The sequence below is a fragment of the Anomalospiza imberbis genome, chromosome 15 (genome assembly GCF_031753505.1).
Source record: "Anomalospiza imberbis isolate Cuckoo-Finch-1a 21T00152 chromosome 15, ASM3175350v1, whole genome shotgun sequence".
NCBI classification, from domain to species: Eukaryota; Metazoa; Chordata; class Aves; order Passeriformes; family Viduidae; genus Anomalospiza; species Anomalospiza imberbis.
In genome coordinates, this window is record NC_089695.1 from 7,689,734 (window position 1) to 7,816,715 (window position 126,982).

Here is a 126,982-nt window from a genome sequence, read left to right on the forward strand (position 1 = left end):
GGAAATATTGGATTCTAGTGAAAAAATAATGAATATGTGTCAGTAATGACACTGCCTTAGTCCTCTGTCCTGGTGTGGTTCCTAGGGAAGGCAGCCACATCTGTGAAGAGTGGGGTTGATGAGATCTCGCAGGGATATTATTTTGTCCATTAGGCTGCTGTTACTTGGATGGTTTTGGTGGCTAAACCCCAGGATTTTTATTTTTCCTTGATATCAGTGCTGACCTAGTTCTGCAGCGAGTTAACTGCACAGCCATCTGTATCCCAGCTGATGCCAAGGAATGAAAACATCCCTGGAAGGTAACAGCCCTCTGGCTGAAGGGAGGTTTAGGGGCAGCATTTGCTGTTTGTGCTGCTTCCCCTTTGGACTGCACTTTCCAGCACCTGGGAAAAAAGGCTGGGAAGGCAGAAGTGCTGGGAACAGCCCCGCAGGGCTCAGGGGGTTTGGCCAGCCCTGCCCACAGCTCCTCACTGGGGTTTACTTCATCCTGCCTGGTGGGGCTCAGCCAGTAGTGGTTTGGTGGTTTTGGGATGTTTGAGAGAAGAGTCAGTCACAGCCATGAGAAATTATTTTGATGTTGAGTTTCTCTGCTGTCCCTGCTGCCTGTACATATTTCTGTGCTGTGGGCACTGTCCACTGGCAGTAAAGGGGCAGTGGCAGAACGGGGGGTGCCAGTGAAGGGGAAGCAGACATCAGCCCTGCTTGATGGCTGCAGGTTTTATCCAGAATTGTAAATTCCTGCTTTCAGGAGCTGCACATGAGTGCAGGACACATCCCAGCACAGTGCAGATTAGGCAGCAAACCTGTAAAGTAGCATTAAGATGCAAACTTTGGCCTATAATCCTAATTATTGCTTTTCTGCTCTCAAGCAGTTTTGTGCAGTGGCCGTGGCAGTGCTCAGAAATGAAAGTTGTGCTGATGGCAACCCCTGACATGGTTATCAGGGGTGTCATGAGATTTTATGGATCTCTGAAAGCACCAGCTTTAAAAATTCAAGGTTTTCTGAAGGTCTTAGCTTTCAGTTAAGAAATCCACCATGTATATCAATATTTTGTGATGTGAAGAAAAGTTTGAAAACACATCAATGTACTCGAAAAGTTTAGGTACCAAAGGACAAGAAAAATAAACGTCAGCTCTGTTGCTTTTATAAAATCCCTTGCTTATTTTAAACTCTTGGCCCTGATTATTATGGTTATCATAAGTTTGTCAATTGCAAACCTAAGTAAACTGTGATTTGTAAATGTCCTGAGAATACTTTGGTAATTTCCTAGTGGTGATGAATGGATGGAGGAGCACTCGTGGCTGGTGCAGGGCTGAGGCTTTTCCCTTGCTTCTGTCATGTTCTATGACACTAATGTGTTCTAGTGTTTTTAATTGCCAAGAGCAGCTGTAAAACCTCTCTTTGGGGATGTTCCCATCACATCTCATTCAGTCATTATTAGTCATTAAACATCTTACCCTGAGATTGAATCCAAGGATAGAGCAAAGGGCAATTATTCAGTCCAAATCTACAGTACTTCATGTGAAGGCAGTGGGAAGGTTTAATTGCTAATACTTGTGACACATGGATTTACTGTGGCAGTTGGGGCCCTGAAGGAGTTCCCACCTGCTCCGTTAGCTCTGCTCAGTGTTCCACATGTGAGTGTGACTGCTGAGCCCTCCTGGAATCCAGCCTTGCAAAAATTTGCCACTGTGAGACACACGCCACTAGAGCTGCAGGCCAGATGAAACATTTAATAAATTCTTTACAAGGCATCTGGTTTATAAGTGAGGAGGAGCATTTGGAATATGTGATTTATAGTTGGGAATATTTTATAATTTCTGAATGCTATTATCACGCTCACAGTGCTGTGCATTAGTTACTGGTGAAATTTCCACTGGTTTAGAGCTCGGGTTGGGTGACACTGTGGTGACAGGGCTGTTTTCCAAGGCTTTGCAGTTTTGCAGAGTTTCATGTGATCTGCTGACACTCTGCACCTTACAGAGGCTCTCAGCACCCTCAGGTTATGCAGGGATTGTGTTTGTTTTCAAGATTCCCACAGTTTTTAATGGGTTTATCCTGACAACAGTGTGGTAAGAAGAGTTGTTCATCCCCAGTTAACATACAAGAGACACTTCATTGAAGGACCCTTGAACTTGGATGTCTGGATAGTTGTCTCACAGACACAAGTCAGGCACTGTGCTGTGTCTGGAAAAGTCTGGGCTGTTCGGATGTGCTGAAATGTCTTTAAAAATCTCCTGATACATATAAGGGCCAAACCTTTCAAAGATGTGTGACGAATCCCAGAGCCAAACCAAACTCCCCAGAGGGAATAACTGCTGCAGGGTTCAGCTGTTCGAGTCCTGGGAGAGGCAGGAGCTGCTGAATTAACTCTCTGAGGGGCAGGGTGGAATAATGGCTTTGACTTCCTCTATTTTCTCATGTGGTATGCTGGAACCTGCATTATTCCTGTAGGACTGAGGCCAGGCTTGTCTGCAGCACTGTCCCAAACCAGTCCTTCTCTGAAAGACCTGCACAAATGTTTCACTGGCAGAAGGAATGTACAAAAGCTCCTGTGCAGAGGAGGCACCTCTGCAGTTACCACTTCCCCCCAGACCAGAGTTCTGCTCATCACCTGGCAGGAGAATGGCTCAGGTTTGCCTTTTTCCCCCAGTGCAGGATTTTTTTTCTTCTCATTTCTCGGACTGCTGGAAACGTCCCCTTACCTCCTGCTGCAAAACACTTGATCAGATACCAACTCACTGCTGTGTGAAAATATGATTAAATGCAATGACTAAACACTGAGTTAGTTACTGAGTAACTTCTCAGGAGCCCTTCTCCATACTTGGGGAGTTACTGAACACATGTGCTGGTGAAAAAACATTGAGCTGTGGGATGGCCTAGTTGTATACAGGGCTTTGCAGGGGAGTCTGGGTGGCTGCTCACAGAAAAACCTGAAATATTGATTAAATTAATAATCAATGAATAGTATTCCAGAGGCTCTTCATGCTCAGGAGAAGTGGACTGAGACTACCAACAAAAGGATCCCTGTCCTGTCCAGCTGCTCTGCAGCAAAGCCAGTTCCAAGCTCTCTGTGATGGCACAGCCTTGCTGAGAGCAGGGTGGGGCCAGGCACAACCCAAAGGCTCAGCCTGTGTCCCACTGAGACCACTTTTGTCCTTCCCAACATGTGAAAACAACACAGCCACAGGTCAGAAGATTATTTTTGTGGGAAATGTGGAAGGAATGCCCAGTGTTCCCTGGAGAGACAGTACATAACAAATCATAGAGCTCTGGCCTGCATGGCATTATCCAGCTTAGTTTGAGGGAAAAAATAGTGCCACAAAATCAGCTTATTTTTTAAGCCCATCTGGAAACTAGTGGGAATTCATTTCACCGAATAAGGCCATTATAAATTATATCAGGCTTCATGACATATATTTGGAGGCTGAAAGAACTTATTGCAGAGGTTTGAGTTGATTCAGAGTCACACAACATAGATGAAAGCCTTCTGTGTGCCTTCTGTGCACTTTTATGAACAAAATATTTAGAAATAATTAAAAAGCCACACAAAACAAGAACTGTGGCACATAAAACAGAGCTTCAGCTGCTGCCTTGAGCTGCTTTAACTTTTACTGTACAACCCTTTTTCTCTCCCCCTAAGAAAACAGTACTTAATCTTTTAAGAAAATCAAATCTAACTCCTTTGTTGGATTAAATCTAACTACTTTCAGTTGGATTTAAATAGTTTTTGTCTAGCAGTGCTTCTCAACTGCCCCAGAGCAAGGGCTCTTGGCCCGTGTGCAGTGACCTCAGGCTGGGGACAGCAAGGGATGCTCCCGGACTGGGGACATCCCGGTGGGACGCACAGGAGCGCTCTGGGTTGCAGGGCAGAGAGGCCTCACCTGGTCTCTCCTCTGTGGCCTTGGCCGCACATTTATGGAATTTTTCAGTCGTGCCCACGTGGGAGTGGTGGCGGCCAGCCAAGATCTCCGGCAGGCGCAGCCCCGCTGTTAATGATTGACTGGTGAGATAATGCAATAGCCCAGCCCTCGGAGCGCTTGCTTCCCTGCTGCCCTGCTCCGTGCCCGTGCCGTGCTCCAGAGCACCCCAGAGCCCGGGCGGTGCCAGCCTGGCGCTGTCACCTGCAGCCGGGATGGCCCTGGCGCCTCCCGCTGGCCCGGGGACATGCCGGTGCTGTGCTGGCAGGTGAGAGACGGGAACGGCCTCTGGCACCTGGGAGCGCACGGAGCTCCTCGGGCTGGGATCGGCACAAGGTCTGCTTCTCTGACCGCGAGCTCTCTGCGGGCACAGCTGGCATGTGGGGCCGGAGCATTGGCGTGTCTCATAGAGAGAATGCTGGCGGTAGAAAATGTGCACCGCCTGTACTCCCTGGGAACGTGCCTGCAGGCTGCTGGAGCTAACAGGTGACCCGGTGTGTGCGAGGTGTCCCTGCCACGGCAGCCAGGGGGAACTGCATGAGCTTTAAGGTACCTTCTAACCCAAAGCGTTTTGTAGTTCTACGATTCTAACAAAACCAAACAACATCTCAGTGTGTGTGTGTGTGTTTTAGATGCCTGTACCTGGTACATATTGTCTGCAGCAGTTGCTGTGCTGTTTGTATACTTGCTTTGTGCAAGAAAAGAATGAAAAGAACATTCTGCTTACTCTGGTGTTCGTGTTGTGTTGGCTGTAAGTCTGGAGATGATTCCGCCGATCCCTGGTGTGAGTAGCTGCTCCTTAGCCTGTGTTTGGGGAGGGATTCAGTGAGATCCCAGCTGCAGACCTTTGAGGGCCACAGTGCGTGGTGGATGAGCTCACTTGTCTCTCCTGACACGCAGATTTTCCTTTACCTCAGCAGGGTCCCTGGAGCAGCTGGGGGACACCACACGTGTGCTTGGCCCTCGCAGGGTTTGGTGCAGTTTGTGGTGGGTGGGTTTGGGTGCTTGTGGCCCTGTGGCACGTGTGCCGGTGTGGGTGCTCATGGCATCGTGGCAGCCGCTCACTGGAGGTTTGGGAGGGCTCAGCAAAAGAGGAGCTGCAGCGTGCGCCATCCCCACTGGGCAGCGTGGGGCAGGCAGGGCCAATGGTCCTGGATGGGGAGGGATGACTTAAACGTGTGCTCCAGGAGCTGCTGGGTGGTGGTGAGAGAAGAAATGTTGGACAAACAGGTGTGCAGGTGCTGTGTTTTCTACCAGTCCTTTCCCCCCACCGAGGGCAGGCTCAGCTCTCAGGTGCATCTGCTGCCAAAGTCCATGTGCTCCCTTCTGAGGCAGCCTCTGTAAGAGCCAGCCTGGAAACAGAGGAAGGGGCAGGATGTATGTTGGAAAATATTAAAACCACATTTTGAAATGTTTAACTTGGGGCTGGAAGCCGTCTTAGGCACAGATGGTTGTGCCAGGCCACCTGAATTCAGGGCCTGTCCTCGGGATCTCTGACTGTGAAAGGTGGCATTTTCATAGGGAAATGTGTGAATGTAACCAAATAATTGAGGACAGAACTGAATTTGTAAAAGAAAAATTACCTTTAAAATGCTAAAAATGTCAGTGTGTTGTAGTGTGTTAGGGACCAGTCACATCCCTGCTGTGGACATGGACAGCCTAGAGTGTCACCTGAGTCTAATACAGCCACAGGAGCTCTGCTCTATCCTTGAGTGTACAGATTATGTGGGGTTTTTTAGAATAAATAAAATCTAGGTCTTTGGTAAATGGATCAGGTGAAGGGTCTGGCAGGTATATATTTTTACACAGAAAATAGCTACTTTGGTACAAAATGTACTTAATGATTCTTCCACACAGGCAATGTTTGAGGCTAATGGTGAAATGCAGATTATAGAGGACTGATTTGGGAACTCAGAGGGGAATTTCTGTACAATGGGTTAAATATAGAAAGGTGGATCTGCAAAAACTCACACCTTTCTGTTTGGATGGGGATTAGCTGGTGTGAAGTGCTCCAGAAAGGAAATCACTTGGTCCCTTGATGTATGTACCCAGCAGACCCTGTCACTGAAACTGCCACTGCTCTCTGAATTACTCACCTGTTATCAGAGGTGAACACCTGTCCTGCAATCACCTGCTTAGGGAAAGTCTCTCACAAAAGCTCTGAGTGCTGCCTTTTCCCAGAACTGAATTCATTTGTGCTTCCCCAGCATTTTTCCTCTGCCATCTCCTGCCAGTCGTGCAGCATGTCTGGAGGGAGGCTGAAGGAGGGTGGGTTTAGTGTAGATACTGAGAAGAAATTCTTGCCTGTGAGGGTGGTGAGGCACTGGCACAGGTTGCCCAGAGAAGCTGTGGCTGCTCCATCCCTGGAAGTGTCCAAGACCAGGTGGGATGGGGCTTGGAGCAACCTGAGGCAGTGGAAGGTGTCCCTGCCCACGGCAGGGGGTGGAACAAGGTGATTTCTAAGGACCCTTCCAACCCAAACCATTCTGTGATTCTGTGATGCTCTTTGTGGACCAAGGGTTTGATTTCTGCCCCCAATTCCGAGCAACCCCCACCCCACCACAAAACCTGCTCTAATGTAACTGTTGGATATTTCAAGATTATTTTTAACTACTAATCCAGTTTTTCATTTTTTGTTGTGGAGACCAAAGATATGTTTAGTGAGATTAAGCATAAACACTTTTGAATTGTGCCCAAACAAAAGCTATGGGAAAATACTGGAATGCAATATTTGCCAAAGGAATAGAGCAGTCTAATATATTATTTCTTGTGTATATTTCGTGGTTTCCTCTTGTTCCAGAGGAATGTTCTGTAGTAAATGGATATTGCATTACTGTCTGCTCCAGCCCAAAGGCAGGCACAATTATATTTAACATCTGGATGAATTAGGCTGAAAACACAGACATCCTCTGGAAAGGAACGTTTTCTGTCTCCTATGTCAAAATAAGAAAGAGCTAATGGCTTTTTATAAAATACCACATTAATTGATATGACTTCATAATCCTTGATTTATATACAAGAAAACAGAAGTCCTAATATTGATTGCCAGTTGTATTTTAGACTGCTGCTATGAGAGACTGGAAAAGTTACATGATTTCCTGAGGGTAGTAAGGTATTAGAAAAATTAATTTGTAGTTAGGAGGAGTGCTGAGAAGGCGAGAGGCCTGGGTTCTGCTCCCACCGTGGGACTCAAATGATTTCATGGTGAGACAGAGTCCTGCTGGTGTGGCAGAATAGAATTGAAGTTTGTAAGATACACTCTGAGGTTCAGGGAGATTGTTTTGTTAGATGGAGCTCCACTTCCACATCTGTGCTTGCTTTCTCTCTGTTTCTCTCGTGTCCCCAGTCTCCTCCTCACTTGTGTTCAGTGTTGGGAAGTTTTCCAGGTACCACAAGCTGATTCCTGTGCTCTCCTGTTCTCAGGGATAATCTAGGTGAGCCAGCTTGACCATGTCACCCTCTGCTCTGGGAAGGTCTGGTGGGATTCTCTATCCCATATTTTACCTGTCGGTATTCCCTAAATGGAAATTACTTTGGGAATGCAGTGAAGAGAGTGTATTTCTATATCTTCATGAGGTTCATAGCACACAGTCTAAAGCTTGCAAAGTTCAGCAAAAAGCTTCTTTGTACATTAAGGGATCAGAGAATGAACTTTTTGTTCCATCTGAAGTCATAATTTAAATTATATAAACAAATATATACCTAAAGAATATATATCCATAATCCCACTTCATTAAGGTGAACTGGACATTGCTCCTTCCCCAGTCACTGCCTCTGGATCCATCCTTGCCTAAAACTGGAGCTGCAGCAGGAATGTTTGTTCTCAATGCAGGTTTGTCTGTGGAAAACATAACTACAGCATGTAGAAATTGGAATCTGCAGTGTTGTTCTGGCAAGGACTCTTGGACTGCAACTACAGAGCCATCCATAAAGCTTCTGAGAATAGTTTTATATTAGAATAAAGCATATGTAGGTGCCAGAAAACCACAATTCTTCAAAGATAAGATGGCTTCAGGACATTTCCCAGCCAGCCAACCCTCACTAGTAAGTTTGAGTGAGCATCAGCTCTCCCAGAGCTCTGATAAAGTTGGAAAAGGCAAATTCTGATCCAGGCAGTGCTGAGAGTACATTGGGTTTGGGATGTGTGGCAGCTGGTGAAGCTGCCTGTAATAAGCACTTGGGTTTTTCTAATTGTAGGCAATTAATAATGAGCATGTTTTTAAAACTGCTTGCACAGATTGTTAACCAACTACCAACTCACAGGATTCTGTACTAAAACTATGTCAGTGGAAGGAGACGTTGAACTGGATTACCCCTATTTATAGGCCAGTTTCTTCTGTTGTGAGCTTGACTTGCTGCCTAAGCTGTGGAAGCTCAGTGCAGCCAGGAGCAGGTCAGGGGGACTATGAGAATTTTAATTTTCCCTAATGTTTCTTGAACAGCCTTGCTGGGAAGCAGTCAACATGGTAGAAATGAGAAAACATCTTTATTATAGGTATTAATTAAATTCTCTTCTATTAATTAGTTAATAATATATGTAGTAATTCTAAAGACATATGTTTAAAAATAAACAGTGTCATTAGATTTTTTTCTTTTTGATTTTTAGTACTTTAAAGTCCATAAATTTTTTATGTTCTTGTGGTGTTTTTGTAGCCTGTAAAAGCACTATGGGGCTAAGTTTGTGGCATCAAATGAACTTGATTAGATTTAAAAAAGAAATAAGGAAAATATGATGACATTAAAAGGGATAAAATGGAAATGGTTGGGAAGAAATGCATACATTTGGGATGAAACTGATTTCTGGCAAAATCCTTTTCTGAGAAGCACTTCTGCAGAGGTAGAAGAAACAGTAAGTGTTTGGTGTTTAATAGAATAGAGACTAATGCTGATGGAAACCAAAAGAATTTTTTAAGGCTGAATAAGGAAAGTCAGGGAATTCGAGGACAATGGAGAGGTATGTAGTGGGTGACTGCTCTAATTAAAAGGTCAGACTCTGTTGGGTGCTCAGAAAAGGTCTCTCATGGGGCTGTGAAGAATTGCCAAACCTCATCTTCCTCATTAATTCCATGGCCAGAGATTGGGCCATAGCTCTCCTCCAAAAGCAGTTTATTTGGGCCATAGCTTTTCGTCACCCAGGAGGCATGTTAGGCAAATGCCAGATGTTCCTGTCCATCAGTGGGATCTCATCCCTTTGGGAAGTGGTGCCGGGAAGGTGTAGGATGGCCCCATTCCGGTACTGTGGCTCCAGCAAAGCTCCCTTGCTGGTCACTAGGGTTCTCTTCCTCCTTAGAGAGCCTGGCATAGCAGGGTGAGGAAGTTCAGGAAGGTTTGTCTGTGCCCCTACACAAAAAAGGGGATACTGAGATGCATTTTTATCATTATTATTATTATTATTATTATTATTACTTTCATCCTTCTCTAAATTTCTCATGACAGTTTGCTAGCTCCAGAAAGCCTCAAGTGTGTATCCATGGGTTTTACTGGAAATGTTTACATTCCTCAAACTATGGTGAAATTTATTTCTGTGCACACAAGGCATAAACCTCCTCTAAATCCCACCTAGGCTCTGTTTTGGGACTGTGTGACACTTTGACTTCCCAGCAGCAGGGTGAGCCTTCCACTGGTCCTGGAAGGCAAATGTGAGATTTTGTCCTTGTGTGTTGATGTACAATATTCCTGATGACCATTACCTACCTGCACAATAGTTCTGGCAATTGCACTAAATGAGAAGAACAGGGATTAGAGTCTTCATAAATCTTAGGAAAATAAGATTAGCAGAAAGTGTGTTTTTTCAGTCAGCCAAAGGCAGTATCATCTGCTATGTCTGCCTTCCTGTTAGAAACCTAAAATCAAAAGCTCAGGGGGATAAAATTGTTGATTATAGGCTAGAAACAAATAATAACAAAGGGAAAGTATCTATTAAAAAGAAAAGGGAGAGAAAGAGAGAAATAGTGAATTTCAGAGATGCTGGGCACAAAGGCAATGCCAGCCACACTTTCCTGAATGTAATATCCTTCCATTTCTCTCACCCTTTCAACAGTCATGTCAAAGTGATGGAATTTGAAGACTTCAGACATTTGTCTGGAATTTTTGGATATTTCACAGTCTGGTCAAAGAAGCAGCTCTTATTTCCAGACATCTCATATCTCAGAGAATGCATCCATGTTGTGCAGGGGAATGGGTTCTGTCCAGGAAGACCTGGATGGAGACCTGGGAACCTGTGCTAGATCACCAACTAGTGACCTCCTGAAGGTTTCTGGGATGCCAGAGTCTGCACCTGACTTCCCTGGCATTCTGGCCTCTCTAGGCTGCCCTGGGAAAGCCAGGAGGATCACCTGCTAAAGCAAGAGTCTCTCAGGTGATCTTTTGGTAGCAATGAGATCTCAGGGTCTGGGGAGCAGATGGGTCAGGTGCTGCAGCCTGTGCAACAGACTGGAATCTGAAGAATTTCAGTTAATATTTACATCCAGTGTTTACCCTTTGATAAGGAGCAGGTCATTCACTAATGTGGACATGACATAATATTGGGAGGTTGTCAAGGTGTTTGCTCTGTGTTTTGCACACTTGTTCTCTTCTGGAGAGCACTTGTGTACTGTAGCTTGATCCAGATCGGCAGCTGTGGCTTTCCCCTTTATTTTCATGAAGCCGTTTGTGTAAAAAGAGCAATTACACAGCAAGAGAGCTAGGAAGGTTTGAACTTTGCTTGTGTTTATTAAGGGAAATTCTCATTCTTGCTTCTGTGATGGAAAGATTGTGTTGGTCACTTCAAGGGAACTCCACAAGTGCACAAGTTATTGCAGACTGTGTTATGTGCAAGGGGCCATTTTTCCTGGGTTGTTGAGGGCAAATCAGAGACTTGATAGAGAGAATACCTGTGTTTCCGATGGGTGATGATTTGCTTGGGCAAGCATTGTATATTAGTGCAGGTGAGTTACAGATCAATCATGGCACCTGGCAAACTCTAAATGAGGTCAAACAAGACCAAACTGTAATTACAATAAATCTTTCCCTTATAAGACAGGTAAGTTGTCACTGACTGTGGTCTGGAGTCACTAGATTTTCTCTGTACAGAGTTAATTTGCCAGACATGAGGCTTGGACATACTGAGTTGGTTGCAAAGAGTTCAAGATTGTGCAATGCAAATCACCTTTCCTTAGAACAGAACAGGTTGATGTGGATGGAGGTTAAGTTAGCCTCTATTTTTAACAACAAAAAACAACAAGCAAACAACTTTGGAACTTCATAGGTTGATAGTGGCTTTATTTCTTCCTTGGGCATGGAGTGGATATACTTCCCTGTATTCTTACACTGTTACTACACTTTCCTTCATCTTTCAGTGGCTTTGGTTCTGATATACTTTAATTTAACATTTTTCTTCTTGCTGTTGGTGGTTTACAATGCAGGTATTGGAAGCAGGACTGGAATGGCATGATACATTCTGGCAAGGTTGTATTCCAGCCTTGCCAGAATGTATCTGAGACCCAGAGACAGGACAGTCCATGAGGGAGCTCTGCCACCTCCCCATGAGAGCAATGATGTCATTGTTCATGTCAGTTGACTTTTAAGGACATTCATGATTTTCTCTTGCATGGGAAAGAGAGGGCAGTTTCCACATAGTACTCTGAACACACTGAGGTAAACGATTCTGCTGCCAGGGTTTAGGAAATACCCTCTTCAAAAGAAATGAGACAAGTTTTCCCTAAGGTGTGTTTCAGTATCAGTCAGAGCTTCTTACCTCAGTATTCTAAAATATTGAAATTATATTTCCTGTTACTTCTGGTATCATCATAAAAACCTGAGTCAAAAATTCTTCTCTGTATTGCCAACTTCACTGTAAATCCCAATGAGGAGCTTGAAACAATGGGGGAAAAGAGATCTTGGGAATGACTGGTATAGACAACCAGGAGAGTCCTGCCATTGATAGACACGAACTAAATCACAACAGTTACTTGGGTTCTACACATTGCTGAGAAAAGTTAGAGCCAAATTCTCATTGTAAATCAGAGTGGCTCCATGGACTTCATGGAACTGTGCCAGCACATCCCAGACAAAGACTTGGCTCCATCTGTTTACAGCACCATCAGCAAGAGCTGCTTGGAGAGGTTCCACTGGGAGAAAAATTTAATTAAAGCAAGGGAGATAAGAATGACAGAGCAATCTGTCTTCTGGATCTCTTGTGGAATGTGGCTCCTGTGGGGTTTGATCCTGTGCACCCTCAGCACCTCCAGGTACCTCTGAGCTCTCCCAGCTGTCACTGCCATGGGCCAGACCTCCAGGGCACTCCTAGGAAATGTAACTGCAGTGGGATACCCCGTGGTACCCTCCCAGTCTGCACTTAGTGTCATTGCAATCATTCAATGCTTTTTTTCCTCAGCGGTTTCAGAAAATCCAAGGTTTTCCTTTCACCAAGTGTCTAAGGTTTTTATTTATTTAAATTCCTCAATACACTATGGTGAAAAGGATGGAGAATGGCATCACCAGCCACTGAGGCTTCCTATTTCCTTTGTGACCCTGTTATTCAGGGACAGACAATTAAATTTCACAACTGTGTTTTAAATCATCTGTAAAGAGGGAGAGAACTCCAGACATCCTTGAGTTGGTGTCTTACTAAAATGTTAAAAAACAAGACAAACACCCAGGGGAAAAAAAAAAAAAAGAAAAAATACAGCAGGCAAATTACCACTTTGTGGTGTTAGGCTGTTTTCATTTCCCAGAATCTAGTTAATTTATTTAGTGTGCCCCACCAGTCCAAGTTTCGTTTATAGATTAACTTGTGTATTTTGGCTCCTATCCATCTCTTCCTTTGGCTCAAAATGAATGATACTAGGACTGTCTTTGAAACAAGGCAGGAATGTGATTTTTTTTTTTTTAATTGAAGAGAAACATCACCCTGAAACCTCTCTTTCTGCCAGCTTTTTGAGGTCCCACCACAGAAATATGATATTGGGAGGACATTTAGTGTCTGGTGAGTTCAACTTTATGAATAACTCAGACATGTAATATTCTGGAGGGATCCAGGCACAGTTTGTGTCTCCTCAGAAAGCCTTTTACTGGAGCAGTTTGTTGATGCTCTTAACAAACTGCTTCAAAAACTAATCAGTTCCTAGAGCTGGTTTAAATGAGAATTACTAAACAAGGTTGCTGGATTGCACCATTCTGGTGCCAAGTTCAGTCTTTTATTTGGGGCTCCTACTGCCTGGGAACAGGTCAGGGGGTTTGAGGCTGGCAGAGGGTCAGGCTGTGGGTGTGAGAATCTCTTGCATGTCTTCTCTTGGCCCAATGGGTTGCTGCTTGTGGAGATCCATGTGTTAAACTAAACCTCTGGGCATCATGCACAGCAATCAGAGAGCAACTGTCGAATGCTGCTGATAAACACAGTTTTTTTTCTAGACTCTGCAAAAACTGTGTATTTGTCATACGTGAACTCTATGCTGGTGCTTTTTCCTAGTGCATCTGGGGGTTTGCAGGGAAGTTCTGAGCTGCAGCCATAAACATTTGGCCATCTTTTAAAATCTGTGACTTGGGACTGACAGAAGAATGTCTCATCAAGATGCTCTGTCAGTCTCAAACACCTTTTTCTAGGACTCTGGGAAAGGTTTTCCAAGATGTGCCAGGAGAATCCTCCCACTGAGTCTTTTTTCACACATTTCTCTTTCTTTTTAGGATCCTCTAGATATAATTGGAATGTAACTATAGAGAAAAATCTTCATTTCTAACAACTCAGTTGTGGACTTTTAATCAGACTTGGATTTCTGGAAATACTACAACATGACTTCAGCTGGGAATGAGATAGAAAGATGGACTCACAGGCAAGGTGGCAGAACTGGGAAGCTGGTAGAGCCTGTGGCCTCTCCTGAAAATGATCATCTTTTGTCAGTGAAGTCAATCAGCAGCATGGACCATCTCCTGCACCTCCCTGGAAGGGCAGACTCTGCTTACAGCTCTTTTTCAGGAGGATCAAACGTTCCAGAGTACCCCACACCATCGTGCCATGGTGAATACTTCAGTGTGCCTCCAGAGCAGGGCCCGTACATGGACTCGGAATATGTGACAGGAATTTGTAATCTCAGTGCTGCACACTCTGCCCTCAGATCCCCCCAGCCGTACAAGGCACCAGACCCGAGCACCCACAACAGCTCCCATAGCTGTGGAATTACTCCTTCCCAAAGGACTTCAAACCAGGGCCCTGCAGCCCTGGCAGCACCCGCACTGTCCCCTCCCTGGTGCCCCCAGAGCTGTAACACCACTCACAGGCACCTGGACAAGTGCAGAGAGAGCCGAGGCTCTGCAGGGCACGCTGAGGGCAGCGTGCAGCCAGCTCCTGGCGTGCAGCACGGCCAGCCAGCAGACAGAGAGGGACCATGGAGTCAGCACTGGGATGCACTTACAGAGAAAGATGTAGGGCCTCATAGGGAAAAGCCTCTGGAAAACAAGGGCCTTTCTTCTGATTTTACAAACGAGGTATCAAAAGTTCAGGTGTTAAAGACAGAGGAAGATGGAGAGTGCAGCCTATCACGACAGCCTGCAAAGAGAAGCAATCCACGCATTTTCAGGAGACCTTCTTCATTCATTTTTCAAGAATATTTAAAGTCAGACTCTGTAATGAATGTCCCCAAAATACCTTCTGTGTATAATTCAGGTCATGCTAACAAAATTCCCAAAGAGATGAACTTCAAATCCTATCAGCAAGCACATTCCAACCCCAGTGCTGTTAATGATACACAGGAAGTCAAACAGTGTCCCAGGGGTGTGTGTAAGCCATGTGCCAGAGAAGCAGCTCTGCCAAGCACTGTGCCAGGGCCCAGCCAGAGGAAAGAGTCCTTGCCCTGTGCTCAGGGCCCACTCCATGCTGAGTGGTATTCAGACATGGATCAGGATGTGTTTGAGGACAGCTTGGAATTAAAATATATGGAGAATGCTCTTCTAAATAAAAATGCTCCCAGGAAGCTGAACAGTTATGCAGACAAAAATCAGTGCTATGATTCTGAAGGAAAAATTATGAGCAATATTAGGGAACTAGACCCAAACCAGCAAAACAAAGTGCAGAGATCACCATTGTCCTTCAGCTGCAAAGCTATGGAAGTGGAGCACTCTCAGTGTGAGGAGTTGGATCAGGGAAGGAGGCAGTGTTGTGATGGCACAAGCCAAATGGCTTTTTTCAGACCAAAGGAAGATGCCACATCTCAGTCATTACGTGAAGTCCAGAAAGAAAACCAGGATAACAACAGCAGTCCTGACCTCAGCACGTGTCTGGAACAAGAGGAACCTCCTGCTCAGAAACACCAGCCTGTATTTCAAACACTGCTCTCAAGACAGCTTCGGGAGGAGCAGGCTGGTGAACAAATAACCAGGCAGGCAACTCCCATGCTTTACTACCTTTTTGCAGGGAGAACCACCAATGTCCTGCACCCCAACAAGGACTCAAGGACCTCACCAAAGGAAATTCCATCAAGCAGCTATGCTGCCTTAGCACAGTGTCTAGAGATACAAAGAGAAGGCCATCAGCTTCAGAGGAGCAGCCACCACCATCAGCGCAGTGCTGATGATCTCCAGCTTCAGAACAAAGATCTCATTTTGAGGAGTCCTGCCTCATTCACAGAAGAGAGTTTCCAGAATGACTACATAGAGAAACTTAAAGTGGCTCAGAAAAAGGTTCTCAAAGAAACCTCCTTTAAAAGAAAAGACTTACAGATGAGTTTGCCTGTCAGACTGAGACAGAAATCCTCTAAAAGGCCATCAGTTGAACACCTTCGGTCTTTCTCATTATCCAGTGCAAGCGAGGATGCCAAACCTGTTCCTTGCTCCCCTTCTCATCTAGAATCCTTGGAAAGTTTCAATAGAAATGAAGAAATAAGGAGGCCACAAAAAGGCCAAGCAGGGGGAAGGAAAAGGGTAACCCAAGAGCAAAAGAAACTCTGTTACTCTGAGCCTGAGAAGCTCAATCACCTAATGGATAAGGAAGTATCATGGAGTCAAGTTAGGGATGAAACCACTGAGCAAGGTACAGTGGCATCCAGGAGAAGGGATCTGGAGAACAGAGGAAAGGTATTTTCCAGTTCAAGTGTCTCCAGGACAGAGCTGAAACAAATCCAGCACAGTGCACTGATCAAATACATGGAACGAAAGATCAGTCAAAGACCGGGGGGTTCACAACACCTCCCACTGAATAAGCCACCCCTGCAGAAGAGGCTGTCAAATCCCAAAGGTCCTCCTGGCCACGTTTCCAACCCAAATGGCAGCAGGAAGATGCAAAATGATGAGGTTTTCTGCCAACTTCTCTCTGAACAAAAATCACCAGATGTTTTCCCTCCTTTGCCTTTTGCTCCCCCACTGAGTGTGACCAGCAGGTGCGACCCCAACCAAGGGGATGGGAGCTGTACCAGCAAGTGTCCATCAGCTGAAAGTCTCCCACAGGCAGGGGGTTCTGCATCTGGGAGAGCTCTTGAGAGACCAAAATCCACTCCCTCTTCCACACAGGTAAGAAACCAGCACCTAAAGGAGGTATAAAGAAAGTCAAGAGGGACTTTGGCACTTGGAAAATGTTTGCAGAGAACACGTGCTGTATGCAGGATGAGGCTGTTTGTGCTCCAGCAGTCATTATTGTTAATGACAGCAGCTTCATTCGAGCCCTATCTGAAAAAAAGGTCATTCTAGGAAGAATTTTATAAACTCTTACCAACCTTTTTTGGCTCCTGAATTTGAAGGACAGTAGCTGTCAATATTGTTGAGAAGAGTAAAGAAGATAAAGGGCCAAAAATTAAATAATTAAACACACCACTAAAATTACCCTACTGAAGAGACTGACAAACTTCCACTAATTCTGAATTTCTGAATTGTTATGAGATTAGAGGTATCTTTTGTTGACAGGTGTTCTTTTGGTTTTCTAGGGGGAAAAAAATTGATGCTACCTAGTAAGAATGTAATAGCAATTTAATTAATAAGAGGTAGACAAAAACACCTCCAAAGATTAAAAACAAAATAACGAACAAAACCCAAACCTTTCCCCCAATAAAAAAACAACAACAAACAAACAAACAAAAAACCACCCAACAAAAAAAAAACTACTAACAAAAAAAAAACTACTAACAAAAAAGCACAAACCCCAGTGAACCTACTTGGAGCTGTACCATCAGCTTCCCTTTCTGGGGATAACAAACATGGGAGTAGAATTGAGCAGCTGCCTCGCCTGAAATGCTGGTTGCCCCAGTGTGCTGTTTTCCCTTCCAGGACACGTGCAGATGTGCCAGAGGTGCAGCAGCACCGTGCCGGCGCTGCGGGAGCTGCCCCGGCACCTCCAGGTAAGGCTGTGGGAGCTGTGCTGGCTGCAGCCCATGTCCCAGCGCTGCTCCCCGCCTTCTCTCTCGGGACCCTTGGTTGTGCATTTGGGAATATTCACCCGTACTGTCTGGGTCAGCCTTTAAAATCCTTTCTACCGCCTGAAGTGCCAGGTGCCCCGAGCAGCTGTCCCTGCTCAGCCGCGCTCCATCAGATCTCTGGGATCACAGCTCCCTCATCCGAGCTCCGGCGAAAACAGCATTTCCAACAGCTCGGAGATGCCCAGTCCTGGAGGAGATGTGTGATCAGGACTGCTGCAAAAGGGGATTTTGGTGTGTTTTCTCAAAGGAAATAAAAAAAACTGCCATTTACACATCACTAATTAGGAAGTTTGTGTTTTAACTCTCCACATTTGCTTTCCAGTTTGAGGAGCACCAAGGGAGATAAACATCTGAAATCTGTCTCAGCAAGGCAGTGATGTTGACTCCTCTGTAGTAAAAGAATTTCCACTCTTTCAAACATATCCCAGTGGTTTCTGGAGACTTGAATGGCTTATGGAAAAAAAAAATTAAATTTTTTCTTAAATTTCCCAGTTCAGCAAGTTAGCATAAAAGTAACTGAAAGTTCCAGACAGAACCATAACATCAGAAACATTTGATCATAGCTCCTAAACAGTCTGCAAAAATATGTTATAGAGGGAATGTCTCAAATAAAAGGAACTGTCTTCTTCCTCACAGTTTCCATGATCCTGAGAAAGATGGACCCAAGAATCATGAACATAATGACATAACTGGATGTGTGTGTGGTCAGGATAAAAAGGAGCAGACTCCTGAAACCCCCATTCCTGTCACAAGAAGTGGAAGCAAGGAGAGTGCTCGAGTGGAGGAGGAATGCAGAACTCAGTCTGTGAGTGGGAATGCTGCACTCAAGCATCCAGAGCAGCAGCATCCTGCAACTTCTCCAGGGCAGGGAATGCATCTCCACACAGCACCAGCTCAGCCTCACCAAGGACACAAACATCCTGCCAAAGGTTTACTTGCCCAGGAAACATCCATGCACAGCAACAACGATGACGTTCCTCTGGAGAGGGAGACACACCTGCCCCAAAGGAGGCTGCAGTCTTCTCAGGACCAGCGATGCCAAGAGCTTGCTATGGAGATCATTGCCAAAGACAGCTCTCTGGTGGACATTCTCATGCCTCATCCTCTTAGAAAAACTGCTTTGGACCTGATGGAGGGTTTGTTTCCTGTTAACATTTCCATGCTGGATAAATCACGCAGGAAAAGGGGAAAGGCACAACATGTTCAGGAGAATGAGTAAGTAGACAAAACCAATTATCTAGCACTTTGGTCTATTTTAATGTATAGATACTATACATACTGGTAGTAAGATGAGCTTGAACACGTTGTTTCATTTTTGCTTCATTAGAAAACATACAGCTTTCTGATTTACTTACCAAGAAATGTCTGAGGCTAAGGGTATATAATGGAAGAAAAGTGGTTCCGTGGATCCTTATTAAAGGGACTCTGACAGACCTAGGCTGCAAATCTTTTCCTCTATATCTTCTAAAAATTTAGAAGATCTCCTGTGGTGAGAAGAGAGGAGAGTGATCCTGAAGTCAAGATGGATAAAACCATGAATTCAGTGTTAGTGAAGAAAACTGTAAGTGTTCGATGTGGGTATTAATTTTCTTTTCCAATAGCAGGAAAAGTCATGGAGATGGACCAGAAGAATGTCCACAATCTGAACATGAAACCGAGCAAAGGAGCAAAGATCCTGCCCCTATGAGAAACCAAGTCCTGAAGAGGAACAGAGACAGCACAAATGAGCTAGATGACATCACATCTAAGAAAGTATGTAGATAACCATCAAAGAACCACTGTTTTTCCATCATGACAAAGAAATTCTTATTAATGTCATTATTACTATGGATATTTTTATCCCAATAACATTTCACAGGTAACTTTGAATCAATTTTTGCCAGTAAGTAAATTACTGGAAAACTGGCATATTGATCATAAGTAGTGGTATTTAAATCCTGCCTGATTTGACTCAGATCTCTCATCTATCATCATTAAAGGTTTCCTTGCACAGCCAGCTCCTATGCAGCAGCAGCAAACTGCCAATTTAACACTCAAATCTAATCTCGAAATCTGTAAAACAAATCAGAACTGGCAGCCTAAATAAGAAATATTCTTTACTTTGAGAGCTGGCAGCAGCTTCTGCACATTCCAGTGTCCAATTAATTCCATACATGCAGAGAATGGGACACAGCTGGACAGTGACAGAAGTATGGAGCTTGGAAGGGCAATTATGTAGCTTTGCACAGTTAGGTGGGCTTTTCCCCTGGACATGCTCCATCTCAGGTAATGACAGTCTGCCTTCCCGAGGCTCCTCCTGCTGTGCGCATTACCTGCTGTCTTACTGCTGCTCCTGTTCATGGTGGCATTGTCCGACTTCCAAAGAAGCTGATGGTGTGCTCCCACTCAAGTCTGGAGGACTTTTCCCATATAATTTCCCTATGAAACAGCCTCCTCTGATTGCTTTTCTACCTAGGCACCGTGGCTTGCTTGAAATGCCCATGGAACTGACTTTTTCTGTGTGTATGATAAGTGAAATTCCAATCAGTTCCTCCAAAGCTTGGTATAGAGCTGGGACTTCATGCTCATGTCTTAGAACAACAGTTCTGTGTAATCATGTTGTAATCTTTATTGCAGTTCCCTTCTGACTGACTGGAAGTTCTCTCAGCCAGAGAATATATCACCAGCTAAGGTGATTACCAGTAATTTGCTTTTCAGAGTTTGAGAATTAAGTACAGCTTAGAAAATATTGCTGCTTTCCGCCCTCCCCCCCCCCCCATTTTTTTTCTTTCCTGTAGCTTAAAGTTATTTTAAAAGTCAAAAATTTGGCAAAGACAATGTGAAGAAAATCCATTCTCTAGAACTGATATGGATTCTCTTTGGCAGTAACAGAGTAACAGTTCCTATGATTTCTTTTTTTTTTTTTTCTTTTTTTCCTTTTTGCAGCTGGAACTCATGGCCAGTCTCCAATCCAGGCTGCAGGCACTGTGGGAGGAACAGGAGCTGGTTCTCTTGGAAGTCAGGGAATGTGCCAAGTGGGGCGAGGAGCTGGAGGTGCTGGTGCGGGACCTCTGCAAGCCCAACGAATTTGACCGCTACATGATGTTCATTGGGGACCTGGAGAAGGTGGTGAGCCTCCTGCTCTGCTTGTCCAGCCGCCTCGCCCGCATCCAGAATGCCATGAGCAGGATGGATGGCAACACAGAACCTGAGGAGAAGGTGAGAGACAACAGAGGTGCTGAATTTGTTTAGTTCACTTCTTTCCAGGTGTGACTTCTTTATGTCTCCAGGGCTGAAGCAGAGCAGGTCCCTGGTGAGGACCAGGTACAGTGCTGGAGCACAGCAGTGCAGAGTGAGCCTGCAGCTGTGTGCTGGGGGCCAACAGCAAAACCTTGAGAGGCTCCAAGCCGGGGAGGGGTGGCCTTTGGACCCTTGGGCTGCTCCCTGTGGAGTAGCTCCAAACCTGTGCTTTTTGTGGGTTTATTTCTCCACTGATAATTTCATTGTGTTAATTACTTCCTTTGGAAATCATATTTCACTAAATGGGTTTGTCCTAGCGAGCAGGAAGGTGTGGTCATAACTTGAGATAAAGCTCACTGTAGTTTATCTCAACTAGCCAGCTTTGATGGAAAATGAGGAATTGTCTCATGTCACCAGGAAATAATTTCAACTCTTGCAAAGTCTCCTTTTTGCTGAAGAAGAAAAGCCAAATTTATCCCAGGAATTATGCTTCCCTGCTATGCTTATTGCTCTAATCATGTTTTTATCAGTACAATACCTGCTGTTATCTCTCTTTTGGAAATTGGAAAAGTATAGAGTTAGAAAAACTGGGATTTTTTGGAGCTGTGTTGCTGCTGACCTGTATCTCTGGAGGTTCATCATAGTTCACACACAGAACACCACTAAAAAGGTCCTTTCATGCAGTGTGACATAGAGAGTCAGGATTCACCTTTTCCACAGTGTCAGTTGTGTTAATGTGACTAATTTTAAACAGTATTACATGCTTACTTTCACTTTATGGTAGGCAGGAAGGGTGTTGTTTCTCTGGTATTACATTTATATTCTTCATAGGAAACACATTTAAATAATTTATTCAAATATTTGAATAAAATGCCTAATAAAGTCTTGGTTAAGTGCCAACAACTTTAGGCATAATAAAGATTTGGTTAAGTGCCAACAACTTTAGGCATAATAAAGATTTGGTTAAGTGCCAACAATTTTTAACAACTTTCTCCCACTAACTGCATTTGCCCTCATGTCAGCAAAACCAGCAATCTCAATCTTTGACTCCATCTTTAGGGTGTCAGTAGTGACCATTGCTCTGTGCTCTATTTATGGACGCTGTCCTGATCCTGAAACAGCACATTTTCCAGAAGTGTAATCCCCATGAAAATTATTACAGCTGAATGAGAATTAGCTCAAGGTGAAAGGTACAAAAATCCTGTAGAACAAGCAAGGCCCAGCTCTTTTAAAGAAGCTTTTGATGAACAGTTACTGTCTACATCACAGTTATTTTATCACACTGATGCCTTTTCGTGGTCTTAAAAAATTAAGAGCTAGATATGGTTAAGTGATAAAGGGTCTTTACCTTGGTATTTAATAAGGATCTTTATGGTGCCCCACTTTGCTTAGGTGGAAGGCAATGCAATGCACACAGACAATAGATGGCATATACAATTTACAGACCTTACAAATTAGCATATCTAACAAAGATGCCCCAATGAGAGGCTTGGATGAATGGTGTGATCTCCCCCCATCCCGAGGAATTCCCCCCTGGATGGGCTAAATCTTAGTTTACAGGATGTGTTCCAGAGAGGACCTTGGTTTCCCAAGACACCGTAGGGTTTTCCGGCCTCCAGCAGCAAGGCATCCAGGTGTTTGGTCTCTTGGCTTAACAGAATACCAGGACTATGCTAAGTTATCAGACTTAAGGAATTACAAGTATGCATGCTAAGAGTACTGAGGATATATAAAAGGTATATAAAAGAAAAGGCAAAAAATCATCTTGGCATCAACACAGACCTTTTAATAGAATCCACTCTATCTTTTTAATATGTCAGTGGCACTCTGGCCACATGCAACACACAAAACACAAAGATGCATACCTTAAAGAGCTTCTAATTGAATGAAGATTGTTACAGAATACTTTAGAATGACCAGAATTTAAAGTATATTGATTTTTTTTTCATGAGGGCAGCATAGGAGAAGTAAACCTTGATGGCATTTATCGTGTCTTTACCTTACAAGCCACAAGAATGAGTAATTCAATTGAGAAAAAACTCAGGTGGAAAGCCCACAAGAGGAAGTAATTAAATTAAATCGACTGTGGCTTCCAAATGAAGAAACGGAGCGTGGCAGGAATGATGGGTTCTCATGGTGTGCTGCTTTGTTTTTTGATTCCATTAGCAATCGCTGAATGAACGGCACAAGCTCTTGTCTCGACAGCGGGAAGATGCAAAGGACCTGAAGGAGAATCTGGACCGGAGAGAACGTGTGGTCTCTGGAATCCTTGCCAAATACCTGACAGAGCAGCAGCTCCAGGACTACCAACACTTTGTTCAAGTCAAGACCTCCTTGCTGATTGAACAGAAAGACCTCGAAGAGCAGATTAAATTTTTCGAAGAACAATTAGAAAATCTCGAGCAAAGCATCCCCATCTAACACCCACCACCAGGCCAGACATTTTTATATGTTATATGTGATGTTTCCCTGGAAATCCACAGGCACTCCCATCCCAGGGCTCAGTTTGGTGGATTCTTCCAATCCTGTTTGTGCCACAGCATTGACAAGTGTTCAGATGGTCTGGGATGCTCCAGGCGCACTCTGGACATGCCCTCCACTTGGACAGGCCAACTGACAGCATCTCACAGTGTGTAGCAAACTGCTTTGTGGACATGACTGATAGGATTCATTGCTCCTATTAACTGAATGTGTATTTCCCCTTCCTCTTGTCTGTCCATCTGTTTCCAGATTGACATCATCTCAATAAAAGAACCATACAAATATTTGCCTCTTGTGGGTGGGTTGAGTGTTTGAAATGAAAAATTATGTGGGTGTTCAGATTTGAATTGGTGATTGCACAAAGCCATAGGAAATGTTATGGACCATTTCAGTGAAACTCCTGCACTCATTTCTACTGTTTATATGTGTGACACAGTAAAAATACACTGTAATGAAAGAAAATAATGACTTCCTTTCTTGGCAGTTGTCACCCATGAGTCTTTCCTGGCTCTGTGTAATCCTGGTATGCTGTTCAGAGGAGGAGTCAGAAAAAGGGTGGTCTTCACTGACATCAAAGAGACAATCAGTGATGTAGCCAGTTTAAATTAATAGTTTTAGGAATCACAAACTCTGAGCTTATTCCTGCACAATCATTTGCAAAGTCCTTGCTGTGCTTTTGAAGAATTTCTTTTTCAAGCAGCACCTTCAGGGGGTTGTTTCTAGGTAATTTTCAATTGTCAGCATGAACAAAAGGCCCGAACATGGGGGGGAAAATTCTGCTGCGGACTGTGCCAGGAGGAGCCAGTGGAAGAGATTAATCAGTTTAAATGAGACTTTATATAAATCCCTTGGCAAAACTCTTTTAAGCCAGTGTTTGCATTGAGTCAAGGCAGTGATGTTGCTGTATTTAAAATCTCAGTGTGTTTTGTTTGCAAGAATTCAGTGAGAACAATATGCAGCCTAAACTACATACCTAGACCATGAATAAGGCAGCCACTAATTAAACTCAGGTTTCTTCCACAGCCAAAACAGATGTTCATTGTGCCATGATGCTGGGCTTTACCAAGAAATGTTTTACTAATGGTGTGTGTCCTGGCTACAGAAAGTATCCCCACCCCTGAGAGAAGCTGTCCTGCTCCTGAGGAATCTTCTCTGGAATTGCATGTCACTGGGCACAAGAACTCTGGGAGCACAGTGACCAAGCTGCCAGGTGTACTGTGGTTGTCTTAATACCTGAGGGAAAATGGCCAGACACTGTAAAGCCTGTGAGTAATCTGCACAGTGGTTCTCAGAAGGCCATAAATACAGGCTTTTAATATATAAATCAGAAAGCTGCCTTTTGAAAATGGTCTTTAAAATAACAGAAGCAATGTTAATGGAGAATGGAGAATTTATAAAATACAAGCATAGCTGTTTACATTATTTGAGAAGCCTGACTTAAGGTGCACTTTATTCTTATTATTCCAAGTTGAGGGAAAAACACCTGGTTGGAAATAGGTGTTTTGTAATTGAAGCTAATGCTTGCTTTTAAGGGGAAAAATGGGTCTGCCCTGTTTAGCTTATCTTTTTAGGGCGTTGTGCCCATGGGGAGGGCAATTGCTACCCCTTCCACAACTGGCACTCACACGTATACTTCAAAGAGCAATAATTAAAAATAACTTTGACTCTGTTAAAAAAAAAAAAAATAGGGTCCTTGGTGCAGTGTTAGACTGTAAATTCCAGGCAAAGTGAAAACTGGTCACAGTGGCAGCATCAGACCCTCTCTGCAGGCAAGCAGAGACCCCCTTTCAAAGTACCAGCAGGATTGTCAGCTGGGTCTCAGTTTTGATACTGATCATTTGTTAAAAAAGTAATAGGGGGGTAATGGTGGAAGTTCATCTGGACCTCAGCTATGTGCAGCATTCCTGGCACACCAACATACTAAGTCATGGTAAGTGTCCCTTTCTGCTCTGGTCAGATGTGGCCTCTGAAATTACAGACTGAGGCCAAGAAATAGCTTAAGTATATGCTTATTGTCTTTTGCTGAAAGTTTGATATTTAGAGCACTAGTTACATCCCCCATACCAACACATGGCAGCTTTTTCCCAACTTCAACTCATGCAGCATAGAAGGCAAGATGGCCAAAAACACAGAGTGTCTTCATTTTACAACACTGTGATCCCACACTGCTCCACACAGTTTTTTCTGACCCTTTACCATCAGAAGACAAAATTAAGACTTGAACTCTCAATAGCAGTAACTGGAGGTCTTTTGGGGAAGCAGATCCATAGGTATTATGGAAATAAAATCCTGTGCAGTGCTTGTATATAATTAGTGCTCATACCATTTCTCACCAGCCTTCCATTTGTGACCTCTGCAGCCACGGCCCTGGGTTACCTCTGACCGGGGCCCTGGAAAGTATCAGCTTCAAGAGACTTCTTCACCTTGGCAGCGCCCCCATGCCGGGAGACTTCTTACGTAAACGAAGTCAGGTTGTGTGAGCTGGGGAAATGCAAGGAATGAAGAAGTTCCTGGTACCTGACCTTCCAGGAGAGCAGGCAGGAAATCCCCGCTACCGCCCAGCCTGGGCAGTCTCCTGCTGCTGCTGCCTGCCAGCCTGATCCTTTCACAGGTAACACATAACATGAGCCCAGCACCATGGAGAATTGTAATCGGAGCCCTGCGGGCAGCTGTCTCTGAATTAATGACAGCTGCAGCCAGGAGAGTGCAGAACAGCAGGGCTGAGGAGAAGGAAGGGGTGAAAGAGGCAAAATGCAAGCGCCCAGATCTCCCCGTGGTGTGCCGGCGGTGGGAGGCTGGTGGGATTCCAGGAACGATCTCTGCTTGGCCACCCACACCCAAGTGGCGTGGGGGGAGACTGCAGTAGCTGCTGCTGTGCTAGGGGAAGCAGGTGGGCCTGACTTGGGCTGAGAAGATGGCTGGAATTGCCCGGGGCAGAGCATGAGCCTGTGGTGCAGGTGCGGGAGCGGCCAGGGCAGCGGCGCACCTGCCCGCCTGACAGCAGTGTCCTGGCAGCAAGTGAGAGATTTTCCACAGTAACTCGTTTACAACTTCGTTTAACATCCACTTCAATGTGTGGGAGTCGCTGCTGGACCAGGAGCTGCTGTTTCAGCCTTTTGCACACTGAAGTGAAGGATTCTCATTATTTTGTTTTAAACCCTAGCCTCACTTTCTTCACTGGGCCATTATGCTGGGGGACTTTTGCATGTGGAACTAATTAAGGAACAGAGAGCCGCAGGAGTTAATGCAAATGTACTCTGCAAAAAGATCTGTTTGGTGCTTGTGAGAGCTGTATTTAATAAGTAGAAGGATGTTCTCTCTGCTTTGAGAATTCATGGCAACCATCTGAATAAATTTTTTAAAATAAACTCAGAGCAGCATTGCAAAACTAATGTTCTGTGCCTGGAGGGAGCCCACATAGACATTAAGAAATAATCAGCCTGTAGGAATCATGCAGCCTCTGGGGTTCACAAAAGGCTCTCAAGAAGCAGCACTTGAATTTCACTGCTAAATGAAGAGAGGCATTAAAGGTTATCAGAGACTCTAAAATACCACATGAGCCTTGAAGCTGAGTCATCTCAGATAAATCCACAGAGAGACAGTATGGGCTGCACTGACAGGCTTGATTTAGAGAATAAGAGACATTTCTAAAAATGTGAATAAAGACACAGATGTCTTTATAATGGGCTCAGCCCATGGTGGAAGAGTAAGAACATCCCAAACTACCTCAAAAGGGAACCACTTGTGAAACAATCTCTCCAGAGACCCCTGCCCTGTGGCAGCTCCTGATGGCACGGCTGGTGCCTGCAGGACCCCTTTCTGGGTTTCAGCTGCTCCCTGCTGAGTGCGAGGTCAGTGTCACCTGATGTCACAGTGGCTGCTTGGAGAGATCTGGTCTGGAGCTGATTCCAACCTGGAGTGAAGCTGTAGCTCTTTGTTGTGAAGGGGAAAACTACCATTGGAGAGTGATGGAAGAAAACACAACACAAAAATCATGGTGAGAAAGTCTGTCTGTACTGCTGCAGTTTGTTGTTGTCACCATATTGGTGAATCTTACTGGTGTGACCATCTGCCTCATGCAGGAGCCTGTGGGTGAGGACACCAGGGAAGGTCTGGTACCCCAATACCGTCACCTCCCATCAAGGGCTTGTGCACTTGGGTATCAGGGTCTATTCAGTGGAAATGAAAGCTGTTTGGTTTGTGTCAGCTGTGACTCCTGGTGCTTGCTGTGCTTCTCAGCTGGAGTCTCTCTCCTTGTCTGGAGGGTCTCAAGGGATGGATGATTTTCCTCTTGGGAAATGGTGCTTTGGGTTTGGCTAAGAACTCATGCTTTCAGGTGAACAAAAGCAATGCCCTACCTGGGACAAGCGCAGAGCAAAGTTCTACCAAGAAAGGGAAAGCTGAGCACTGCCAGCATAATTTTTATTGTGCACATCTCTATTTTCTCTTCAAAGAAAGGGAAGATGTACTAAAGCTGTGCTAATATTAACAGTGTGGATCTATTTTGCATGGTTCCAGGTTACACACACAGTATAAAGGCTCGGTGTGCTTAATTAATTGCTTTGTCTTCTAAACTACTGAAATAAACCTTGAAACTGGAATAGAAATATCCTTCATTAGGATGCAGGGTTTTGATCTGTGCTGTCCTGCTCTGCCCCTGCTCTCCCCCTTCAGCAAACAAACACCACACTGTTTGTGCCCATGCTATATGCTGGCCAAGTCCCTGTTAACAACCTCTTAATTTGGGGAGTCCCACAATAGTTCAAACAACTGGAAAGGGCAAAAACTGCCATGCTGCTATTTTATTCAGATTAATATGCAAATCAGAAGGCAAGCAGATCCAAGGAATGTAGGTCATGGTGGAAACATGAAGAGAGGGAGCAAGAGATGAGCAATGGGGAATCAGGGAACTGTCTAGAAATGCTTCCTCCACCTCCAGCTGGTGGCTGCAGCTCCCATTGGTCTTTGAGAGTTACTGTGACTCTTCCACTGGACCGTGGGTTTGTGATGAAGCTGAAATCTCATTAAGACTCCTCTGCAATGCAGGAACGGGGTTTCCTGGGTTTTTGTAGTCCGTGTTTCTGTGCAGCACTCACGAGAGAATGGACAGAGCTAAAAATCTCTGTGAGCCTGACCTGACAACCACACTGCCTCACACTGCTCAAACAGCCACATCCGGGAGGACAAAGTCTGTCCCTTTGTGCAGAATTGTGGTTTGAAGTTTGTTTGCAGAGCTCTTCAGAGCAGGTTTTTGAGCTGATACTCCTCAGAACAAAATGTGCCAAGGAACAGACAAACCAAGTTGTCCTTAGCAGGCAGACTGAGCCAGGGTCAGGCAAACAGTAGCTTTCCTGATCCCTAGTGCTGCTGAACTAAAATCTGAGCTAGTTTTCATTTCTGTAGGCGCTCCACTTAAATGCACAATCACAGGGTGGGGGAATGACACTGCTCATGCTGCCTACAGGCCTAAAAACATTATCTTGATTTCAATTTGCATATCAGTACTGACTGTGTACTTTAAAGAAGTGACCAAGGTGATTATCTACATTTTATAGCAGGAAAACTGAGACATGCTGAGGGGAGGCTAATAACCAAGGCAAAATGCCACCAAGCTGCTGAGTCCTGCCCCTGTGCCTGATCTGTGCCTTCCATCTCCAGCCTTCCCCACCACTAAGCCCTCTCCAGGGTGCAGGAGCAGAGCCAGGGGGGCCTCAGGTTTTTTGGTTTTTACCTTTCCTGCTCTTAGCTTTGATGGTGCCTTAGGCTGCTCCCATCTCTGGGCTGGGCCAGGGATTCAAAGGCTTTGTGGCCAGTCTGTGGCACAGCCCCTGCCCCAGACCAGTGTGCTGAGGGAACCCAGTCCTCCTCTCAGCTGTTCCCGTGAAAACATCCTGGCCAAACTTCACAGCTGTCATTTGTTCAGGTGAAAAACCTACTGCATTCGGCCAGATTTGGGCTTAAAAATGAGAATTAGGGAGAATCAATCAAGCTGAGGGGTTCATAAAACTGTCCTGCTTTAGCCTTTTGCAGGAAAACACTTATGATCACTCATTGTCCTACAGTGTCCCTTCCCACAGTTTAAAGGGTGACATTGGGACCCAAAACACAGCCAGGCTGACAGACTGGTTTGACTTCAAACTGAAGGCACTACATATAGCTGTAGGATGAGAGCAGTGTGTTCTCAATAACTCTCAGTACTCGTCTGCGCCTGAAGTTGCACCGCACTTGGTGTACTCATCCCAGCTTCCCTAAACACCATCTTTTCCTTCACCGGCTCTACAAGGAGGAGGAATGAGCTGAGTCACTGCACAAACTTGCTGGCAGAGCCTGGCCTGGCCTACCCCACCCACAGCACCTGGCCTTGTGAGCACCTCTGTGACACCACCCTCCTGCCAAGCCTCCAGCACTCCCTGGGGAATGCTGCAAGAGGGCTCTTGCTGCTGGCCATTTTTCTATCACACCAGCTCATTGCTTAGATGCCTCTGAGGAAGGAGTAATGCAGAATTTTCTTGGTGACACATGTTGCAATGAAGTCTTATCTCAACTGTGACTTCTTTAACAGAACAATAGAGAAGCAACGAAACCTTCTCCCTACTTTCCCGGGGTGAAATCACAAGCATGCTCTCCAGATTAGTCAGGTGGGGTTTTTGAACACAAAACACTCCATCCTTGAACCCTGCCTCTGGCTCATGCAGGCTTGACTCTGAATGAGCACTAAAGTTCAGCAATGTTGTCTGAACAAGTATCAAGCCTATACTCATAATTATTGAACAAACTTCTCAATAAGGCCAAGCCAATGTGGAGTGTTTGCAATTCCCACCGAAACAGAACGCTTTCACCAGGCAGTGTCAGTGCCTCAGCGGTAACATGAATGCACACACACACTTCTGTGGTTTCAGGGGAGAAAAAAGAAAAGTTCCATGTCCATACACTTGGAAATACACTTTAGAACAGAGCCCTGTTTTTCCCAGAACTCTGCAAGCTGACAGAATGCAGCACAAATGATGGCTTCAAAGGACCACACTGGTCAATGGTTACCAACAGCTAGAGAGTAAATTGGATTTTATTTTTTTAAACCCTACTCCAGATATAGAAGTCATGAGGTGCTTGATCATTAACCTCTGCTTAACTTAATTAGTTCAATCCAGAAGCAGACCGGTGCAGAATAATCCAGTCTTTTCCTAGAACAGGTGCATCAGACCTGGCTGCAACCTCTGATCACACTCCCAACAAATGTCACCAACTCCAGGAACTTCAGGGAGAGTGTTTTGCAGTAAAGAGGGCAGTGCCTCCATCTTCAGTCCTACAGCGTTCCTTGTGAGTATTTAGGACAAGCCAATTAGAACCAATTACAAGTACTAGGTTTAATGCAAGGCAGAAAAAACCAAATATTCCTGAAGTCACTGACCTGGAAGGAAAGGCAAAGAATGCAAACTAGTGTTTCAATGCAGAAACCCAAACAGAGCCAGTGCAGCATTGCTCTCACCTTCAGCACCTCTCAATGATACAGGTTTCTATCACAGTTTTAGAGAAAACGTTTAGCAGATTTGCTCCAGAAGTCAGTCAGATTCTGTTCATAGCTCTGCCTCTTTGCATTAACTTTAACCAAGAAGTAATTAAAATAATAATAATCTTACTGCAAACCTAACATGCGGTTAGCATGCTTTTTGAGCTATGTGTGGTTCTATATATAGAACAATTATGTTTATCTTATAAAAGAAGAAGAGTTCCTTTTAGGTCAATGATTCAGGCTCTTGAGATAAACACTGCTTCAAGAGGTCATGCAGAGGTTCTATCATGAAACACCTAACATTACATAAAGTCCCATGTTTATAAATATTTATTGTAAATAGGTCAAAATGGGCCAAGTTTTAAACAAAAAGAATCAGACATACAAGTCTAACTTTGTTTCCAGTTGGCTACTCAGAAACGCTGACAGATCCAATTCCCAGTTTTTCAGTTCAATTTTTCACTATCAATAAGGTTCTTTATTCAGCTTAAGTTGATTGAACAACAGTGAAGTTTAAATGTTCACAGTATCATCAAGACATGTGGTAAGTACCACCTGGTCAAAAAGTCTTTCAGGAAGAGAGAAAAATCTTAAACCACTAGCCAAGCTTCCAAACTGAGGTAGACAAGTCATGGTGACTCAAGTGCTGAAGCTCAGGGTCTGTCTTTTAAAGTAATTTATCTAATAAGATGCATCAGGCAACAATTGAGATTGTTATGTTAGTATTTCTGATGTGAAATACTAAGTGAGAAGCTCTCAAAGTGAGAAACTTTGTTTTGAAAAAGTATACAATTTTTGTAAATAGAAATATCCTTCTTCTATTACCAAAATAATCAGAAACATCATAGAAAACTATGCATCTTTCCTCTGATAATTTAATCCTGTTAAAGTAGCCAGCTACCAACTTGCTGTTCACAGTGTAAAATATGCGGTCCTTCATCTTGCTTCTGCTCTCCATCTGAAGAACACAGATCAAGAAGGCTGTACCTCAGGCATTTGGACCTGTCCACACACACATAAGCTGTTTTAGTTTTTCAGCCATTAAGTATAAAGTTGATGGTCTCCACCAACAGATCAGCACAATGGTACATACAGCATGGATAGCACTCCCTGGCAGCTCCCTTTCCACAGACACCTGGGGCTGGGTTTCATGCTGTGGGCCTTGGATGTAGACCCAATCACTGATTCAGTTAAACATCCAAAAAGACAGACACAGAGAAAAAAATCCAAACTGCTTCTGAGAGAGAAAGCTGAGAGACAGCAGCCATGCTATTAAACCATTTTGATCACAGTCAGGCAGAGGCTAGTGGCCAAAGAACAGCTCAGAAACAGGTCTGCGTTTCACAACAACCTCTTCCTCCTCCTCCGCTACCTCAGAGAGTGAGGAATAAGAAGGGAAGCCCCCTCTGATTTTTGGCTTCCTCCTCGGGCCTGTAGTGGCAGTCAGAAGCTTGTTTAAAGTTGAGGGCTTCCTTAAACCTTTGGTGAGATCATAGAAAGCCATATCATCGGATATGACTCCCAGGAAAGTGCTAGTGGAGCTCAAGATGGAAGCCGCAAGCTTTGTAGACTTCTTGATGGGCACGGAGTGTTCCATGTTTTGGGAAAGGCTGGGGTCCCCCAGCAAACGCCTAATTGTAAGGGAAGTCCCTTCCTTTAAGTACTGGTGCGGCTTCTTCCCACTGTAGTCCCTCAGGTCAATCTTGGCATGGTAGCTGTAGACGAGCATGGTGATGATCTTCTCCTGGCCGTGTATAGCAGCCAGGTGCAGCGCCGTGTAGCCACCATGCGACCGGGCATCCACATTGACACGGGACCCGCCCTTCTCGGCCGCTCGGATGATGTTGGTCACCATGTCGCAGTTGCCGCTCTTGGCGGCCCAGTGCAGGGCGGTGAAGCCGGAGATGAAGTCCCTGCGAGCCGCCAGGCTGGCGTCGCCCAGCAGCAGCCCGTGGAGCTGCTGTGTCCACTGCCCGTCGGCCGCCAGCACCAGCCACTGGTGCTCCGCCTGCTCCAGAGGCACCACCGTCTCCTCGCTGGCCCGGTGGTTCTTGGGCCCCCTGCGCAGCCCGGGCGAGCGGGACCCGGCCTCCTCGTCCAGCGGCGGGGGGGACAGCGGGCCGGCCGCCTCCTCGGGCGGCCCCGGGGCGGCGGGGGGCGGCACGCAGCGCACGGGCAGCATGCAGGGCTTGGGCGGCGGCTCCCGCCGGGCGCCCGCCGCGGCCCCGGGCAGGGGCACGCCGCCGCCGCCGCCCTGGAACAGGCCCCGCAGCTCGGCCACGGCCCGCGGCGCCGGCGGCTCCTCGGGGGGCGTCCCGGCGGGGTCCGGGTCGGGGATGGGAACCGGGCCGGGGACGGGAACCGAGACAGGGGCGCCCGCATCGCCCCCCGCCGGCGGGGCAGCGCGGAGCTGCCGCTTCAGCACCACGAACTTGACGCCGTCGATCTCCTTCACCGTGGCCACGGCGTTCACCGCCGCCTTGAACCGCTCCCGCCGCGCCGCCCGCCCCTCCGCCTCCCCGGCATCGGCCCCGGCCCCGGCGGCCTCCAGCAGCGGCCGGAAGGCGCTCACCAGCTCGGTGTTGCGCACCCGCCCGCCGCGCTCCCTCAGGAAGCCCATCACTGCCTCCGCGCTGATGTCGAGCTCCGCCATCCCGCCGCCACAGGTGGTGGTGGTGGAGCCGCCGCCGCGCCTGCCGCCTCCGCGCGGCGTAGGATGCCCGGAGCCCGCGGGGGTGGCCGGACTCGCGGGCCGGAGGCACCTGCCGCGGCCGGCGCGTCCCCGCAGCCGCTCCCACGGAGGTGCTCCAGCCGCCCCGCCCCGCCCCGCACACGGAGCGCAGCGGCCCCGGCGCCGGTCCCGCCCCGCCCGCGGGGCGGCGCTGCCGGGAGAGCCCGGCCCGGGCGGTGGGAGCGGGGCGGCGGCACCGGCACCGGCGGCGGCACCGGCACCGGCACCGGCACCGCGCGGGGGGACGGGCGGGTGGCGGCGGTGGACGCGGACCCGTCCCTGAACCAAGCGTCGGTGCGGGCACGAGGGTACCGGACACTCCTCGAGCAGGACCGAACGCTTCATCCATTCGCTCCTCTTCCAGCTTCCTGAAACGACTCTTTTGGCGGGGGGGGGGGGGGGTGGGGGGTGAGAGGGTTTGTTTATTTGATTGGGTTTGGCTTTTGTTTTGTTTCAGTAGCAAATAAGTGGAGCAGCACTGTGTAGAAATCACTCTGTCGAGTTTGGTCTCCATTACTAGAAAAGCCTCAGGAGTTCTGTGGGAACGGTGATCCTGCTGGGCAAGAGGCTGATGCCTCAAAATTAGTCAGAAGATGGGTGAATGGGTCAGTATTTTGAAATATACCCACCTCTAGGTGATACAGTATGATACTATATATTATCATATATATATACAAAACCATATATTAATATCTGTATCATTTCCCTGTATTGCATCTACAACCGTAACACCTAACCCGAACCCTAATGGCATAACCCTAACCCAAAACCAACCCTAACCCCTAACCCGACCCTCACCCATATGGGGGGATGGGGGGGGGAAACCCTAAACTGAACCTAACCTGAATCCAAACATAACCCTAATCCTAAAACTAAACGACCCTGACCCTAAACCTAACACTAATGCTAACCCCCAACCCAAAAGTTAAGCCTAACCCTATCCCTTACCCAATCCCTGAGCCTAACACTAAGACTAACCCTAATCCAAACCCTAATCCTTACCTTAACCCTAAACCTAAACTAACCCTAACCCTAATCGTAACCCAAACCCTCACCCAAACCCTTGTCTATTTAAACAATGAAATATTTACAGCATGGCTGCATCTGCTCATGTCCACCAGGAGAAAAGAAAGCTTCTCTTTTTATAGAGAAGTTGTCTCGGCTGTTTTATCAATTACTTGTACCTAAACATTCAATATTACTGTTCTCTGCTCTACAGGAGAAAATAAATCCCAGAAAAATGCTTTTCTCCAGGCAAAGTAGGAGGACTGAGGACCTCGTGGAGGGATGTTCAGCCTGCAAACTTGTTTTCTTCTCTGAATGCTGCAGTTAAGATCACTAAATCGATGCCTGAACAGTTGGTCTAGGAGAAGAGCAGGAGAAGCTAAGAACAGAATGAACAGTCAGTGTGGTATGAAGACAGATAAAAGTAACTGTATGAGGATTGGTGAGAAAATGCAAATAGATTTGGAGTTGTTTTCAGTCTGAGAACTTAATAAAATGGAATATCCTTTTATGACCAAGTCACCTGCCTAGTAGGGAAGTCTGTGGATGTAGTCTACCTGGACTTCAGCAAAGCCTTCAATACTGTCTTCCACAGCATTCTCCTGGAGATGTTGGCAGCCCATGACTTGGAGCCCACTCTTCTCTAAAGGGTTAAAAACTGCCTGGATGGCTGAGCCCAGAGAGTGGTAGGGAATGGTGCCACATTCAGTGGGTGCCTGGTCACTAGTGGTGTTCCCCAGGGCTCAGCATTGGGCCCAGTCCTGTTTGATATCTTTATTAATCATCTGGACAAGGGGCTGGAGAGCAGCCTCAGTAAGTTCACAGATGGCACCACGTTGGGTGGGAGTGTTGATGTGCTGGAGGGTAAGAAGGCTCTGCAGAGGGATCAATGGGCTGAGGCAAACAGTGTGAGGGTCAACAAGGTGAAATGGCAGGTCCTGCACCTCAGCCACAGCACCCCCCTGCAGAGCCACAGGATGGGGCAGAGCGGCTGAAAAGCCTCCCAGTGCAAAAGAACCTGGAGGTGCTGGTTGAGCATGAGCCCAGGTGGGCAAGAAGGCCAATGGTAAACTGGTCTGTGTCAGCAATAGTGTGGCCAGCAGGACCAGGGCAGGTCTGCTACTCTGGTCCCAGGGCAGGTACTCAGCACTGGTGAGGCCACACCTCAAGTGCTGTGTCCAGTTCTGGGCCCCTCAATTCAGGAAGGACATTGAGCTGCTGGAGGTTTTTAGCCTGGGGAGACCTTATCACTCTACAAGTACCTGAAAGGAGGCTGTAGGAAGGTGGGGTTTGGCCTTTTCTCCCAGGCAACCAGAGACACAGCAAGAGCAAATGGCCTTAAGCTGCACCAGGGGAGGTTCAGGTTGGGATTCAGAAGGAATTTCTTTACAGTAAAGATTTCAAACTCTGGAATGGTCTGCCCAGGGAGGTGGTGGGGTGTCCATCCCTGAAGTGTTCAAGGAATGACTGGACACAGCACTCAGTGCTATGGTTTAGTAGACAAAGTGGTGTTTAATCAAAGGCTGGACTTGATGATCTTGGAGGTTTTTCCAATTTTAATGATTCTCTGATCAGTCTGTGTCAAAGTCTCCATTTTGAAGGCAATGTGAGGTGTGTCCTCGCTGATGCTGACTTCCCTTCTGCCTCTTTCTTACCTTTACTGAGGGTAGAAGAGCCTTTTCTCACAGACTGCATTTGGCATTCTGTCCCCTTCTCTCTCCATCTTTGTGCAAATGTCTGTAAAACTATTTAATCTTTTGCTAACGAGCTGGCACTGAACCAGTTCCTCAAAATAATTTTGCTGCTCTAATGCTTTTTCACATAATAATAGTGTGTAATCTTGTATTAGTTCTGTGTTTCTATGTGAATCACACACCTCCTATTACTGCCTTTTCACATGGCCTGAACAGCAACCTCGCCCTTGCTGAGGCAGCCACTTGAGCAGTGCTCATGAGCTATAGCTCATGGCATTGCCTGCCCGATGTAGAGAGCTAAAAATGACCCTGCATCCAAATACTATTTGCTGTGCCTTGTTTTCACTGTTCAGATCCTTACTAGAATCCCTTGCGGGTGTAAGAAAATCTCAGCAGTCTGTGATTTTTGCGTTGCAAACTTTCAGCTGTACCCTAGGATTATAGTTAATATCTGCAAATGAGAGCGAGGAGGAGGGAAAATGATTCAGAAGAGCAGGCTCTTATAAAAAACATTTTCCTGTGTTACAAATGTTAAAGGGAGAAGTTGCTCCAGTTGCTTGAATTGGTTCAAGCACAGGGAGGGGGAGAGAGGGGAATCTCAAGCTCACTGCGCTCTGTCCCTGTCTGCACAGCATCGCGCCCCTGCATCCTTGGAGACCCACAGGGGTGCTGTCCCATGCCACCTCTCTTATCCCCAGCCCAGCACCATTCCTGCAGAGGGATGTCCCTGCACCAGGCTCCCAGGACACCTCACTGCTCCGCACCCACACAGCCAAGCCTGAGTGCTTGCACTGGGTCAAGGTCCAAAAAAAGGGGAGTTACTGAGACTGTTCCCCTCTGCAGATCCTGGCATTCCCACTGCTGCAGAGCAGAAGGACACATAGCCAGGAGGTCATAGAAGAGGAGACAGGATGTTTACATATGCACCTCGTGCCAAGCAAGCCTGAACTGGTTGCTCTGGTTTAACTGCCCTGACACAATGACCTCTTTGCCCAGGTAATGCCTCCAGCCACCTGTTCCACACACATTCTCTTCATGGGCAACCCATGGAATGTGGTTGTGCTCCTTTTCACAATCTGTCAGTGGGTTTTAGTAACCCAACACATTAGCCTCCTATATTATTTGTAATAAAGATGAAAACAACACTTCTGGCTAATCACCTGTACCAGTTCAGACCACACACATCCTGTTTGCCAGCCTTTCCCTTTAGCTGTTGATGCTTTTTGGTGGCCCACCATTCAGGATGAGTGCCAAGTACCAGAGGACCAGCTCCCAGTGAGCTCCTCTTAGTCTGCTGAGTGCTGGTCACACCGATCAGATTGTGGAGCAGAAATTAAACCCTTTGAATGAATTTTATTAATATAGATAATAAAATCCTGGAACATTATGGGTGTTATATTCATCAGTCATCCAAAATTTCCAGCCTTAAAAAAATATGAGAAGTTTTGCCTCTTTCTGTGTCACCAAAAACCTACAAAGCAAGTATTTCTTGTTGGGCTATTTACAGAATACCGTGGGCTGCTTCGTAGGAGATCTCAAGCCAACTGTCTTGATATTTTTCATTTATTGGCTGAGACAAAAACAATATACAGAAGCCCATGATTGGATTAATTTACTACTACTTTTTTAAACACGAATATTGCAGTTTGTTAATTCTGCATCATAGGCTGTAGCGAGCTGGCTTCTAATAACCATGTGACTAGTGAGAGTTAGTTACCTTTCCTGTGAAGAAGTTTCTCAAACTCAAATTATCATTATTACAGTGAAGTAAACTGCATAGTGAGCCAGGGAGCTTTTCTGACCCCCTCAGAGGAGGAAGGTGAAGGCTGCAATTATCCAAACCACACAAAACCAGGAAATAAAGGGGGAGATCAAGCACAGTATCTAGTCTAAGACGTTTCTACTGCCCAAAACTGAAGGAAATGGTACTCTAGGTTTCGCTCTTTTCCACATGATATTCTCAGAGCCACAGGGAAGATGAGATGCCGGGCTGGAAGCAAAAGAGGAAGAGAAGGGAATGTGAAGGATAGTCCCAGTCAGACAGGATGCTGCTGCTGCTGCTTGTAGAAAGGCAAAGCTTAGCTGCTAATGACTACAGATGGGACTTCTACCTCAAGGAAAACTTATTTTCCTCCAAAATGAAATCAGGGTTCCCAGAATAAGTAGGATGACAAAGCCCATGATTTCCCACTTTTCTTGTTGATATATTCATGTGAAACAAAGACCGTACATTGTGAGGGAAAATAGCTCTTTCTTTGTTCCGTGGAGAAATGCAGTAACCTTCCATAGATAAACAATTGAGCAAAAGTCTGTGAAGAGGTGGGGGGGGGGGCGGGGGGAGGGGAGTTTATTTACAGATAAAAGGCATTTTCTCATAAACAAGAAGGATTCAGCTCTACCTCAAGGACCTCAGTAACCAGTTCAGAAGATGTTTCTTAACAGCAGCCATTCAAACACAGTTTTCTGTGTATCTCAGAGTCTGTATTTATTAAATACTGCTTGTTCACACAGATGAGGCAAGGATTCATCCCAAGCATCCTCTGTTTTCCAGATGATGCCTGTGAACTTGATGGGATTTTAGCAGGATAATGCAAACCTGGTGTGAGGTTCAGTGTGGTAATAGAATGATTTGGGTTGGAAGAGACCTTAAAGATCCCAGCCTCCCTGACATGGGCAGGGACACCTTCCACTAGACCAGGTTGTTCCGAGGCCCTATCCAGCCTGGCCTTGAGCACTTTCAGGGATGGGGCACCCACAGCTTCTCTGGACAGCCCATGCCAGGGCCTCACCACCCTCACAGGAAGCAGTTTTCTTCTAACAGCTAATCTAAATCTACCGTCTGTTGCACTTCAGCATTAGGTGGCAGGGAGATGTGGGGTCTCTTTCTGTACAGAAATGAAACTACAGCTCCTGTTGATGTCCAGCTTAGAAAGACAGCACTTTGTACAAATGCCTTATAAGCTCCATATATTGTCAGTATAACCAATGAAAGTTTAATAAAATGCTTGGTGGTGTTGATGCTAAAAGAGTAGCTATAAACCGTTTGATTTTTAGTAATCCCCAGTTCATACAGTGAAAAATGTATAGTTATCCAAAAGCTGCTTCCTCTAGCCTTTGTTGAAAACCATGAAGGAAATCTGTTTATCTGCACCACCTGGATTTAAAAATCAAGGATTTTATTCAGCCCTGAAAAGCTGGAGCCATCCTCAACAGGCCTTGGTCTTGTTTCTGTACTCATGTGGCAGATGGGATGATCTCTTGCCCTCTGTGACTCCCTAGGAAGTCAAAGGGGCTGTGTGATAACATTTATTTCTCTCCACTTTCATTACCTTATACCTGTGCTCACAATGTGAAGTAAAGCACTTCCTGCTGATCTCCCCAGCCATCAGAACTGTGCTGCTGCAATGCCACCACCCATGCAGAGAAGGGCACTTCCCCTGCTCTCCCCAGGACAAAGAGATTCCAGGGACACATCTGTGCCTCTCCAGTCCTTTGTGCTCTCTGCCCCAGGTCTTCACCTGTAAAAAACCCACAGGACATCTTAAATTCACTGTGGTTTTAGCAGGTACAAATATCCCATGAAATTTAAAGTCCTTGCAGGAGCATCCAGCACTATAATACAAATTTAATTACGGAGCTATTAGGAATAATTTGCATAACAATTAGCAATTAAAGGAGTCACCAAATCCAAGTCACTTCTCTTGAAGCAGTTTTTATGCAACTGAACCTTTTGAAAACAGCAGGGTTTCTCTTGATTTGGCATTAGAAACAGTGTGCTTTTTGAAATAACAAGGTGATTAACAATAACTGTGAGCATTTATTCAGTGCTCTGCTGTCACAGAGATCTGCCCACGCTGGTGGCAGCGCTGCTGCACAAAGGGACAGAGGACTCCAGCTCCAGGAGGTCTGAGCAGCACAGCCCAGAGCCAGGAGGCAGCAGTGCTGGCTCTTGGTCTGTTGCAATGTCTCACAATTCCCTTTGTGCTGTGAATCTTTGCATCTGACCTGCAGCTCACAGAAACCAGCAACTGTTTGGGAACGAAAGGAGCAAGAAGGAGGTGTCTTTACAAACAAACTGTGGGCCTCATGGTACACAAGGCCAGATACAGAGAGGTGAAAGAAACAATGGGGGTAACCATAAATTCCATAGGAATTCCACTAATTGACACAGACTGTTACTCAAGACTGTGCTACATCTCTGGATTCAGAGAAAAAGAACAGAGACACAAGGAAAAACGAGGGGTATACATTAGAAGGAGGTATTAGGCATTTTGGGAAGTCTGTACCTCTCAAGTTCCTCAGCCAATGGGGAAAGAGAGAAGAAAATGTGGCCAGGAAATTAGGATAAAAAGGAGGCTGCATCCTCTAAAAATTTTGAGAGACCCCAGGGGAAATGCCCCATGGTCTCTCCCTTTTTTCGAATAAAGTTACAGGACTCCTCTGTCTCCTTTTTGGACATAAACTTCTGGTGTTTGTAGATTAATTTTCCTGACAGGAATCAGCTTTTGTGAGCCTTGTCTTGTTACATAGTGCACTTTATTGTAACGGAACGGAGCTCTTAATGAATCAAAGTCAATTGCTTCTCCAAAAGTACCTGGCATTACGGCATTCAGGCATATGTTTAGCAAGAGTTTTACATTGTCTTAAATCAGGACTCACAAAGCTGATTGTAAAGTAAAAAACAAACAAACAAACAAAAAAACCCCAAAACTTTCAGGTGTTTTTATCTGTTTATTTTTGATTCTTTGTGATATATGAAAGCAGCCTGGAAAGTTAACTCTGCTTCTGCATTAACTGTTTGACTTGCATCTGTACACCAGAAATACCAGATTTATTTTAGCTCCCACATTTTTACTAAGAGAGCCAGGGAGAACTGGAGAACCTTTGGGAATCAGCCAAAGAAACAAGGTGATAAAATGAATGTCTAGTCTGCAGGAACATTTCACTTGCAAGGGGTAAATGAGTAAAAGGTTCAGCAAGCTTAAAACAGTGCTCAGGCCTGGCTTCAGGGGCCAGGGACCAGCAGGACAGCTTTGCTGTTCCTGGCAGCACTAAGAGTTGTGGCTGTGACAGCAAAATGGTTGGGAGTGGTTTTGGTAATTTTTGGTGAACATAAATTAACAGATGGTGTTCAGCAATGACCTTTTTAGAGAAGTACATTTTTAAAAACCTGTCTCTATCCACAACTAATACATGGATTAGCAGAATTAATTTGGTTGTAGGCAGCCTTCTCAGGAAAAACAGCTCATTTGACCTGCACTAGATCAATCATATTTCAAAAAGCAAAAAATTTTGTGGAAATATACTACCACATAATTTGGATTACACCATCTCAAAAAATGTCTTGAAATTGCTTAAAGGGAGAACACAACCTTCTTCCTAACCTCTGATCCCTCTAACCCTTGCCCTCCCCCTTCAATTAGCTACATCTAAGTTTATATCCTGCATTATTTCTCCAGCATAAGCACAGTGCCCTTCCGAAATGATCAGGGTTCCCCAGAACTCCTGCAGCACTGTGCAGGTGGAACACAAGGAGGCTTGGGAAAAATCAAAGATGTGGAGATGCAAAATACGGACACCTGCTGTAAGCCAGCGACTGGGTGGCTGCCCTGCGGCTGCCGTGTGCACCGAGAGAGAAGCAGCCCTGAGGATGGGCTTTCAGCAGCTCAGCTGAGCAGGTGCTGCTAGAGAGCAAAGGAGAGAGGGCTCTGTGAGCCCCCAAAGCTGCTGGGGGATCTCTACTGGGCCCTCAAAAGTTGCACAGTAACTGCTCCATTTTTGTGCACACACTGCTCTTCTTTGTGTAGTGGTGAGAGGGACCAATCTGACTTTTATGTATGCCTCGACATATGTTCTATTCTCATGGGGGCTGTACCTGTGCTGGCAGCCCTGTCTGTCCCCTGGCAGTTTGTCCTCGCAGCCGCTCAGGCCAGGGAAAGCCTCCAGGCCCGGACTGCGAGTGACCCTCACTTGCCCGGAGGCTCGCGAAGAACGCACGGGAAATCGAGCTGCGGGAGGAACCTTAGCAGGTAAGAGCAGCTAACTGGACACAGAGGAACCATCTGTGCTTTGGGTTTCTTGGAGGGATCAGGGGCTCACTTGGAAGGTCATCTTGGCCCTTCTCCCTCCTCTCGCCTTTTCTTCCCTGTGGTCCTGCTTCCCTGCCTGTCCCTGCTCTGCCCTGCTTCATCGTGCCCGCGAACCATCTCAGCACGGGCACGACCTCGTGCTCCGCTGCCTCCCCGACGGAGCAGGCGCCGCCGCAGCCAGCCACTCCATCGTGCTGCCGGGCACAGCCACCCCATCGTGCTGCCCGGGCACAGCCACCCCATCGTGCTGCCGGGCACAGCCACTCCATCGTGCTGCCCGGGCACAGACGCCCCCGCCGTGCCTCCCGAGCACAGCCGCCCCATCGTGCTGCCCGGGCACAGCCGCCCCCGCCGTGCCTCCCGGGCGCAGCCGCCCCCGCCGTGCCTCCCGGGCGCAGCCGCCGCTGCTGCCAGCCTGCACGCAGCCCAGCCCTCAGCACGAGTCTGCTCGTACCTGACCGTGACCGCCGCCGCTGTGTTTCCTGCGCTGCCCACCGCTGCACTAACCCGTAGTGACCGGCCTGTCGCCGCCGCCTGCACCCAGCCGCAACCGCGCTCCTGCCCTGGGAACCTGCAGCTGCCACAGGAGCGCGCCCGTGGCCGCTCCCGGAGCAGTGTTCCCCCGACGGAAGAGCGCGCAGCCTGCTGCTGTTCGGAAATCGCGCCCAGCCCGCCACGGGCGCTACGCACACACGTTCCACCTGCTGAGCTGATGTTGACAGACGACCGGGGTTCTTGTGGTAACGCTGTCCCTGTCTTCTGTTTCCTTCTCCTTCTCTCTTTTTCCCTCTCTGCTCCTTTTCCTATTCCCCTTTAGTTAAAACACCCTTTTGTATCAATAAACGGTTCTCAGATAAAATATTGCTGTGTTTGCTCTTTATTTTCATCCGAGAAATCTATCAAAAGAATCCTCCCCGAGTCCCCCTTTTACAGTGGAACGGGACAAGTGGTAGAAGGAATTATTTTCTTGGGGAGTTCAAAGTGATTCTCGTGAGTCCTTTTGTCGCAAAGAGCGCTGTAGGCAGAACGACTTGGTCTCTGACCGAACTCAGCTCTCCAAATCTGAAGAGTGGATTGCTCCAAGAGAGAGGGTGATGAGGAAAGGTGAGGACATAGCAGGGACAGAAGGGAAAGCGTCAGGCGAAACCAGGGCAACAGAGATGAGCGGTGCAGGTCTGGTCTAGTGACCCAGCAGCACCGAGAGCACACATGGCTCTGGTGAGCTGTGCCTGGGTAGCTGCACTGCAGCAGAGGGCACCACAAAGCAACAGAACCCGCTCTGAGCTAACCAGTAGTGCAATACCAATGTCTGCGTTACAGAGGCTGGCGGTGGCCTTGGCTCTGTGCCTCAGGTGGGAAGGAACGACGAAGAAAGACTCCTCAACCCTCTGTTGCATACTTTAAATTAGCATAAACACGGGCAGCGTTAATGGCCGGGAGCTCTGTGTCCCGGCTCAAACCCACGCCGGGGCTGCCACTCTGGTGTGGCTCCCGCGTGTTACAGAGGCACCGCTGCCCTGTGGAATGCGATGTCCTGGGTCTGTGTGACACCTGCAGAGGATGCTCCCGGCCCTTCCGCAGCCACACCGTCCCGTTCCGAGGGCGCTCACAGCCCCTTCTCCTGCCAGGCCACCCATGCCATGTGCTCGCCCCCAGACTGGCACTGACCCCCAGCAAGGGCCGTGGGAGCCCTCCGGGGCAGCCCGACCGCCGTTCCCCAGTTCCACTCCCCGCCCCGCCGGCCGAGAGACGGCTCGCCCGGCCCGGCCCGGCCCCGCCCCGCCCCGGCGGTGCCCGTCCCCTCGGTTCCCCGGTCCGGCGGGCGGGCGGCGCCTGCGGCGGGCGGAGGGAGTTTCCAGGAAGTGGCCATATTGGATCCATTCAGCCGCAGCCACTCGCGGCGGGCAGCGGCTGCAGCGCTCCCGCCGCCGGAGCCGCGCCAGCCCCGGCCATGGCCGCCACCGACCTGGAGCGCTTCTCGGTGAGCACCGCCCCGCTCTCGTACGCCTCTCCTCGGCCGCGCAACTTGGGCTTTCTTTGTCGCTCGGATGCGGGGGAATAGCGCAGCGGGTGGTGGGTCCGGGGCACCGCGGGGGATGCGCAGCCGCTGCCCCGGCGGCAGCGTGGGGGGAGCTGCGGAGGGAGCGGGGCGATGCCGGTGCCGCGGCGGGCGCGGGGAAAGTCCTTGCGGGAAGGTCCTGCCCGCGCCGCGGGCGGAGGGAGCAGCGGGTGAAGGGTTCCGGGGCCTCGCAGCCGCCTCTGGTGCTGGCACCGGCGCCGCCACGTTCGGGGAGTCCTGCCGGGATGCCCAGGATGCTCATGAAGGGTATCCGGGACCCGTGTGTCTGCAGGCACGCATCACCCCGCAAAGACAGGCGGCAGGAAATGGGGTCAGACCTTCCCAAATACCAAGTGTTTACATACCGCTGGTATCCAAACACTCTGCAGTAGTAACTTAGCGGTGTGTATACAATACAGGGAGAGACACGCTGATTTAAACACGGGTAGAGCAAACCCTTGAGGCTGGCTGCTCTCTGAGCCAATGTATGAGGAATGCTGTACAGCAAATATGGAGCGTGACCTGTGCACTGCCGCCTCTCTGCAGCTCACATGTTGTATAACTGCTATCGGAAGTCAATCTGGCTAAAATCTGTCGGCCCAAAACTATTCTTTGTCTACAGCTTGAATTTTGTTGTTGTTGTTGGAAGGGCTGTTCTCGTTAAATAGCTTGGTGTTGTGTCTTGTAGGCTCTCAGAGCTAAAAACATTTTTTACTGCATTAAATAGCATAGCTCTCCAAAGTCAAAATAGTTTGCTGTGATATTACTAAATAAATGGGAACAGCAGTGGTGGCTGTCTGAATTATAGGCATGCCCTTTGAACACAAACAAGTCCCTGCTACTGTTTTCTCTGTCAGCTACTTTTTGCCAAGGATCTCAAACCCTGCTTCAATTCTTTGAATCCTGGCCCAAAAGTTTCCAATTCAGGAATGACTTTTCAAGACTGTAACTTACTTAAAACCTGCATAAAGGAAGATTGAACTGGGGCTCTTATTTAAGAAAGCTAATGTTTCTAGGCTCTGGGAGGAGTAGATTAAGGTAATTACAGTGGCAGAGAACGAAAACACCAAGACTCTCTCACTGCAATTCTTTCTGCATTTGTATAATATAAAAATACTTTTAACATTAATTTGGTGTGCCTGCTGTTGCTTGTGCAGGTTTTGATAGGTGTTACAGGAACCTAAATTATTGCCTAGTTCTGGAGAAAATTTAATTAACTTGCTTTTTTTTTGTGTGTACTTACATCAATACTCTGTCACTTTGATTTAAAAAAAAAGAAAGGGGAAAAAAGTCCTTCTGAAGATGTTTGGCTCTTATTTGGGCACCAAAGGGAAATGGCTGGGCTCCAGCATGGCTTGAGTGTCTACCTCCACTAGGAAGAAATCTGCTTGCTTTGTGCAGTGAGCAGGGATGGGTTTATAGGGATTTGCAGGTGTAGATCTGATGATCTCAGTTTGCCTTTTGCTTGGAACCATGGATCTGGCAGAGGTGGGTAGGAGAGCACCCTCTCGTTTCCATTTGGTGTGGGGCAGATGTTTGTGCCAGCTGCTGTTTCCCTTACCCCTAGTTTGCATCTCAGCTGTTGTTCCTCCAGCAGCATCATGGAACCCTCATGATTCAGGTGTTCTGAGATGTTCTTTCTTCAGGGCTTACAGGTTTCTTGTTGCCTTTTTATATTACCATACCTCAGCTTCCTAAGCATGAAGTCCATGTGGGAGTAGCTTGTCATTGCCAAGCAAAGGTGATGATAAATTCACTTATTTTTACCAGCTGTTTGTATTTGCAGTAGGAAGTAATGCTGAAAAAGCCTCTGAAGTAGGGGTTTGATACACAATGGGTCGTGATTGGTGAAGCTATTTATAGGTGTCCAGCTGACAATGATATCCTGGAATGTAATGACCCTTAGGTTTGGATAATGTGTTTTGAAAACTCCCCAGATGCACGCTTCCCTTGTACAGTCCTCCAGATTGCCTCTGTCTACAGCACAATAAAGTTCCCTTCAAGTGCTGCTGTTGGAAATGACCAACATAAACAAATGAAAGGAAGCTCGCCCATGGAAAGCTGCCTCTGAGGCAGCAGGATCACACCAGTGGTGCTCAACACCACCTTTGTTTTTGTGTTGTGAGAGAGATTTGCTTCAACCCCTGGAGAATGAAGTTTTGTGCTCATGTGCTCTGGTAGCCACAGCTGTGTTCAGGGCTTGGGCTGCGGGCATCACTTCTGGAGCTGCTCACCACCAGGGTGGAAGGGGAACTGATAAATTTTGGTTAATTTATGAAATACTTTTATTTTGTCATTAAAACTCATAGCTTCTCCATTGCCTGGGCTGGCCAGTGCTGAGTTAGCACATATGACTGCGCTGGAGCAGACTAGCAGGACTACAGACTAGCTAGTACTAGCAGTATTAGCAAGGATGTTGGGATGTTGAGTGGGGAACAGCTCAACCACCACGTGCAAGTGGAAGCCAGAAGGTGCTTGAAATGCAGAAGCTCTGAAGGAGCTTGGAAAAGCTGGAACGAGAAAAAGTGACAGAGAAGTGACTGGAGATGCATTGGAGAATAAATGGGATGAGATGTGAGACTGAGACTGTGAGACTTCTGCTTTCCCAAATCTGTTGTTTTCTCTCTTTTTAAATAAAACACACCGACTTCACAAAATGCTGCTGGTTAACTATCTGCACTAACCCACAGCCTGACATGGTGGTGCAAAGGCAGTGGACTCCAAACTGAGCAGTTCTGTGAGAGGAAGCAGGTGTCCTCAGTCTCAGGGTTGGGCTCAGATAGGAGTTTAATGTGAAAAGCTAACTTTGGTTGATTGCTCTGTGTGGACACTGTGACTGCCTGCACGGACAGGGATGTGTGAACATTGATGCCCAGGGCAGAGAGCACTGGGCACGTGTACCTGGCAATGTGTGAGCTGTGGCTGGGCACAGCTGTCCAAATGCAATCCTGAGATTTCCCTTCATGTAAGTGATTGACAGCTAGGCTGGTACTGGCAGCTTTATGATAAATTAATGTCCCTTAGAAGATCTTGCGGAAGAAACACCACTTTATACAGAAGAAAGCTGAAGAGCAATTTCTTTGCTGGAAATAGATGATGGGATTTGCTTTCTCTCATAGAGTTGCTGAGCTTGGGGAGGATCTGGCAAGTTTGTCAGCTGTGTTTGAGCGCTACCTGTTTACACACCACTGCCTTCTTGTCACCTGCTCCCAGCTCTGTGGGAGGAGAGGAACCTTTGGATGGTGCCTGTTCCTGCCACAACTGCCATTGTGATAGACTTCATGTGCTGCTGCTGCTTTCTGTAAGCTCGGGGTTCACTTAGGGACTGCACAGCCTAAACCCACTCTTCTCTCTAAGGGGCCAGTGGGATGCCTTAGTCCATGAAAGATGAGCTTGAGGAGTGAGCTGAGAACAGCTCTGTGAAATCTTATCACTGCAGGTCCTAAGCGCAGGCTTACATTTTCTTCTAAATAAACTCTCAAGGAAAACCTTTCCATGGCTCAGTTCCAGTGGAAAACGGGGTTGATTTGAATTCAGACATTCCTTCTGCTCTCTTTTTCGCCCAGGCAGTTGGCACCATTTGAAAGTTCCAGTATTAAATCTTTTTCTGTTTCTGCTATTCAATTATTTTACCTTTTGCCTGGAAAAACTCAAGTGGTCCCCCATGCAGTGTGGAGCACAAGTGACAGATTTTTCTCCAAGCTGGTAGCAGGCACCAGAAAGCCAAGCCAGCAGGAGCAGCCCTTTTCCTCCCTGCGCTGGCCAGCTCTTCTGCCTGTAGCGTATGCTTTTTTGGGAAGGAACAATTCAGAAAATGGCCTTCCACTGGAGGGGACAAATTGGTGGTTGCATCTCCAAGCCTGCGATCCCTCCCCTGGAATTTTGCCTGTCCTCATGCAGGAAGCCAGCTCTGACTGCCTCAACCACAGAATCAATTAACTCAACCACAGCCCATGGCAGTTAAACACTTACTTTCAATGTATGCGCTGGGTACAAATGTTGCCCAGAATAAGATGGTTTTTGGGCTTTGTTTCTCTTCCCCGCTGTGGTGCTGTCACTGCTGGTGAATCCGGGGTGTCTCTTCCTCCTGCAGCAGAGATGCAACACGTTGTTCTGCGTGGGAGCTCCAGAGCTCGAACCGCTCAAAGCTGCAGTGAGTGCTGAGGCAGTGGGTGGAAGGACGTGAGCTGGCGGAGGCTGAGGCCGTGTGTGCCCTCAGCACCGGCAAAACAAATGAGAGCCTGAAGAATAACTCCCTTTCAGGAGGCCGGCACGGTGTCAGGGCTTGTCGTGTGTGCTGTGGTGGCAGCTGTCAGCCAGTCCCCAGCGTTGCTGGAAGGCCAGAAGCTCCCTAAATATTATCTTCTGTGGCAGAATACCAGTGCTGTCTCCAGCTGCAGGGAGAGGCGCAGCCCTGTCTCTGAGTGCCCCCGCTGTCCCCAGTCCTGTCGTCTCAAGGCACCACTGTGCAAGCCAAGGGCCCCATCACTGGGCTGTTTTTCTGTCTGCAGGAGCAACAGTCACGCTCATCTCCTTTCCTTCTCGAGCTCCTTTGGCTCGGAGCTTGGGAGGGAAGAAACTGGCATGATGCTGAATTGGCTTTTCCTGGGTTGTGCAATTAAGAGGAGGAATTTGGGAGGTGATGGGACTGAGGGAGACGTGCAGGGCGTGGGCATGCTGCATGCTTCATCCCACCTGTGTGGGGTAAAGGCACATTTATGAGATTAGTTTTGATTATTCAGAATGTTTTGAACATACTTCAGGCTGTGGATGGGAGAAGCTGCCCTGTTTGTTTCAGATGCCCTGTTTGTGCAGCCTTTGGAAATAACACTGTCCTGTCCTGTACTTGTTTTGTTGAGGTAGGCCTTGTGTTTATGCAGAATCTGCTTGTTTCTCCTCTTCCCCACAACTGCATAGCTGCAGCAAGCTCTGGGTTTATATCTGAAGCATTGCATTTGTATTCATGTATCATAAAAGTGTCAGACAGCTAAGAGAGCCCACCTCTTCTAGAGCAGCCCAAGTGAGAAAAAAAAAAATCCTGAAAGTGCTCTTTGTGCTCAGTCCCAGCCACGTGCTTTCCTTCCAGAGCTGCTTCTCTGGCATAAGCAGCCATGCTCATCCAGCTGGTGACATTGGGATGCAGAAGGTAAACCCAGACAGGGAATCAGCATCCTCCAAATGGGGTGATGGGAGACTTTCAGAGAGGAGCGGTGTCAGTGAGAACCACAGGATTCTTGGACACAGCCCTAATCGCTGCTCTCGGCTTGTGGCTGACCAGGTCAGGGCTGTGCAGGCACCGCTTTTAGATGTTCAGATTCCTTTGTGAAACCAAAAAGTGTCTGTCTCCCACAGGCATGGAATTCCAGAGATGTCAGACAGCTCGAGCAAGGTTCCCATCGAGCGCCCTGTCTCGGGGCTCCTGCCCTCTGTGGCTGCACCACCTCAAAGCCAGACTGTCACAGGGAGCTGTGGAGCCAGAGAGCCTGGGCTGGGTTTCCATCCACGGGCTGGGGTTCTCCCATCCCCATCCCCATCCCCATTGCATGCGATGCTGTGATGAGTCTGCATTTTGTGTGCAAGGAAACATGTGGGGAATGCATCAAGTGCCCCACAGGCAGCCGGTGCTTCAGCTGGCTCTGGCTGTAACAGAGGCAGGCTCAGCCCTCAGCTTCTGCTCGGCTGAGTTCATGTCTGCCTGCACAGGGCTGTACAGGCACGCCTGCAGCTCTGGCTGCCGTGCAGCGTGTTCCCAGAGTTGTGGCGATGCTGGAAAATGGAACCTTCCCGTGTCTGCCAGGATCTCCCTGCAATCCTCAGGCCTGTTGCTGGGAGAGGAGACCATCCCCGTTGTGTTGCAGTGTGCGCATTCCTGGGGTGCCCGGGCTGTGGGGGCAGCTGGGGGCAGGGGGGCATTGCCAGGTCTCTGCTCCAGACCCTGCTTACAGCAGCCTTCCCTCCTGAGCCACGCTGATCCTGGCTTTCAGCTGTGCGCAGGAAAAGGCTGCCTGAGGAAGGTGGCAGCTGGCCTCCCAGCAACGTTCCCCTTCCCTTTTTCTGCACCAAAGGTGCTTCCAGCTCATATTCCTAAATATAGATTTATTCTGTATTTTCATACAGAACAAATAGTCCTTTCAGCTTATTTTTTTGCTAAAAGTATTTTTCAAATAGAGGTTTTCTTTTCCTTTTTTCCATTGCTTTGATTCTTTAGATTAAAGGCATTCTGTGCTAATACACTCAGAGGCTTTCTGGAGGCACATGTTAATAATAGGATATATAGCAGTCAGCTTATTGGTATGATGACTCTGGTGTAGCCCTCAGAGGAGCTGAGTTGCTGTGGTATATTGTGGGATATTCTCTTTCTAGTGTCTTCCAGGCATTATTACAAGATATGGTCAGTAGCTGGAAGATCTGTTGGTGGAGTTGCTGTGGGATGGTTGCATAAGACAAACTGGGAAACAGCATACAGTTGGTGACCAAAAGCTCTTGGGTTCCCATTATATCTCTGTTCCCTGCTCTAAAAATATACTGGATAATAGTATTTATTGTAATTAGGCAATAAATTCTGGAAATGTATGTGGGAATTAGTCATGTTTATTTTAAGTGGTAACTAAAGCAAATAATCTTGGTGACTGCTATCGAGGGTGGCTTGTTTGGAGTGATGGGGATCCAGATCCATTTTCCCCTCTTCCACACTTCTTTTAAACTGCTCCAAACCTTCTTCCTTCCAGTCCTTAAGGGTAGGCACTCAGTTTATCTCCTGGCATTGTCCCACAGCCGCTTGTGTTTGCCAAGTGTCTCCTCTTCCTCATGGAAGGATGCTGGGAAACCAAAGAGATTCCTTAGCTTAGAGCAGCTGAGTAAACTGGGAATGCATCATCGCTGCCTTGGGTGAACTTGGAGAAAGTCTGTACTAGATGAGGTGCTAAGATTAGACTCTGGACAGGGTTAATTGGGAACTCCATTAAATGAAAAGCCTCAGCAGCTTCTGAATAAATAATTTTAAAAAGAAACTAACTAGGGCAAGGTTCGGTGGCATTGTTTGTATTTCAGGATCTTTTTTTTTCAGTCTGTTTAAAAAGTTTCATTTGTGTTTTGGACTTTCCTTGGTTTTGAATAGCTCATGGGGGATGGAATTCTCAGGCTGCCGAGAAGCTGAACTTTCTCATCCTTTAAGGTCATTTTGGAGGAAATGTCTTTCATTTTTGGTTCCATAGCTTTCTTTATTTTTAACCAACTTTCCTTATTCTCAAAGGCAGCCTTCATGTTTGCAAAACACTCTATGCATAATGCCTGGTAAATCCTGCTTTGCTCTGTTGTAAACTCTCGTCCAGGACTTGTGATAGAGGCAAAATGCCCATTTAATCCTCTCTTGATTAAGAAAAACCTCACAATTAATTAATTAGGCTTTATAAATGTTATAGGGAAATCACTAAATAACAGCTTAAGAAAAGAAGCATGTGGGAATTTTGCTTGTGGTGAAAAAAAGAGAGGAATTTAAGCCAGAAACAGTCAGTTTGTTTGCAGAAAATTAAAACTGATGTTGCATTCACAGGTTGTGAATGGATCAACTTGGATGTGTGTGGTATAAGAAGATGAGGAGCTTTACTCTCCCTTGAGACTTGGCTTTGAGCATCAGCAAAAACTGATGTTTAAAGCCTGTGCCATTTGATTCTGTAGATGCGTGTAGGATTTTTGTGTTCCGTGCTTTGTGGTGTTTTTCTGGAGGAGGAAGGGCTGCTGGGGCTGAAGGGAAGCAGAAGGCAGTGTGCTCAGGGTGTGGAAGGAGCGGGCTGGAGCAGAAGGGAGCAGTGGAGGGTGCGGGTCCCCGCTCCGGGCTGGCTGCTGGGATTCAGCACAAGGTGTGTGCCGCAGGAATCCACAGCGGCTTGGCACCAGCCGTGCATACAGGAAGGCAATTAAGGAGTTTGCCTAAGGAGTTCCTCCCTTCAAAGGAGCTTGGCTTGCTCCCTGCCATCCCTGTCCACCTACTTAGGGGAGGAGGCTGCAGTGTGTGTTCAGCACTGCGGAGCCTTTGCTGCCCCGAGACTGCCCTGGGGCGCGTGGGACATTGTGCAGCCTCGGCACTGGCCCAGTGACATTTTCAAATATTTGTTCCATAGGTGCTGAGCATTGCACTTCACAATGCACTCACTGGTCACTTGCTGGTCTTAAAGTTTGTGAATAGCTCTTAAAAATGGGTCCAAAAGTTAAAGGCAAGAGCCTCAGCTCTTGACCCGTCTTGCTTGTGTAATATAAAGTGGCTCTGATTTTTACTTGGCATGTCTTGGTGGTGACTCCATATGTGGTTTCTTCAGTGCTGTTTTTGCCTGCCTGCAGTGCAGCTGGGAGCCAGGAGGGATATGAATAAAGGCTTGAGTGTCTGGGAAAATTCTTGGCATTCTTAGAAGAGCGGTTTAACGGGGAGGGGGGCTGGGAATTGTGTTGGTTTAGTGGGAGGTTTTTTGGGGGGACTCCAGTGTAGGCTGGAAGCTTATTGTGAGCATGCAGCAACTGGAGATGGCTGGCTGGCACAGCGTCCCACGCACGGAGAGCTGGCTTAGATGTGGCTGTGCTGCTGAGTGCTGTGTGTTGGAAAACAGACGGGAAGGCTCTGCCCTGCCATTGCTGGAGGGAAGAGCAGTGCTAGGTATCACCATGTTACCTTTTTCAGCTCTTTAGGGTTGTTACAGCAGGGAAAAACAACAGTTGCCCTCCCTGCACAGGCATAGAAGGCTCACGGTCTGGGTGCATCCTGGTTGATTGACCATGTACCACCACCAGAGCAGGCAAGAGCAGGAGGCAGCAGAGAAGATGAAGCTCTTCATCTTCTATTGTTGGTATTGGAAGACAAGTGGTAAATCAGCAGAATCCTCACATCTGTGGGCTTGTTTTTCCTTCCTTTCTTTGTTCCCCACCCTGTTATTAAGTGTTCCACAATGGGGATCTGAAATTTTAAGCCCTTGTTTAAGATTAACTGGAAACCTTCAGAACTGGCTGTGTGCTTGCACTTTGCAAATCTCCTTGAGATTAGGTGCCGTTTAGATGTGACAATCCACTGGCCAGCTCCAGCTGAGTGTGCTTCATTTTGTCTCCAGTGCCAAAGGCACCCACAAGGTCACGCCTACTCCACCTCTGTTGAGCCCTCTGTTAAGACTTACTATGCTCAGAATCCTCTCACTGTCAAATCTGGTCTCATTACCTCTCTTGGGCCATCTCCTTCTGCTTAATAGGCTGCAAAGTGCAATCTCATTCACTGGTGCTGTTGTACATCTAATAGTCATTAGCCTGTGAGTACAAGACAGGTAATGTTTTCATGTGTGTTAGTGAGTGTTTTGAATGTTGCTCACACCATAGAGGTGCTTTTCTTGTATAGGGTGTGGTGTTGCTGTTAACTGCCCCTCAGGTCTGAGCTAAGCAAAAGAGATATTTTCTTCATGGAAACATGAGTCCCTACTCGCTGCTGTCACTTTGCAGATGTCAAGTGGCATTTATTGAGCCAGCATTCAGAGATGGAGAGATTCTCCAGAGAGAGGTAATTTGTCAAATTTTTCTGCATTGATCCAGAAGCTGGGCCAAGCCCCAGGGAGTGCCTGCTTGGACAAAGAAGCTGAATTTGGCTTCTGACACTGTTTGCCCAATGGTCTCTAGGCAAGTACTCAATTGCTCCATGACTCAGTGTACTTGTGAAATGATGATAACTACAAGTGCCTTTGTAAGGAATCTTGCAGTGGTGGGCATTTGGGTGCGGTTGTGGGGCTGGGCGAGGGACCTGCATGTGCTGGACCCTGAAGCAGCCCCTCTCTGTTTCGTGGTTTGTGGAGCTGCTGCCTGAAGTGCCCAGCCTGAGAGGGGCCAGGCAGTGCTTGCAGCTGGCACGGCAGCTGCTGTGGTGCCAGCACACATGAGCCTGTACCTGGGACCAGCTTGCCCTGCTTGGGTTGGATAAACAGCCAGATATCACTCAGTCCTTTCTCTGCTCAGTTGCAAAATGAGACTCCCTGCATCAGGATGGAATGATTTCCTGATTCCATGTCTTTCCATGCAGGAGACAAGGGAATAGCATCCTACAATCGCCACTGGTGCATGTATTAATCTTTGTGTTGCACACACTGTTGTGGATTGTGGATGGGCATCAAGAGGGTGAAGTCATTGTTTTGTGCCCAGCAGCAGTGCCCAGCTGTGCCGGGTGCCGGGCCAGCCCCTCGGAGCTCTGCAGCGGCACCGTGGCCGTGCAGGGTTTGGGGAGCCCTCCCTGCTCTTCCTTCTGCTGCTCTCTGAGTCACTCTGCTCAGGAACCTGCAATCTGCTAGCTCTGGTTTTTCCTTCTGTTTTGATTTGACTGTAAATCGGAAGGGAGAGGATCTGTGTGTGCCTGGCACTCCCATGTCCATGTGTTCCCTGCAGGGCAAAGCAATTCTCCCCTGGGAATAGCCAGTGCCACAGACCTGCTGCAAGTCATGGGTGCGACACATACTGCAAATCACTGGAGGATTTGTCATGGTGTAAGGTCAAGGTGAAATCTAGGATTGAGGAATTTAGAAACAAAAGTCTGCCTCAGTAATGGGAATTGAGGTGCTGTTGAAAAGTGCCATGCAGATGTCATGTTGTTGTCTCTTTGTGTTTTCTAAGTGTGTGTGTGAAATGTAAATGGGAAAACTCTGGGAAGAGAAGGATCTGAAATACAGCTGCCTGCTGAACTCTTGGAAGACATAAGTCCCTGTGTGGGGCTGGCATGTGGAGAGCTGCAGCCTGGCCACAGATCCCGGGCTAGTGGTACAGAGGTACTGAAGGCAGCATTTGGGAGCAGCAGACACCTTTGGCTTGAAGGTCACTGCTCAAGTGTAAGCCCTATTCATGTAGCGAAAAGGAGAGAAAACTCAATTTCCTTCCTTCTCTCCCTGTAGGTCTTTGCTGTTTGGCCTTGGAAAATGTCAGCTGTTCATCTTTTCACTTATGTTTTGTTGTGCTGTAGAAATGGGAAAGGGCAGCTCAGATACAGAAAAGTTCTGTGCTATCCCTCAGGGTAAATGTCCAGGAGTCATCACTGTTTATCAGCTAAGCCATGTGGTGTTTTGTTTTCCCTCTTAATTTTATTCAACCAGTCACTTGTACACTGATGAAGCAGGGCTCAGAGTTTACATGACAAGTCCCATCATGCCAGGTTCATCATTAAAAAAAAAAAAAGTATCACCATTTATGATTGTGGCATTCAATTACGCTTTTGTTTACCCATATGCTTTCACCTGCATCATTCAGGAAAAAAAGCCCGAGGGTTGTCTGAAGCAGGAAACACAAGCATATGTCACTAAGGAGAATTTTGTGGTGGGACTAATTGAAAAATGATACTTCGAGAGTTACTTTTTTTTTTTTTTTTATAAGCAACAGATATCAGAATGATCGTCTCTATACAAGGTCCACTCTGTTTATAGTGCTCCTGGTGAAAGCAAAGGAAGCAGGGGCAGCACATCTCCAAGCAGGCTGCTGCTCTGCTCTGCACCAGGAGCCCCAGCTAGGAGCACTGCAGCTGAGGGGCAGCTGAGCATGGAACTGGTCCCACTGCTGACATTCCCCTGGGTTGTGCAGGCAGTGGTTAAACCACTCTTCCTGGAACAAGCTGCTGAAAAATGTAATGACGCAGAGTGAAACTGATGCTAATTTGGAGGTGAAGCATGAAGAGAAACTGTGATCGGGTTTTTATTTTTTGAAGAATCATAGGCACACAGGTTGAAGCTGTAGCCTGTGCACTTCTCACAGGTTTCTTTTATCACTCTCTATGAAGAAGAGCCAAATTAGTATGTGATGCTGTGTTGATCCTCTTCTGGGGATCTGGATTTGGTCTCTCTCATTATGTTTCTCTGCTGCCTTTTCTTGTTTGACTTGGAGTAAAGGGCCAAATAACATACCATCTGCAGTGGCTGTGGTGCGTGGCCAGCTGCGCGCAGCAGTGCTGCTCCTCTGCCTGCCAGCCCTGCGGTCCTGCCACAGGGCATGGCCTTGGCGACCCTGCTGGGGAGGGGCTCGGCAGCTGATGTGGGTTTGAAGAGCACTTTTTGGTTCCCTGGGCAGCTCTGTGTTGGTGTGGCCACAGGAATGGGCTGGTGTGCCACTGTGCATCCCAAAGGCTTCCTCAGCCTCCAGCAGGGTGTGTCCAGGAGCCGGGGTGCCTGGTGCATTGCAGTGCATTTCAAGCACTATGGTTGGAGGTTTCACTTCAGTTCTTGTGGTGCTCGGCTAAATGTGTCCATCTGTGCTACCAAGGACATGTCTGTCTTTCTGCTGCATGCTAAGAAAAGAGTTCTGTGGTGTTGCTGTCAAATCAGAGGTAAAGATACATAAGATATCTGATACATCCCTCTGGGATGGCTGTTGTTCCTGTGGTCGTGCCCCTAGAAGCTGTTTCTGTGCCTGTTGCATGGACAGAACATTTGTGAAAATGTAAGGACTTAGGACTTGAAAATACATAAGTTGTGCTCTGACCTTATGATGAATCTTTCATTTCCCACAAAATTCCAGATTCAAAATATTATTTATCCCCTTGGCTCTCTGCTTCAAGCCTGAAGATCAGCTCAAGGCACAGTAATCTTTGAAGAGCATGTTCAAAGACTGCAAGTAAAACCCTGGCAGCTGCTCCATCATAGGATGTTATTAGTGACCCAAGAAGGGATGTTCAGGGCTGCAGTTGCTATTTCAGGTGAGAGTTCCCACCTGGAGCCATTGCAGACTCTTAACTGTCATGTTGTGTAATGATGAAATGGGCATCAACAAAGGTTGGCTGCCTTGTGGTTATTTGCAGCCCCAGGATGGGGTCCTGCCTGGTAAGAAGCAGCAGAGTTGTCTCTACAGGCTGTGAGATGGAGGGACCTCGCTCACACTGAGTGCTGTGGAGGGTAGGAGTGTTGCAGGTAGGAGTGTGCAGGGACCAGTGCAACTGGAAAGGGCAGGGCTGTGTTCCTGCCTGGCTCCTGCCATGACTGATCCCAGCTGGCTCTGCTGTATGACCTGCCCAGCTCCTATCCTGCAAGGCAGTCTCATTGCTGGTAAAAGTATGGAGAAAGCTCTACTGAAATCCTTAGCTTTTGTTTAAAACAAACTAAAAGACAAACAAACCCCCCCTACATTGCTGCATTAGTGCTGCCTTCATTTATTGCAGTTTTTGTGTTCTCGATTGATTATTTATGCTGTGTGGCAGGCTGGCTGCTTCTGCTGGAAGGGGTTATATTTGGAGTGTGACCTTGTCTTCCCTAGTAGGTGAACTTGCAAGCTGTCCTTGGGCCACCCTGGCATGTGGGAGCTGGCCAAAAGGGCTGGTCATTTGGGGCTGCTCATCAGGGTGTGCCAGGTTCCTGTCCAGCACAGGTCCACACACCAAACTCCACAAGTGAGCACTGGCTGTATTCACAAGGCTGTCAGGTTTCCAAGCTCAACGGATTGGAGGCAAAGAACAAAACAGTGAAAATTTTTCTCCCCTTTCTTTATTTTCCTAGTCTTCCTACTTCCCAACAGCTGTTGCCATTGTTTATCCTAACACAGCAAAATCCCTTTGGAGCTGAATGACAGCTGAACACACTGCAAGCACAGCAAATGGTTTTCTGCTTTGGTATCAGCAGTGCCTTGAACTTGAACCAGGTTATTTCTGCTGCTTACAGAAATCAAGGAAACTGCATTTCAAGGTCACTGGCAAAAATTATTCCACTGAAATTTGGCTCATTGGTTTAAGAGCTTTGCGAGATGGCAAGCAGTTCTGAGTAGGTGTATCCCTGTCCTGTAGTGAACAGCAACTGAGTGCCAAAAAAAAAAGAAGCAGCCCTGTGTGGATGCATTTGGGTATCCTGCAGCCAAGGCATGACTGAGTTCTCAATGCAGCCTTGCCTGGCTGGAGCCTATTTAAATGCAGCCTTGCTGAGCTGGAGCCTATTTTAAAATCTCGAGCAGTGGTGCTGCCTGTTGCCTGGAAACCTCCTCCCAGCCTCAGGCACTTTCAGCCTAATCATAGCCATCGGCAGCCTTTATTTATTTCCCATCCAAAATGTCATTCCAGGCTTCTGGTTTGTGTTTTTGTTTGCTTGTTTTTGTTTATTATTTAAAATGAAAAGACACGAAGTGTGACCGTCAAAGCCGGTGGCTTTCTGTGGGAACAGCTTGCTCGGCTGTCACCGCATTGCAGTGCTGGGAACTGGCATTCTGAGCTCTGTGAAGCGGTGGCTCGGAGGGACGCGGGGAGGATGAGGAGCCGGGCTGAGAGGTTGGGCTGGGAGCCTGAGGAAGCCCCCCGAGCTCAACTGGTGCCTGCAGTGGCTTCCTGTGCCTTGTGACAGCCTCTGGGCAGAACCAGAGCTGGTCAGCTGAGTCTGCCCAGCGCACACGCGTCCGTGTCCCGGGCTCCCCTTCCCAGTGCGGTTGTGCCGCCCATGCGAGACTCTCAGCTCAGCATTCGGCTGCCTGGGGCAGCACAGATTCACCTTTAAAACACCCTCTGTCCTGGGGTCTGAGCTGTAGCATCTCCTGTGCTGACAGGTGAATGGAAGAGAGTTAAACTTGGACATCTCCCTGTCTTAGGGGCTGTTTTTATTTTTAATTCCATCTCAAAACCTTGATTGCTGACATCAGTTACACATGGAAACTTTAAATGATTGCTCTTTCTACTAAGTTAGTGAGTGTGATTGATCCTGATTGTACAGAATAGGATGGATCACAGGAGCCCACCGATGATTCAATTGTGTTTTTGTCCAGAGAGTCCCTTGGAGAGCACTGGGCTAAAATAACCTGAAAATGGGTAAAAAATGCTGAACAGAACAGCCAGAAGGTTTGTGTGTGAGGCATGGAAGTTGTTTCAGCTGTTCACAAGTTGTTCTTGTGTTCTAAATGGTTTACAAGACTGAGAATATTTGTTCTACTAAAGGCAGAGCTAAAGGAAGCTTTGACTCAAGATGCAGTTGAACAAAGGTTTGTGTTTTGTTTAGCAACCTTGCTGCAGGCACAGAGCAATGCATAAGGCTTATCACATCATTTATTTTCCTCTTGACTTCATTTAAGTTTGACAGGCAGCTTAGACTCTTCTCAGGGATGCTCTTGTCTCTCAGTCTTAGTGCTGGGACATTAAATTCCAGTTGTCAGGAACAGACAGAAGAACCAGAGCCAAACCAAGGGCAGATGTTTTTTCCATTCCCATCTTCTATATGTGCCTGTGATTAAGAAAAACAATCAATTCCTGAAGAAATTGTGAGGGTGAATTAATCACAATTCATTCTCTGAAGTTCTGTCTCTTTGCTTTTCCATGGGTGGGTGAGAGTGCCTGAGGGGCTCCAGGGATCATGGTCTGGTCCCTGGGTTCAGACATCATTTCGTAGTTGTGCAGAGAGGTGTGCATCTGTTGAAATTCAAAACTTTCCTGGGTTTAGCCACTAGAAAGAGAAATTACCCTTCTGTCAGCTCCTCTTTGCTGGACTTTATAGCTGCTCTGCTCTGCCTTTCTGTATAGCACAGGTTGTAGAGCTGCTGTCTCCTTGGATTTTGTTGTCTTAGCTCCTAAGCAAAGCCTCTACAGGTGATCAGCTTCTGTGGGGGAGGGAGGGAACAGAAGGGAGAGCAAAGTGCACACGGGGGAGGCAGGAACAGGAACAGCAGAAAACTGTGTGGTCACAGATGGTAAAACAAGAGGGTTCCTTGCCCTGCCTGTGCCACCAGCACCCCCAGCGCCTGAGTGAACAAACCTCGCTGCTTGTGGCCATGGCAAACGGGGAAAGACAAATACTGAGGGAAGAATGCACAGTCTGTCAAGCTGAATTCACTGTTGGAGGGTTTGAGAAAATAAAATAGAAAAAAAATAGAAGAGAAATGAGTGGTAGGTTTTCCTTTGCTAATCTCTCCCAGCTGCATGTAGTTGAAGCTCACACTAGTGTTTTCTTTACTTTGGAGCCTGGTAGCTTGGTTCTCCCAGCTCCCCATGAAGGTCAGTATTTCACACCCTCTTTCCTGCTGTTGGTGGCTGTTGGGGGGTTTGTGCTGTGGTGTGCCAAACACAAGCCCTTAGGGGCACTGCTGGGCTTTGCAGTGCCCAGGAGGGTGGGTGGTCTTGGTCTCATCAGCCTGATGTGCCATCTCAGTGCAGTTTGCTAATCTGGCTTCTTCTCCCTGGCAGAATGAAGAGAAGAGGAACCTTTCCCTGGGGGGCCATGTGGGCTTCGACAGCCTCCCGGATCAGCTGGTCAGCAAGTCTGTCACACAAGGCTTCAGCTTCAACATCCTCTGTGTGGGTGAGCACAGTCCTCTGCAAGCAGGCATGGGGGGAGGCTGGGACCAGCATTTATTGAGTGTCCTGCTATGCCACAAGCCTTGGCAGCGACTTCAGCAAGTCAGAAATGCCAAACTGTTAAAAAACACATCGAGTCAAGCCAGGAGAATTTCTGTAATCAGCGTGGTATTGGTCATCATCTCTGCTGCAATAGCTTTGCAATAGGAAGGATCAAAGGAAGGCTGTATATAGCAAGTTAAGTGTTTCCATATGCTAACTGGGGTGGCTGGCATGAGCAGCTTTTGCTGGGTATGATGTCTAGGTACATACAATCAGATGCACCATGGGTCGCGTGAGAGCTGCTGTTGATAATTTGGTAATTTCTGAGTGTAAGCCTGCACCCCAAATCTGGGCACAAGAGGTTTGTGTCTGAGCTGTGCCTAATCAGTGCTTTCCAGGTGTCACAGGGCATGAAGCATGGTCATCTCTGTGCTCAGAAAGGGAGGGGAACTGTTCTTTACTGACTTTAAAATAACCTCATTCTGTTCTTGGCTTTTAATTTTGGTATTGATGTGATCTAGCAGGCAATGCTGACTGGAGTACTAGCGACCAATTCCTTTCAGTGATGAGATGAACATCATTTCTGCTTTGGCTGGTTCTTGTATGGTGTACGAAGTATTGTAACCTGCTAGACTAGCAGAAATACAGCAGCTCCTGTGGCTTTGTATAGACTGTGCAGTGAAGCTTATTTTCTTAGATTTTGCTTCTCTTCACCCCCATGACCCCTAGGGCTGTGTAGTGAATAAGGAATTTAAATGAGGCCCATTCTAGGTCAAACTGGAAAATATCAGTCTTGTTTCATTACTAGGAGCAGCAGTTCAAAGCCTTCCTGCTCACAAGCAGCTTGTCAGCCAAATATTTGGGGATAGAGGTTTTTGTGATGCATCCCAGGTGTCCTTCAGTGGCTAATAAATTGTCCTCTCCACAGCTTCCAAGCTGTGCAGAATCCCAAGCACAGTCAGGGGTCATGGAAAGGAAAATAGTGTGTTTTGCTGTGCTGCTGTTTGGGAGACGTTCAGGAAGGCAGACACCTGTCTGTGTGACACCTCTGTGACAATTACATGTCTGTCCATGAGCAATTCGTGGTGACCTTCCACAGTGTAATTCAGTTCTCTAATTAATGTGCTTTGAAGTAGTACCTGTGGCAAATTCACGCTGCAGTGAGCTGATGGTCTGTCCTCCCTAGGTGAGACTGGCATTGGGAAATCCACGCTGATGAACACCCTCTTCAACACCACGTTTGAGACGGAGGAAGCCAGTCACTACGAGAGCGCGGTTCGCTTGCGGCCGCGCACCTACGACCTGCAGGAGAGCAATGTCCACCTGAAGCTGACCATCGTGGATGCAGTTGGATTTGGGGATCAGATCAATAAAGATGAAAGGCAGGTCTTGTGCCATCTGCTTGGCGTTTCTGGCCTTGCCTCGTGCTTGGGCATCAACTGCCTGCAGTTCCCCTTGCAGCGCTGCAGAAGTGTCTGTGTCTCTGGTAAAGGAGTTGCTGCCTGTGGTGGCTCTGGTTCTGGGGACAAAGGGTAGAGGGTGAACAGCCAAAAAGAGAGGTCGCAGGAGGTCTTTCCAGCAGAGATTGCTGTCCTCCAGGAGCATGAGCTGTAAACCAGCTGTCCTCAGAGCAGGGTCAGGAGTTATCTGTTCTGAACTTGTCTCATTTAACGACACAGACATCTTGTTCAAGCCCCAGGTAAAGGCTTTCTGGGATTCCAAGGTATCTCCTTGGTCATGTTGCATTGCTACAGACAGATGGCTGAGCCCTGAAATCTGGGCAAAGGTTCCTATGGGGAAGTAGTCATCTTTCTGTGCTCCACTGTCCTTAGACTTTGCAGTGCAGCCTCAAGAATCTCCAGCAACCTTTGGATTATAAGGTCTGTGTGTAAACACCGCATTTTTCCCATTTGTAAAGCTAAATTGTTTGAGTCTTATAACTTGTTTTTAAGTGATATCATTGAACATCTAGGAGAATTCCTTCAGCCTTTAGATGGTTTAGGTGTGTGCTCCAGTAGCTGGTTTGCTAATGGGATGGTTTTAGTTACAGGCCAATCGTAGAGTACATTGATACGCAGTTTGAAAACTATTTGCAAGAAGAGCTGAAAATCCGCCGGTCTCTCTTCAACTACCACGACACGAGGATTCACGTCTGCCTCTACTTCATCACCCCCACCGGGCACTCGCTCAAGTCCCTGGACCTGGTGACAATGAAGAAGCTGGATAGCAAGGTAGGGGCTTGGGGACTACGGTCCCTCTTTCTGGAATGCTTCAGTTGGTCCTGATTGTCTTGTGGAAGGTTTTGTTCCTTCTGTGCAAGTGCTGGACTCCATCCTGCATGGCAGCTGAGCCATTCTTAGGACTCTGGTAGTCTGGCCTGGGGGTTGCTGAGGTCCTGTGCTTGTTTTCTCACTGACTTTCCTGAAGAATGTCAGGGAAAGCCTGCTTTTCAGTTGGTTGTGTAAATTCCAGAGTGTACCTCTACTGTAAGAATCTTACCCAAATTAGCTGGTATTTATCAAAGCCATCAGTTGCAGCTCTGTTGGGTGTGCAGGTGAGGATGCCTTCCAGCTTCAGCAGTTAAATTGTGGAGTCCCCTTTGCTGTCCTGACCTGTCAGCAGGGACAGAGGGGCTGAGAGCCCCCAAAACTATAGTTGTCCTAAAGTGGTGGTCAGTGCTGAGGAGACAGGGGCTGAGGAGCAGCATTGGGTGTGTGTGAGCTGTCACTGCTGGCAGTGCCAAGTGATCTGGATAGGAGATCACAGTATGTTCTTAAAGTGCAGATATGGTGAGGAGTTCTCAATGTCATAGGAATCCTAAAAGTGAGTGATAAAAGGGTCTACTGGGGTTGTTTCTTTGTGCATAAGCTATTCTACCTTAGGGGGCAGGATGTTACCTATCCAACTACTTGCTTATATTCCTGCAGCTGGGAGCAAGTTTCTGACATAGTTTTGGGTGTTCCAGCTGGCTTCCAGGGAGCTGCAGGAGGCTTCAAAGGTCACTAGTGGCCGCAGAATCTCTGCTTTTCTTCTCAATGACTTCCTGTCTTTCAGAGCAGTGTTTTAGCAGCAGGTTCCTTTTAGGTGGCAGATGCTGTTCAGCCTACAGAGGGACAGGCATGGCAGGTGGGACCCTGCAGGACCTGGGGATCCCCTGGACTGAGGGAGCACTCTCCTCTCTTCTCTGGCCGTTGTTCATGTGCAGCTCTGTTGGACTTTCCTGCTGGGCTGACTTCCCCTGTGCAGTCTCTGCTGCTTGCTCTTAGCACCTAGGGCTCATGGCCTGCTTTTCCTTGGCTCCAGTCCAGAGCAGGCACTGGCTTCCTGTTGCAGTGGGCTGTTTGTAGCTTTGGCTGTTACACTGACTTCATCAGGAATCTGAAAACTTTCCCTTAATAAACTTTTGTCTCTTGGTACAGTGCCAGCATTACATATTCCCAGAAATATTTTTGGAGGAAAGCTTTTGCACTATTCCCCTTGGTGCTCGTAGTCCCACAAAGCATTTCTCTACTTTCCTTCTCATTCCCTGCTTTTCACATCTCCCTGTGGTTCCTTTAATGTGGTCCTTTGGTAGTACCAGAATAAATCCTTTGTGCTTTTGCACAGATGAAAACTTTGTGCACAGGCAAACTTTTTATATTTCCAAACTTCCACTTTAATAGCCCTCTCTGGAGTCATTTTACGCCTTTGTTCTCATCTCCCTTCTTGCCACAGCATGAGAACATCCTGGATTTCATGCTGTGGTGGCCTCACACAAGTGGGTACATGGAAATGAATAAGCACGTGGAGCCCATTGATATTTTCTGGGCATCAGGGATTTATGTTGCATTTCTGCACTGGTGTCATCCCAGGACATGGGAGTGCTTTCCAGGCGCTCCCTGAGGGTTTGTGCAGGCAGTGCTGTGCCCCTCTCCCACTACAGATGAACCATTTGTGCTGGGGGCTGGTGTGTGGGCAGGGTGAATGGGGGGTGTCAGCAAAGCCCAGGCAGTTCTGCCCTCTCAGTGGGAGCAGTGGGTGGTTACTGAGCAGAGGTGATGTGCACTGGCTCGTGTCTGCTGCTGTGTGAGCACACCTGAACCTGCCATTCTTCTTGAGAGCTTTGTGTGGCCCTTGTTTTACAGTTGAATGGAGCTTGTGGAGATGGAAGGTACATCAGGGGCAGTGTTTTGCTCTGTGCTCTGCTGCTCAGCCTCTGGGACTGGTTTAACAGGGAGTTTGTAGCACTGTGGCTCAGTTCCACCTTTGCTTTAGCCCACAAGTGGCATGATGTGTCGTGGGCAGGCTTTTGACTCTGTGATAATGTCAGTAACCAGTCTTGCTTTTAGTGTAAAGTCTACATAATCCCTTCTGGGTAAAGCTGTTTTGTAAACAAAATCTTCCAATGTACTGTAAGACAATATCTGTTTGGCTGAGCTCATGGCCAGCTGCTATTTGGGTATTTAGTTACAGCCAGAGAGCAGAAGCATCTTCAGAAGTGGTTGTAGGTAGATGGAATTTGGCTGGCTGCTAGTGGGAAGTACAAAGGGTGTAGAACTTTCCACTGGGTTTAACCTGGGAAAAGAAGGAGATAAATAGTAGTGCATTTGTATCAGATGAGAAGGCGATTTGTTGATTTAAGACCCAGCCCTGTCAAGGGAAATGGTGGTTCAGTGTGTGCAGCCATAAGGGTCCTGGAGCTCACTGCTTGTCCTGGGTGGTTTTCAGTCACCATGTGCTGTCTGAGCTGTGGCTGAGTGCCTGCCCTGTGAGAGATGACACATCCTAGGCAGGTGGGGATGCTTCAGGCAGCCTGTGCCTCAGTTCTTTGGCTTCCAAAGTAGGATTTGCCTGTTGGCCTCACTGCAACTTGCATTCAGGAACAGTTTGGAGAGGGGAAAAATTCAGCTGTATTTCACAGGACAGAAGTGCCTACAGTCTTCTTGCATCAGCAGAATTATTTTCTACCAAATGACAAGTTCTTGTAAGTTTTATTTTTGGAGATGAGAAGCAACTCTGGTCAGAAAGACTTGAGAAGGAGGTGCATTTTTGTCTATGTGCATGGGAGTTCCCTGTCCTGTCTGAAGCACAGATTCCTCTGGTCATAATTGCAGCTCCAGCAAAGCCCTCCAGCATATGGACTGACAGGCAAGGGGACACCGCCTGTCACAAGGGGATCCCTGTCACATTCAGTGGGGTGACATGCCAGTAGTCAACTGCATGATTTTACTACTAGATCTTCAAATAGAGAATATTGCTCTTCCTCCATAGATAAAAGAATGTTGCTCTAGGATTTTGCCTTCAACCCAAGATCAACATTATTTGTGTAAAAAGAGTGGACAGAGAACCCTCAGGTAGTTCTGGCATTCCTTCCTTTTACTGGGGTTTTAAAACCTGTCCAGAAGAAGAGGTGACTTTTCTTCTCTAGCTAGATATATATCAGTTTGCCATTAGTCTCTGCCACAGACTTGGCCTTGGCATGGAGGTGGGTGTGTGGAAGGTGCTGTGGGGAGGTAGGGTTAGACATGCAGTTCAGTAGCATCTCATGTGTCGTTGGTTTCTTGTTTCCAAACCCTTCCATCCTTTCGCTGTGTTGTGAAGGACTACACTCAAATGCCATATCCATGCCTCCCCAATATTGATGTGGCTATGATTATTGGAAACACACAACTTGTAAAACCCCTTTGTGTTGTGAACTCTGTGTCAGCAGGTGTTCACTGAGTTGCCTTTTCAAAATACAAGAAATCTGGTTGAGGGCACTCGAGCCAGCCTTGGTTTGTGATTTCTTTGAGTAGTGCTGAGACCACAGTGGTGACCACAGAGCAGAGCCTGTCTCGTCTGCTGCTAGAAAGCTGCTCCAGGCTCTGCACCTCCTGTGTTGCTGTAAGCAGGGCTGAACTGGAGTCCCTTGGAAAAAGAAGGGGAAGTTGCTTGGGCTGACTGAAAAGGGATGTGAGTCCCGAGCTGACCCTTTTTCTGTGGGAGATGGTGAATCCAAGCCTCCTCAGGTCTTAGCAGGTCAGCTGTGGCCATGGCCCTTTTACCTTTGTAATGAGGACATGGACCTGCTGAGCAGTGGAGTGAGCAGCAGGCCTTTTTCTGTGGGGGGCTGTGGTCTTTGGTAAAAGAGTCCAGGTCAGTGGCTGAGAAAATGAGGATTTTTTTTCTGTCAGATACATTTGCAATGAATAAATTTAGACTATTTTCCTTCAGAGTAAGTAAATGCTTTTGTGTTTAGTGAGTGCTAAACCACTGAACAGAGAAAGGGGAGGGAGAGCGGTGGTGGGGGGGAACCCAAGAACTGTGGAAAAAGCCCTGGCCTACAAAGAACTTGTGCTGGGAAAGCAAAGCCATTTATTTTAGTGGGCACCCACTGGAGACCCACTGGTTGCTGTGAATTTCAGCTCTGTAGGACGAAAAGCACTGGCAGTTGGGAAAGGTTAGATGGCAAATCAGACTTTCCCCTTATTTGTCTAAATTCTCGTGTTTCACTGCTGTGAATTTGGCTGCTGTTCAGACAGATGAGTTCTGCTGTTTGTTTAAGCAGTGGTTTCAGTATCACACGTGGCTTTTCTGGGCACAGCAGCGTTATCTAGCACAGGTTCCTGTGATAGATCCAGCCTCACTGTAGCTCTCTTAAGCATGAGGCCATAATGAACCCCATCACTCCTGATGGATGCGGGAAGTGGCCCTTGTTTACTTTTGAGCTTGGTGGGTGCTGGCCACAGGGAGACCCCACTGTGCGGCTCGTGGGTGGCTTTGAAGCCCAGGTGGATGAAGCTGTGTGGGGTATAGTGACTGCTGGCTGATGTGAAACCAAAGCTGAGCAAGAACAGCATGAAAATAAATGTCTGCTTTATGGCACCCTGCCCCTTTCTCCATATAATCCACATGGCACAGCCAAGTTGTGGTCCTCACCAAGAGGGTCATGGAGTCCTTGGGGAGGGTCATCAGCTGCTGTCAGAGCACCTGAGGGGTCCCTGCTCTTTCCACTTGAACATGGGAAGGTCACATCAGCTCAATGTGCGTTTCACCCTTGTGTTTGTCATGTAAAACATCCTGTCAGCACAGCCAGCGTGCATGGGTGACAGCCGGGATGTGACAGCTACACCGTGTCTGCCTCCCTCCTGGTGTGTAACAAAGCACAGGGCTTTGATTTGCTCCTCGTGTGCTTCGTGCAGGGTGTGTGGCTTATCTGAAGTCTTGTAGCCAAGTGAGTCCTGGAGAACTCTTCCCTCTAGCGTTCAGCTGAGCTGGGCTGCAGCTCCTGTGTAAACAGAGCTCCCAGGTGATTTTGGGAGATGTAAAACAGCCAGTGGGGCAGGATCTGGGTCACCCTGGGCTCTACACAGCTGCTCACCCAGCTGCTGCTCACCTGGGTGTTTGTCCTTCCTTCCTTCCTTCCTTCCTCCCCTGTGCTCTAGGTGAACATCATCCCAATCATTGCCAAAGCAGACACCATCTCCAAGAGCGAGCTGCACAAGTTCAAGATCAAGATCATGAGCGAGCTGGTCAGCAATGGGGTGCAGATCTACCAGTTCCCCACGGACGACGAGGCAGTGGCCGAGATCAACTCTGTCATGAATGTGGGTAACGCTGCCACTTCATCGCTGCCCAAAGTTGTGACAAATTACCTTGCTGCACAAAAACACACTTGATGGGCAAGTTTAATTGGGAATGTCCAGACACTGAACCTGTTGGAAAGCCGAGCTGTGGGTCTCACAGATGCCAAAGGCTGTTGCATACAGAATTAATTAAAATGTGGCTCGTGTTTAATCTGGGGGCTCTCTGGAGAAACTTGGATCTAGAATTTATTTTATTGAATTTTTGAAAAATACTTTCCTCAAAATTAATTCTGTCTGTTTTTAGGCTACTTTGTGTTTGAGGAAGAAGGAATTTTACTAAGATGTGACAGTTACGATTTACATTAGTCTTGTGACTTAAGGAGGCTGATCCAATTTAAAGTAAACCCAGTTTAAAGTAAAGAAGAAAAATCTTTAATCTCTATTTTGTCTTTTTTGAAATTCAGAGATCAAATTCAGACCTGACTGAAGCACATGCAAAAACACTTTTAAGCTTCTTGTCTCCCAAATCAGAGTGCAGCTATGGCAGTAGAAACAACTGAAATGTTCCCATGTTAATTTTATAAATCAAAAGTAGCTTTTTCATCAAAATGACCATTTTCCTGCATAATTGTTTCTGATTAAATGATTTGTCTTTTCTTTCACCCTTCCCCCCACCATTTAAAAAAAAATCAGTCACCAGTTGGTTTCTGGGTGGACTAGATACATGTTTTCACTATAATAGTTCTTTTTTGCTGAAATCATAAAAACCTTGGAGGATTCATTCTTACTTAAATAATTACAAGCTGTGTGTACTGGGGAGAAAAACAGGAGCTATGCTTGCTTGGCTTTCTTTTTTTCCTCCTTCCTCCAATGAAAATATATTTGGCCACTTTATGAGTTCCACACTTCTGGATCCACTTCTTTTCAAACATGAAGGATTTTGTCAGCCTCACCCTACTGAAGCACCCACTCCTTCCTTGCAGTCCCGAGGAGGGTGTCCTGTTTCCTCCCTGTGCCTGCTGCTTTGCAGACTTGGCGAGCAGTGAGTACACGTTGTATCCTGCACATGTCCCTCGCAGTGCCCACACACACGCTGCTGTGCCAGGCCTGTGTGTGGATGTCCCTGCCAGGCAGGGAGTGCCCCACTCCTGGCGTGTGCAGCCTGGCAGAGGGATGGAGTGGAGCACTGATGACCACGGTGTTCCTACAATATTCTGCAGCTGGTGCAGCCCGGACAGCATTGCTGGTGAGCTGTGCTGTGGCCCCTCACCACTGTCTGTAGCAATATCCCAGTTTGTAGTAGAGATTGCTCCGAGTATCAGGAATTTGTAGGTTCAAAGAAGGGACTCGGGGAAGCAGCTCCTGTGCCTGGGTGAAGGGGAGCTAAGGGTCAGGCTGGTCTCTGGGGGCCACGCCGTGCACTGAGTCCCTGCCCCTGGCTCTGTTCCAGGCTCATCTGCCCTTCGCTGTGGTCGGCAGCACGGAGGAGGTGAAGGTTGGGAACAAGCTGGTGCGAGCTCGGCAGTACCCGTGGGGAGTGGTGCAAGGTGAGGGGCCCAAGCCCACCCCAAACCCTGTGTGTGTCAGGAAAACCCTGCCAGCTCTGCCCTCCAGCAGCACCTCTGCATGAAGGTGCCCTCTGATGAGCGCTGCAGGCGTGTCCCCTGCAGCCTGTGTGGCTGGCTAGTCTCTCCTTTGCATTGCCATCCTACAGCAGGTAGGAAGGTCAGCAGGAATCCCTGCATGCAAAGGGTTGTGTTGTGCCCCGGGCAGGACAACAGGCTCCTCTGGATGCGAGTATCTGGAGCCAGTCGTGTGTGCCCCTGTGTTCCCCCACCACGCCTGCAGTTTGCTGACTTGTCCCTTCCCTCCTGTCAGTGGAGAATGAAAGTCACTGTGACTTTGTGAAGCTGAGGGAAATGCTGATCCGGGTGAACATGGAAGATCTGCGGGAGCAGACCCACACCCGCCACTACGAGCTCTACCGGAGGTGCAAACTGGAGGAGATGGGTTTCAAGGACACAGATCCAGACAACCAGCCCTTCAGGTGAGAGGCCTTCACATCTAGCATCATTTTAGAGTGAGATTTTGGTACTGACAGCCCCAAAACATGGGTGGTTTTTAGGTGAAATCCACAGTGCCAGCTGGAAAATGCCAGTGCTGGCTTCGACCTTTGCAGCTGATTGGGATGTTCCCTTCCCTGCCTGTTTTTCCAAACAGTACAGACAGGCATGCACTGCCCCATCACTAACTCATCAGGATCCAGAGAGTCTGCATTTCATTTGCTTTCTTCCCCAGCCTCCAAGAAACATATGAGACTAAAAGGAAAGAGTTCTTGGGCGAGCTCCAGAGGAAAGAGGAAGAAATGAGACAAATGTTTGTTAACAAAGTCAAGGAGACAGAGGCAGAGCTGAAGGAGAAGGAGAGAGAGGTGGGTGTGCCAAAAATTCGCAAGGAAGCCAAACTGCAGCCAGCAGGGAATCTGGGTCTGGGCAATACATGAATCCTGGAAAGTACATTCCAGCAAACCTCACCAGCCAAAGCACAAACACATCACTGGTTTAGGTGCCTCAGAAAGTAGTCTTCCCTGTCCTGTGCCATGTGGAAATACAGCTGCTGTCTGGGGAGCTTCCTGCCACTGGCAGGAAGTTTAGGTGAGCATCCTTGTCACAGAGACAAGGATGGCCTCTTGTGGCTCACTGGACAGCAGAGTAAAAGGGGCAGCTGGGCTGGGGTCCCCAGTCACAGTGAGTTTAGTGAAGTCTCCTGTGTGAAGCCTCAGGAAGCAGCTGTGACTGGGGTGGAATTAAATGGGCCATCCTCCAAACCAGTGAGGAACAAAGATCTGTGATGTCCCCAGCCCCCATGCAGGGCTACAGCCTGGGCCAAAATCCCCTGTGCTCATCTCCAGGGCTCATGCTGCCCCTGGTTTGCTGTGGTGTCAGGCAGAGCTGAATTTATTGTGTCTTCCCTGCTTTTGGTGGGCACTGGGTGCTGTGTTCTGCCAGCAGATTGGTCCCTGTGGTGGGGATTTGTGTGGGAGGTGTGACAGGGCTCCTGGGGCAGGGTTAGCACAGCCAAAATCAGCTGAATGTGATGCTCAGGGGGTCTGTCTCCTACCAGCTGCACGAGAAGTTTGAGCACTTAAAAAGGATACACCAGGAAGAGAAAAGGAAGGTGGAGGAGAAAAGGAGGGAGCTGGAGGAAGAGATGAACGCCTTCAACAGGCGGAAAGTGGCAGTGGAAACCTTGCAGTCCCAATCCTTGCAGGCTACCTCACAGCAGCCGCTGAAGAAGGACAAAGACAAGAAAAAGTAAGTGTCTGAACTGGAGTCTTCCTCCTCTGCCACTGGAAAGCTAGGAGTCTGCTCAGATGCTTTAATGTTTGGTCAGTTGTTTAAACATCATACAGAGAAAAGGGGATTTTGGAATCTTAATTCCCATCCTTCTGATTCTTTGCTTAAAGCAGAGAAGAGATGAGCCCCTCCTGTGCCCAAGCACTGCCCAGAGACGCCTGGGCAGCTGCAGGTGGGAGGGATTTGCAATTTGGGGCCATTCTCTAAGGGGTTATGGTTCCATGGGGTTCACTCTTGCCTCTGTGACAGCTGTTTCAGGTTGTGAAATGGGGCTCCAAGGCGCAGTTCTGATTACAAGAAGATTCTTTTCCCCTAAAGGCAGAGTTCTTATCTTATTTTGCTGCACATTAATTGACATTGCTAAAGCCAGCAGGAGGGTATGTAAATATTGCTGTTCCAGCCACCTGATCGTGTAGTGATAGGCCAGGAATGGGACAAACAGGTTTAAAAAGAAAATATGTTGGGGGGGTTATCCTGCTTCCAATTCAAGCCGGTCTCTAAGGAACACTGGCTAGGGAGCAAAATGGAGCACTGCCATGCAAACTGGTAATTCTGCTATTGCAGCATTTTTTGTTACTTCCCCTTGCATGAAGGAGCTCAAGAGTCAGAAATGCATTCTGTCAAACCCAGAGCAGGCTGGTGGCAAGGCTTTTAGAGCCTCTTAATGATGGCAAGAAAAAAAAGACCATAAAGAGTAGCATCACCCAAGTTTGTGCTTGACAGCACAGCATTCAGCTTCTCACTGCCGATGAGATCTTGTGGTCTGTCATTCCCCTGCTGTGAGCTGCAGCACCAGAGGAGCTCATTCTGTATACTGACATCCTAGCAATTTGTTTCTTCCTCTGGAAGATAATGGGGTAGATTACTTGAGTGTTTCCTTGGAATGTAGATGTTTTGGTGCTAAAACCAAAGCGCTCTCTTCTGCAGACTGCTCGTAGTGCTCTGGGCGTGACCCACCTCACACACAGAATCTAAATGGTTTGTAAAATTCTTTGCTGGAAATAGGGTTTAATCTGAATTAGGAGCTGAATCCTAGAGCTTTCTTGGACCCAGGACTGCTTTGGGGAAGATGAGCACAGTGGTGACTTGTGCAAGTGATGCCAGCAGCAGGCAAGGACTGTGAACATGGGCCAAGAAATGCTGCAGCTTCCCCTCTGCTCCTCCTGGCTGCAACAGAAAAGGTTTTCCTGTACTTTGCTGGGTTTAGCCCACCTCTAGGTGTGAGTCTGGACCATTCCTCTTCTGGGTAGTGACAGAAACGAGCCGTGGTCAGGAGCAGGGCTGGGAGGCAGCTCGTTGACTTGCAGAGGTCCGAGGGGCACCCACAGCCTGGGCTCTGCACACTGGGGGACCCCACATGGTGCTGGGGCAGGGGGCTCTTGCTCCGGAGCACAGCTAGAGGAGGTGCACCATCACCAGGATGGTATTGGATTGGGGGTTTTTGGTTTTTTTTTTCTTTTCAAAACGGTGAGCTAGCTCAAAATATGGGGTTTTGGGATTTCTGCTCAAGTGAAGTATTTAGGAGAGCTAGTTGGAGTCTTTATCATCTCCTGGTTCAAGGCAGTATTTTTAGTAGCTTTAATAAGTAAAAAATTGTGTTTAAAATTTGCAGAAGTTGGGGGAAAGAGAAGTGTTTCTGGTGCAGCAGGTTGTGCCAGGCTGCTCTCACCTGAAGCCTTCAGCTGCCCCAGCAGTGTTTGTCCTCCTCCTCCTCCTTTTTTTGTTTTAACATACTTCACTACACATCACTTTTGTTTGATTTTCATAACTTTAATTCATGCTTTTTTTATGTTTTGTTTCTTTCAGTTAATCACACACAGACTTTCAGGCCAAGAGTGGACTTGGTGCTTTCATGTGTTAAGTTGCTTGAGTTTCCCACCCTGAGTGACCCTTCTCATAACATTGTGTGAGTGGACCAAAGTGAAAATGAGCATCTCCGGTGGTTGCAGTGTTCCTGCTGTTTTCTTTACAGAATTATCAGGAGGTTTGCAGGAAGTAACCTTGCATGTACGTTTTGTTAAACAAAGCCAACTAATCCCTCAAGTAATGTTCTGTTCTAAACCCAGTGATGGAGCAGCCATGTATGAAGTGACCATAACTGAACTCATCTTACCACCAGCTAAATAATTGCTTTCTGCATTTTTTTAATTGGCCAAGGTGACTTCTGGAGGCTCATTGACCTCCCCTGTACATGCACAGTGAGAGGAGTGGTCTGAAGAATGCTGAAATGTTTGTTTTTCTAACAAAATTCTCAAGTAGTTTTTAGAATGGGTGGAAAAACACAACATAAGGCTTTCTGCAGGAATCTTAGTCAGAGTAACCCTCATTCCAGTAATTCTGTATTAATTCCTGAATTACTCTAAACACTATCTACATCATTTATAATATATATATATATATAAGGCGAGAGAGAGTGGTTAATAAAATTAATGGGACAATGTTTTGAATTTTCTTTACTGCTAAAGTAGAACATTTAAAGAGAAGTTTTTCATAAGAGTTTGTTGTACAAAGTGGAACTACAGGATTTGTGTAACATTTCAGTTGTCACTTACCAATGTGTTTACTGTTGTGGAAACTATTTAAGCCAACATCTTTACTTTTACTTTTTAACCTTAAACCTAATATGTGCCTAATAAGGAGAATCCCCTTCTCTTGAGCTGTGCACTGTATTTATGCTGACAGGCTCTGTCCCTCTTAGAAGGTGCTTCTTTTGACAACCCCTCATGCCTAGAAATCACAGCCTTGTTTTCCTGGGCAACTGAGCTTAGAGGAATAATTAGGATCAATATTAATTTTTTCCACTCAAACCATTTTGTGAATAGGCAAGGCAATAACTGAACAGAGAGTTACTAGCTGTGTTGTCATGGAAAAATAGTTGGACCCAATTCCATCCATCCATCCATCCATCTGATCCTAGGCTAGATCAAAGGAAATTTATTAACCCTCACATAGTGTCTTTAGAGTTTATAAAAACACTGGCTGGCTAAGTGTTAGTTGTGAGTGTGTGCAGTTTTATTTAGTTATTAATGTTACAGGATTTTTCTGATACATTTTTTGTTAAAGACTTGTCTTTAAGCTGTCAGCAAATTCCTGATGTGCTGTGCAGAAGGAAATGCAGAGCCTGGGTCTGAGCTGTCACAGGGCAGCATTTTGCTGGATTCTGAGGTTCTTAAACTCTCATATTCCATTAAAGCAGCCTTTTTTTTTTCCCTTTCTAAATACATGCTCAGGTATTAAACTGTTTTCCAATGGACATTGGCCTTTTCTGTGGATATACAGTGCTGCTTCGTGCTAGAAAAGAACCTCACAAAGATCTCACTGGTACCTTTTAGAACAGGCTTTTGTTGAAAGAATAAAAATTCTGCACTTGTTGGGAGTCTGCTGAAAGCTGGACATTTAGTTTTTAAGGCTGTGCCTCCAGGTTAGATGTATTTTAAAGAGTAACTATCAAATGTTAGGAGGGTTAGTGTTGTTTTCTCAAACACATACAAGGAACCCAACCTTCTGTTATATGCAAGAAGACAATTCCACCTCACCTCTGACTACAGACCAATCATGTAGCAGATTATTTTTTATTAATCTTTTGCTAATGGGAGAAACTGTGGTGCACTAATTGCCTGAGCAGGCCATGCTCTTTGGTTCATTGTTTTGCTTCCCAAGGCCAATGCTGGGATGAAACAGTAACTGGTGGTACTGGTGTGCATCCAGCTGCCTCACCAGTGTGTTCCCAATCAACAGTTCTCTCCTGATCTCATGCTGCAGCCAGCAAGATCTATGCAAATGATTTCTCTCTGCCCTGGCTTGTCAGAGATCAATTATTTTTTCCTAGAATAACAGGTAGTTAAAAAACATTATTGTAACAAAGAGTAAAAATCTTCAAATCCATGGGCATTATGGAGAAATTTACAGCATTTTCTGAAGAAGACATTCAGAATGTATGTAACAATATTTTCATGATGATGGTGATTATATACTTTATGTTGTGATGGACATCCCTTGTCGTTGTAGTTGCTTGTTCAACATCATAATCTCCTCAAGGGGACTCAGTCATATTTTTTTTCCCCGAGTACTTGTTTTATTCTTTCAGCTGAGACAAGATTTAAGTATTGTGGTAGGGTAGTTCTATATCTTATTTTTATTTAACAAATTACAAATACATTGTGATGCTGAGCTCACCCAGTCTGAGGACTTAATATCTTGTAGGCTAGAAAAAGCAAAAGAAATACCCCTCAGAAATTATTGAAACCATCCAGTTACACATCTTTCAGCTGTTATATATATTTATCTGTAAAAGACTGGTATTAATGGGAAAAACTATCCATTTTTTTTTATCATTTAAACGTTTACTGTCCTGTATGTTGTCTGCTTTCTAAATTAAACTGTGTTTTGTGGGTCTCTGGGGGGTCATGCCTGGCTGAGGTGGCTGCCCCAGGGGTGTAGATGGGGGTGGCTTGGAGCCGTGGAGGCACCCTGGGGACCTGCACGGGGGACACAGCCCTCTGGGACCTGCTGCATCCCTTTGCTTTGTCATTCCCAGCGTGTTGGGGTTCATGGTTTGGTTTTTTTTTTTTCTTTATTTTCTTTCCACTCACTTTGTACTTTGTTTCTTTTATTAAATCTCACATGTATTTTGAGTTTTTGTGGTGTCGTTTATTTAGTGGTGCATTTTCTGTGCAATCTAGTTATTTTCTGTATTATCTGTCACAACAATAGTGTGTCATGAATGCAAGCTTACCAGTCACAGGCTATCTTATGACTATTTGGGACATTCAGGAATATAATTAGCTAATTAATTAACTAGCTAATCACGGAGTATGCGGAAATGTACTTCCTGTGTAATCTGAAGAGAAATTCTTAGGTATTAATCCAAAAGCTATCTGTGCTTGGGCAGAAGGAGTTCTGAGGCTTGTTGGTACATCTCCTTTGTGAGATCTGGTGACTGAGCAGGGGGATGTACCAGCAGCTTTGCTGATTTCATGGTGCCCAAAGAGGTGATTTAAAGGCAGAGTGAAAAGGGAGCAGAGGTGGAGAGGTTTCCTGGTGGTGCATCCAAAGCTGTGTTCCTTGTCTGGAGAAGGACATTATACACTTAGGTCAAGGCCAGCAAAAGAGCACAGCTTTAGTTTGGTGCTCTGCTTTCAGAAAGCAGCTGAAGCTTTACCCAAAGATGTGTTCTCAGTGTTTGTTCTCTGGGCCATTGCTACACACCAAGTTATATTCACTCAACTTTGGGCCCTTGTGGGGTTTGTTTGGTATTGGACTGAGATCAGTGCTGCACTTCAGACACTGCCAATGCGGAGTTCGGCTGATGCAGTGTTTGCTGTAGCAATACTTCTGGTGGGAGGTTTTTCTGCAGCCCCACCTTGAAGAAGAAAACCAGGCTGGTGATCCTGGCTGCGTCTCAGGACTTTCTAGGAATATGCAACTGGAAACCTTTTAGGCAAAAGCTTCAGTAGGGAATTACCAGTTGATACCAACTGGTTTGTATGAAATGTTTACATCCTTTTCCATCCCAATACATTTTAAAGCCAAATCTAGGAGACCAGAGAGGAGCACATGCATTCAGGTACATCAGAATTCAGGGAACTGAAGGTGGTGGAGCTTTTGAAAATGGGCCACCTGGTGATTCAGATGATGAGCGCTGGCAAGTGTCTTTCCAGAGGAGCAGTGTTAAGAGCATTCATTACTGTTTGTGCAAAGCTCCTGGAGATGCTCTGAGGAGGACAGAAGTGCATAGTTAGAGAAGCAGTGAGGTAGGTGCTGCCCATGCTTCACAGTTCCACAGCTGAAGCCTGGTGGCCAAGGCCCTGGGACATGATGGTACTTTCCTTCAGGAGACAGCCCCACAAACCCAGCCTTGTCCTCAGCTGTTCCCTCTGGAGAACTCTGCAGCTGTGAGGGATGGAATGAGGCGAGGACCCTGCAAAGCCACTGCTCCATCTGTGTGTGCTGGTTGGCCGCTCTTGCGGGTCTCTGTCACCTGGAATTTCTCACGTTCCCTCAGCAGTCCTTTCTCATGTTCCATCAGCAGTCTTTTCATTAAAATTTTAAATCAATCCTTTGATTACCAGTTCCAAACAAGATGTTGGCAGCTGTGAGAGCTTCTTCAAGTTGCAATGGGTTAAACTCAAATGTCTGTACAATAGATTGGTGCTTTGACCTTTCATGCTGTCTTTACTTAATGTAAATAACTGAAACTTAAACACTGATTCTCTTTTGTCTTTCTATAGCTTCTTTAGTCTTCCCAGTGCGTACTCCATAACGACAGGAAGATATGTTAATTAGAAGATTTATTAAGGCCAAAACATCTCATGCAGAAGAAATTAATTGGTGCTTACACCTTTAAGCTTGCAATATATTGCACAGAAGAGAATATGTAGCAAGGACTAAAATTCACCATGACTTTTGATGGGGAAAAGTTTGCTTAATCAGGTTTCTTGGTAATGTTGAAATCCAAGATACCTACCAAAAGGTAAACTGCTAATTCACGCTGCTGCATGGCTGGCACTAAATCCAGAATGCTTATTTGGGGCTCTTACCCCAAGGGAGTTAACACCACTGACTCCAGAGAGGTGAGGGACAAAGCTGGGGTAGTGTGAGGAGCTTTCAGCTTTGCTGCTCGAGCTGCTGCGGTAACAGGGTCCTGCAGGTCCTCTCCTCAGTCTGGTTTTGGGGTGTAACTGGGGAACCTGATGTCCCTAACCTGACATCCCTAGTTTGACATCCTTAGTCTTTCAGCTGGATTCTCACCTTTCATACCAATAACTCTTCTGTGCAGCTTGCTTCTGTATACTTACAGGTTTTATAACCAAAATGCCCCAATCTTCATCTCTCTAGTTTTCTGAGGGCTGCACATGTTGCCTCACACCATAACCCCTTCCCCAGAGCTCCCTGCCCACCTCCCATCTGCTGCTTTGGGACCAGGTAACCCTGCCTGGCCAGTCCGGGCTCTGCTCGTCCCGCTGGGATGTGATGGGTGAGAAGGGAGCAGTTTTAAAGCACAACTAAATGTTATTTATTAATGGAGGAGAAATGGTTTGAAGCTGGAGACTCGGTGTTCCTGGTGTAAGTTCTGTGTTTGTAACGGACTGACTTCCCCTTACACAAATGCTTTTCTTAAAAAAAGGGAAAGGGGAAAAACAAAGTGTGATGTCTGTGCCCCAGTAACTTGACACAGGAACAGGGAGAGGCTCCAGTTTATCTTTGTTTTAAACAGCCTTGTAAATGAATCTCAGGAATGACCTGTACCAAAGCTGGGTTTAATAAAAACAAAACTGACTTGTTTAACAAACATCTGTTAAAACCATGGTTTGTACACCAGGTATAACCAGAAAAATGTCCTCTGTCCCTGTGTGATCCCAGTTTCCCCTCATTAACCCCATTGCCCTCTGATTAAAGTGTGATGTCCCCTGTGCAACCCTATGTCTTGGCAGCTGCTGTTCCCAGTCTCCCTCTCTTTTTCCCGACCGCTGCTTTCCCCACTGTCCCGAGGCTGGGAGGGTAGGAGTGGCCAAAACCAGAAACCAGTCTTTGGCGGGATGTTTGAAGGAGTCTTACCCCGTGCCTCTTCCTGGTGCTGGTGGTGTGACCACAGTGGGACAAAGGCTGAGAATGGGGAGTGTGGGTGTATGTGACCGGAGCCCTCCGAGGCTCCCACGTGGGACATTGTGTCTGTGTAACCCCCCAAGAGACAGGCTGCTGTAGAGGTGCTGACTGCCCCAGGCACTGAGCGCCTGTCCCTAGGGTGTGTGACAAGTGACAGTCTCTAAACCCTCTGGGTGTCCTTAGCCTAAATCAGAACTGGGAAACAGATTGCAGCTGTAGCAGCTATGTGGCCTGACAAGGACTAAACTGGACACGTGGAGAAGCTATGGAGACTGCTGCCCCTTGCAGGCATTAGGGATGAAACCCCATGACAAACATGTTCACCCCATGTTCTTCATCCCTGCCTGTCCCTGCTGCCACAGTGGGCAGGGATGAGACACCACTTGTATCAGGGGAAGTGGGACCAGGTGGGGAGCACCAGGGTCTGGCACAGCTGTGTCTTGGGGGCCATGAATTCAGAGCTGGAGGTCTGCTTAGGAGGGCTCTGTCTGTCTTCACATCTGAGGTGCCCTGCACGGAATGTGGCAAAGCTGAAGCTGTGTGTGACTATCAGGCTGAGCTATGCTACAGCCTTTGTTGCTGCTTTGAGGACTGTTTTAAACTTGCTTGTGTTCTCTTTTGAGGGCAGCCACTCTAATTCCTTTGGCAAAGCTTTCATCCAACTTGGAGCTTTTGTCAAGTTAGATTCCCAGCAGGATAGGTGAATTGGAAATAGAAGCTTTTTGTTCTTTTTCCAAATTGCTCGGAAGATTTGTTTAAGTTCCGTTTGTCATGACCATAGTTAGGTCACCAGGGGGGTTCCAGTTGCATGTCTTGCTGAGGAGAAAGGGGGGGCTCTGAGACCTGCCAGAAGTGAATGCATCTCTCCATCTCAGTGCACTGTTCTGCCTTCCTAAAGAATTGAACTGTAAGTACTGCTCAAATTCAATTTAACACACCAAGTCAATTAGCAGGAGGAAAAAAACCAACTGTATAGATGCAATGCCACAAATGAGGTGTAACTATTGCATTATTTTCCCTTTGCAGTTTTCTTGTTTCTTGGTCAATTCTCTGACCACAGGAGTTTGTTTATTTGTGCAACTGTGTAAATGAATTCTTTTCCTAGGTCATCTCCTCCACAATTAGTGACACTGAGTCAGGTTTATTGTCGGACACACCCCAGTGAATGCTGTCTTGAAATGGGGCAGCTCCCTCCTCACCTGCAATAGTTCCTGGGCGACTGCATGAGCTGTGACATGGTTCCTTTAGCTGGGGGTTATGAATGGGGGACATTGTGGTGGATGGGAGGATATGAAATGCTTTGCTGTTTCTGTAAGTGGTTTAAAACAGCCACAGAAAACAGTTCTGTGGGTGCTTACCATAGGGGATTTCAGGTGTAATTGCAGCTTTGTTTACAAGGTGGTGGTAGCTTCAGGCATCTGGAAGTCTGGCCTGAATTGAGGCAACAACAAGAAGAGTCTGGTTTGAGAGGTATGTCTCACTTGGGCCAAGATCCCCCAAGGGAAGGAACCTTACCAGGTCAGAGCTCTTTGATAATATTCTATAAGCATTCTCTGTAGTTTTTCTGGGAGTGAATATTCCCCAAAACAACAATCCTCACAGAGCTAGCCATAACCCCATCAGACCTGTTCCAGCACTCACTGAATCTGGCACATTTTCACCAGTAACTGCTGTGTAGCAAATGGGATCTGCAGTGGTGAGTTGAGCTGCAGTTGGAATAAACTCATGTTGTACACACAGTCCAAACAGGTAGGCACACAGATGAGCTGTCATCCTCTCTGAAATTCACCGGGGAAAATAATTGCTCCTGTCACTGCTGTGGGTGGGGAGTGTTCATCTTGTCACTCATTACTTGTCCAGGCAGGGAGGGGAAAGAAATTAAAGCTTCTGACCCTGTTCTGCAAGAAAAAAAGAGAATTGGTGCTATTCTCACTATCCAAAAAGCTCCTTCTGTAACAAGAATGGTCCTGTGCAAAAGCAGCTCCTTCCTGTACTGGCAGCTCATTCTTTGGGATAGGAAGCTCCATTCTGAGCAATGGCAGAATGAAAAGGTAAGTGACATTTTTAGCCTGTTGAAGTCAAGACAAAAATGTTTGTTCCTTCTTGGTAACTACAGTGCTGGAATAGGTGTGTGGGAGGGAGCTGTACTGCCAGAGAAGCAGCAGTGTGTCCTGGGAGCACAGGCAGGCTCCAGGTGAACTGTTCCCATCCCAGTGTAGCATCTTGCACCCTGACTGGGAACATGGAGCCCTGAAGGGCCTTCCAGCACTGCCTTTATTTTTAGAATTAACCCCTGTTAATGTATTCTTTTAGATGTTCATAGAGATCTGCAGGGATTTTGAAAAGCGAGTTTGTTCACAGGTTTTAACACGTCATCCAGCTGTAGGCAAGAACTGTATCCATAGGCGCACAGCTGTGAGGGGAAAACACAAGGTTATGATTGTTGTGGTGTAGTTACAGCATGTTAATTACTGTGTGTAGAACTCTGCTGCTGGCATTTCCACGGGTACACACAGCTGGTGACAATGCTTGAGATAGGGCAAAGGGATGGGAGGGAAGCAGAGCCAGTCACACAGCCGTTTTCTGCAGGGATTGGTGTGGGCATCACCTTTCAGCTGGGCTATTCCAGGGCCACAGAGAACAGGTAGACCAAGCTTATGTTTTATTTAGAAACTATAAAAGACAACTATAAAAGATAGCCTCCTTCCAAAAGCCAGGCAGTCAACTCACAGCTTGTGAAAGAAAAGGAAGGTACTGCTCAGGAGGAGGGAAGAGCCCTACCATTAAACGAGAACTTTCCCTGTGGTTGCATAAATAAATACCATTTTCCAGGCATGCTGCTGCCTGGTGCCCGAGTATGTGAGGACCTCACAAACCTCATGTGGTCTAAACCAGCCCCAAGTCCTGCTCCTGCAGCATCCCAGGCCTGGGCAGGGCCCCCCGCCTCAGCAGAGCATCCACAGCTTGAGTTAGCTTTGACCTGGCTCATGGGAATTCTGTGGCTTTTACTGCTGGTTCAAGTCATGTCTGTTCACACAGGTTATTTGTACTAAATCTCCATTACTGGATGCTACTGGAACGCTTGGGGACTTCCTTTGTGGTTTCAAGAGCTGCATGGCTTTCTCCCTGCACACACACGGCTCATTCTGGCAAATTTAACACTTGAGAAAGCATGAACAGCTGCTCAGCACATCAGTCCTGCATGGTTGGTGCAGGAATTCCTCTCCTACAAGATAAGACAATGGAGAAGGCCAAAAACTTTCCTCTTGCACTGATGAGCTCTGCCGTTACACAGCATTTTCTCCTTGCTCCTGTCCCATCTCTGTCTCCAAGTTATTTATCCCATGTCATTACACGAGACACCTGCTCAGTATTTAGCCTGTGCCAGTCCATATGAACCCCCCTCCTTTTCTGTGACAGGATGGCAGGTGTGGTACTGTTACCCATCCCATACTGGCTGGATTATACCCTCAAGATAGGATAACAATCATCTAAAATGCCTATTGTTTAAAACAAAAACTCCACTAATTTTAAAAGGGTGTGTGAAGCTGTTTAAAGTGCAAGAGTGGTTTAATCTGACCTTTGTGAAACCACTTTGCTATGAAGATTAAGCAATTTGTAAGAAATAATGTGGTTGTAGTGGTGGAGGGGAATTATTAAAGGCATTTTATTTTGTCTAGTCTGGTAAAACAGAATAAATTTAAATACCCTGACCAGCACATGCTGGTGGGAGCCCAAGGCAATGGTGATTGTAGACAAGAAGTGATCTCCCACATTTCATAGGAACTGTGATAGAGTCTGTAATGGCTTAACCAGGAAAAAGCACAGATCCCAGACACCTGGATTACAAGGTAAGGCCTTAAGGAAAACTGGAAGTTTGATTCAAGCTTCTCACTGCTGAATCAAAACCTTGGTTCCATCTGAGAACTCTTGCAGAGGCAGCAGTGGGGGCTGCCCATTCCTCGACAGCAGCTCCTGTTCAGCTCCCATGGGCAGAGCCAGATTAGCTCTAATGAGAGAACAATGGTATGAGCTGCATGAAAGGCTCAATCTGTCAAACTTCATCATGGCTGTTTTAAAAATAAACTCTGAGGCATTTGGTTCTCCATGAAGTTTGTAGCTGCCTGCCAACTGGATCCCTGGGTTGCAGGACTGTGACCAAGTCCCTCCCCTCCCCAGCTTTCTGTCTTTACATACTGTTAAAACTGAGGGGTAACACACACTGCTTAGGGAGGACATAAAAAATAGACTGATAATATGAAGTGTCTTTATCCTCTGAGAAGCACAGTGACACTTTTGCCCTGTTGTTTTGGCTGTTCTGTTTGCTGGGACCTGCTGGTTCTGCAGGTGCTGCTTCCAAGGCAATAATTCTCCACTAGTCCTGTTTGGGTGGCTGTAGGGGAGGACAGGGACAGCTCAGTTGAGGGCACGAGCCTCCTCTGTTCATCCTTCCAGCACTCACTTCCCCATCCTCACTGTGCAGGTGTCTGAATCCATCACAGCATTCTTCAGTTTGATCAGGAATTTGGGCTGTAGTAGGTGTGAAAGGTGCTGAAACAGGCTGGCTTACAGCAACCCTCAACCTCCCTTGATGGGAACTTTTCTGTTCAGAGGGGTGGTGGCAGGGTGGGATGGCCCTGCACAGCTTGGCTGATGGGATAGAAAATATGAACAGCATTGGGTGGCTGCAAGCACATTAACTCTAGATCCACGAGCTCTTTGCAGTGGATGAATTCAGTGCTGTTCACCTGTAAAGAAAGATGCAGATTTATTTTAAGTTCTGGATAAATGAGTCTCTTGTCTGGCCACTGCTCCTGTCACTTTGTAATTAGGGGGAGGGCAGGGACAGGCTGTATGCCTCAGTAGATGCATAGCAGCAATATGCTGTTGATCCTGATGGAAAACACTTATCCAGGAGCTCCTGGTAACTACTCCTATAACTGTGATTACTCCTTCTACTACACAGAACCTGGGCAAGTGCTTCCTCTTTGCAGGAAACAGCAGGGATAGCAGGAGGCCAGGTTATTTCAGACAAATTCAAGACCTTAAAATGGGTGGATGGCAAGCTGACAGCCTGGGTCTTTAGCCTTCTAAGTGTGCTCTCTTAAAAGACATGTGTTTTATGAAACTGGGGAAAAGCTTTAAAAAGAAAGAAAAAAGTAGAGCTTGATTGAATCATTGGAAGTCAAACTGATTATATTTTTAGACCTATGTGACTGTACTTAAAAGTTTTCTCGGTGTTCAGAAGGAGGCTGAGGCAGATTTCTAGGTGCTCTCAGGCTCTCCCATCATGAGAGAATTTCTCCTGGCTCAGGATGCAGGCAGCTATCTGTGGCCAAGAATTTGGAACCCTCCCTTCCCTGCCAAAGGGATGTCCCTCTCCCCAGTCCCACCCCTGAACTGCACTTTTGTTCCCTTTTGTTAGCACCAGCAAGGTCTGCAGCAAAGGCAGGACAAGGACACAAGTCTCAGGAGCTGCTGAAATACAATACTGGCTGTAAATACACATGGCTTTATTCATTTATCATGTCCTGCCTTCAGGATTTGTGACCAAAGGCCATTTTGCTTCCTACCTGTGCTTTTTTTAGCAGATCAGTAATAACAGGAAATCAACCAGGAGTCTGCCTCTCCAGCTCCAAGGTGATGATCACCAAAGCCAACGTGGAGCCCTTAAACTGCACAAGTTGGTGGCAGGCCATACAGTGCTGCAGCTGCTTGGTCAAGAGTGCAACGTGGAGGGAAGGATTCCTCTGAGGCAGTCTGGGTGGGAGATGGGGCCAGCTGGACATCACCGTGGCATGGAACTGCAGAGAAGATAAAGTGTACATATATATATACACACATATATATATGAAAAGAAAAGCAGAGGTTAGTGAAGTTTATGTTTTCATGTCATCACCCAGAAGTACAGATGAATTTCATCTCGTATCAGGAAACTTGAAGGCTTCCCCCACCTTTTTTTTTGTGTGTTTTGTGTTCGTACTTGCCAATCATTGAACTGTTTTTTTGAGGTGATAATGAATGTACAAGGTCTATGTTTCCTAACAATTTCTGATGTTTCTGCATTATCCAGAATGCTATCCAGGAGATTCAATTCAGGACAGCAGCTCCAAATCCACTAAAACCAGTAATACTGCACTCTGAATTTACCAAGGAAACAAGGATCTACGAAAGGCAGTTTTCACAATCAGCAGCCTAAAATGGCTTAATATTTGCACATAACCTTAAAATAGGGATCCAGGATATGTTCATATCACATGAATTTTGCCTTACTAGTACATGATCGTTTCTTGGAGACAAAGTTTAATTGTTTCTATTAAATGTTTAGTAACTGCAATGTGAACTAAGTGCCAGACCAGGGTATTCTCATTGCATAAATGAATAATTAGTGGGATGAAGAGGAAAATGGTTTAAGAAAAAAACCTATGTGGGAAATGTAGCAAAACTCTGACAGCTTTGTATGTACAGTATTAATAGAAGGGAAATAGTTAGAAATATTTTTGCAGCTTGTATTTAAAAAAAAATAAAGAAGGCATATAGTTGTGCATTATGAGAATCTTTTTAATGTCCCTTCAGTTCTCCCTTAAAGATGAAAGTAAGTTTTTTTGAGCAAAATAGAAGGTTTTAAATAGTAGAAAAATTTAAAAAAAATTTAAAAATATAATTACTGTAATATTCTTTAAAAGGCTTGACGATAGGTAGGAAATAGGTAGGTAGTTTGCCAAGTATCTTGGGAAGGATGTGTGAGTGGGTGTGTGTGTGCATCTGTGTTTTTTAGTCTTATTTGATAAGGAGTTGTTTCTTTAAAGAAAAAACATTGCAAAACGTAGTGCTTACAATGTTTAAGAAATCCATTGGTGTTTCTGTGTAAAGATCCCACTGAAGCTTATCCAGTATAATTCTTTCCGTTCTCAAGATCTCGGCTGGAGAGTGCTTACATCTGCTCTGCACCGCTAGCGTCTGCACTGATGGTATTACCTGTAAAAAAATTTTTAAAATTAAAAAAAAAAATAAAGAAACCAACGTCCTATACAGTGCTGTGTGCGCTTCTCTGTATTGTGAAGGGACCTGACAAGTTTACACAAGTTTTTGTCGAGCAGAATGCTCATTCAGGAGATCTCATCCTGGGTACCTCCCATCCTAAATGAAGAGTGGTCCCTGCTGACACCAGGGCAGCTGCTGCGGACCCAGCCCACTGTCAGCTGCAAGCCTCCCCAGTGTGGCATCAGTGATGCACCTTCCCTGCCACCACTAGTTTTCCTCAGAGGAGGCTTCCTGTCAGCCTGTTTTACATGGCCTGCTGTGGTTGTCTGGTTTCCTGTGGTCATTGACACAGCTTATCCTTTGTACTGAGAGGAAAAGAACAATAACTTCATTGTAACACCATCTAAGAAAGGCTGCGAAGAACATTTCACTGCCACAGTGGCTGTTTGAAGAGATGTCTGTATCTGACTCCAGCTCCTGGCTTTCCTCTTCTTTTGCAAAGCAGAAGGAAGGAAAGAGGAGGAATGCAATCTGAAATGCTTTTAGCTAATGCCTGTAAATGCCTGCAGAAGTCTATCACTGCATTTTTACCATGAGAGATATCCTGTATAATTTCTCACTGGCTGCTGTCTTTACTTTCTCATCTTGAGGTGCAGACCTGAGTCAGTTCCTCACTCGGTTCAGAAACCGGTTTTAGCTCTGAGCAAACGCATCTATTTAAAGCCTCCTCTGAAAAGCCTCTGCTCTGTCACACCTGCTGTGCCCTCCCAGGAGCTACAGCATGGGAATTACAGCCCTCTGATGTGCATCTTGACTGTCTGCTCAGACTGAGCTCTACTGTCAGCCATGGATTCTGAAAAGAGGGGAGAGAGGTTTGGGAGCAGGACAGAAACACATCCATGACATAAACAAAAACAAGTCCTTCATCCCTAAAGGTCACAATTCTTTGGAGCAACAATGAAATAGGACTGAAAATGCTATTCTCACCTCTTTAGGACTACTTAGGGTAAACAAATTTACACTTTTTCATTATGTCAAAGTTGTTGAAAGACCTGGAAATATGAACAACTTTTAGTGTGTTTAAAATTAAACATACAGACCTCATCTTCATTGGTTTTTGCTGCAAGGACAAGGCAGGAAATTGCAATGCACTGCAGATATTTTAATTGGGCCTGAAGGGAGAAGAAGAAAACACTGAGTAAAGAAGATAAGAGTCTTGGGGGAAATAATTGACATTCTATGATACATACACAACTTTCAAACTTTCATTTAAGTTACAGTTGCTTCTGAATTAGTTTAGCTACAGAAGATGGAAATAGAACAAGAAAATTCAAAGTGAAGCAGAATAAATCCTCTTATAGGTGCCATTTTTATTCATGTCTCTCACAACTTTTAGACTCTGCAATGTAACAGTATTTACACTGCAATGTTGCTCCTCACTTTCAGATATTGGTTCAGGTTGAACTTCAGGAAGAATTTCTTCATGGAAAGGGCTATTAAACATTGGAACAGGCTGCCCAGGAAGGTAGGAGAGTCAGCATCTCTGGGGGTGTTCAAGAAACAACTAGATGTGACACTTAGTACTATGGTTTAGTTGATAGGGTGGTGATCAGTCAAATGGTGGACTAGATGATCATAGAGGCCTTTTCCAACCTTAATGATTCTGTGATTCTATAGGCCAGTATCAACCTATATAGAACTGGGAGCTGCAAGGCTCAGCTCAATTCCTCCTTTGCTGTAGCTTCAGTGGCAGAAAAGGACAGCCCCACCATTTAATTAAAAATAGTAGTCTAAAACCCAGAATATTAAAAGTGATAAGGGGAATCATTTCTGTTTAGCAGAGAAAACCAGATGAGTTCTTTGTACTTACCAGAGCAGCTAGACTAAGTTCACACAAACAATTCTAATGTGGAACCTCATCAAACACTCAAGTTCATATGTGTGTGTGTGTGTGTGTGTGTGTGTGTGTGTGTATTTGCTTAATGGCCGTTCCCAGCAATGACCCTGACTGCTCCCTAAATCTGCTGCCAAACATCATCCCTGCTTTGTGTATAAACTGATTACATGCTCCTTACATTCCCAGTCAGTAATCTAGACAGAGAAAAGCTGACAGAAATCTTTACCTTTAGTGATGCCAACAGCCTGTTGAAGATGCTGGTGGTGGCTAAGGTGAATGTTTATGGGTAAAACTGGAACTGGGAGCTGATTTCTGCAATCCAGAGAACTGCTTTTTTGTAACCTGACAGAGAGATATCTGTGCCCTGAGGGGAAGGAAAAGTTAGAAGAAAAATACAGTTAGTGCTTTGATGATTTTGTTAACATATCTCCAAAGGAAGACTCAAATCTTTTTAAGTTCTCTAATTAGCATTTTAGATGGCTGGAGGCTTGAAATTAAGGATGTTGTCAGCTGTGTCCACAGAGGGAGGGCAAGGGCTCTTTTGGAGCAGTTTAAAGCACTCATTCGTGTTGCCCAACCCATCTGGCTCTAGCTGTGCTTACACAGGCCTGGTACTCGGCTGTACTGGAGCACTGAGTGGGGAAGCACCCAGGCTTCCCAAACTGAGCTCTAACAAACAAGGTCCTGAGTGTGCTCGTTATTCCCACCCTGGGAAAGCTGAAGCCTCGATGCAGCACAAGTTCCACTCAGCCAGCCTCAACAGAGAAACTGCAGTCAGGAGTAGGTTTTGACGTACTCTGCAAGAGTTTTAACAGCCCTTGAATTTGCTGAGTGTTGGGACCAGAACCAGGTTTGTGACTTCCCAAAGGTACATGGCAAAATGTACTGAGGTTTTTCTTTCTTAAATCTTATTTGAAGCTGCATTCAGGTGAATGGGAGGACCATGGCTGCCATGAGAATAGCACCCAGGAGTCATGGAACACACCTGAGCATTGTTGTAGGAGAAGTAAAAAGGCCAAGCAGCTACACAGAACAGACAAGACTAAACATCAACTTGTTTCATATTACTCATCCCATTATCTGTTTTCACTGTTTTGCTTAATTTGGTAGTAAAAGCACTAGGCAAAAGTAGCATTTCTAGACTATTGCAAAGAAGAGACAAGGCTGTTAAGGCACTTCTGTGCATTCTTCCATGGTGCTGATGCACTTACAGAAGCAGAATTGTTTTGCATTGTACACAGAGGCCATGGCATCTTGTAGCTTCTTAAGGTAGCTTGGAATGGGGCTGGGTTTCTGTTAGGCCTCAGTGAATTCCATATTCTCCTACCTTAACAGATGAAATTCACAGATAGTGCTGAACGTTAATATGTCAAATTTATGTTTTTACCATCGTCTGTTCTTACCTGCTCTACCACATTATCCTAAACTATTTCACATTTCTCAAAACTACTACTTTTATGACTAAACCAGAGCAAAATGCAAAGCCCCTGCTTTATACAAGGCATCAATAAAATGTAAAATGGGATAAATACAGACCCTCCTCCCTGTCCATTCCTTAAACATAGCCCATGAGGGATGACCTTTGCATTCATGTGAATCAGATGGCATGACCAGCACTGCATCTTTGCAGAGTCCTTTAGGGAATTCCAAAGAGGACAGGAGAGGATACCTTCACGTTGGGATTCTGGAAAACTGGCACTTTCCAAATCACAGCCTCTCTGGCTACGGCATTTTCCAGGAAAAAAAAAAAAAAAAAAAAAAGAAAAAAAAAGAAAAATAAAAAAAAAAAGTTGTGAGCTCTCTATATGTCCAGGATACTTCATGGCAGCTGTTTGAGCCAGTTTCCTGATGGGAGCCACAGACAGAAACAAACAAAATTATAAAACAACATCCCAGCTCCTTGTACTAAGGATGATTTCCTCTTTTGATGCCTTTCCAGTGCTGAAAACTGAGGAGCAGCCACAGGACTTGTTTGTTTGCAGATGGAGCAATCCTAATATGCATTTTCCCTGGAAGTTCCTGATGAAAGAAAACACGTCAGATGGCTGAACAACAACACAGTCCAGCTTCTTCACTCCTGGGCTGTGTAATGGCTAGAGAAACCTTGGGTCAAGCAGTCCAGATTACTCCATTTATCCCGTTTCACACATTTGGCTCTCCATTTGCCGAGCTATTACTCTGCAACCTCTTATCACCTGATTTCAAGTTTCTGGCAATTAGAGTCTTATGGTTTCCATACAAAGGGTCAAAGATGACTGTTCTTAGGAGGTTTATGAATTCCCAATTAAAAGTTTTCCTCAGAGCAGTTTAGTCTTTGGAGATACCACTTTGGAAATCCCCCTCTCCAGACTAAGGGGAGTATTTACAGGAAATAAACATCTCTGAATCATATCAGTACCAAGTGAATGAGAACATCCAGCCTGAAACTATTCCAAGGCTTACATTTTGGTGTCTCTTTTAACAACAGAAAAGAGATGTTACTAGATATAAAATTTCTGCTTTTCTTTCCAAGGAGTGGTGAATGTGGGCTTCCTCACAGTTTTTTTTCTGGAAGCTCACACCATTATCTCTGCAGTTCCATTAAAAAACCCAAAGTGACATGAATCCTCTGGAAACCGCTCTACATTTCTAAAGCCGGAGCTCTGTGAGGTTTCCCTGAAAGCAGGAACCACATATGACTAACTTCGGCTGCCACTGGATGTGAGAGCATCCAAAGCTGGACCGTTTCACAGAAGGAGAGCTGGCAATGATTTATCTGACCGGTTTGATGCACTGAGAAATTTACTCTTGTGTAGCTGGGGGGGAAATAATAATTAAAATCTCGCCCTTTGGCTAGTTTCTGTCCCCGAGAACGACACCGAGCAGCTCCCGCACCGCCAGCGCTCAGACAGCCCTTCCAGCCCTGCAGAGCGCCCGGGAGGCGATGGGGACCCCCGTCCCGTCCCGTCCCGTCCCGTCCCGTCCCGAGCGCGTCCTTACCCGCCTCTCCGGGGCAGCGGGCACGGGGCACTGGCGGCGCTCGGCGCGGCTCCGCGGCGGGGCCGGTGACGCGGCTGCTGCGGCGGGGCCGGCTCGGGAGGGCGGCGGACAGCGGGGCCGACACCTGCGGAGGAGCAGCCCCAGGCTGCTGGACGCCTCCGCCAGGAACTTCGGTGCCCGATGTCCGGGGCACGGCTCGGCTGCAGCACCCAGCGCGTCTCTCGGGGTCCGCGTGGGACCGCCCAGGCGAGCGCTGTCTCGGCCCGTGTGGGTCTGTCCTACCTGTGCAGAGATCATTGTGCCAGGCAAAGCGCTCCCGGATCCGAATGAAATTCTGCCACGGTGATAAACACTGTAACCTTCAGCATAGCCCCCAGATCCGCTCGCCTCTTCTCTGGCAGCAGTTATTATTGCCTTGATTGATGTGCTGGCCCTTCTCTTCAACTTGTCCCTCTCCAAAACACACATTTGCTGGATCCACACAATCCCAGCACCCACCAGAACCTATTTTCCTTCAAGCCACAGGAAGTATTTTTTCTCTATGTGTTTCATGGAGCATATGCACTCAGAGGGCTGGACCTGTCTGCCAACAATTGTGTTTTCACCCCACATTTTCTTCCACCCAGGATCTCTTCATGTCTCAAAGCCACTCTCAGCTTTCCCCTCAGATCCTGGACCACTTTGTTTTCGTCCTGCAGCATTTTCTGCAGGAAACTGGTTCCAATATATTGCATTAAATGTTTTCTCGTTCCACAGCTTTGCCTGCCTACACATGACTGTTCTCTCACCAGCCCCTTGGGCTATACATTTCCTGGCGCTAAATTATTAGTCCACGAATCTGTGCGTGCAGCACAGCTCTGAGTAACACCGCGGCAGTGTGTAAAGAGCAAAGAGACTTTGCTGAATTGCTGGTCTCCAAGCTTCCTGACCCAGCGGATTGCGCGCACCTGGGGCTGAGGGAGCGGCCCTGTCCTGTCGTTACCGGTGTGTGCCCGGCCCTGGGATACACCGGTCAGTTTGGTGGGGGAGGTCTGCCAGGTACTCATCAGCTCTGTCCACATTCCTGTCCTGCTTACATCCCTCCGGCAAAAATACAGCACAGCCGAGGTACAGCCCTTGGTTCGTGTCTGTGCCTGGTGCTGGGTGCTGGGAGTTCCTGGGGATCCCAGGCCCCAGTGGTCCACAGCAAAGGCAATGAGGGGAGGAGTGGGACTGGAACAATGCTCTGTGACCTGCCAACAGGATTTGGGTGTGCAGAAATAGCTGGGGGGAAGCGAGACAAGTGTGATTCTGGGCATCAGGTACTGGGGAAACTATTAATGGACCTCTCCTGTTGAGTAAAATTGTCTTTGACTCTTAAGGACATAAATTATAAAAAGACAAAGATTGTTGGAATAATTTAATCTAATTCCTGTAAGAAAGTGAAACATGGATGGTGTGATGTTGAAATACTGCGAGTAGGAGAGGAGCAGGTGAGGCTGTGGAGGATCCCAGCAGTATGCTGTGAAACTTTACACTAAATAACAAGTAACTTGGAAATGTGCTTCATTAGTGCGGGACTAACTGATTTATGTGCCACTCGGACTGTATTGTTTGTTTCTATTAGGTTACTCTGCAGTACCTCTATTTCATCAGCAATTCAAAGCATTACAGTCAGGAAAAGGAGATGGATTTTCTTCCTTGTGTGGAGCATAGTTTGGGGCTTGCAGCCCTGTCGGAGACCCAGAGCCCCTTCAGACCCCCTGGAGCCCTTCCAGAACAGTGGAGTCTTGTCAGGGCCTCTGGAGCCCTGTCAAACCCGCTGGAGATCCCTCAGAGCCCGTCGGGCCCGCGGCCGGCCCCGCTTGGAGCCCGTCAGCCCCTCAGAGCCCGTCGGGCCCGCGGCCGGCCCCGCTTGGAGCTCGTTAGCCCCTCAGAGCCCGTCGGGCCCGCGGCCGGCCCCGCTTGGAGCCCGTCAGCCCCTCAGAGCCCGTCGGGCCCGCGGCCGGCCCCGCTTGGAGCTCGTTAGCCCCTCAGAGCCCGTCGGGCCCGCGGCCGGCCCCGCTTGGAGCCCGTCAGCCCCTCAGAGCCCGTCGGGCCCGCGGCCGGCCCCGCTTGGAGCTCGTTAGCCCCTCAGAGCCCGTCGGGCCCGCGGCCGGCCCCGCTTGGAGCTCGTTAGCCCCTCAGAGCCCGTCGGGCCCGCGGCCGGCCCCGCTTGGAGCCCGTCAGCCCCTCAGAGCCCGTCGGGCCCGCGGCCGGCCCCGCTTGGAGCTCGTTAGCCCCTCAGAGCCCGTCGGGCCCGCGGCCGGCCCCGCTTGGAGCCCGTCAGCCCCTCAGAGCCCGTCGGGCCCGCGGCCGGCCCCGCGCTGTCCCCGCTGTCCCCGGGCCGCGTCTCGCTCGCCCCGCCCGCCCGCCGTTCCCATGGCGACGGGGCGCCCCGCCCCCGCCGGCGCTCCGCCGCCGCCATTGGTTGGGCTCCCTTGGGCCCCGCCTCCCCCCGCCCGCCGTTGGTTGCGCGGCCGCCGCAGCGCGCGGGGCTGGCCGCGGGGCGGGCCGGGCGCAGGCGCGGTGCTGTTATTGTTCCGCGGTGCCAGCGCCTGGCCCGGGCTGCCGCGGCCGCCATCGCTATCGCCATGCCGGTGAGATGCGGGGGGGACGCGGGGTGCGGCCCCCGGGGCCGGCCGCGTACTGCGCACCTGTGCCCGCCGCGCCCGGGGCTCGCAGAGCCCGTCGCCTCCGTTCCCATGTGCGCGCAGGAGCCGCAGGCGGGCGGTGCCCGTCAGGCCGAGCGGGGCGGGGGTGATGAGGGGGTGCGGGCGGCGCGAGGCCCCGCAGAGGCGGCGGCACCTTGGCAGCGGGGAGTGGAGGTCCGGCCGCCTCGAAGGGTCTCGTCCCATATCCCGGCTGGAGACTCCCGAATCCCGCTCCTGGTTTCGGCTGGTGCCTCGTGTGCCGTCCCTCCCCCGCCCAAGTGGGGCTGAGCAGCTCTCTGCGTTCAGCCGGGCGGCAAAAGCCGCTGCTGAGGCCTGAAAGGATTCGGGGCAGGTGGCAGCTGGACGGAGAGGTGTTTGGAAAGGATTTGTTTCGGCTTGACATCCAGTATAGCTGCTCTAGGAGCAGTTAAACGCTCAGCTGCAGCACCTCCAGAGCACGGGAGTGTCTCTTAACTAGATTCATCAGCTGTGATTCAAAATTTGTTTTGGTAACTACATGAAAGAAAATGTATGTGAGGTTTTGTAATACAACATTCAGGTGTTCTAAAGGATTAAACTTCAGCATGTATACTGAGGGTTGTAATTAAAATGAATTCCCTTCAGCCAGCACTCCCTGGTATCTGGTTGTGTGCCCTGCGAGGTTTCAGAGTGTATAGTCAGTGTTACTGAAGAAGAATGTCATGGCTGCACAGAACTCCACCAAGCTTGTTGCAGATTACAAGGTGGAATCGTTTCTTGAAAAAAATTTTGAATGACATTGAATGTGAAATGCTCAAGGTTTACTCATTCAGTTTACATGTTGGCCAACCAAAGAAAATCCTGTTGCCTGAATAAGTGTGTTATTCTCTCAGCTTTAATTATAAACCAGCCCTGGTTTTAAGTCCCCAAGTTCATGATCCTCTGGAGATCTAGCTCCCCAAGCTGATTCAACAGTATTTGTGCTTAAACATACAGTAATTTTGTAGTGGGATATGGCAGAGCTAGATTGGCTATTAGGAAGAAATTCTTCCCTGTGAGGGTGGTGAGGCCATGGCATAGGTTGTCCAGAGCAGCTGTGGTTGTCTCGTCCCTGGAAGTGTTCAAGGCCAGGCTGGAGCAACCAGCTCCAGTGGAAGGTATTTCTGCCCATGGCAGGGGGTGGAACTGGGTTTCTTGCACCCCAAACCTGTCCGTGATTCTATGTTAACACTAGTGCTACAGCCTGTGTACTTGTTTAAAATAATTACAGATTAACAAGCCTGAGAAGCCGGACAAGCCGGAAAGCTGTGACAATGTCAAGGTGGTTGTGCGCTGCCGGCCTCTCAATGACCGGGAGAAAGCTACGGGCTACAAAATGGCAGTGAATGTGGATGAGATGAGGGGAACTATAACTGTCCACAAAACAGACTCATCCAATGAGCCTCCGAAGACATTCACGTTTGACACAGTGTTTGGACCAGAGAGTAAACAGCTGGATGTCTATAATTTAACAGCAAGACCTATTATAGATTCTGTTCTAGAGGGATACAATGGTAAGTCCCTTATTGTAAGGGAAGGATCCTGTCCCGTCTCCTGTTCTTTGCCTTGTTAAAATTCCTGCTGATCTTGTTTAAGGGAGTTTCACCTTCTGAGTGCTGTCACCTCATATCATTTCTATTGTGGCCTCTAACTTAAAATAGCCTGAAGGTACTCGCTGTTCTGAGTGCTCCGTGATTGTACCCACTACTGTCATTAACAGTGGTAGATGGGTGATGAAGGAGGCTCCACTGAGGTCAGTTAGCTGCGTGTTTTTATCCTTTTATCATCTCTTTGCAAAAGATACGCACTTACATCATCACCAGAATTCTCAGTGGCTCCTTACTGTACAATTTCAGTACCCAGTGGAACTGAAGTGTACTAGCATTCCATGCTTTAGTCACTCTGCACTTGTAAAACAAGCTGACTTTTTATTAGATGTCCTGCAGGCTGGATTAAGCAGCAGATAGGTCCTGTTTGCTGTGCTTGCCCAGCATTTCTGTTGCTCCAGCCTTGTACTCCAGTAGCTACTAGAGTGGGTGGAAAATTTTAACTCCATAAAAATAGAGGTGTTCGGTGCTATCAGGCTAAGAAGGGATGAATTAAAACTGCAGTTAGAGTTTAGAGAAGGCTCAGCTTCTTAGAGTTTGTTCTTTTATCTTATCCTTCAGGTACTATTTTTGCATATGGGCAGACTGGAACAGGCAAAACCTTCACCATGGAAGGGGTCCGAGCAGTTCCTGAGCTCAGAGGCATCATTCCTAATTCCTTTGCCCATATATTTGGCCACATTGCCAAGGCAGAGGGGGATACAAGGTAAATGCCTTCCCTTGACTGCTTCTGTTTTTGGTTTTGGTTTGATTTTGTTGGGTTTTTTTGTTTTTTTTTTTTTTTTTAATGTGAGTCCATGTGTAGCAGGAGCCTGATCTTGACAATGACAACAGAAATGGTACTTCTCCCAAGATGAAAGGCTCACACTTAGGCAGTTCTTGAGGGGCAGCAGGACTGTGTTGGTATTTTACTGTTTTTTTTGGACTCTGTGACTCTGTTTGTGGGACTTCAGCAAATGTTTTGCTAGGTGAACTACCCGGCTGTTCATCTGCAGGTTTTTAGTTCGTGTCTCTTACCTGGAAATTTACAATGAGGAAGTGCGGGACCTGCTGGGAAAGGACCAGACACAGAGGTTAGAGGTGAGCCTCCTCTTCTGAAGGTGGTGTTTGTTTTGAATCAGAGCAATATTCTCTTTTAAAGTTCAGAGAAGCACTTGCAGGGAAGTGGGAGGTTGGGCTCTTCAGCAGTCCTCTTTCCTTTGCGATGGAATAGCTGGATGTCACTGCTGGCTTCTTTGAATCTCTTCCACTTGGTCAGTTCCACAAATTGGCTGTTCCACCTGAGGCAGTTTCATACCTGCAGTTCTACCCCAAAGGCCCCTCAGCAGTCCTGAGAATTGGAGACTGGGATTTAAAATCATGTCTTTCCCACAGAGGAAAACTGTAGCATATTGTCATGCATGAGCCTTTATTCCTTAGCTGCTCTGATTGTAAGTGGAGTGTTTTGTGTGCAAGTCAGAAAATGGAGGAGTAAACCACTACACTGTTACAGTATCACTAGAATTGCTGTTGGGGATCTCCTAGGGATGCTCAGTCTGAACTGTTTCTCTCTTAGGTGAAAGAGAGACCTGATGTGGGAGTTTATATCAAAGACCTTTCAGCTTATGTTGTAAACAATGCAGATGATATGGACAGAATCATGACTCTGGGCCACAAGAACCGTACGTAGCCTTGCTGTGGGCAGGTTTATAGCTCAGACAGAGTAAAGGTCTGGTTACCAGACTGCAGCAGGAGATCCTAGTCCTGTTGCTGGGAAGAGTGTTTGGCTGAACAGAACAAAAAGGGTATCTCCTCACAAGCCTCTTTTGTGCAGGGCCAAAAGGTAAAGAAGGTAAAGAGGGCTGTGCTTCTCACATCGGCCAGTCCCAGTGGGGATCAGCAAAGGGAGGATGCAGTGAGGGCAGTCAGTGTTGTCAGAACTGCTTGTGTGTCTCTTGGTCCTTTTTCCACTTCAGTTCTGATCAGGATGAACATCAGCCCTATGCTGCAAGTGGGAGGTAGTTTGTGTTCTGGAAGACTTCTTAGTTGAGCTCAGATTATTGAATGACTTAAAGTTCTAACTCCTGTTGCTGTTGGCACGGATTGCTGCGTTCTTATTTCCCAAAATACAGCTGTTTCAGGGATCTACTGTGAACACCTTAAGCTATTGATCTTTAAACAGATGAGGACAGTTGCTGGTCTTGGCAGTCTGTGGTTGGCTTAGAGCTATAGCAGGCTGCAGGACCTAGTCCAGGTTGGAAGTGCAGTTTCAGTGCCCAAGAATAGATTTTGCTGCGGAGTCTGAGCATCCCTTTGCCATCTTCTGGAATGCAGGGTTGGGTAAAGAGGTGGGATGAGTCTCAAAGCAGGAGGAGTTAGAGGAAGATGTGATTAACTCTGAAGACATCACTGCTTTTTTCTCTGTTAAAAGGTTCTGTTGGTGCCACAAACATGAACGAGCACAGCTCTCGCTCGCACGCCATCTTCACTATCACCATTGAGTGCAGTGAGAAGGGCGTAGATGGCAACATGCATGTGCGCATGGGCAAGCTGCACCTCGTTGATCTTGCTGTGAGTAGGACCAGCCAGGTCTTTGGCAAGAATTTGGTTTGGGTTGTTGAGTTTTTTCCAGAGGGTTGTGACTATGCTGTTCATCACTTGCAGGTTTGTTCCCTCAGTATCACACTTTGAACCAATGTAATTGTGCTGGTAAAACATGGCTTTAGCCCAAGATTTACACTGAGGTACCTTTCCTTGGGGAAGAAGCAGAAAAAGTGAGACTAAAGGCATTCAACTTATTTAAATGCATTTTAACTTATTTATGTGATGTGTGTATAGGATGCTCTATGAAACTCCTTAAAATAATTGCAGTGTTGCTGTTTGCTCTTGTTCTGCTGATAGGAAGGGCTGTAGATGGCAATTGGCAGCTCCAGCTGGGGTGCCTTTTTACTGCTGACTGACTGCCCATAATGTTTTTGTTCATGGGGAGGAGAATCTCTGTTTTCCCAGCTGCATTGCTTTAAGCAATCCAGAATTTGCTGGCACGGAGAGCTTATGTTAAAGAGTTGTTTGCCTTGTCTCTTTTAACAATGTCTCTAGCTAGGTTCTCTAGTAATGGATGAAGTGGTTAGTGACATGGCTGCTAGCAAGATTTCATGTGTAGCTGATTCCATTTGGAGGGAGATGTATTAGAGGATGTGTTTTAATTCCTGCTTCATGTTCTCTTTGCAGGGCTCTGAAAGACAGACAAAAACTGGAGCTACAGGGCAGAGACTGAAGGAAGCCACTAAGATCAACCTCTCTCTCTCCACACTGGGCAATGTTATATCAGCGCTGGTGGATGGCAAGAGCACCCACGTGCCCTACCGTAACTCCAAACTCACACGGCTTCTGCAGGACTCCCTGGGGGGCAACTCCAAAACCATGATGGTAAGCTAAGAGATGCCCTTTCCAGTTCCAGGTATTGGGCTGCATTTTTGAAGGGCTAGTGACTTGAACAGCCTGGCATTTACCTCACTAATCCTAAGCTGTTCGTAGCTTAGTGAACCTTCTGTGTGCATCTCTTTCTATCTTTTTTCTCTTTGTCTCTGTCTAGATGAGGTTCTAAAAACACAGCACACATGTACACACGTGCATAAGATTAAACAGAACCTTTGCTTGGGTAGTCAGAATTGGCTTCAGTGTAGAAGCAGCAGGAAAGCTTGGGAGAGAGTAGCAGTGTGAGACTGTCAGAGCTGGGGCTGGGTTCCTGCAGTGCCCTGTGCTGGGCTCTGACACTGTCCTCCAGTAACTTGGTCTCCATGTGTCTCAGTGTGCAAACATTGGACCAGCAGACTACAACTATGATGAGACTATCAGCACTCTCAGGTATGCAAACAGAGCCAAGAACATAAAGAACAAGGCCAGGATTAATGAGGATCCCAAGGATGCTATGCTCCGCCAGTTCCAAAAAGAAATTGAAGAGCTTAAGAAAAAACTGGAAGAAGGTGAGATTCTCCTTCTTCCTTGTGTTCCTCTCTGCACGATGCTTGTTCTGTTTGAGTGGGAGCATTCTTTGCTACTTGAATGTTTCACATGAGGTTGGCTGCTGGTGCAGGTCGGGGTTTTGTTTGCCCTGCTGGATGCCAGGAGAGGTGTCTAAGGCTGCTCGTGGGGGTCCATCTTTCCCACTAGGTGGCACTTGGCACTAGGGTGAGTGGTGGCCTCTGGGCTGGGATCAGTGTGCCCAGGTTTTCCTGGGTTTCCCTAGCAAGCACAACTGACCATGGTATAGGGAATTAAACTGAACTGTAACAACGGATCACACTTCTTCTTTAACTGGGGAGGAAAGATGCGTTTATCAGGAGGAAAATTGAACCAAATTTGTGGAGCTGGAGCTGTGTTTCTACCACTGTAGCGCAACAAGAAGCTCTTTAAGCCATAGCCCCATGTCTCTTATTAGTCCATCAATATGGATTGACCCTGCTAGAGGGATGCTTGCTAAACAGTGACCGGGTCTCACAACATCTCTCTCTGGAGATACTCGCAGAACAGCCATAGCAGTAACTGCAGCATGACTTGCTGTTTGTTGTCTGCCCCATTCAGGAGAAGCAGGAAATGGTCAGTAATGCTTCTTTCTTTTTCTTTCCTCTGAGATGGAAGTGTAAGATGAGAGAAGGTATGGTAGAATCCTGCTAGGAAAACTTCATCGCTTCAGCTGTGCAAAGATGCTCTATTTTCCTTAAAAAGTAGCCTCTTGAGTTTAATACATACACACTGACATCACAGCATTCAGTTGCTTATCTTGATTGTCCTTAAGTTTCCTGAGCCATGGCAAGCTGTCTGCTTGTGCAGCAGTTAAGGATTTCTGCAAGTACTCATAAGCAGATGTCAGGTACTGCTGTGTTTGGATAAATGCTGCTGTCAGAGTAACAAGCTGATAGGAGGTGAAGGAAAACTTTTGATAAAAGCGCACTCTTTTCTTCTAGGGGAAGAGATCTCTGGTTCTGAAACCAGTGATTCTGAAGAGGAGGACGAAGATGGGGAGATTGGAGAGGAGAAGCAGAAGAAACGGCGGGGTAAGGCAGTAGAGATTCCTGTCAGTGCCAGCACTCTCCTCTTAACCACCAGCTGGTGTAGGAAGTGTAGCCAGAGCCAGGCAGGGACGAGAGGAGTTGTAGAGATGCCCTATGCCGCTGCAATTATCATGCCTCTCCTAGAAACGAAGCCCTTTGGTGCCGTCTCTGCAGATGGACAGCTCCAAACCTGTGTAGTACCTGCTTCCACTTGGGTAGCTGTGCTTGTCGTGACATCATCCTTTGTGGTGGCTCCCTGGGTGCCGCAAGGTGGCTGCGTATGGCTTGTGGTGGTGTGGAACTTCCCCTGCTTACAGAGGTGGGAGGAAGAAAACACCAAAGATCATTTGTAGGCAGGTGTGGTTTTTATAGCCATGGGTATGATTGGAGGGGAATTTTGGCTGTGGTTTAGGCAAAGGATTCATCTGTCTTACAGATCTTCTGTAACTGACTCTTCTGGTGTCCTATTTTATGTTGATAGATGAAAAACTTGACCTTTGGGTGTCTTTGTGCTAACTGAAAAGCTTAATGGGAGCTGCACATGCTTTTTTTGGGAGCAGTCTGAAAATCCCATGGTGGAGTTTCCTTCGTCCCACATCAGTGTTAAACTGCTGTGTATAATCTAAACTCCAGGGGATGTTGCTGAACCTGGAGCTGCAGGTCACTGTGTGCCATGGGATGCTGTGGCTTCTTGGGAGCTTGCTCTTCTCCTGGAATCCTGCTGGTAATTCCTGGTGGATAGTAGAGAAATCAAGCCCGGTGCTATGTCCCAACTTTCAGCTTCTCTACTAAACTTATTTTGACATTCAAACTGCCTTCCTGTCCTGAAGCACCCACATCTGTTGAAAAAAAATCCTGTTAAAGCGTTCTTGCTTTTAGGTGTACTCTTTTCATTTTGGTGTCTGTCCAGGTAGTCATAAATTACTTTTGCCATGCCTTTGGTGATAGTTGTAACAAGTTCATTTTTCAACTTTTGATTATTTCTAGAAGTGGAAAGCTTGACCACTGTCTCCAAATGTCCTGCCCAAATCTCCTCCCAAGAGGAGACCACCTTCACAATGCTGCTTGGAAGGAGTAGAGGGTGAATAACTGACTTATTCAACTCCCAGACAAGTTACTCTAGTTAAGTTCCCTAAGGGAGCTGCTTCACAGGAGTACACACTGACTGTCCCTGTGTAAGCCGATTCTGCCTTCCAGAGTGAGAACTGCACATTGCCATGTGTGTAAGACTGGAAAGGATTCATGGTGACTGAATCCTCTGCTATGGCAGGCATCCACAGCCTTCTCCACTATGGTGTTCTCTGCTGTTGTTGCTTGAAATGGAAGCTGCCTTGGCATGTTGTTTTAAGCTGTAGTCTGATTAAAGATGGGTTTTAACTGAAATGTCTTTCTGAGCATGCAGTTTTGTGCTGGGAAATGGTGGCTTTGCAAGCTGAGTCTGGGAGGGATCCTAGCAAGTGCTTCCTAATGGGAACTTGTGCTTTTTTTAACTAGGTTGCTGGTTCTTCTGGGTTTCTTTCCTTTAGAACTAACTTCCCATCTGCATGTTTCTTCCTCTCTGGGTTTTTCTGTGGGACGCATTTCTGTTTTCCAGGCAGTAGCAGCAGCAGTAGTTCAGACTCCACATGCTCTGTCATAGAGAAACCTCTGGATAAGTCCTTCACTAGTGAGTGGGAGCTCTTAAGTCCTTTAAGCTTTGGCCTTTCCATAATCTGCACACTCCATTTTGCAATGTTGCACTCTTCCCTGCTCTGTCTGTTGGAAAGATAAACCTCGAGCTGTAACTCTGCTAAGCATGCCTTTCCTTTGCTGCTTCCATGTTTGAAACAGTTACTCCATGTGCACATTGTTAGCCAGATATGTGAGAGAGTAGGAAACAATGTAGTAGGCTGCTTGAGCAAGATTTAAAGGTAATTGAGAAATAATAGGTTAAAAAATCCAGTTTGCAGCTTGTGTTAAATGTGCCTTTTAAAATACAGGGGGGAAAACTGAGCTGAATTTTTAATGGGAATTGATACAATATGAATTCATAAAAAGGACTGCTAGATATGTATTCTGTATTGGACTCTTGCCTTCTCAAAATTAGTATTGGAGAACAGTCAAACAGCACGAGGCTTATACTAGCAAAGAAAATGTGGCAATGCTTGGTTGATCTGCTTTATTTTTGCAGATACTTTAAAAAAATATCCTTGTTGGTTGGGGTTTAAGCACCCCATAATACTAAGTTCTTGATCTCTGTGGACTTAGTTCAGAGGAACAGGAGATCCAGATTTTGGTCCAGTAGTAAGGAAAGTCTGGGCTGCTGCTGAGCAGAGAGGTCACTGTGCCTGTAAAAACCCTACAATCAGTGAGAATTGAGGAAACAAATCACATCTTGACATTCGGCTTGTGGGGACTTCACCTGGTGGTGTTTTTATCCTGGACAGAAGCTCTGGAAAGTATTGCTGGGTAGTTCACTGACTTTTACACTAGTGATGTTAGTGGAAAGCCTCAGCTCAGAGAAGGGTAGTAGGGTTAGAGGGAACACAACCCAAGGCAGACCTTTGGTGGGTTGTATGACTGTAGCCTGGGAGTTCCAATTGCTTCAGTCCTACTCCTTTAAAGCTTGCTTGGAACCTGTTTTTTTTTTGGATGAGGACAGTTAATAGCAAACTGCTGATGTGTCAGCAGGTGGATGAGTCCATCTTTTGCAGGTTTGGAGACTTCTGTAGGGGAAGTTGTGCTGGGCTTTTGGCAATTGGGATAAGTGCAGCTTTTTGTGGTTTGGGACATTAACTGTCCTCTAGTGTGACCCTTCTGCATGTGGTGTCTTTCATTATCCCTTTCCTATTCTGCCTTTTTTTTGTTGCACTTGCCTGAATAACCAAAAGTGGCTCTATACCTCTATGGAAGCACCAGTTACTGCAAATTAACCTACTAATCCCCTGTGTAATTAAATTGAGAAATCTTGTGTTGAGACTCCCTGTGTGCAACTGTCATGTATCTTGCAAAGATTTGGCTTGGAAATCTTGGTTAAAACTTAGAACATGTATTCTGGATGCTAATATTTTACAGGTATTATAGCAGAATTGGCTCTCTTTGAGTGTGGGGAGCATTAAATTTGTTAATTGAAGGAGAAATCCACCCCCTTTAATTGTTTCTTAGGTCATGATCCTTGCAGCTGGCTCCTAATGTTGTGTTTAGATCCAGCATTGCATTGAATGGGCAGAAGAATGCAAGATTGAGTTGAAGATTATCCTGGATTTGCAAAGCACTCTGAAGTATAGACACATTCTCTGCTTTAGAGTAACATGATGCATTAGTGTTTGCTCTAATAGAGGGTTTTTAGTTATGATTATCTCATATTTTCTACCCTAGAAACATGAATATAAAATTTGTTGTTTGTTCTGGTGCTGATGATCTTTGTCCAAAATGATCAAAGCAATAACATTTTCTCTCCTCCTCTTTTTATGTGTTTGCTGCCTCTCTGCGATTTGCTTTCTACTTCCTCTTAATGCAAGATCAAGCAGGTTGGTGTAATTGATTTTCACCTCCTTACATGTGCAAAGCTTGTAAAAGGATCTTACAGCTTGCTTCACTTCACCTTTTTCTCCTAAACTGAGAATGTATAGGGTTATGTCCTAATAGTAAGAAGCCTTTATCTGGCTTATCTCATATGATGAGCTCTGTATAGCACTTCCAGAAAGCTTCTAACTCAAAGACTAATTAGTGAGAGATTTTTGCACCACAAGCCCAGAAAGAAGTGCTCATTATCTGATTCTGAAGTGTAGCAGATGGCAATGAAGATGTTTGCTGTAGTGGTGAAATCCTTGCCTTGCAACAAAAGTAATTAAAGCTCTTGTGCACATGAAGGAATATATATGCAAATATGGAAATATGTGCATGCACATTTACATATGCATTACACTTTGCTGGAGTGTGTATGTATATAATGTATATATGATTATAAACAAAATACATGTATATAAATGAAGCTGAATATCTTGAAGACTGGAGGAGGGGAAGCCTTTTACTGAACAGCTTTCTTGAGCGCGTTCTGACCGTGTGCATTATGTCACTGTGAAAACAGTCAGGTGGCAGTCAGTGGCTCCTGTTAGTTTCAAGTACAGCTGGATTCTACAGGTGTCTGGAAAAGCAAAACAAAAAAACTGGATTCGTTTGTGAGTAAATGGATATTTAGGAGATGTGGGTTTGAGGAAATGCATTCTTATTCCACATTAGCCCCCAGGGTCTCTTATGTTCACCTGCCTTGGGCAGTCCTGTGATTGCAATGAAAGTTGGCTCAAGACTTGCAGAGTGGCTTTCAGGAGCAGCAGCCTCACACTTTGTTTCAAATTTGGGGTGTTTGGGACCAACTCTTGAGGTCAGTAGGTTCAGTGAGTTGCTCTGGCCACTTCCTTTGTAGCCCTATGAGACATGGACCTGGTATGCTGCTGTGGTAGTTCTGCTGTAAAGACACAGCTGATTAAGCCAGAACCAACCTTGGTACTTTCAAATCCGTGGGTAGGCACTGTTACATAGACCAAATATCAAGAAGTTTCTTTAGTTGCCTAGTTTTGATAGGACTCTTCTGAATTTCTCTATTTCCATAGTAGTGCATTCTTAAAAATATCTACATGCCCTCTTTGGAACAGGTAAGCCTGTGAGGAGGGCAGTGAATAAGTGGAATGGTAGAGATGCAAATCTGAAATTGGAGTATGTAACTCTTGGTAGCTGAGCTCTTGTAGCTGTAGGTCAAGGCAGTCTTGTGTTTTCCTTCCTGTGGCCTAATCTGCATTGTTAGAATATCAGGGTTTCCAGATTGGGTTTCTCTTCAGGCAGTGTTCTTTCTCCAGGTGTTTTTTGTTTTATATTTTGGAGGCATTAGGTTCCAGTGATAGTTAAACAGCATTGCTGCTCAGTAGGAGCTGGTGACAACTGGCCAATGTTAAAATGGGATTTGAAGTTTTGCCCATTTTGAAGCTGATACCTAATGAAAGTTTTGTTAAATGCAAGTATTGAATCTGAACTTGGAAAAAATGCTGTGATACAGAAGTTGTTTTACTTTTCAGTGAAGTAATTTGTTTTCCCCATATCTTTCAAAGGCAAAAAGAAAGTTTCCCCTGATAAGATGGTAGAGATGCAAGCAAAGATTGAAGAGGAGAGAAAAGCTCTTGAAACTAAGCTTGATATGGAAGAAGAAGAAAGAAATAAAGCCAGAGCTGAACTGGAGAAGAGAGAAAAAGACTTGCTCAAAGCTCAGTGAGTACCATGCTCTGAGCAGCTTGTGTGGTCATGTGGGTTGTTCCTTCCTTAATCATACTAATTAAGGAAGATGCATGGTAAGGTGCCTGTCAAACTTTATAGGAAGTGAACATCACCCCTTGCTATTGTCAAGGTGAAAGAGGAGCTTATTCCACTTTGAGAGCGTAGAGTATATGGGAAAGACAAACTTTTATCCTTTTGCCGCTTATTTTCTTAAGTTTACTTAGTTGTGCAAAGCAGCCTAGAAACATAAATTAATCTCCCAGGACCTGTGAGGAGCAGCAGTACTGTTCTGTAACAGGCCAGGTTTCCTGCAGCATGTAATTTTGGGTGTAGGAGTCTGTGTTGTGAAGCCAGAAAGCTGCTAAGGTCACACTACCCTATGCAAATAGACTGCTCCAGCAGCAGCCAGCATTCCTGGTTTGCACTTCAGCAGCTGCCTTAATCTCTGTTCACTCCCCTCTATTTCAGCAGCTGCCTCTGGGCATTGCTGTGCTGGCAGGGCACAGCCTGTGCCTTTTGGGCAGAGGGTGCTTTGAGTAGTCTGGTGATGTCACTGGGTGCTTGCAGCCCCTCACAGAGGTGACTTGGCAGTGGGAGCACTTCTCTGTTTGAGAGAAAGTGGTGGGAGCTGGAGCTTGGGGAATTTGCTGCTTTCACTTGCACTGCCTCACCCCACTTAAACCCTCAGCAGCAGGGCAAGTTTTTCCAGCCCTGTGAGTGCTGTCTGGGCTGTAAAACCAAGCTGGACCTGATGCCTGCTGAGCACAGTAGGACAGGAAGTCTCACACCTACTTGTCTGTCTAGGCAAGAGCACCAGACCCTGTTGGAGAAATTGTCTGCATTAGAGAAAAAGGTGATTGTGGGAGGAGTGGACTTGCTGGCAAAAGCAGAGGAGCAAGAGAAGCTTTTAGAAGAATCAAACATGGAACTGGAGGAACGAAGGAAGAGAGCAGAGCAGCTTCGCAAGGAGCTCGAGGAGAAGGAGGTGGGGTTATCTGCTGTGGCTGTCTGCAAACAGCAATGGAGGGCACACCAGGATATGTTACCCAGGTGTGGCTCTGCTCTGGAAGCATTGAAGAGTCACCCCTCCACAGGCCACTTATTGGCTGTGCAACCCTTGCAGGTCTGAGCCAGCCTGGCTCAGCCAGGGCTCTGTACTCTTGGCAAATGCTTTGTTTGTTCAAGTAGTTTTTACTCTTGTTCATGCTGTTGCAGAGAGTTTCTGTGATTGTTAATAATATGTGTGTGTGTCTGTGCTAAATGTTGTCCACAGCAAGAACGCTTGGACATTGAGGAGAAGTACACCAACCTCCAGGAGGAAGCACAGGGGAAAACCAAAAAACTGAAGAAAGTTTGGACCATGCTTATGGCTGCAAAGTCAGAGGTTAGTATGTAAAGTCCTCAGCCAGTGATCCTGGGAGGCACTAGAACTGGGAAGGGTAAGCCTTTAGCTTTGTAATGCTGGAAAATGTGCCGTAGGTTTAGAAATGTCTTTTTGTGCTGTCCATTTGGCTCACATAATTTGAAAATACTAAGTCTGGAGTTGGAGCTTTAGGAACAGCATTTAGAACAGTTGTAGAGCTTTTCCCCAGGCCAGGCTGAGAAGGGGTTATGTGTGAGATAACAAGATAACAAGAGCTTCAAAGAAAACCACTGGTTATTTCTGAAATAAAATGCAAGTTGCTTGTTGGCAGCCCTATGTCCCATGGGTTGCTTTGCTGCAACCCAAAGGCTTCTCTGCTGAGCTGCCTGTCCTTTATGACTGATGCCCTTGTTACCTCATCCTCAGTCACTGCATCGGTGTATCCTTTGGCTGGTAGCTGGAGTTCCTGTTTCATAAAAAAATGCATTTGGTCTTTGGGATCAGAGATTTTCCTTGAAACCTTGCCAGTGATGCAACTTGTCTCATGCTCTTCATCTAGTCTTAGCTGAAGCAGCTTGGATTGACAGGCCAGTTTTGGGTTTATGAAACTGAGAACTTAATGTTGTTTTCAGACATCTCTGAGCTGAAATGTTTCAAAGGATTTATTGTTCAGAGATACTTTGGTACTAGTAACCAGAGTTTGCTTTTGTTTTCCAAAAACCTCATACAGACAAAAGACAGTTCTCTTGAAGCTGTTACCATGTCTTAAGAGAAGTCTGGTGCCTCTCAAATGCCTGTTTTGTTTTCAGATGGCAGATCTACAGCAAGAGCATCAGAGGGAGATTGAAGGGTTGCTGGAAAACATTCGGCAGCTGAGCAGGGAGCTTCGTCTTCAGATTCTCATCATAGACAACTTCATTCCTCAGGACTACCAGGTGAAGGCAAAGCACCTGAGCCTGAGGCAGGGGTTCTGCTGTGCCAGTTTCAGTTCTCTTGCAGCATATTTTCCTAAAGGCTTATAGAAATAAGAAAACCACATTGACCACATAGTTAACTGGTATATTCACAGTGTGCCCATGCAGTGGGTCTGTTCAAAATCTTTTTTTTTCCACTGGCTTTAAGTTGTGCTTTCTAATGTCTGATATTAACACAAAGTCTGGATTTTTAAATCTTTAACATTCTTTGTGACTCCAGTATACAGAAAATTCACAATGAGCTTAAATATAATGCACACTATTTAATGGAAAAAGGGAAATTATTTTTATAGGTTTCATTTTTTCCATATTACAGTGTTTGCTTACTGCTGTCTTGATTGTTGGCATAATGGAAACCCCATGCTTTCGGGGGCTCTCCAGTACATACAGTTTGGGAGTGGTATCTTTCTCTTCTGTAGACTTCAGAGTATAAATGGGGGGGTTTTTGCACAGGATGTAGCTGTCCTGATGGGAACAACTTGTAAGGGATCAAGACTGTTCTTAAGCAGCTTGTCCAGGCCTTAGGATCTATGTTCTGGAAAGTGCACCTGGAGGATAGATTGTGCAGGTCTAACACTTACTGTCCTGACTTCTTTGTAGGAAATGATTGAGAACTACGTTCACTGGAATGAAGACATAGGAGAGTGGCAGCTGGTAAGAGTGGTTGCCTGGCTTGTGTACAAGCTAATGTTAGTATGATCTTCTGAGGGGTTTAATTGAGCCCAGGAAGAAACTGGTGAGACTGTAGTCGGTTTTACTATGCACAATAGACTTTACTGACAAACCTTTTTTTCTGCTTACAGAAATGTGTTGCATATACAGGAAACAATATGAGGAAACAGACACCTGTCCTGGATAAGAAAGAGAAAGATGTGAGTGATTATTGAATTAATGTATTGAACTGTACAGGCCCAAGTCCTGCGTGAGACTGCCACTCTGTATTTAGAGCCAAACTGTCCAATCTCAGTTTTCTTTACTTTTGAAGAAAGGAGTCTTTGTAGTATCATGAAAGCACCATTGATAAGTGTATAAAATTATTCTGATGACTTTGTCTTACGAGGCTTTTTGGTGTTTTTCTAGCCCTTTGAAGTGGACCTTTCCCATGTTTACTTAGCTTACACTGAAGAAAGCTTGAGGCAATCTCTGATGAAGCTGGAGAGGCCAAGGACTTCAAAAGGAAGATCCAGGCCCAAGACGGGTAGAAGGTGAAGACCTCTGGGGTATTTATATGCAATGAGGGATTTACCCAAGGGAAGGCTGAAGTTTGCATATACAAACTTTACCACAAGTCTTCAAACATTTGCTTAATGAGAAGGCAAAGGACAACATTTTTGCATGGTATAGTTCAGTGTTGCCAGGTGTAACAGAACCAAGCTGAGATATCTTTACTGCACTAGATTTTGTACAGAAAGACTTGTCTGGGGATTTTCTGATGTTCTTTTGCTGCATTCTCCTCTTCCAGCTCCTTGCTTTATTTTGCAGCATTTGGTGGTCCAGTTTAACACAGTCTGACACGTTGCCAGTGCAAACACTGGAACCAATGGAGAGGAGGGAGCTGTTGGGGGAGATTTCAGCATATGCTTTCTTGTGCTTTTTGTTTGGTTGGTTTTGCTTATGGAGAAGTCATGTCATGTTTTGACTTGAAATGTGGCTGGTCCCTGTCTTTCGTAGACAGCATAATGATGTGTGTGTGGTGTTGTTTTTCCCTTTCCTTTCTGCTCTCCAAACAGAAAACGTTCGGCCAAGCCAGGAGCTGTCATTGATTCCCTGCTGCAGTAGTGTGACCTGGTCAGAATTCCTGTAAAAATCAGTGAGTGTATAAGGTTTGGCCAGAATATGGAATTCAAGAGATGGCACAGTTTGACATGGCTATAATTTTTTTATTTAAAAAAAATGTATTTTTCCTTAGTTGCCTGTATATTGTATGTTATATTAACATAATATTAAACTGGTATGTATGATTGGTGGTTGTGAAATTCCATGTATTAAATGTGTTGTGCAGGGAAACTTGTTGGTAATCCTTGTTGAAATGTATAAAAAATAGGGTTCTAGATGTGTGTTTAAGTGCTAGATGTGTTAGTTCAAAACAGTTAATGAAATCCTGAAATTAAGGCTGGTAAATCTGACTTAAGCCCTGCTTTGCACATAACTGGCAGCTTTCACTGTTGTCCTCTGTTGCACTGATCTGTGTTTGAATGTAGTTGCTGCAAACCTTTAAGAGCATCAAATCTTTTTATTTAATGTTCCTCACTGTGGTTGTTAACACACTGTGTTATGTGTTGAATACACAGTCCTTTTTTTCTTTTTGCTGTCTTCCTGTATAGAGAAAGTAGCTGGGTAGGAAAAACATGAACCACAAAAGTCTTGAGATTTCTGAAAAGGGACCATGGGTGTCTGATAGTTCCTTTATTTTTATCAGTTTGTTTGTGATCTGCTGGCACTGTGGAGAATGAGACCTTGGATATTAAGTCAGAAGAGAGCTTTTTTCCTTCTTTTAAGGCTGTGTTACTTTGGCAGCTTTGTATGCTTCAGGGCTGGTATTTTTGTGAGTTAGTTCTGTAATCTGAACAGCTGAGATGATTTAAGGAGGATGCTGTAACACCAGGACTTGGTGTCAGCCATGGCTCTGTTTCCTCATCCCTGGCTACAAGGCACTGGGCCACTGCTCTACACTGAGGATAAATTTGACTCTCCTTTAGTAAAACAGAATGAATTGTCCAATTTTCCCAGAATGATATACCCTGACATAGCTGGTGCTATGTTCCTGTGTATACTGTGTGCATCTCTGGCTGTGCTCTGATGAGAGGAAAAACTTTTTGGTCTCTGATAATAACCATTTATTTGTGATGGCTGCTCTTTTTAGTTGATATTTATGCTGCTAGTAGACACATATCACTTTAATATGTTACTTTTGTGTCACAGAGAAAAAAGCATCTCCTTCAGACTGCATGTGTTTTATAACTCATCAGCTGTGGGTATCTCAGCAGCTTCTGTGCAGGGTGGAGGGATGAGCTGTGACCTCATCTTAGTGTTACCTGGAGGATTAAACGCTGTGATTACTGACAGGAGAAATGGAGTCCTTCAGTGTGACAGAAAACAAGACAGCTCCTCAGATGTCCTGAGTCCTTGCTAGTAGCCACATCTGCTTTTACCAGAATGTTCCTGTGAAGTACTTGAAGTTAAATGCCCTTTCTTCCTGTCATGATGGTTATCTGGAGGTACCCTGGGGTCTGTGACAGGATCTGTAATAGTTAAAAGTGGTCTTGTAAGGACATGTTTTGCTCTGAAGGATATATTCAGTGCTGTTCTAAACAAGTTGAAAGCTTTTTCCTGGTGTTTTTAATGTTTTTTTTTCAGGATCATGACCTGGAAGAGCATGCTGCCCTCTCTATTGGGGGAGTGTCACCTGAATTCATGCAACATACAGATACAAACACTAGCATTTGTTTTTTCTAGCCTAGCATTTTGGGGTAAATACTCAGAAACTTTCTTGGTTGAAGCTGTAGTTGGTTTTGCTTGTGACAAGCTGACCTTATCTTAAATGTGCTTGAATAGATTTGGATTATTTCTTATTACATACATACTTCTTATAAAAAAATCCAGACTGAAAATGGCTTAAACGCTGCATTAAAGTCTTCCAGTTCTGAGTCCAAGCAGGTAGATGCATAGCTGTGGCCTGTACTAGTTTTCAGAACCAGGGATAACTTCTGTTTCCTTTTTGTGTTGTATCTTGTGCTAACATTGAATGATCTGGTTTAGCAGGAGTTAAACCAGAACTGTGCTTTCAGAAAGACCATTGAAAATCCTTTTACCTGACAGGTATCAGTCACTCCAAGATACTGCTGTAAACCATGGCACTCCATTTAAAATATTGAAATATTTAAAATACTTCAAACGTAAAGGCATGTGATTTACAATTAACATAACAGTCCTGCTGCTGAAAACCTTAGTACTCTGCACATTTAAGTGAGCCTTGGAGCAGGGGTAAACACTAAGTAATGGCTTGCACACCTTTAACTGGCAGACTGGAAAAACCTGTTATCTCCTGTTACAGAGGCTTGGAGGACAAATTATTTGCTCTGTAAGAGGATTTTAAATGAAGTGGAACACTCTCATGGTCATGTGCCCTGTCAGTTGGGCTCGCCTGTTAAGTGGTGTATTTTGTTGAAGTTCTGGGAAGTTTCTTCTAAAACCAGGGAGTTTGGCTTATGGGTTTACCACATGGGCCCTGTCTATAGCCCTGCCCATCTGTGAATGTCTAATGGGCCCTTAATGTGTTTTAATAAGGAAAGGATTTGATTTATATGGACTTTTAGGAGCTTAATACAGCCTTTCTTGTTGCAGGTCAGTATGTGCTCTATGGTATTTATCAAAATTCATCTTGCATAACATAGACTGTGTGTGCTCTTCTTTGCATTTGCTAACAGAAGATTCTCCTCATTCCAGAACATTGACCTTAACAATGAGATTTTTGATTGATGTTGTGTAAGTGAATTATTTAATATTTAACTTGTTCCTAATCCTTTAAGAGGAGGGGAAATGGTCCTTAGTGCCTTTTACTGACTGCACTGTCTGCACATGTCCAGCTTTCACCTTTCTCCACAGTTCTGCTTAGCCAGGCCTGCATAGAGGAAAAAACTGCTAGTCTGTATGATTTGTCTTTCTGTTTATTGTTTTTTTAACTCTGTTTATTTCTGACTATTTCTTGTTTTATTAAAGTTAATTCATTATACTGTATATATCAATATTGTGTCCCTGGGGCATGTTCATACCATGAAATAAAATTCTTGATTCCTAATTCCACCCTGTGTGCATGTTTTCCAAATAACATTATGCATAGCATATCTTTTTAACTCAGTTGTGTCAGGAGCTGGGTGAGGAAGGGCAGGTGAGGTGCCTCTGTCGCTCTGAGCTGTACAGCACTCTGGAGAAGTGTTTGGGGTGTGTTGGAGCCTTGTTGCCAAGCCCTGGGGCAATGGGCAGCCAAGACCTTGTGGAAGAAGTGCAGAGATGGTGTGAATTTACCTGCAGTAGTTGGAAATGTTCAGCTCTGTTTGCTGCATGAGCTGTGCTGCTTGGCAGTGCCTGTGGCCCCCCAGCCTGCTCAGCCCTAGGTACCAGGTTTTCCATGGTCTGCAGCCTCTGCAGCTCCCCAGAGTCCTGTGACTCAGCTGATGCATGAGCCAAACCCTGCACAGTCCTGGCCTCTTCACTCCTGGGCCACAAAGGGCTGTGCCGTATGTGTAGATGTGATACAGGCTGTAAGTAAAGTGAGCAGACAATGTCAGACCTGGCTGCTCCCTTTGCAGCTCCAGCATGTACTTTTGAGTTGCCAGCTTTCAGGAGCATTCCCCATTTGTAGCCTGGCTTCTCCCCTCCTGGGCTTTTCTTTCTGTTTAGACCTGTGTTTCTCATGTTAGCCTGAGCTTAATGCCATAGCAGGACAAATTGTTTGGCAATTCCTAGCCACACTGCCCTTGTTCCATAAACTTGAAACTCTCTTAAACTGTTGCCTTGTGTAATGTCCTATGCAGTGCCAGCACATTTAGTCCAAAAATACATTTATTTAAAGAATTATTATACATAATCTTTGAAAAATAGGGTCATAGTTTAAAAACAAAATAAGTGTTTTTCACTTCTGACTCTTATACTCTTCTTGGAGGACGTGGTGTAATTCATTGAGGAAGTTCTTCAGTGAGGTGGTGCTGCCTGCTGCCACAGGACATGGCTTCTGGAATGGGAAACGGGCTGTTAAAAAGCTTGCTGGGGTGGGATTGGGTTCTGCAGCTTGGGTTGGGCTGCTAAGGGTGGTGGGAGAGTAAAACAAAAACGGTGACCAAGGGAGAAGCCTGAGGGATGTGGGCAGTGCAGGGAGAACTGTGCCTCACCTTGTGCCTTGCTCTGCTCCCCCAGGCCAGGCTGAGCAAGTTGTAGTAAAGGCCCCCGAGGTACCTGTGGCAGCTCTGGCCCTCCTGAGCAATTGTGGCAGCTTTGCATAAGATCTCTGTGTTGTTACCTCTCTGGGAAAAGACACGTGACTCTTTTAAAATCTCTTTTGTATAGTCATGGCTTATTAGCAGCAGATTAAAACACTACAAATAATAAATTTCTATTCTGAAGTATAGGTGAAAATTGTGGTTTGAGGTGCCAAAACCTCCCTGAAGCTTCCCAGCTCCATCTGTGCCCACCTGGCACTGGTCCCATCCCTTTCCTGGTGAGGAGGAATCGACCCCTGGCAGAAGCTGTGGCAGTGTGGCACAGCAGTGAGCACCCTGTGATGGAGCATCGTGCTCCTGCTGCAGGTGTGGATGTGGAGCCCTGTGGAGCTGCTCCCTGCACCTTAAGCTGGTTTGAGCAGACAGGGAGGCTGCAGGAATAACAAAAGCACCTAAGAAGAGTTTGCCTTCATTAGGAGCTTTGAGAAGTCCTATAGCAGAGACATGTGGAAGATGAGGAGTTAATAAATAAAGTGCTGGTGGCAATAAAAAAACTATTTGACTTTCTTCCCTGGGGGATGTTCCCAGTGCTGCCTGCTCTATCTCAGCTTCACCAGAACATTTTCTCCAAACAAGTGGCCAGTCTGTCCCTGTGAGCATGGGCAATGGTGAGTGTGGGGCTGTGCAGCATCTCTGGCATCTCTCACTACCAGGGCTGCTCCCTGTGGCAGAGGGGGTGTGGGGGTCCCCTGAGGGGTGCTGGGGCCCAGCCCCCCAGTGAAGGCTGCTGTACCCCTTGGGTGCCACCAGGCATGGCATGAGGTGAGGGCATGGGCTTTCTGTGAAAACAGGAACCCAGGGGCTGGGCAGCGTGGCTTAGGCAGCAGTTTTCAGAGCAGAAAGAGGCCGTGTTATCTGCTATTAAATCTTGTGCTAACTGCAGAGCCTTCCCCAGATAAGGGGCTAGAGAGGGATACCCAGCGCTCAGGATGCTGTGCAATTGGTCTGTGTGGGTGTCTGAGCTGGTGACAGCACTCCAAGGCAAGGGGAGATGTTCCCCTCTCTGAAAAGCTGAAACCTCTGTTTGCTGCCCAAGCACAGGTGCCCACCCCTGCCCTTCCTCTGGGCTCTCCCTGTCCCCAGCATGGCCAGAAGCCACCAGTGCTGCTTTGGCCGGAGGTAGAGATGGGTGTGGGAAGGTGAGGGCACCTGTGCAGGGCACTGGGAGTGGTGAGAACCAGCTGGGCAGCCCAACGTTTGTGCTGGGGGCTCACAGTGGGCTCCTGCTCCCCCACAGCACCACACCAGGGCAGGCAGGATCCCAGGCTTGCCACCTGCCTCCCACCTCCCTGTGCTCTCCTCTGACCCCCAGCACCCTCCCAGCACCCCTCAGGACTATATGGTTGGGTTTTTTCTTACCTTATGATCTGTAAAAATATTTATCACATTCATCTTGTTACAGGAAACCTTTATGAAGACACAAAAGAGAGGAGCAATCAGGCTCCAGACAACACAGGTCCATCCTGACGTGCACACACAGACACACATCCATCCACCTCCAGGCCCCAGGAGCATTGTGAACACCATGTTCATCACCTTCCTGTGGCTCAGCATCGCTCCCTCTGAGCCTGGTGAAACAATCTGTTCCTCCCATCAGTGAGTGAAGCACCAACCAGCCCTACCTCCATCTGCTGGAGCTGCTCCAGCAGCTTGATGCTCTCCTTCAGCATGTTGGTCCGTAGTGGGTACGGCCATGGACTGGCCACGTCACCCAGGCAGGCTGACAGCACCAGGAGGGTGAGCAGGACCTGGACCAGGATACTCATGGCTTGCTTTGGCTGGACCCCTTCAGCTCTTAGTCTCTGGATTGTTTGGTGATCTGTAACTGTGTGCGCTTTTCTGGAGGAAGCACCTCAATTTATTACTGTAAAATTGCTGAACCAGAAGGAAAAACTTATTTTTCCCTTATAGGCACTTTCCAAAGTTGCTCCCGATTAGGAGAGCAACAGCTCTTTTTCGTGCAAGTCAAAATTTTCTTCTGATCTTGCATTATGAAATTTCCACTGTAAGATGAGAGTGGCAGGAGTCAGGTTGCATACAGTATATAAGCCTGGTTTGGGGATTCTCCATTTCTCCATATCTCAAGGCTTTCTCTATACGGTGAATTTAAAGTGGTTAAACTGGGTAGCCCACTGCTCTGACACTCTCCAATAGTAACACTTTTTATTTTCCTTTGAGTAACCTGCAAGTTCTTCTATCACGTTTCATTTCAATATCTCCAGATCATTGAAAGCATCCTTCACATGCACACTGATTTCCGTCCCTGAGTTTCTTAACCTGGGGAGGAGCAGAAAGAATGGCAGAGCCGTGTGGGGACAAACCTGGGCAGGAGCAGGGCATCAGCCTGGGGGGTTTGTGGAGAGCTGGGGGCCCTCCTGACCAAACAGGATCCCCAAACCCGTGTGGCATCCTGCAGGGTTGTGTGCAGGGAGGTAGTCTTGGAATCAAGGTCCTGCTGTGTCGATGCTGGGAAACTGGGGGTTTGTGGCCCTATGCCAGAGTTTTGGGGAGCTGGAGGCTGCCCTGTCCATCCTGTCCTGCTTGGGGAGCAGCAGCCTGAGTTTTCAGACAATGGGCTCTGCCAGCCCCACCAACCGGTGCTGCCACAGGAAATGGCACTGAGAAACGCTGAGCTGGGAAACTTTGGAGTTTTGTAATAACTAATAGGGATTTTTCTAACTCAAACAGCAACTTACCACCAGATAACAACTTGTGAGCACCTGATGAATCCGGGAGCAGCATACTGAGAGTAATTTTGTTTGTCTGGTTCCAAGATGCCCTGGATGAAGTTAGGTGAAGTCACTGACACAGAAAGATCTTTGTGAGGGATTTGCCAGTGGAGAGCTGTGCTGTTTCCTACCTCCCTGCTATGGAGAGCAGATAAGGGGGCATGCTCTGGCTGGGTGACTGCATCCATGGCCTTCAGGGATGGTGGGTCCTCACCAGCATACACAGAGCTGTCCCACTGGTCTGGGAGGAGCGGTGGTGGTGGTGGTAGGATCCCTGCCTAAAAGTGATGCTGGAGAAGGTGATGGAGGCTGTAGCCCCATCCTGCAGACACAGGGATTGCCCAGTGATCATGGTGGAAAGCTCTAAAACTGGAATCAGTGAAGAGAAAATGCTCAAATCACAGAAAAAGTTAACCTTTGCTCTACTCAGGCTGAATCATGGTGGAAAACCACATCGCTGTGTGATGAGAAAGTCACCAGCTGTGTTGGGTTTGCATGGCAAGATTTTGATCCTGGGGAGCCACAAGGCTGGGTTCTGTGAGAAGCTGCTGGAAGATTTCCCAATGCCTGATGGAGCCAACTCCAGTTGCTCCAGGAGGGACCTGCTGCTGGACAAGGCCCAGCCCGCTGGCAACAATGGCAGTGCCCTGGGGAAAATCCCTGCACAGCTGCAGCTGGAAGAGAAAGGAGAGAAAATCAGGAGGAAAGTTAAGCCTGGGAGGAGGGGATGGGTGGGGTTAAGGTGTTTTAAGATTATGTTTTTATTTCTCATTATCCTGTTCTGATTTGATTGGCAACAAATTGAATAATTAAAACATTAAACTAACTTTCCCCCAAGTTGAATATATTTTGCCTATGACAGTAATTGCTGATTGTTCTTTCCTTGTCCTTACTCTGACTCACAAGCCTTTTGCTATGTTTCCTCCCCACTGCCCAGCTGAGGGTGACAGAGGTGTTGTGGTGGGACCCTGACATCCATCCAGGGTCAACAATCCCACACAACAGCAAACGAAAAGATTCCCATGTCCTTTCCCAAGGATGGGGTGGAGCTGATGGCAGTGATGACCCCATTGCTCTCTGAAGGGACAGCTACAGCCCCCACGGGGTCCCCACTGTTTCTGTGCCTTCATCCCAGCACCATCCAGGGATGAACCTGCCCTGTTTCCCTACCAAAGAAAGGTGCTTCATTCAGAAATGTGTCCTCAGTTTTTCTCCTCTTGGAGCTCCTTGGGCTCTGTGGAGCCTTTCCCATCCCACAAGGATCCTGCCCAGGCTCTCAAGCACCAATCTGCCTATGGCTACTGAGGCTGGGCTCTGCCAGAAGTCACAGCCACCAGCTCAGATCTCCCTTCTGTGTCCCAACCAGAAAGATTCCAGGACAGCCACCAAGACAGAGCCTTGAGGGTTTGTCCAGCTGTCACATCCTGCCTGCGGGGACTGGCAGCTGATGGCAGCAGGGATCATGGAATCACAGAATCACAGAACCACAGAACAGGCTGGAAGGGACCCACAAGGGTCACCGAGTCCAGCACCATCCCAAAGGGTCACACCATGTGATCAAGGGTATTGTCCATGTTCTCATGCATTTCTGCTGATGCCAGTAGTGCCGGGGTTTATCCAGGGCAAATCCCAAGGCTGCAGTTGAGCCCCTATTGCATGCTTTTGGAGCATGTACAACAATTTCCAGCAGTTATTTTGTGGATTTGTTTCCCACATGTGTGCTGCTGGCACCAAGCAGGTTCTGGTCTGTAAGTCAGCCCCATCCCTTCCCTCTCCCATCACACAGGCCTTCCCCTGCCTGCAGCTCCACTTTGGCTCCTGCTGACTCCCCCTTCAGCCCCCACTGCCCCCAGACCGCAGTCTGCACCCCAAAACCCCCCCTCCACCGTGGCCCCATGCACAAGGCCCCCTTCCCAAAAAAAAGGCTCTCATCCTTCCTCCTCCAGCCCTTCCTTTCACCAATTTCCTAAGCCACAAGCCAGGAAAGTTATTTGGTGCTTTTTCCTTTCTCGAGGCCTTGCCCTTGGTGACAGAGTGGGTGCATTTACTGTACATTGCCCCAAAAATGCCAGCATTCCTGACCAAGGAGGCAGCTCCCCCAGTGCTCCTCACTAACTGCTGAAGGTAAGAGGGAATTGACATCATAAACTATGGACACCAAGAGCCCTTAACTCAGTTGTTTATTGCTTAAGCCCAGGGACACTTCAATAAAAATCAGTGCATAGTTGATATTAACAAAATAATAAAATGAAGACATTCAAATACATGGTAATTTGAATATATTAACTCTCATAATACCAATATTTTAAATAGAGAGAAGAACAATAAATTACAAATCAGCACATTCATTCGTTGTTGTGCAAAGGCAATCAGACAAAAAAAGTTCCCTAAAATGAGGTAGCAGTATTTTAAATATTATTGTATTCCACAAAACTACCATGTAATTTCAAAATTAACCTTGAATACTGGCTTTTCCTTTTTATTTTAGGTCCAAAGCAAAGAAAAGCTTTCAACAGCCAGGACTTTTTGGTCTTGAATCTTTAGGTTACACACTATAAAAATAAGTTATTTAAATAACATATAATAATAAATAAACAAACTTCAGAAATATGATGCCAGTGAGCACCCATTAGATTCAAAGTTATCCTACAGACTCTCCTGTCTTCAGTATTAATAACTTAAAAGCCACCTACAATAGAAGAGACACTCTGAAATTGCAGTAACAGGTCCAGCCCCTCTGGCCCGTTTCCCCTCCCAGCTTTTGCTCTCGAATGCTGCACTTCCCCTGCTCTGCTCCCAAAAATCGGCCTCCCCCTCAGCTGCACTCAGTAACACATCAGTGAAAAATTCATTTCAGACTAGATTTTGATCTCTTTAGGAAGAGAAGATGATTGTGAAGAAACCTCCCGTCACCAAGGGGAACAGGAAGCAGATAATCTCGTTTTGGTTTGGGTAGGTGCTGCAGGAGCAGATGAATGAGTTAAGAGCTCAGGCTCCTCGGCAGCTGCTCCGGGATGCTCTGCTCCTCCCGGCTCGGCAAAGCCTCCGCATCCCTCCTGCCGGGGAGGATCCCTCACATCCCGGCTGGATGAGCCGCAGGGAGGATGAGCCGCAGGGAACAGGTCAGGGCAGCCTTGTACAAAGGAGACCTCGCCTGCTGAGGCTGAGTCGGTCGAGCACGCGGCGCTAGCACGGAAGATCTGGGGCATTCCACTGGCAGCCGAGGACCCCGGTGCCCGGCCAGCCCTCCGGGACGCGTCCTCTGCCGGGAGAACTGGCTGGGTCTAGGAGGGCTGGAGCAGGGCTGAGGAAGTGCACGAAACGAGCAGCAAAAAGAGACAGAACAAAACCAAACCAAACCACTCTGCAGAACCTATTTTAGAGCTACCAGCGGTGAGATCCCGGGGCTGGGGCTGGCAGCGGTGCCCGTCTCACTGTGGAACCGGCGAGCCCCTGCGCCTGTACATCCCCTGCGTGAAGTTCCCCAGCGCTGGCAAGAAGTGGCGCAGGTAGATCTCATTTTCATCTCTCAGGAAGCACTTCTGGGGAAGGAAGAGTGCAAACACATTAGAGCTGGCAGCACGTTTTAGCAGCTGGGTCGGTGGGTAGCTAGGCTCCCAGCCCAGACAAATGCTTTGTTTGCTTCCGTTTCCTCATAAATAACTCAGCAAATAACTCAGAGTGGTGAGGATGCTGCCCAGGAGGTCAGGAATTGTCCTTTGCTCAGAACAAGTGTCTGGCCCCTGTGCCCAGCAGTGTGACTCCCATGGCCGCTGGCCTGGGGTGCCTGGGGCTGCTGGGAGCTGTCATCCTCTTCCATAGAGGCAGATCAACCCGAAGCCCTGGCAGGTTTGCAATGCCCAGCTCTGGCCCCATTCAAGAGAACAAATCCTGATCAGCCCTGTGGTAGCCTCGGTGTGGGGGCACAGGCACCCCGGGGCAGAGCTGTGGAGCACAGCACAAGCGAGGAGGAGCACCCCCTGCTTACCTTCTTGCCATGCAGGCGCTTCAGGTTGATGATGAGTGGCTCATAGATTTCCCTGCACCTGGTGACTTTAGTGAGTGCCATGTCTGCCTGGCACAGCAGCTCCTGGTCTGGCACCTGGGGAACACGGAGGGGAATCATTAGAACTATGTAGCTGAATTAAGTTGAAGTTGCTTATTCAGGTGTCCAGGGCTGGCAGGAGGTTCCACAGTGACTTCCTAATGAGCTTTCATGTTACAGCAGAAGCCTGGGCTGCGGCCCATGGCTGGGGCTGGGGGAAGCTGGGGGCAGAGCTGTGGGCTGGAGGCAGGTGCTCGGGCACAGCCAGCGTGGAGCTGCACACTCACCCCAGAGACTGGCACTGAGCAGCCCCTCAGTGACTGATAGAGCTACCTCAGCTACAGTGCTGTGCCCCATGGGGAGAAGGGCCCTGGCTACGTCTGATGGATGATAAATGCATTTTCTGCTATGTCTGCATAGGTATTTACCTCTTGATCCGTGAAGGCAACCTGTGCCACTCGGGTGTCATTGCAGGGGACCTGGAGAGGCAACACAAGGGAGAGCCATGGTTATGAGACTGTCATTGTAAGACCATCACTATGAGACCTTCCCCAAGGAGTCACCCGCTGTGCCCTCTCCCAGGAAGGGACATCACATGTCAATCCCTGTCCAGCAGGCCATGGCATGGATTCACCCTTGGTGCTGTCAGCACTGAGATCCATCTTTCAGCAAATTGTTTCCAAACAGGCTCCTGGACACAGGACCTGGATTTGCACAGCACTTGTTTGGAAGGCACAGGAGAATCCCTGTGTGCTCAGTGGGAGTAGAGAAGGGATCCCCTAGCAGCTCACACCGCCCAGACCACCATGTCCATGTCCCCAAGCCGCCTCTGTCACCCTGACACAGAAGGTTTTCTTGTTCCCCAACACTTTTTTTCTGCAAAGTAACTAATGTCAGGTGGAAAACTTTGTCTGGCCTGACCCCAGGAGCTGCTTGTACCACCAAGTCAAGTGCTGATCACACAAAGTCTAGGCTGAAATGGGTCAGGGTGCCCCAAGTGGTAGGTGGGATGGAGTGGATTAAGACAGCAGGAAGGGCTCCTGCCACCCAGATGGGCACCAGTCCCTGTGGTGGCAGTCCAGTAGCTGGCCTTGGACACTGAAGAACATCATCATCATCATCATTATCATCAATAACGAGGTCAGAAAGCAAAGCAAAGCTGAGAGGTGTAGCAGCATTTACCTGCACTCCTGAGTTGAGCTGTTGGATCAGGAGGATGACCTCCTTCAGTATTTGCTGGGGAGATGGAGCCATGGGTCTGGAAGAGACGAGCTGGATCAGGGAGAGTAGAGTGAAAGCTGTCTTCAGTGAGGGGAGCATTCTGTCACCACTGTCTGAGCACGTCCTGTGCTGGCTGGGCTGGATGGCCAGGGGCTCTCTGCCTCTCTGCTTGAGACAGCACCATTTTTATAGTGCGAAGAAGGAGCTGCATCTCCATTGTCACTGCCAAATATAGGTGTCTTCCGGTGCAGCAGAGGATGCAGTGGGAAGTGACACCCCAAAGAAGGGCATTATGTAATGGTGGCAAAGACTTCTCCATACGTTATCTATTTTTCTATATATACATGCAGATTTTAATCACCTAACTGATAGGCAAGGAGATACTGGGATGAGAAGATGAGAATTTCATTTCAGTGTTCAAGGATCTATTTACTATCGACCGTGTTTGTAATGTGCTGTATGTGGAAAACCATGGACACGTGCAGGACTGAACCAAGCACGTTGCAGGGCTTGAGTAAAGTCAAGGCATGATCTTATGTGCAGAGAAATATCCATTGGTGCTTTCCTGGTCTCCACAATGGAAAAGACAAACAGTTATGCAGGAGGATCAGCTCTAGAATGTGCATGGCTAGATGCCTGCCAGGCTCCTGCCTTGGGTATTGGTGAATCATGAGAGTTGGCATGGCACCAGCAGGTGCCTGGACCTCTCCTCCTGCAAAGCTCCTTTTCCCAGAGGAAAGTTATTTAAATAACTTTTCCCAGAGGTTCCTGGGCCGTGCTGGGACCACAGTGCCCTGTGCTACATCTCGGCCACCACCAGGAGAAAGGGGAATCATGGGCATTAGCAGCCTTGAGGGAAGGGCCTGTCACAGGGATGCTGTTGGAGAGGAAGAGCTGAACTGTGTGCCAGAAAATATTCATGTCCTTTGGCCATAACAGCAGTAGCCCCAGCAAGCTCAAGTCATCAAAGATTTGAAGGAAAAGAAAACCTCAAAACTTTTATCAAGATGTTAAACATAAGCAAAACCAAAAAAAGTGCTCTTGTTTGTAAAGGAAGAGGTAGCTGAGGGTGTTTTCTGGCATGTGGGTATTTGGTTTCAAGCAGGACTTACTCAGCTCTGTAGCACAAATCCCATTGTGGGAGGGTGGCTCCCGTAGCACCCAGCTTGGTGTCCCACACCATCCTCTGGTGTCCCATCCTGTTCCATGCCATCCCATGCCATGCCACGTTGTCCCTCTCATGGCATCCAAGGGAACATCAGAAAACCATCAGTAGTTCAGGGATTCAAACCACCATATTCCTGAGCAAGAGAACAGACAAAAACCCATAGTTGTTTCCCACCATGGCTGGTCTTGTCAGCAGAAATTTTGTGGGGAAAAAAAGTTGACTTGACAAAATGGCTCATTTCTTCTCCAAATTCTTAAACTACTTTTGCTGCTTCCTCCTGCATGCACAAGTGAAGCAGCACCTTGTGGGTCTGCTGTTACCAGCTCCCCATGGCCCTGCAGTGCTGCTGCCCCAGCTGGGGCAAACCCTGGTCAGGGAAGCCCAACTTCAGCTGCTACCTGCTTAGAGGCTTATAAATAGTGCAAACTGTCAAATGAATTTAGAAACTATAGAAACATTTAAGTTCAAACCTTTTTTTTTCCCAAATTTTCAGTGAAGTCAAGGTGTCACAGAGACTGAGGGAGCCTGAGGAAGCCTGAACTTCATATTTCAAACAAACCCCACTGCACTGCACTCCTTCTCCATGGGATGACAATTGACTTAAGGTTGCAGTGGCAGGACTGGACTGTAGCACTCACCATTTTTTCCTGTATTAGCCTGACAAACTTTGTTTTCCTGAAAAAAAGATGGTGACAGTTCCCAGACATTGAATTTCCTGTGAATTTGAGAGGCTGGGTCAGAGCCAGGTGGGAGCCTGGAGTGCTCCCATCACTTCAGGTGGAGGGGCTGGTGTATATCCAGGGCTGCACAGTGCAGAGTGTGTTATGTCCACCTGTCCCAAGCCACTGTCCCTGGCTCCCTTGAGCCAAACTGCTGCAGGAGGATGCACCATGACCCCAGGAAAGATCCTGTGGTCCCACCACTGAGCCCTGGTGCAGTGTCCCAGCGAGGTCACAGGGCTGTGGGGGCCTGAGGAGAATGTTCCCGTGGTTTTGGATTACCCCACTCTGCACACCATGCATTGGAGAGTATGGGCCACCACCCCCAAAGGCAGATGAAGTCATTCCCCAAATTATTGATAATGCAACATGAACCTGCTGATGGGAAAAGGTCACCTGTACCAGTTTGGGTTGTGGGGGTAGAAAATGATACCAGTCAAACTGTCCTTCCCAAAGGGACTGGGGTGCTGGGACACCACAACCAGCCCAGTGCTGCTGATCAGAGCGGACACAGAACCCCCAGTATGTGAGCCTACATAGAAGAGATGGTTTTGCTTTTGCTGTTTTTTGCCATGTATGTCCAGCTGCAGCCAGAGGCAGAATACAGAGGGGTCCCAGAGGTCTGTGCCCACCATGCCTTGCCACTCCATGCTCTTCGTGCTTGATTTAAGCCACCCCAAGTACGTCCCAAACAATTCAGAAAAATTTTCCAAGTGGTTATTTTAGGTACGTCATGCTCCTCTTGCCATGTGGAGCAGAGCCCGGGGGTGATGGTGAACATTGGACCAGCATTGGCCGGGCCTTTCCACAGCTGCATCTCTGATGATGACACCAGAAAACAGACAAGTCATCTGAAGAGACCCTTAGTGCAACCAAACCCAAAAATTATGCTTTGTTCTGTACCCAAAGACAAAGCTTTTTTATTTGTTTTTTTGTTTGTTTTTTTTTTTCCCAGCAGCAAAGCCAAGGTTGGATGCCACAATCACCACACACAAAGGAAGAGCAGAGGGGCTGGCTGGAGTCATGGCCACGATCAGCATGGGATGGCATTGGTGGACATGGATGGAATTGATGGAAATCAGTGGAAAGAAACGGGGATGAGCAATGACTGTCAGATTTACAGGGCTACAGCTCCCTGGGGCAGTGCTCCCCTCTCTACCTGGGCTCTGTAGGAAATGGGGGAATGCCAGTCCATAATTTTAGCTGGGCTGAATTTGTGCCTCCCCAGTCAAACAGGCAGTAACTTCACCTTGGTACTGGGCCATCCCAGTGGCTGTTGGGCAGCAGGAGGGGTGGAAATGATCCCACCCAGCTGCTTTGGCCATGCCTGGCTCAGCATGGGAAGAGCACCCCAGCACAGCTGGCAGGAAAGGCACCTGCTTCTCCCAGGTGCCTTTCCTTTCCCTGCAGTCTCCTCATGCTCAGCTAACTCCCTGGCAGTTTGAGCACGGGGAGGCAACTGAGTCACCTTCCCACCTTTGCTTTAGCAGCCAAATTCATCCCTGTGGCAGGTGGAGGATTTGTGGAGGGACAGGATGGGATCATGGCATTAAGAAACAATGTCAGAACTCAGGAGGTTCAGGGAATGCTTTAACTAAGGTGATATAAATAACTTCAGTTTGTCCTTGATGGCCTGATTTTGGATGACCCTACTAACCATTTTTTCATTTCCAACAGTATTCCAGTGTTGCCTTCTATGAAATCCTCATGGAGAAGCCATCACATGTCTTCCAGGCCATTCTCTCATTTGTGCTGTTCCTTACTTAGCAGAGCAATTAAATAAAACATCTTATAAGCTGAAAAAACCCAAATGTGGGTCACAGCACAATGTATAGCATCAGCACATGTAGTATCTCTTGAATCAGTGGTTGGGTTTATTGGCTTTACAAGCAGTGAGTTCTCCCTTGTGCAGGGCTGGCAGTGCTGGAACCTTCCTGCTTCCTTCAGCTGCTGCAGCCGGTGGGAAGAGTGAACTACAGCTCCAGAAATTTACTTTTCCTGCATAGATCAAATGACACAAATAGGATGGAGCCAGATGAAGGAGAATTTGCAAATTGCATGGTATTGCCCAATGGTGTCACCTTGCAGTAGGCAGAGAGTAAATGCTGTCTCCTGGTAGATTGCCCAGGAGGGCAGCAAACCCTGTCATACTGAAATAGATGAGATGATACTTGGTGTGACATTTAAATGCAAAGTGGCAGGGAGACAGCAAATGATTAAGCTTTTGAAAGCATCATCTATATTTATTGCTTTGGTTTGTGGTATTTATTTGTAGATAAGCTCATCTGCTTTTTAATGTAATTTCTAGGGCACTTAAGAGCTCTTTGCCTAAAATGTGGCACGTAGGAGAAAGCTGCATGGAGAAGTTGCACCTAGGAGTAGTGAGTTAAGTAAGCCAGCTTTTTACTTCAGGCAGGTCATAAGGCAGTTTTTGTTAAAAAAAAAAAAAATTAAAAATTCGTCTTCTCTGAAGTTTTGAAACCCAAAGTACTTCAGGGCAGGTGTTATGCAGCAGCCTGTGAACAGGCAGAAGAGTTGTACTGCAGAAGTAATACTGAAGGAAGCATCAGAAAATCAAAGTATTGGTTTTCTATTGCTAATGTAAATTCCACTTAGAAACAAAGTGTTTAGGCAGGAGTGTCTTGGAGACCTCTGGGTTTTCTTCCTAGTGAAAGTAGTTCTTGCTGACTAAGTGCAGATAAAGCAAAAAGAGTCGTGGTACTGAAGAAATGGATGCTGTGGCACAGAGGTGGAAGGAAAGTCTCCCGCCTGAGCGGTTCATGCCAAAGGCCTCCATCTCCTCTAGACCCTGGCTTCAAAAGCACTTGCCTGGGCTGAGGCTGCAGCCAGACTAAATTACTTGGAAGGGATTTGCACCCAGCCAACCTTTCCAGGCCAACAGGCACAGTGGGTGTTTGGTATTCTCAGACAAGTGGCTTTGCAATTACCACCCCAGGTAAGTGCCTGAATCTCAGCTCAATTCCCTACCGCTGACTTGATAGTTTTGTTATTTTGCAGCTGTTATATTTGGCTCTTAACCACAGTGTGGTTAAGAGTGTGCGTGTTCCTGTGAGGAGTGTGCACGGACTGCTGTCTGGAGGCTGGGTACTGTGGTCTCCCTGCTGGAAATCCACCCCCAGTCCCACCAAAATGGGAGCTGGACAGAAACTTTCTTCACCACTTTGCCAGCAGCCCAGTGAGTTACAGCAATAAATCTGTGCCCTGTTTGCCATAAAACGTCTCTGCTTGGTTCTGCACTTTGTGTATTATCACGTAGGGGCAGGAATCCCTCTGCTGGGATGTCCTGCTCCTGTGCCACCCTCCCTGCAGCCCTCCCACACCGGGTGGTGGCTGTCCCTGTGTGGCAGGGCAGCAGCCATGGCAGAGCAGGGATCCCCCTGCCGTGGTGCCCGTCTGCTGCCGCTTCCCGTGGGCACGGCCGAGGTGGC

The 126,982-nt window shown here is 46.9% G+C and overlaps 5 protein-coding genes and 1 pseudogene across 10 annotated transcripts; 4 read left to right on the forward strand and 2 right to left on the reverse strand.

Annotated features, from left to right (window-relative positions):
• Window positions 1-6,453: 6,453 nt before the first annotated feature.
• On the forward strand, window positions 6,454-18,057 carry LOC137482974 (protein Shroom1-like). Its single transcript, XM_068205667.1, has 4 exons — window positions 6,454-7,355; window positions 7,754-7,890; window positions 13,585-16,398; window positions 17,934-18,057. Exons 3-4 carry the CDS (start codon window positions 13,690-13,692, stop codon window positions 17,940-17,942), a joined length of 2,718 nt encoding a protein of 905 aa, XP_068061768.1. The 5' UTR covers window positions 6,454-7,355; window positions 7,754-7,890; window positions 13,585-13,689; the 3' UTR covers window positions 17,943-18,057.
• LOC137482975 (protein Shroom1-like) lies at window positions 17,940-23,097 on the forward strand. The gene is made up of 4 exons (XM_068205668.1): window positions 17,940-18,512; window positions 18,902-19,049; window positions 20,223-20,495; window positions 22,683-23,097. Exons 1-4 carry the CDS (start codon window positions 18,169-18,171, stop codon window positions 22,935-22,937), a joined length of 1,020 nt encoding a protein of 339 aa, XP_068061769.1. The 5' UTR covers window positions 17,940-18,168; the 3' UTR covers window positions 22,938-23,097.
• Window positions 23,098-30,042: 6,945 nt separating this feature from the next.
• On the reverse strand, window positions 30,043-33,223 carry SOWAHA (sosondowah ankyrin repeat domain family member A). The gene has a single exon (XM_068205669.1). The coding sequence runs from the start codon at window positions 33,158-33,160 to the stop codon at window positions 31,811-31,813; it is 1,350 nt and encodes a 449-aa protein (XP_068061770.1). The 5' UTR covers window positions 33,161-33,223; the 3' UTR covers window positions 30,043-31,810.
• A 10,612-nt stretch (window positions 33,224-43,835) lies between these two features.
• SEPTIN8 (septin 8) lies at window positions 43,836-78,567 on the forward strand. Of its 2 annotated transcripts, XM_068205697.1 has the most exons (10): window positions 43,836-44,007; window positions 60,224-60,338; window positions 61,563-61,758; window positions 62,421-62,607; window positions 67,780-67,941; window positions 69,371-69,467; window positions 69,799-69,967; window positions 70,219-70,351; window positions 71,044-71,234; window positions 77,507-78,567. In XM_068205697.1, the coding sequence occupies exons 1-10, from the start codon at window positions 43,978-43,980 to the stop codon at window positions 77,559-77,561; spliced, it is 1,335 nt and encodes a 444-aa protein (XP_068061798.1). In that variant the 5' UTR covers window positions 43,836-43,977; the 3' UTR covers window positions 77,562-78,567. The 2 variants fall into 2 exon arrangements, with proteins under 2 accessions (XP_068061798.1, XP_068061797.1); XM_068205696.1 differs by lacking the exons at window positions 43,836-44,007; window positions 60,224-60,338; window positions 61,563-61,758; window positions 77,507-78,567 and adding an exon at window positions 73,083-75,910 and having other exon boundaries at window positions 61,941-62,607.
• A 4,661-nt stretch (window positions 78,568-83,228) lies between these two features.
• LOC137483345 (cyclin-I-like) lies at window positions 83,229-91,038 on the reverse strand (annotated as a pseudogene).
• A 2,209-nt stretch (window positions 91,039-93,247) lies between these two features.
• Window positions 93,248-115,081, forward strand: KIF3A (kinesin family member 3A). 5 transcript variants are annotated; one of them, XM_068205684.1, is made up of 19 exons: window positions 93,248-93,359; window positions 94,663-94,945; window positions 95,600-95,744; window positions 96,034-96,118; window positions 96,594-96,699; window positions 97,449-97,588; window positions 98,249-98,446; window positions 98,829-99,003; window positions 99,985-100,074; window positions 101,666-101,737; window positions 103,572-103,580; window positions 105,156-105,312; window positions 106,123-106,303; window positions 106,592-106,702; window positions 107,491-107,616; window positions 108,256-108,309; window positions 108,459-108,527; window positions 108,736-108,860; window positions 109,386-110,453. In XM_068205684.1, exons 1-19 carry the CDS (start codon window positions 93,354-93,356, stop codon window positions 109,432-109,434), a joined length of 2,181 nt encoding a protein of 726 aa, XP_068061785.1. In that variant the 5' UTR covers window positions 93,248-93,353; the 3' UTR covers window positions 109,435-110,453. The 5 variants fall into 5 exon arrangements, with proteins under 5 accessions (XP_068061785.1, XP_068061783.1, XP_068061780.1 ...); XM_068205682.1 differs by lacking the exons at window positions 101,666-101,737; window positions 109,386-110,453 and adding an exon at window positions 115,054-115,081; XM_068205679.1 differs by lacking the exon at window positions 101,666-101,737.
• The last annotated feature ends 11,901 nt before the right edge of the window (window positions 115,082-126,982 follow it).

Bases quoted from the DNA above. Each gene is read 5' to 3' on its own strand.
- LOC137482974 (XM_068205667.1), top strand. From the start codon at position 13,690: ATGACTTCAGCTGGGAATGAGATAGAAAGATGGACTCACAGGCAAGGT.
- LOC137482975 (XM_068205668.1), top strand. From the start codon at position 18,169: ATGCATCTCCACACAGCACCAGCTCAGCCTCACCAAGGACACAAACAT. The intron at 18,513-18,901 runs GTAAGTAGACAA...TTCCAATAGCAG, and splicing joins CAACATGTTCAGGAGAATGA to GAAAAGTCATGGAGATGGAC. The intron at 20,496-22,682 runs GTGAGAGACAAC...TGATTCCATTAG, and splicing joins ACACAGAACCTGAGGAGAAG to CAATCGCTGAATGAACGGCA.
- SOWAHA (XM_068205669.1), bottom strand. From the start codon at position 33,160: ATGGCGGAGCTCGACATCAGCGCGGAGGCAGTGATGGGCTTCCTGAGG.
- SEPTIN8 (XM_068205697.1), top strand. From the start codon at position 43,978: ATGGCCGCCACCGACCTGGAGCGCTTCTCG. The intron at 60,339-61,562 runs GTGAGCACAGTC...TGTCCTCCCTAG, and splicing joins CTTCAACATCCTCTGTGTGG to GTGAGACTGGCATTGGGAAA. The intron at 69,968-70,218 runs GTGAGAGGCCTT...TTTCTTCCCCAG, and splicing joins CCAGACAACCAGCCCTTCAG to CCTCCAAGAAACATATGAGA.
- KIF3A (XM_068205684.1), top strand. The intron at 100,075-101,665 runs GTAAGGCAGTAG...TCTGTTTTCCAG, and splicing joins GAAGCAGAAGAAACGGCGGG to GCAGTAGCAGCAGCAGTAGT. The intron at 108,861-109,385 runs GTGAAGACCTCT...CTCTCCAAACAG, and splicing joins AGGCCCAAGACGGGTAGAAG to AAAACGTTCGGCCAAGCCAG.